The sequence below is a fragment of the Ptiloglossa arizonensis genome, chromosome 7 (genome assembly GCF_051014685.1).
Source record: "Ptiloglossa arizonensis isolate GNS036 chromosome 7, iyPtiAriz1_principal, whole genome shotgun sequence".
NCBI lineage: Eukaryota > Metazoa > Arthropoda > Insecta > Hymenoptera > Colletidae > Ptiloglossa > Ptiloglossa arizonensis.
Window position 1 is genome coordinate 12181025 of NC_135054.1, and position 134693 is coordinate 12315717.

Genomic DNA, 134693 nt, shown 5'->3' on the forward strand with positions numbered 1-134693 from the left:
TGTCTCGAACTAAGTCATTAGGGGACGTACTGCATATACGTAAACGGTAGAGGGTTGATTGTGTTATTAGAATTATTGATTTACACATGGTGTGAAAGTGACCACTTGCAAGCGGGAATTACTGTAAATTGAATTTGATTTCAGTATCGTTTTTTTGTAGATCAGTATTTTTAAATTTCACACTCCCATGGATTTTCTCCATGAAGTAAAATTTTTAACGAACCACTTAAAATACAATCACTTGATTTCAGGATAAAACAATCTGATTGCATGTAAATAATCTAATTAAATTTGCTATTTTTTATTACTTACTAACAGTTTTTTATAAAGATTATTACATTGAATAATCTATTGAAGAACCTAAGGTCCCATACAAAATAATAGGTGCGACTGCACTTCTTAACTGCATACATGCACTTAAATGCATATAGGTGACGTAGAAATTTAAATCGCTTAATTTTATCTGATACATTTATTCGTACCTCATTATTTTATATAACTCTGTACACTCTTAACGTGTACTCGTAAAACTTGAAACACTCTATACCCAACACTGAATAAAGAATTGTAAAAGATTCCCATACGTAATGAAAATCCGTTCTCTGTTAGCGGTTCGAAGCTTGTTTTATTCACAATAAAAATTATTCAAAATTTTTAATGATTTTTCTTCTACTATTTACTATTTTTTCCACATTTTCGTACATTTCGGGCCGTTAATCCAAGCAGATTAACGCCGTCGAGACACCTTCTCAAAAAAGAACCTGCAAACAAGGGGAGGCTTGAACTTTTTTTTACGTACCCATACAGGAGTACGAACTTTCGGTTTAATTTGCGTGGTTTCTTCGAATGGCGTGAGACAACGCAGGATTACGTAGTATCGACAGTGCCGTTTGTCTGTGGCCAGCAAGAGATAGCTGGCTTAAGGCAATAAAAAACAATTTCGCTGAAGTATTAACGGTCGTCAGTTTGCAACGTGGGATTACTTACCTGACGATCCGCAATAAAAATCGGCGCCGCGAGGGATCGAGAACCGAATGGGGCTTTTCTATCCGCAATAAACTACGCCGTATAGAGAGATTCCTATTGATTGCTGGGAACATTACAATACGTTTTATTGATGTGTGTTGAGTGATCAATGGTAAGACACTTGTACGTTGTTACGTTCTCGAATATGGATATCAAAAATAATGCACGTTATTGTACATACGATTAACCTTCTTTGTTTTAAACTCGAATGAAACTCAGTTGATTGTTTGATAAGTAGTACAAAATTATATTAGTGAAGATTTACCGTGATGCATTTTCTATCAAAGATCCGAATGCAACCATTCGTGATACGTAACTGCATTCGAATGTGTCTTGATAAATGTGTTTCCTTGGCACTTGTTATTTCTATTCTAAGTACAAAAATAATGCACGTTATTGTACATGGGATTAACCTTCTTTTGTTTTAAACTTGAATGAAACTCAGTTGACTGTTTGATAAGTAGTACAAAATTATATTAGTGAAGATTTACCGTGATGCATTTTCTATCAAAGATCCGAATGCAATCATTTGTGATACGTAACTGCATTCGAATATGTCTCGATAAATGTGTTTCCTTGGCACTTGTTATTTCTATTAGTGTCTTTAAAATTTGACGTAGCATAGTTCGGAGTAATATAATATTCTTATAGGTGATTTGTTTACCTAATATTATCATCAATATTACCATCAGGACATTTTGGGAGGACTCGGTCAACGCTGTATTACGAGATAAACGGAGGTCGAACGAGGGTGAGATCCGCACGATGGGACGTGATTCATGCGAACAACACACGACGTCTGATACGATACGAGAAAAAGATCGAGAGGGAACGAACACCCTGCAAGAAGAAGGAGGGAAAATGGAGCACGTGTTTCTTCTATGGAAGAGTTCACACGGGGACCATTTCTCGTCAGCTAATCTAATCATTTGGTCGTGAGGTACAGCTCGCACATAGGGTGTGCTGAGAATCAGTCGCGAACGAAAGCAGAACTGCAATTTATCGAAATTCTGTTACGTTCGAATTGACGAGCTTAGATCGAATTGGAATTTTTATTTCTTTCGCGAAAGTTTGGAATCGATCAAAATTTCGAAAAAGAATTTTGCTTTTCCTAATGGAAAAGAAAAATTACAGAAAATTTAAAAAGAAAATTCTCGATCGATCGAATTAATTAAAATTGATCGTCTATATTGCAATTATTCCTATTTTTAAGTGACAATATCGAAATAAGCGATTCACATGAAAGCAGGGTGGCTAGCAATTTTATCCAAAGTTGAGACCCATTGAATGAACGACTGAGTCTTGCATTAAATGCATTCGGTGCAAATGCAAAGTACACAAGTTCGATTATCATCGTATTCATACTTTGAACGTATTTTTGACAAGTTTCTTTGACAATAATAATCTTGATAATAGTATTCAAGTTTCTGAAGGTATTCTTTTCTGGGTTTAATAAATTTGCATACGTATGAAATATCGAATTTGTATAAAAATCTTCTGTCGAGTATTTTCTTATCATTGTGATGTACGAGCGAATGAACGTCAAACCGAGCGAATCGATTCACGATACACACTGTGTAGATGTTTGTAGGTATAAGTAGGAGGTTACCACCCTCTCGATACATCCTTGTTGGAATCGTCACGACGTCGATCTATTTACCCCTACGGCACGACATTTCGCAGCCGTGTCAATGCGACCCCCGTTGAGAATTCCATTATCGCGGCCACGATTTATGCCCGTCCCTCCTCGAGCTGCGTAAAAATGGAGCCCTTCCATTCTGTTTGTGTAATACACGTCGCCACAAACCAGAAAAATCAGATTTTCTTCGATTTGGATCTTTCTCGGTTCAACGCTTACGCTATAAAAGGTGTTAATTAAAAATTGAACTTACGAAGCAAAGATGTCAAACTCGTCGTTTTGACATTTAGAGCAGTCTGCGTTTTTCTACCGTATAGCGAACCGTAGATGTGGATACAGACGTATTTTACAACAATTGAGAATATTTCAATGAAAATTGTTCGATACCTATACCAATCATTACACTGATTTATCATAAGCGAGCATAGGTAAGATTTAAACAAATACAATGATTTCCATAGAAATAAGTGAAAGGGTAGATCTGTTTATAATAGGACGTATGTGTATTGAATAGTATTTTTGTAATTAAAATAAACTAAACGTATAAGTAAACATATATCCGGAAATTAATAATTTCTGTAGAACTTAATATTTAAATTTGGAAGTCAGTAATAAATTTATATCAGTCCTGTTTTCGAAAGAGAATTGTAAGAGACAAGAATAGTTTAGAATAGATTTTGTATCAAGGCGATGGAGGTGAAGTGGAAGAAGCTCTTTAAGCTCCGGAGCTTAGCTTGTACAAGTCTAATCTGTATTAATTACACTATACGTTTGTCATAAATAAAGGATTACTATTGAGATCATCATCTAAAATAATCCAGAAGGTATATCGAAGTTACCTGTTAATTACTAACAAACTAAATACTGGACGTATCGATTAATTTTATAATATAGTCACGAGAAGAACTATTAACATACAAATAAATAAAGCTGAATAACTTTCAAATTACCAATTTTTGGACATCTGTTTATTACGATTTTGTTCGTTTTTTCCAATAAATTCAACCAAGCTCTAAAATTGTGTAATATAGTTATTGTTGTGTATGTATCTTAAGTATCCAGAGGAAGAGAGGATTTAATACAAGCATAAAGAAAAACACGATGGAATGAAACTTGGAAGGTTACATGGGACACAGTGTGATAATAGAATCATTAAGTTCTTGAGGGTAGAACGTACCTTATTGGTCACCACGCCTCTTTTAATACCCGCCTACAAAAAATTTCTCGCATGCGCGTTACATTCATCACTGAAATCCTTCCAGATACCAGATTATTATCACTTAATTACTATTTCAAAAATGAACGTCCATTTAAAAATGAACGCCTCTTCCAAATTTATAATACATTTTAAAAATACTTGAAATACCACTAATTGTATTCCTCGTTCGTACAAAACGTTTTCTAAATTAATTCGATTTATTTTCATTCATTTCAGAGAATACTCAAAAATCACACGTTTCTCCTGACCATACACGTGGCTTGGATACGTCCCTTGGGAATCTATTCCAAACGTCATATGGACATCATTAGTCAGCTACCTAAAATAAGTAGTTGAGTATCGGTGACACGATGTAATTCGTACTCAATTGTTTAATAACCTGGCATAAGGGGAACCCAATCCCAATTACACAATACAAAACCAACTTCACTATTCTTCTAGAACAGGTGAAATTCAAATGTGATTAGTGCCAATTACTTGTTCAAAATTTGTTTTATTCACACTTTGCTACTTTTAGAAGGTTCGTTGATTAAAATACTCGTTACTGCAGAATAAATTTTCACGCGTCTTGTAAAGTTAATCATTCTTATTTTACATCTTTATAATACTCACATTTTTGTTTTCAATTATCTTTCGCTGCATCTAATAAATACTTTCAGATAATACATAAATCACATTCTACATTTCCCTTTCACGTACAATGTACACATTGATATTAATATTTCGTTAGCAAATTACGACGAATATTACAAAATTTACTCTACAATATAAAACGATTTCAAGAGAAAAAGAAACCGTCGTTGATTTTCACAAACGGTTCGGATAAATTCACCGTTCGACGTGTGCATTTCGGTGCACTAGAAAGTTTCTAGTGCACGACGTCTACACCCCTGAAACGAAAATTGCGAGGGTTAACGCTACGAGCGGTGAGGTGCTTCTTGTCGTAACATAAGTAAGAGTTGCCGCCGATTTAACAATGGCGCAGCGGGTGTTCACGATATAAATATTTGTCTTCGAAGTGCCGGTGAGATCTTGGGGTGTGAGTATGTGCGAGGGGGGTACGTACCTGAACGAGGGGTCAAAATAATGGCAATGCGACGAGGTGTACCGTTCAAGCGGCGTGCGCGTCGGTTCGTGCATGAATCCGTAATGCTCCTGTGTTTGTCGAGTTGGTTTTCGAGCGGAGAAAACCCCTCCGCGACACGAAGGACAAAAAACTACCTTCTCGGAGATCGGCCCGCATGTCTTCTCCTGTCAAAAGTTTGTGGGAAAGTTTCCGGGGAATATGAAATGTTAAACCTCGATCGTGTCGGTCGACACTCATTGTTTCGCGTTTCTTGGGAACGTCGGTAATCGAGAATTTCAAATAAGAAAATTCTCGCGGGATTTCGTACGGTAGATCGATTTTAAATAGAAGCTATAAAACGTAAAATTTCAAGGCGAGGAATGAGCGTCGATTCAATACACGACATTTCGTTTATCGATATTTATGTAACAGAAATATACATAAGAGGTTTATCGAAACACAAGAACACCGAATTTTTCTCTATCGTTGGTATTCTACAAGGGTGAGTGGCAGCAGAATTTTACTTATTTGTGTATGAAATAATAAACCAAAAGGTACTGTATATCAAGAAAGTTTTTAAATACTTTCTGCAACGATGCAATCTCGTTATTGACTCATAAGTAGGCGATATTCTATGACAATTGAGAATACTTATTATTATGTTATATTAGCACCAGTATCTTATTCACGAAGCAATAGAAAGATGTTTCTTTTTTTCAAACACTAAGATTATTTTGATTTTTCTACAATTTTTTACGTTGCAATTTGAAAATAAGGAAAAATAAGGATAAATAATCATTGAAATAGTGACTACATTGTTGTGTTTTAGGAAATTTAATTACGAATATCGTTTCACAATTTTCGATACTGGAAACGTTTCAAATAACTTTTCTACTCGCGTACGCTTAATAAGTTTCCGATCGCGTGGAGATAATTAATTCACTCATCGGGTACGATTACTCCATCGCGAATAACAAGTTCCACGGCTGCGAAACATTTTCGAACAGCCATGATTGATTCGTCTCCTCCGTCGAGGACGAGCAATGCCCCGTTTGACACTAATATCTCGCCGTTGGCTCAACCCGACAGGACTAAAAGCCGTCCTCTCCAAGAATTGGACGTCTACAATCCACTCCGCAGGATAATGCCCGCTCCCGCAGATGGCAAGGACAAATCACTTAACGCGATCTGGCCGCCTGCTCGGTGCTCCGCGCCCGTGCTTCGCGGAATGACAAATTATTTTCCATTATCACCGTCGATGGCGTATGCGATCGGAGGTAAAATATGAGGACACTCCGCTACGGAGAGCAGAGTTTAATTAACGAGAGAATTTCGAGAAATGTACGGGGCCTTGGGATGATTCATTTAAAAGCGTCTAATTAACCGGAAATCTGCCACGTCAGTTGACGAAGATCCATTATAATTTTATAACGCAGAGACGGTGGCTCGATCGTAGTTACTGTACACCACAAACGTCCTCCCAAGTGTACACCATTGATTTTCACGAAACTTTACGTTTGAAGACGAGTAACGATCGAACGATCTGTATTTTTTTTCTTCTTTTCAGTTTTTTGAAAATTAACGTAATATTCAATTATTTTTCTTTTCAGACTTTTCAATCGAGTCGTATAAAACTCTTCGGATATTACAAAAAATAGTAATTCTTCTTATCCAGCATTAACGTACAAATTAATCGTTGACAATAATTCGAATTTATTCGTAATGCACACGAAACATTTACGTACCATCGGTAAGAAAAATGTCAATAATAAGATTATCGAAAATGTTAACGTGCTATTATTACACGTTTACAGTATAGGTCATAGTATATCTGTCTTTATTTCACAGTCTTCACAGTGATTGGAATTAGTTTACATACATAACATTTCGATTGTTTCACTTTCGATAAGCTCCGGTGCAACTGACAAGAGCATTGCCTCCGACATCGCGCGAAAGCGACCGATATAGATGGATGTGTCATCGAAATTCAGTGACAGCTTCACTACCGGATGGCATCGTCATGCGTGCTCGCGCACCTCGCCCGATCGAGATGAGACGTCGTTTTCAGCGCATTTTCTAGGGCCCGGGACGCACTCGAAGGGCCACGGAAGAGAGATGACGAAGGACGACGATACACGAAATGAATGGACGGGGCATTCAGTGTTTAATCAAGGATCTATGCCGGCTGAATGCCTCCGAGGAGTACCTTTGTGCCAGTTCGCGTTGCGAGGCGAGTCCTTTCTGAAAAATAAGGGCGTGGGAGGAGTGACGACGCGGAGGACGAAGGATATGTACAAGTGCCTCTTTCTCCGTGGGCCGAATGTTCGGTTGGTGGAGGATAAGGCACAGGTGGCCTCTTCGTACCTTCACGCACCACTAATTTCTTCCGCAGCCGGTCATTCGAGGTTCCGAGCTTCTTGTTCCGCGTTTACCTAACCATTGTCGGCCGAAGGATCTCGCGGATCGCGTCTTCTCCCTCGAATGTGATCTCGGCTTCCATCGAGGTTAGAACAGAGGACGCTGCTGATAGCTTTGCTTCGGTTTAACAAGGGATTAACTTCGATCTTAACTTCGCTAAGATTGGAAATTCGACTTCGATACTTACGTTAGACAAATGGTACCTGATCTTCTATTTGTTTAGATATGCATGTTATTCATTATCGAGGAAATATTGGATCAAATCCGATAATCAGAAAATAAAACAAAGGTAATAGTATTATACATCGTAATATATTTCGAGAAAACAGAAAATGGATTCCACGAAACCATTCGTCGAAATGTAGTTCGATTAAAATTTGATTCGAATAATGCCCAACTCCGGTCTTAACTCAGATTATATCTAGAAGATATTATACTCTATTGTTCGGAAAGTCGTTTCGTTTTCCAAAATGGAGAATATATGATTTAGTAAAATGTTTATACACTCTAAAAAAATCGCATTTCTATAACTATAACTTTTAAATAAGTATACCTCGAGAGTATCGTTCATCACGATTGAAAAATAGGAAAAATTGTATTGCTTCACCTTCATTCGTGTAACACATTTAGTATCAAACTCATCATCGGTAAGATGTCCGCTAATGCAAATAAATACTACAAACGACGATCCACTGATTGATAATAAAACAATGCGTTTATTCCTCCAAGAACGTACAGCCCTGCGCAATGAAACAATCATGGATTTGATCAGATTTTACCTAAATTGTGTACACTGGAATTTTATTTTTTGTAAATATTGAAAAACCAACATGCAATTTTTTCTCCTCGCGCGTAGCTATCTCGTTACACGAGAAAGCCAGGGGGTTGGAAAAGGCTGGAGCGTTCGCATGGTATGTCACGTGTACAGCCTAGGGCTGAGTGCGTGTCGCGTTTGCTTTCCGCTTTTGTGGCGCGCATCGTTCCGGGGTCACACCCTCTCGAGCACGCACTCCTAAATGCCGCTCGACCGACTCGATTAAGGTGACTGTCACTACCTCGGTAAAGGGGATTAGTGTTTCAGTTATTTACACAACGAGACGTCGCTGTCTTTCTCGGTCTATCTCGCATCGTACACCGTTGCGCGCACCCTCTTCTTTGTTACCCGCGCCGCGTTCGTTACCGGTTCCTCTTTGTCCAGTGTGGATAACGTCGAGTGACAGCGTCACGTGGCAATGTTTACTCGCCGACGATTGAAGCTTTTCAAAGGCTTTTGATCGCGCCGGTTGCATCGGTAATCCAACCGTGCCACGATAAGCTGTTGTTCTACCTTATCGACCTCTGTAACATTGTATCCTGGGTTGCGGAACGGTCACGCGCGAAGTGTATATTTATAATACACTTCTAATATACTTTTTTTTTAGTAATTTACTAAATATAGTATATAACGTGCGTGTAATGTAAAATTGACAACGTTAATACTAGAACTACCGGTGGAGAAGGAATTACTATTTGTATCAGACCATGTATGTATCTTCGAAGTTACTATAATGTATAGGGAAAGGGCGAATTAATTTACGAGTACCGTTGGTTGTCTATTTTGATAATTGCTCGCGAATGTTGTAGGCAAGACAGTGTTGACAATTGAGTAATTTAAAAAGAAACGTTTGAAACATGTCAAATTGACGCCTTTTGTGGTTCTAGTGTTAATTTTGTTATTTCAACTCGTTGTGAGACGTACTGTCATTTCCTTCTCGGTTGTACCGTGTATTTTGATCTACCCTGCGTTGTGGTTTTACTGTTTTTGTTTGCACGATTTCCGTTAGTGTGTTTCACGATATTATAGAACAGAGTTTAACCATGTTTCTATTAATGAAGTCAAATTTCATTCTTTAGATGAAAGTCTATGAGTCCTTTATGATGAAAAATCAGCGTAACGAGAGCTGGAAAATAATTCAGTTCTTGTGCCAGAATTTATCAATTTGCCCCTTTTAGCATAAGAATTTATGAAACTTTAAGAATTTTAACGAAATGTGAGAATACGAATGTAATTATACTGTATATCAGAAAATTCATTTCAAGTAACGAGTAGTTTTCTTTCTTTTCCTTTTTTGCTTCAAGTTCTTCAATATGTTTCTAAATTATAATCCTTCCTTAGGATAAAAGTTACATATTACCGAATAATACAATTTTTGAACAACGAGGTAGTTTCAAAATTATTGATATTTCACGAGGTCGGTATTTCAGATCGTATAATACTAATTCTTGTAAAATGAAAATATATATCTTACATTTCGTCCGTGCTATCCTTTCGTCTTCTTGTTACAATTCTAGTTATCGCATGGTTGAAACGCTAGATGGTGCTACTAGAAGGCTATGACATAGTGCACAATCGTTGCACCGATGCACTTGGGAGGAGTTCAAACATCGATGTAATCAATTTACAGAATGTTGGCATTTGGGCAGTGCCACAGGTAGAAATTCTTGATATAAGAACAAGAAAGAAAGTTCATAGAAATAAATGTTCGATATCACTTTATTTTTAAGTTATAGTTTCATTTGTGTTGCAATAATTGTTTATCAATTTTATGGAAATAGAATTTCGACACGGAAAATGCGTGTATCGAACACAAGAGAGTTTCTTGTACAAAATTAAATATAATTTCCCAATAAGTATAAATAAATTTTCCAATAAGATAAATATGATTGTATCTTGCAAAATGGTGGCCCATTTCAACACCAATGTTAAACTTTTTTCCCGTCATATTTATTTTTTCAAGTTATGTGAACCAATATTAAACTTTCAATTTATTTCTATACTTAATATTTGTTATTCCTTTGTTTATTTCCATAGTTTATTTCCATTTATTCATTTAATAATTCACTCGAATTTCCTCGAAAGACCAGACAACATCCAAAATCCAAACATCAATTGGAAATATTCGATTCCCGTGTAAAACTTCTATATCGAGTATAGAAATCGACTTACGACTTGATCTACGATTCTCATTGGCGCAGTGGGCGTTAAAGTATTGAGGCGGCAGCAAACGTATTCTGTGGAAGAAAGATCTCAGAGCTAGCGATGGGACTGATACGATATCATATCGATGATACTCGAACAATTCTATACCAAAGTACTTAATAGAAAATACACATCAACGAGTATCGAAACTTTATACAGTTAGTATCAATTTTCGATATTAATTCTTTTGCAATGTATACTCGATAGAAATCCATACTGTATAATACCAAATAGACAATAATACTATTGTGAACGTTACAAAAATAAAATAAATTCAAATTGGTACGAAACAACCACATTAGTTTCACAAAAATTGTGATTCGAATATAAAACTATGCAACGTTCAAATGCAATGTCTTCTGTCGTGAAAATATAAAATTAATATTTACATAAACTTAACCACAGTGCGTAAAATGTACGTAACTTTCACAGATGTGTCAAATGACTTCGTTCAACGTCTACACGTTTGATAAAAAAAATTATAGTTCTCTGTTAGCGATAGTATTGATTCGGTATTACTCCCATCGCTACTCAGAACACCAAGGACGTTTGTTGCCCCCGCGACTAAAACGCACAGCGGGCCGCGATAGTCATGCCTGGCGCCAGGATAATGAAGCAGCCGGTCGACCACATGGGAAACTATCGATCTATTCGCACGAATATTTTTTATTCGTCGAGAAATCTGTTTTCATTGCCCATAAGTAGTTAACCAGAGATCGTGACGAGGAAGAGAAGATTAAGGCGAAATCAATGGATGGAAACCGTACAGTGCTTTGTTACGAACTCTCGAGACGATATCGACCGCAATCGATACCGATGGAACCAATCCAATAACATATTCATTGATACTGAGATATATCAATTCTTAAGTATTTCATTCGTGCACCGAGTATCGAAATAAGTTGTCATTGGTGTAACAAGTAAGATGTACATGTTTATTTACATTTCTTCTAGATCAACGAGATAACAATGGAGTTAGATACTATCAGAGCAATTTTTCTTAATTGCAGTTAGTAAAATTATTGATAGAAAATAAAGATGAAAATAAAAGAGTGGAAAAAATGATTTTCCTGAATAATGTTTGTTTACCTGTAGGTTACTTTAATATCTTTGCAATTCGACATGAAATTAATAAATTTAGAATTTAATCGTGTGTAAAAATTGTATAGATTCTTTTTAAATAAACAATAATCGTAGTTCTCAATTCAATTAGGGATTTATTAATTAAGTAATGTTGTAAATAGAAATCAGTACACAGTACAGCAAATAATTAACAAAAGAGATGAAAGTAATAATATTATATTTGAATTATTATACTCGAAATAAAAATAAAATCGAAATAGAAAAATGAAAGTGCGTATCTTAGAAAATAAGAAACGTCGGTAATTATTGTACATTTCTAATTCAAATTGCGTATACATAGACTCAATTTTCGCGATTAAAATATTAAATAAATATATAAAAGTTCCTGATATTGATGGTCGTACTTCTGATTGTACCCTCTGTAATCATCAAATACCGAATGCCACACTTCCGAGACACGTTATTATTAATGTCATTTTGATCGACGATCTAACAGGATGAATTGTTTCGCCATTATAACCTGAAATTGGTTTTACTCTCGGTCCTGAACAAAAAAAAAAAAAAAAAAAAAAAAAAAAAAAAAAAAAAAAGGTTGATACGGAGATCAGGCTTCACATCTATATCAATCGAATGTTGATTTATCGTTTCGAATTAAGGCAAATTTTTCTCCGCAATTAAGTACTTTGATTGCCGGTCTCGTTACGATGTACATTTGTTAAAGTGGTTAAGGAGAGGCACGAGCATCCGCAGGCGCAATTATTAAATTTATATCAATTCCGGCTGTCTCGTGAAAGGTACGATGATAACAGTGGATTTACCATATGATTTACTACCGGATCGCAAAACGCGATTAATGTCAGAGTTAGAGCATGGGAAAGAGCAGTGTTGTTAAATAGTAAAGTGAAGCCTTGCTTGAAATAATTTCTTACGTACGACTCGAATAAGTGACCTTTCCTGCCCGATTATGCAGCTACTACTTTAGTGTGAAATATTGGTTCGGGTTACGCGACTCGTGTTCGTTTCTTCTTTTTGACAATGGATAATCGGTACCTCCTTTTAACGTTCGAGCGAGGGAACGTGCATATTTCTTTATTTTTATTCTATTTAACGTCTCCATTGCGCAAACTTTACGATATTATACGTGCAAAGTAAATATTCATTTTACGCGAGAGATGTGATACAAGAACGTAAAACGTGAACGGCGATGAGGTGCAGCTGAATGTTTCTAAACCTGATCTCAATGGTTGATTGCAGAAACGCGGTAAAGTTGCAAATTAATTGAGACGTGCAAAAAAAGTGTAGAGCAGATAGAAACGAATAGAAGAAATTAAGAAAAAATGAAATAATATTTTCTGCTATTTCTGTGAATAAAAACAACAAAGACACGTCGATTGTGTAAGTGATTTGATATTCGAATTTAAAGAGTTTAGAACTGTTTATTACGTTCCGTGTTCCCGTCACTCAGGAATTTATTCGTTCGTTTAACGAGATATCACGAGTGTTAAATGTTTCGAAGCCGTAGACCAACTCGCGTCAAATTAAATTAATTTTTGCACCGCGTTACGATGAAATCGAAGCTTTGAGAATCGATGGACAGCACGAATTCAACTCCGTGAGTGTGAGTTATTGCAGCGCGATTAGTTTTGTATGTGCATCGAGGCTTGGCCGTACGCCTTCATTTTCACGAATTGATCGCTTCATATCGAACAACAGCTTCAACCCCTTCATTATGGACTCACCTTTGTGTCGATAATGATCGTATAAATTGTTCCCTGCCCCGATAAATAATATGTACCCGATATCCTCTATTTTGCAGCGGCAATCTTGCGGAAGGAGGAAATTTCTTTCGAAAGGTCATTGTAAAGATTGTAAGAAAAATTTTATCTCGTTTCGGTAGCAAACTATACATCGCTACTATAATAATGTCCGACACGATTCTTGCCTTTGAACAACTAATGGATGATTTTTGTAAAGCCACACTTCACAAACAAGGATTTGGAAGCAGATAAATATCGTTGTTTTCGAAAATTACAATTTTATGTAAAAACACCAAATTTTCGACAAAAATTAGATATTACGTTAAGAATAGAACAATTTCGTGTCGCAAGGTACCAAGTAAACAAACTTTTGATTCCAATTTACATCAATAAAAAGATCAATCGAGTCACTTTCAGACCTTTCGTATTTACAAATGAAATGTACGAAATGTAAAAATCATAGAAGACGATTCAAGGAACAGGAATAACTAGATCGGCGTTAATCTTATGGCAATGGAATTTATTACAAAGTTGCTTTCGAAATATGACAATGGTTGCACAGCGCTATGCATACTATATATTTTATGGTAAACATTAGCTACGATGTACATGTACGTCTAACGTAAAAGAGTTCTTATCGTAACGATATCACCTGTAACATATCGGAATACTTTATTGTTTACATGTAAAATAGAGACAAATGGACGCGCGCTTAAACTAAGAGGATGAGCAACATTCGAACGAACGCGTTTTATCGATTCAACGCGGTAAACGTAAACAGCGATCGGAATCACTTCTCCCGAAAGAGTCCTCCCCGATCGGAAAATGTTCGAGCGGACGTACACGAGAACGATCGAGGACCGTATATAATTTAAGGTGAGTTACGCGCGTGATACGTTATTTAAATGGCAGGAGGAACTATCTCAAAGATTGAGGTAATGAGGAAGAATGAGCTAATTAACTCTAAATAAAATAATGTTATCGTCTTACGTTCTACGGTTCAAACAGAAACGCGTGAACCATCACGTCGCGCGAGATGCCCCATCGACGCGGTAATCGTCTCAAGAACCGTAGGGAACTTAAACTTAAGGCGCACTAGAAACGCTGCCGTGACAAGTCAGCATTGTTCGTCGTAGCTGCGGAGCCTACGGGTGTCGATTAGACCGTGCTCGTGTGCATTGAATTAAATTAGTTTCGTTGTATCTGAAATGGAGGCCCAGGCAGCTGCGACTTTTCAAGACACTTTTTCATCACAGAAGCGTCACCGTGACGGAAACACGCGACAAACACGTTCAGTCGATTCTTTTGGATCTCTCGATGCTTCGTTCGTCGCATTTGTAGTATCAGCGGCGCGTTCGGTTGACAATGTAACAACACTTACGTCGTTGTCGGTTCGTTGATTTCTCGGGCTTCCCTTATTTCGGTGTATAATACGGTGGTGCCCCTTTCGGATGGAGTTTGTTGCATGGACGTTGTCGACGAGCGATAACGTGTGACGAGAAACGAGGAGAACCAGCGAGAACTTTGCGAGAAACAGCGGACAAGTTAAAGTAAGAGTACAGTTAAAGAGGTAGTGATAATTACGCGACAGTTACAGAGGCACCACTGTATCGCGTACATTTTCGAGTACTTGGTAGACAGTTCTTTTCATACATTCTCGATGTCGAGGTTATCTTCGTTTGTGAATTTATTACATAGTATACCAATTTTTGATTAGACGAACGTTTTTACAATTGGGGACAATTTGGGACAAAGTGGAACAAATTTAGCGATTATTATTTTTATGATACTTTTCTGTTCACTGTTTCGGTAAACGTTGGAACGATTGTGACGCAGAATTGCAATATGTGTTCTTACGAGTTTAATATTTTTTTAGGAAAGGTGTAATCTTTCTTTCTTTGTGTATTTTTTTGTATCGAATCGCGTAGTCCGGTATTTGAAAATATTTTTCTAGAAACGAATACCAGAATAGATAATAAAAGAAGAAATCTTAGCAATTCTTAGCATAGTTTCGATTACCTTATTAGAAAATTAACTGGAATCACATTTGGATATCACACGAGGGGATTGAGAAATAAAAACATCGATTTGATTATCGCGTCACTAAACATTCACTAACACGATACGACTTCGCTCAACTTTAAATACTACATAATACAAATAGTGAGAAAGATGAGTGCAAACATTTTTGATAAACGATGGAAGAAACAATGAAACGTAAGAAGAAGCGTAAGATTAGAGTAACACTGTTTGTAATAATAATAAGATTCATCGGTGGCTTAGAATTGTCGACTGAATCACGGGACACCGTGATTTATCCACCATTACGCAGTGGCTCGCACGAAAAATTATCCATCTTTCTATTTCTGTTTGTGAAATGTACAATATAAAAAATGTAATATAAAATGTGTAGTATAAAAATGTAAAATATATAGATATAATACATTTGTATTCGGTGTAAGAACATTTCATTTGTACTTAAATATTTCAATGCAAAATGTAAGAGAAAAATGTTGTCAAATGTCGATTAGTATGTGTAGAAAAAATACCTCGCACTAATAGACGTTTATCTGTAAAACTTGAAGATTTTCTAAAGTAAAATATGTGTAATGATACATTTAGTATTTCTCATTTGTTAATTCAATTTGATTGTATCGCGTATTTTAAATATTTCTGGTGAAATGGAAGACTGGGTGAAGCAGATCGTATTAGATGAATAGAAATTATTGAATTTAAAGAAATTCTTTTAAATCGGATTCAAATTCAGTCGAAAATGTATGGCTTGAACCAGAAAAACATAATTAAACTAAATCGTGCTGTGAGTAGTTAAAAAAGAGTACGTAACTAGAAATTAATCAACGAAATTTTGCAGTTTTGAATTGTATCGTGTAATGACAAATATATATTATAGTTTTCCTACATTGTTTGTAAGTGTTTCGTTTCTACAGTCAAACTTGGTTGCAACAAGAACAAAGTCATAGAAATTTCGAATTGCTCACTACTATAACGAACGTAACATACCGTAAACTTTGATAATCGTATAAACGTGAAATTATATATATTTCCAAAATAGACAGTAACTTTTAAATTCATAAATAAAAAAAGCTAATCGATATCGTGCTCACTGACAATTAATATTGTTGTAAATCGCGGGTAAATAAATTGTATCGAATATTGAACTTATAATTCTAAAATTACAAAGAGATTCATTGGGCCAAATATCAAACGTATTTTACATATAATTGTATAGTATAAAAAAAAAACAAAAAAAAAGTAAATTTACCCCCATGTACTTTTACGACATACAGTCGAAATTACCTTACAGTTATTAACATTTATTCGAACATCGCGTGATTTTTGCGAACAACGAGTATCAATTTTCTTTTCTTTCTAATATTCCTTTCACATTTAATCTACCTCCCTACCAAGTTATCGAGAACGAAAAAATAATCGTAAACAATTAACTGGTAATACATAAAAAGAAGAAATTTTCATATTGTTCGTAACCAAGTTCAACAATAAATTTGTGTACCGCATTTCATGAACACCAACGTATAAACTAGACCGATGAATTATTTTCGGTGCGAGAAACTGTACTCCTGAATCGTAGATCCTGACGAATAACACGCCTGCGACTAACTTGATCACAATTATTACGCAATTTACGCGTAGCAACGATGAAGGATCCACTCGACGCGTAACGTCGCGACGTACGGAGACTTAAACGCTAGACGAAGGGAAAAGAAATGTTCCACGGACGAACCGAGGGGGCGTCGTTGATCGTCAAAGGCCATCGGGTAGCGCAGAAAAGTTCGTACTTTCGCTACCCGAACGAGTAACTTTCATTTGTCAAGTTTCGCAATGGCCGTCGGGCATATCGCTTCGGATTCTCCAGGTTTCGTCCGAATCGAGTCGTCCAGCGACCTTTCCGTCTCCGGCTCGACAGAATGGACACGCACGTCGTCGCCCAACACGCGAGCTCCCTTAGATCTTACAAGGCCGTCCTTAAAATTAATCGTTGAGGCAGTTGCGTGTGGCAAGAGCGAAAGAGTCAGTCGTTTTTTCCTTTCGTCGATGTCGCCTGAACGCTTCGGATGAGTCATCGATTCCACTGGTCGATCGTCATCGAGCTTCCGGCGAGACTCCCAAAAAATCCTTTCGTCACTTCGTATTGTCGCCTTCCTTTTGAGATCGTAAAGCGTGCTCTTGCGTGGTACCTACCGCTTGGAAATCGCATCGATTTCGTTTCGAACTAACGTGTTAAGTGCACGATACGTTTGGATGATGGTTTCAGGATTTTAGGAGCGTATCGATACTCGTGCAAGTATATGGAAAGCATTCGTCGAACCTGGATCGGAATTATTCTCACAGTCGAGATTCTTTGCTCCAACAACGCAAGCAACTTACAGTTACTCGTCGAATATTACAAGTGAATATCGTTGGTAGATATTTTTGTTTTACTTTTTACGATAGACACGACGAAATTCAATATTCGACAATCGGATTAGTGTCTTAGATCAATGTAGATTGCAAAAATAATATGTGAAAATTCAAGTTACCTTTTGTCAGCCTTGTCAAATCTATCAACACTTTTCGAAACGTTGCAATATGGTACTTATTATTAACTCAAAAATGCACCGACATTGAAAAATACAAAAATACGAGATGTAATTAACAATCGACGTTAATATCTCTCCTTTTCGTATAACGTTTGAGAAAGTAACCAATAGAAGTCATTTGCATTGTTGGAGCAGGAACTTTGTTGAAGAGCAACGTTTGCTCTAAACTTGCTTCAATTTTCGGACGTTTTCGAATCGAATGTTTTCTCTTCGTTTTCGGGTACGCGTTGTGCGCCTAAAACCTGGTTCAGTATTTTTCTTCAACGTTCTCTAAAATGGAAATTACAGGGAAACGAGTCTGTTCGAATTACGTTCAGAATTGCGATCCACTTTGCGCCCGTAAGAAGTCGTTGAAGTTTCGTCTCGGAGCCGGACAATTCAGTATTCTCTTAGTCGTCGATGAATAATCCCCAACTCCGTATTCTTTGTAATTTCAACGTCTGTGTTGAAATACTCGATCGCGAAGCCCAAGGAGGATTACTCTGACCTTTTCCAGACCTCAGAAACGACGGAGTGACGACTAACCGAAGATTATTGTCGGCATTAACGAACTCAACCAGCTCACCTATCTGTGAAACTTGGACGTGCTGTACGCTTATCAGAATCGTTCCCTCGATTCACGTTCGACACTGAAGTCTCAAAGTTACACCACGCCTGTTCGACAACCATACTCTGAACAACGTTGAATTTCAAACACAGGGCGAGCCCTTCAACACCGTCCTCTAAAATACTTCTCTTACTTGCAATAACGTGAAACATTTAACGCGTATCCGATCATCGTTTCAAGATATGTTTCTTATAAATCGTATCTCAGATATCGTTATAAATAATTCGTACGCTCCTATCGCGCGCTCCTTCTATTCAAATACAGGATACCATCTGCCCGTTTAACGGTAACCCGTATGTACAACACCATTTTCATGCGTACTTTCATTTTGAAATTCATAGTCAACGAACTGACAAGTACCTTATACATACTCACGATTGCAGATTCGTTCGAATAATTTCTTATCGATGTATTCGGCTTATTTTACCATTTAAGTCTATTAAAGTCTTTGTTTTAAGTACCTTCTTGATAGCCGAGGGATTCTAATCTTTCCCGCTCTTAAAACTGCACTTTGAAACATGTTTTAGTCGCGGAACATTTCGATCGTTTTTCAATACATTTACAGAGCGCTCGCGTTCTTTCGCGGATGTCCGAGTGTTGAGAAACGAGTAACACGTGACTGAATTTTATCTTTGAAAACGAACAAAAAATGTACACGTAACGTACGTACCGAGACAAGGTAAACTAACATTTTTAATCCAGAAAAAAGTAAATTTCTCTAAATTGTTAGCATTTCGTAGATACCAGCAGGAAATCTGTACAGTACATTGTACAGAGTTTGTGCAAGGTCCGTCGATGAAGTATACCACGGTCTGTACGATCGTTAACTAGAAAAGGTTAACGTTAAAAATTAGTCTCGATACGAAAGTTAAAACTAGTCTCGATATCTCGCATCCGTAAAACCGTTAAAAATAGTCTCAGTATTCTCGCGTGGGTGAAACATTGTGACTCGACCGACACAAATAAGAGAAGCAGTTTAGGTGTCTACGTTCTTATACTAATTATCGCATCGTGTAATCTGAAAGCATAGTCATAAATACACGTCCGGGGGGTTTAAGATTGACGAGGAGTCCGGCCGCGAGGAAAACCGGAGGAGCTCGTTCGCCCCGTTTTCTGTTCGTCACAATGCGTGTTTCCCATCCGTCGTGAAACGAACACTCGAAACGTCCTCGGATATCGACCGTGCACCATCGACCGATCGACAGTCGCGAGAGATGTTCCTTAGATCCTAAAAGGTCGGGTCCTTAAAATTACATTCTGAGGCAGTTCAGTTGGAAAGAGCGGAAGGATCAGTCGTGTTGGGTCTAGTATTCGATCCGTGAACATCGAGCGAAGCCACGACGTACATTCGTCGGTTTGCCCGCGTTACGGTTCTCTCTCTCTCTCTCTCTCTATCACCGTGTGTCCTCGTCCCGTGAATCCCTCATAGGGCAAGGAATTTCATCAGTGCGTCGTAAATGAGCCGAGGATTAATGGTGCCGTCCGCTGTGTACCGGACACCCCTCAAGGAACCGTCGTCGTGACTAACTACTCCGTACTCCCCAACAATGAAGCCGTCCGGTGTACGTTCCTCGACCCTGTACTTCCTGTAGTTTCTACCTTCGACGACGTAACTCACCGTGTGGCCATCCTCGACTTCGGATGAGTTCGAGGGCTCCGTGAGTATCGGTTGCGGTCCGTGAGCGTTTCCGTTGCTGCTCACGCTAACGGACTCGTCCACCTCGTAGTTGGACTCGTTGGGTTCACCGTCACGTTCCTGGTTCAACGGATGTCCTTCGGAGTCGTAAATCCGACTGGGTTCACCGTAAACTTTCGCAGGCTGCGAGTAAACCTTCGCCGGTTCCGAGTAAACCTTCGCTGGCTCCGAGTAGATCTTCGAAGGTTCCGAGTACACCTTCTCCGGTTCGCTGTAGACCTTGGCGGGCTCGCTGTAAACCTTCGCTGGTTCGCTGTAGACCTTCGCGGGCTCGCTGTACACCTTGGCTGGTTCGCTGTAGACCTTAGCTGGTTCCCCGTACACCTTCTCGGGTTCACCGTACACCTTCGCTGGTTCGCTGTACAGCTTGGCCGGCTCGTTGTACGGACGACTCGATTTGTAACTCTTCGATGCCTGGCTGTAGACTTTCGCTCCAGGACGATTGTAATGGGAAGCGTCGAAGTGTCTACCAGCTTTACGACCCTGAGCCTGCAAACGGTCCGATTGGATCTCCATCGGTTCCTCGTTGAACTCTTTCGGTTCTTCGTTCTCCTCCGGTAGCTCGTAGTTCTCCTCTGTGGGCAGAGTGATCATGTCCTCGGACGCGTGACGGGAACCGTTGACGTTTATCTGTCCGTGGTGCTCGACGAAGGTTTGGGTGTGCCTGTTCATCGGTCTGGGTGTCACGGAACTCTGAGCTTGCCAGCTGGTGCTCGGTGAGCCTTCGTCGACCGAGAACTCGCTTCTGTTCGATTCGGAGACGATGTTGCTGAGTTCCTCCGTGACGAAACTGGACGACGGTGGTGTCACCGTTGTTGTCGTGCCAGCCGTAGTCGTGATCGCTGTATTTGTCGCGGTGGTTCTCGTCGTTGGGCCGAGATTCGACACTTTGGTCGTCGGGGCTCTGATCGTAGCGTTGTTCGGTTCTTTCGACGATTCCTTGGACGGGTTGCCGGTAGAGGTCGGCAGTCTTGTGACCACCGTCGCGTCGGTGTTGTCGTAGTGTTCCACCCTGACCTTGTACGGTGTAGCTTCGACGGTGGACGTCACGCTGACACCGATCACCTTCTGTCGACTCACTCCTTTGCTGGTCGAGTTCCCAGTGACGTTTGTCCTCGACGAGGACTTCTCTCGGGACGTGACCGACGTCACCGTGGTCGACGAACTCTGCGGCGTCAACTGCGTCGACGTTGCGTCGCCGTTTGCGCCCAGTTCATCGATGAAGGACGCTAGATTCTGTTGCCTGCTCTCCAACGTTTTATGACTTATAGGATAAAACCGAACGACCTCTTCCCGGCCGCTCGAGTTTCGCGCTCTCGGTATAACCTGTTTGTTGGCGGGGTTTCGCGATATTCGATAGATCGACGCCTCGTGCTGATGAGATTCCGCTGTGACGCTGTCCACGGCCGATGCTCCGTGTCCACCGCGTCTGAAGCCTCTGCGTCTCTGCGGTGGCGTAGCCATCGCTCCGTTTATGAAGACTGACAGGAATTCCGTGCCCGCGAGTATATCGTTCCTCTTCGCTGGAGCACCGGGTACTTCGTCCCACACCAGTGCCGCCTGCAGCAGTACCTGGAATATGTTCGGTTCGTTCAGTGGAATGCGGAAGCAATTCGCTATATGAGACGGAAATTATGAAAAGCAATGCGGAGGTCACTGTCGAAGCGGTATCGCGTTTTCTCCGCTCGACGGAGACTTCATGTTACTCTCTTTTCAACACTATTCATTCTTTCGTCCCTATTCTCGGCTCTTCTTAGTGGAAGATAAGGACGAGTGTAAAATAGATACGATCTCGGGGCAATTTGCATTTTCCAACGATAAACCTGTGGCGTGTATCGTACCTAGGCTAGGTCCGGAATCTTTCTTTCGGTTGGAACGAACGCCCGGCATTTCTTAACATCATATTTTTCAGATCTTTGTCGTTAAGATTGTAATCGATACCACATATTTTTAACGTTACGGTATTGTATCACGGAGAAAGAAAACTCGTTGTAAATCCTGATTCATTCAACGAAGTTTGTCATTGATGTTTATCGTGTTTTATAAAATCGAAGATCGGTATATTTTAGAAAAATCTAACGTTTCGTTCGTTTCTACCTGACGATCTTATTCCATCGCTGCGTGCAAAGTTTTACTCGTTCGATCGAAGACTCGAGTTTGGAAAATACATTTTTGGTGGTGCATTAGTTAGTATATTTAAATCTTCAGAAGAGACGAAAGTATTTTGCGAAGAAAAAGGTATCTAGGAGTATTTATTGTATGTACATATATCAGAAAAAGATGTCTAGGACTATTTAGTATTCTTTACTACTATTTATTATATTTCTTTTAATTTTCTTCTGTAGGAGTAAGGACTACTAAAGATTTAATCGAACTCTATAGTTACTTATCTTGAAGTTTCGCATGAAAAGAGTCAGTATCGTCGCTTCGATTGAATTCGGTAAGAGAAATTATTTTATTTTGAATTATATTACGACTTCCGATTAAACCTGTACAGTAGCGACAGCCATTTTTATCAAACGAAGACCATTTCTCGTCAGAGTGCTGTATATTGCATAGATATAAATAACAGAATTGAAAATTGATCAAAACTCCTAGAAACTTAATACGTGCCGGTAAAAGTTTTAAGAAGCAATTTATACAAATAGGAAGAATTATTTTAGCTTTCTTTTTCCCCGGGTGAAAGGACTGCTCGTATGGAAAATTTCAACCTTTCAACATTATCTTGCGTCTGGCTTAAACCCGGAAATTGCAAATGATGTCTGTTAGCGTCGTCGTATTTTAAAGGAACTTCAGAGGTGTATCACAGTGAAATAAAATTTTATATTCCACGAAGAGTATTGCCGAATTTACGATTGTTTAAATTACAAATATTTCCGAGAAAGGAAGTAACAATAGCACCAAGAATTATCCGATAGTACTTAACTCGATATTACTTGAATTTTTGTTTAAAAATAGAAATTCAGCATATGAACAGGAAAACTCGTATGCGTGTGTTTGGAAGTACTGTAAATAATTCTTCATTGATTTCTGAATGTACATTCGGATCAAAATTATTGCTCTCTCGATACTTACACAAATATACAATAAACTTAATTTTAATTTCGCTTAATTTCAATATTATTTATATACCGTGAACGTGTTTTACGAACAATCATCCGCAGTAATGGGAACGGTTCGATCCCTCTGTCTAGAGGAGATTAAGAAATACGATCGAAGTAAGAAGTAGCTACGTGAACGAATGCACCGACCGAACCGAAGCTGTAATAATCTACCGAACTATCAACGATGTGTTTCGTTGAACGAACCGGTTACTTTTGAAATCGGACAATCGAACGGTGCCTGGGGAATAGTTCGTGAAGTGCCTAACTTACGCGAACGTGGAAACCGGTGAAATAATAAGTGCAAACGTGTCGAACGCGAGTATCAAAAGTGCACACGCGTGTAACCAGCAACGGTGTAACCAGTACCCGTACCGCATAGTATAAAACTCCGACAACTTCGTTGCATGACCATTAAAGCCACGTGGAATCGTTGAACAAGTTCGTAAGTATTTTATGTTCCGAGGACACACGGTATAACGTCGGATTGCGTTTATTTTTTAATCCACGAGCGAACGATAAAACGCCTTTACGTCTGTCCGTTCTGGATATACGAAGGTCGTGCCAGGTGCACTCGAGCAATTTATAAATTACGTTATAGCCGTTGTAAAGTTCCCGAAAGGGTGCAGCTTATAACACCGGGGTGTAAGGGAGGCTTTAGCTCGTGTTTCCGCGATGTTATCTTGTTATCTGTCGAAATATCTCGTTTCCTAGCTCATTTAAAACCGACGACCTTCAGGGAGTGTTAAAACCGTACGTTCATCAAGAGCGCATTGAATATCTCTTAAAATGTAAAGCAGCAACGTCCGTTCGCTGATGTATGCAAACAGGTATATCACTGAATGTTTCGAACATCCCGCGCTTTAAATGTTACGAAAGTTTATTATTTCAATTGTAAGTTTTATTCTCCCTTAAGTAACAATACCTCTATCAACGAAGCTCACAGCTTGTTTTCTGGCCGAGTAAAAATCCTGGAGCAAAACTAACGATTAACGGGATAATTTCATGTTAAAATATTTTGTGCTCGATTTCCATGAAGTAAGTGTAAATTGATACATAACGTTGAATTTAACGACTTTCGTGACATTTGTGGGATTTAATTCGTGGTTGTAAAAGGTACATATGAAGTGTTATGTAACAATTAAGATTACTTTTTGAAATGTCTTAGCTAATGTAATTTTAAGTAAATTGTTCGCATTAAATATAATTATAATTTCTGGTAAAATAGTTTTTTTACTACAATTCCTCAGCTAAGTTGATAAACTCTTTACAGAGATTGCAGCACACGTGCTTCAGTTACAAATGGTACGGTGTCCCATATAAGCACATATCCAATTGAATACGCATAGCGATCAACGTGTCAACATTGTTAACTTTCCTTTAGACACAGCCTATTAAAACATTTGGTAACGAATTTGCATTTTATGTTTCTCCGTTGAAATGGTAATCCACAATGTGATTTAGCGTCACATAAAATGGAATAATATTTGCATATCACGGAATCGCAATCACGCTCGTTTGGATCCCAACTCACCAAGGAGTCCCGGACAACGAAACTGCTTGTCTCCAAAATTCCCCATCAAACACTGTGTCACTTAATACCCAACCGAGAACATATAAAAATAGTAATATTTCACGTCAAACAAATCTCGAATCTCATATGAAACTCTGAAGAACCAATTAAACTGTCTATCAGCACAAAAAACTTCTTTCACGATGGGGCGAAAAAGCTTGCCAATAGGAGAGACCAAATCATCCTAAACAGGATACAGATCAGCCACACAAGAATCACACAAGAGCACCTCTTAAAGAAGACATCTCTATCTTATTGTAACAAATGTCAACACCTTCTAACCCTTGAACAAATATTGTTTTCTGTATAGAATACCAAATCTTATAAATCCAGGAAAAATTTCCACATTCACCTAAAGAAGCTTTCAGTAATACTGAGAATACTAAGAATATCTTCAAATTCAACTATAAATAACAACTCGTTTTACGAATTTAATTTAAAACATGGATAAATAAAAATCCAGGTCGCTAATAATCCTGTTGTCTATGTTACGTCAAACTTTGAATCAAAAAATTTGTAACTTATTCGAATAGAAAGGGTTCTTTCAGTTTTGTCTACAAATAGATTATGGCTGCCATAGCATGACTTCTTCCACATCATAAAGCCTTTGTTAAATAAATGATCTTTACGTTATTTTTTATACATATATTTTGTATGTAAATAACGTGTAAAGGAACTATTTTGTAAATATTTTTCCGAGAAATATATATATTTACAAAACAATTATCGTGTGAAATATTCCTTTGAAGTAATAAAACAAGTACATAGGTACAAAAAAAAATTAATAGCGTCACTAATATGTAATTTAGCATAGAGAAAAAGATTTCTTGTTGTAACATTGTCATCGAGAGCAATGTTATCAACGTTGCCAACGTTTATTAATTATTGCGCGGTCTTTTAAGCCCTTGGCATGTTTTGTAATGGAATTTGGAAAAAGGAATCGTTTCGTTTCTCTGCTTTTACGTTCGTATCGTTTTTATTACCGACATTTTTATGATGACAATATTTATAGACATTTGAACGGAACAACTTTCAAGTTTCTGTCATTAAAAATCAGTCGGTAGCGCACGATGAAATTCATTTCAAGAACCTTGCCGCTGTTGGTATTTAACGAGTTAGTAAATTTTATTTTATTTTATTAACGCAGATAACTCGACAATGCCATCACATTCATATTGTTCTAATTAAACATTTTCTGATGACAGAAGAAATTTAAATCTTGATTTGGATATAAAATGGTACTAAAATGTTGGCAAATGTAGTATTTTTAATGTAATTATTGCATTCTTTTTGTTGTCGTACGACAATACGAATGTCATACCTTGAAACGACATTTTAAAGTAACTACTATATATCTCGAAGCACGATACTACTCGTTTAAAATTAGAAGTTTATCCTCAATTTTAATATGAGCAACAATTTCACAAAAAAGTAATATAATCTTTATCTACAGTGAACCTTTTTGTTACATATAATACATCAAAAAGATACAAGTAACATTTGTCATTATCACAAGCTAGAATCTTTAGTGCATTATTTCCTAAATACAATATTTGTGTTTAGGTGAAAAATTTCAGATCAATAACTATTTAAATACAATGTTACTTATTTATTCTCTGAGTTGCTATTATTGAAACTTCAGCCTCATTGTATGTAAATATTTACGCGTTCCCATAAAATTCCTCGATGTACCGCATTTGAAAGTGGTTTCAAGGTCGTCCAAAGTAAAAAAAATTCAATTTATTTTTCGAATTCACAACACTCGGGCAATGAAAATATCTGTGTAAACGTAAGAAAATATTGGTGATCTTGAAACTTCAAGAAAAACGACTTTCATAGATTATGTCAGCTCTAAAACCAATAAAGATATTAAAAGTAATCACGCATTTCGAACATTTAATCGATAAATGTACAAGTTTATAAAATACTATTTCCTTGATTAAACCACGACCTTATCAAACAAATATAGTACTTTTAACAGAAATTCTACTCGTTCAAAAGTACAGAAGAAACCTTCCATTCGCTGCTGTTTGTACAAATTTTCTAATACCATTTGAAACAAAGTTTAAACATATTTTCCCAATAATATCCGTCTTTCGCGAAACATTTCGGCTAAGGAAAGATTCCCTGCCGAGCTACTGCTGATAAATACGTAAACCGCGATAACTTCCAACGAAAAGAAACGAGACGATCGATTAATTCGGAATGACGTTTCTCGAACGGGGGAAACGGGGTGGTTGTATTTTATTGTTCGAAGAGTAAGGATAAGACGACAAATGGTATTTAAATCGCGGGATCCGTGCGTAAAAGCCGAGCGAATCGTTTGTTCGAGCTGACGCAACGAGCGTCAGCGACCTTCCGCAAGATTGCAAAAATCCGATTCAGAGCGCTTTACGGCGAGCCGAGTGCGGCACGACAACACTGAAAAACCGGCAGTAAAACCGAGCACGGTTGGTACGAGCCTCTTTAAATTATTAACAGCACGGCGTCCCGCACTTTTGCACCGTGAATAAACATTCTTACGTTTTTTTCTGCCCTCCGCGTCTCCATCCACCCGTTCGTTGTCTTCCGAGCGCCGCGCCGCTCCGAGGATCACGTAATAACGGCATAAATTAAACCTTTATGCACCGTAGAAAGCGTGCTCCTCGCCTCCCCAGAGTTTCGATTGCGACGAATTTCGTGAAACTTCGCGGAGCTTTTACTACCGCGAGGCGATCATGCGAAGGTGGTCCACGACGAAACAAACACTCGCAGATAAATCGCGTTCGTTTACAACGCTTTAACCCCTCGACGACGCCGCAAGAGTAACAAAAACTCGGGTACGACGCCAGCATGGATTCGCGGGACTAAGCTGTTGCATTGGAGATACTTTATTTCGATGTGTCGTGGAAGCTTGGCTTACATAGTTAATCTACGATACGTACGATCACTGGTACCGATTTTTAAGTACTCTAATAGTGTTCGTTGTTGAGTGAGTATCCATTTAGTTGCGACGCGACGAACGAGGATTCTATGAAGTGCTCGAGGTTTCACTGTAGTTGATATTATAAAGTAATTTATTTCGGTAAAATTACCTTTGATTATCGATACAAACTGTATTGAGATTAAACACGAATGCGTTATAAAAGAACGTAAGAACCTTAGATCTTTGAAAGCATCAGGAATGACACTTTGAAGGGTAGTTTCGTGTTCCTTATTATATCGCTCTAAAAAGTTACAAAGTTGTATTAGAATCGGGCCAGAGGTTAGAGAAGAATATTTGTATTGCATTTAAATGAATAGAAGAATAGTCGATTAGTTTATTTTTTAATCGTTTGAAACATACATCGAAGTATTAAATCAAGCGAGCCTCGACCGTTGCAGCCTGCAGTTTTTATAAGTGCATCCTGTGACTTGCACATCGGTATTACTTTTATTGTTAACGGACCGATTGAAATTTATTTTGTCAGGGGTGATAAGGTTCAGAAGGTCCTTTAAAGTGATAAGGTTTCATTTTATGTGCGTCCTTTCTTTCTGCATGTTTTCAAGCTCACCTTCAACTTTCTCACACCGTAACCCTGTAATTTTCTTTCCCATCATTTGGTAGACATTGGGAGGAAATCAACGGGTTATAACGAGACATGACCTTGAAATGACCTTGAGCATGAGAATTTATCTCGACGCATTGTAACGTTCTGAACGAATTTCAGTACTTTTCGCAGAGTAAGTATAAAATGGACGATGGTTTTTATATAAGTTTTTAATACGGTAGCATTTTTGTCTTTGAAAAAAAGAGCGATGTCGTTTCAAAATTAATAACCAATATTTTAATGTCTTCTAGTGAAAACAGGTAAAAGTAAAATATAATTTATAGTTGAATGGAATGTATAACTAATCTTACAGAAGGTATCATTTACGATTACTTTATGTAAAATTCTTGCGTATAATACGAGTAAAGTAGTTAACGATTACGGAACTTCGTTTCACACTTTATTCAGACTTAAAATTATCGATAAATGTCGAAATTTTTTTATTCGCAATTATGCAATACTTTCCATTCGTCTGTGGGAAAGTGATAATTGGCAGAAATTTGTTAGCTCTTAAAGCTGAAAGTAACACTATTTCGTAACCTAATGGTAGCGATACATAAATAATTTCTTTAACGTATTTCATATTTTTATTACACTTCAGTATGGTAAAAAATATGTAAATTGAAAACTTGGTTTTGCGGGAAATCTGTGTCATAAATCGAATACGTACAATTTTAGGGGGAAGGATAACAACTTTTAAATTATGCACAGAATATACGTAATTGGAAAAATGAAATACTCGAGTGTATATGCATAAACTGTATAGATATATTCAATCGTTGTTGCTATTTTTTTATGATCTATTTTCTCTATTATTTACAGTAAATTCTTTATTTAGTTTCTTTCATTGTCGAGTAAATAGAGCAGACAATTTAAATTACGTCAATAGAATTCTTTGAATGTTCCGACTGTTTTCTTCTTATAATTAACCCTTAAAGCTCTGCGTGCACAACAGATAGCCAGAATCGTTCTCATTAGTCGTTAAGATTATAGTAATTGTATCAAATTACAAGAGGCGAAGCTGTCTGTAGAGACCATTAATTTATGAAATCTCTCCGAGAGGTTTCGATTTTTCTGATTACTTTGAATTGCACATTGCATGGTATGTCTCAAGGTATTTATGATAATCCTTTGATCGATTAACAGTTGAACAACCTTGAATACAGGAACACAGTATCGTGGAATTTCAAGTAAATGCAAGGTAAGAGTGATCGCGTCGATTCAAAGCTGAAAACGATCGTTTGTAGTGTCTGCTTAAGGTTACACTATAGCGTATATTTCGAGTCCAGTATTATTTTTACGATCGATCTTAAAATTAATTTTATAGTATTTATATCGGAGATTATACTTCAAATCCAATTTCAATGATACATCGATTGAAAAGAAAACAATATTTAAAGCTGAAAACATGATTCGGTAAATTACTTTGCAAGAATTATCATATTATGGTAAATGGTTTATCGTTCAATAAAAGTACATATCTTAATTTACCTGAAAATAATAATTGACGGAGTTGACCATTATAGAGTACGTACATGGAACTGTTTTAATTTCAGCAAAAGTATTTTGCATCTATCGCGTCTCTCTTAACAAGTATTCGCGGTAACATTGACCTTAAACTTTCGAATTCAGTAGTGAAAAGTATCGAATATTATTGAAATAGTCTATAATAATTTTTATAATATTTATAGCTACTTCAAGATAACGAGCATGAAAACGAATCCCTTCTACAATTCGTGAACGTACATGTTTGTCAATACATTCCTTGAAAATGGGAAAAGTAGAGCGAAAAAGGAGCTATTAGGTGTAAACGTGTTATGTGAATGCATACTCCAACACTTACTTTATGGTTCGCTATATGACAATCTATTATTTCTGAATGAATTCTTCAACGATGTTATTTACATGGAAAGAGATACATTTAGAATATACAAGTACTTAAAAAGAACCCAACAATGTAATCCCACAAATGATTAATTTATTACTCTTCTCGCGCATAACAATTATCGAAACAAAAAAATTGACAATATATACTACATCTTGGTTTGAATGTCACAAATGTTGAAAATATTTGAAAATCCTTGAATCAAAAGTAATCTTTACTTTTCATCAAATTGTATTATATCTCCACTTCTATATATACAATTTTAAACGTATCGTGCAACACGATTTCGATGAAAACATGCAACGAATTGCCCTGTATATCATTCCCAGACACTCTTTTATTTAAACACATTTGTTTCGACGAACGTTTTAAAAAGTAAAGAGAGCGCTCTTGTCGAATGAGTCATTTGCGTTCACTTTGTTTCCAAATTAACTTTTGTACGATACAGGGTACACACGGGGTAACTCCTTCGCCGTAACAACACACCGAAAGGAGGCCCGGTAAATCGATGAAAATTAAAGAGCTTGTATCACACGAACGAGATTAATATCTTCACCGGTGGATTCCGGGGTTCGTTGGAATTAATAATCGTGACTTCGGCTCGTGCGCGCTCCCATAAATCGTGTACACGCAAGCGTGCATACGCACGAGAAATATTCGCTCGATTTATAAAGTGGCCGGCAACATTTAAGCCGGCCAGGACTGGTCTAGAACAGTTTCCTGTTGAAAGGAGAACGCGTATCGTCGTACGAACACCTCGGATGAGGTCATTTGGTGCGCCCACTTATTATCTTTGCAGATGACTCGCGTTTCAGCCGCGTGTTATAATATTTGTGCGAGGAATAATGACTTTTTGGAGTAGCTGCATCTACGAGATACGATGCAGATTACGAAACGATCGATGTATTAAGTAGTTTCGTGAGAAATAGTTTATCCGGAAAATGAACACAAAGAAAACGATTATAGTTATAAAATAAATATAATTATATTTACTTGTGTTATAATATTTGTGCGAGGAACGATGACCTTTTTGAATAGCTGCATTAGCTGCATTTACGAGATACGATGCAAATTACGATTGATGTATTAAGTAGTTTCGTGAAAAATAGTTTATCCGGAAGACGAATACAAAGAAAACGATTATAATTATAAAGTAAATTTAATTATACTATGTATATATAATTTACTTGTGTTATAATATTTGTGCGAGGAATAATGACTTTTTGGAGTAGCTGCATCTACGAGATACGATGCAGATTACGAAACGATCGATGTATTAATTAGTTTCGTGAAAAATAGTTTATCCGGAAGACGTATACAAAGAAAGTGATTATAATTATAAAGTAAAGATCCACTTCTTTTAACGGTGTTTCAAACTTTTGAACAGAGGTGTATATTTCGTACTGTTTGTAGAAAAGTAACAGTACATTGAACTGTCTGGAAATAATGTAGGTTAATGTTAGCCGTAACAACTTTTTCGAGTAAGTTGTCTCCGAATTATTTAATCGTATCGCGTGTTCGTGACAAACCGTGTGAAGTTTGTATGTATTATAATTGGTAGTTCAAGGTTGTGGCTAGTGGATCGTATACATGTAAATCTTGAATCATTTACAAAGTGCAACGAACTCTGAACAGAAATAACTCTATTTTATAGCAAAGTTCAATAATTCAATGCGAGTGTCGTCTAACTGTTTGTGGAATATTAAAAGTAAGTTATGTCGCAAGAATGTACGTATTTGTAACAATATACCATCGAACTTAAGGTTAGTGAAATAAACTATCACTTACTGAAATTTCGTAGTAAATACTAGGCATGTTTTGAAATTCTTCGTTTAAAATTTGTGTGAACAATCTTTCGAGAATAAAGTTTCAATCGTTCGAACAATTATCAGCAATAGCTTCGATCCCAATTCTGTAACTTTCCATCGAACTCGAGATGGTAACCTTGCCAGTGGCCTTCTACAATGATTTCGTTTAAATAATGCGATGGTCATTCTTGTCCAATCCAATTATAGTCACTTCACTGACAGGTGTTCGAGGATGAACGTACCTTCGATCAATATCTACGTGATAAATCAATCTGGCCGAAACAGAGACCGAATTTAGTGTGAGCTTCCTGCTCAATTATCAAACGCCTCAAATTCGACGAATTCAAAGCGTAAGACTGATCCTATTGATTTAAATAGATAAAATCGAAACATCGAATTCTTAAGAATGATAAATATTCATTTCATTCTTAGAATAGATATAAAGTAATCAACTTCGATCAAATTAATTACGGTTACTATGACATTTTTGAAATTAACTCGGAGTAAACGAAGATAAAAGATAGAAGGTTGGATATAAATGTTTGAAAAGTAATATTTGTAGGAGTACAAAAGGCTATTAAGTAACGTCAAATGTTTTCGATTTACTTTTGGACAAAAAATAATTTTATCGTGCTAATTTACACTGTACCGATATACTAGATTAATCAAAGAAATTTTACATATTGAACTACTATTGCTATCTGACAAGATTGAATAAACGAAGAAAGAAATTACTAATATGAATAATCAAATGGACAATTCAACTTCCATCAGAATATCATTAACATATTATACATAGAAGTGAATATTAAATCAAAATTAATCTTGACCATGATGAATGATGAAATAGTGTGGCTGTATTGCCAAAGAAATGAGAAACAAATTTAAGTTATCAAAATAATAGAAAGGTTTCGAAAATTTTCAATTTGGATTATCAATTTATACATTCTCTTTATTTTATTCTTCGTATTTGCATTTCTTATCTGTTGAGACTATGAAAATTTCAAATCCCGTATATCTATGGCAAATAGCTCTGTAATTATTTTTTTTCTATAAATTTGTTCTAGATTGGGAAAATTAGCTAATGTGTGTCGTTAACGGAACACGCGTGAGATCGAACCGTTAAACACGAATGAAGGAATTCGCGTGGGTATCAAAGCGGATAAACATTAGATTACATCGAACAGGTACATATGTCTGTGCGTTATAAACAATATACAGGTGCGGCAATTTTAAAGAGTTTTAGAAAAGCGCGAATGAACACAGAAGAGCAGAAATGAGCAGTTACTAATAAAATTAGATTAAATAAAAAGTATCAGATAGAAAGTTCGATTGGGTAATTGAATATTGAAATATATATGTATACTGTGTATATATGTCTACAGGGTGTGGTAAAAGATCTCTGTTAAACTTACAAAACACGTAACATTTATCAAAATAGACAAAAAAGGTTTAATAGGCGTAAGTTCGAGAATTATTTGTTTCGAAATTAAATCTAATGATAAAAAAGAGGATAAATACTTCAAATTAATGTTTCAATAAATATTGTAAAAATCATGCGTGTCAATCTTGAATTTTTGTTTTTAAACAATACTTTGTCCTTGGAAAAACATTAAAATAGCCAACATGCAAGCTTAGGTTAGATTAAAATGATGATTACTAGAAAATCGGAATTAAATTTCTCTAGTTTCTATATTTGTCTGTATTTCCTAGCTATTTATTTGAAACATCACTTTAGACTGTGTTTACATACTTATCGAACGATATACAAAAGAAAGAAATTCCAGCAAGAAATATCATCTAGCTCTTATGAAAAAAGAGTATCGAATGACCCATTTATTCAACCAATCGGATTGTTCCGAAGCAAAGACACTAAAAATACATTACGATTACTACACGGTCCTGGTCAGACATTGTCGAAATATCTTACTTAATGAACTAGCTTTCGAAAGATTTATTGGCCTTCTTTTAAGGATGATATTAACTAATGAGTGACACTGTTCGTATAGTAGTACCTCATTAAGAATAACAAACAGCTACGATGTCCTAAAATTAATCAATGAAACGAAACATCCGATCATTTTAATTGGTTTTCGATACCGTAAGCTGGTTTAACATTGACGCAATTGAGCGCCGTAACGTAATTAGAATACGATAGTATACGAGTTGAAGATATGAATGACGATTCACAGGTGCGGCCGTTTTAAAGGCAAACTCATCGCGAAGGAATCACGGATTTGAGAAGATGCAAGTGGGCGCAACTCAACTTCATGCTGTCGCCCCCGTTTCAATGTCTTTTTTAATGTCTCTCGGTGTGTAGTTGCTTGACCTACTTATGCACCACGGGTCTGAAAACGGAAAACAGGCTGTATCAGACGTAATAATTCAAGATTCTTTACTCCACTTATCCCTGAGCAATAGAAAATGGACTACGTTAGATTCGAGTCAGGAATCTTGACTCAGGATACACCGATCGTTGTTTCCAACGATCAAAATCTTCTTGGAAGGTATTAATCACTAATAACCTCTTTCTAAAGAAAAATCTTTGGCTAGTAAGAGATTACGTTTAGATTCGATATTGATCGTTACTTGAAAGAATAACTTATCAGTATTAATTGTTTTATAAATAAAGAGCTCCAGATTAGGTTTAGGTTTGATACGGTTTTGTATAAAATATTGGGTTGTTCAAAAAGTGGAAAAGGAGAATATATAATTCAAAAGGAGAATATATAATTTAATAAAATGTTTATACCCTTTAAAAAAATGTTTCATTTTCACAAAAAAATAAAGTGACTTTCCAAACAACCGAATAACTCTAGAAAAACATCATAAATGAACATAATTGGGAAAAATCTTCTCAACGTTTCTCCCAACGCTGATAACACATGTATGTGATCAAGTAGCAACAAGTTACCAAGAAAAGCGAATCAATTCGATGAAACATTATTTTCTCGTTCGACATCTGTGTTTCGTTCGAATATCGAACGATTGTCGACCGTTTATAGCTGTTTGTCGCTCCCGTTGTTTCTTTTCGCGGGAACGCTTAAAAAGAAGGGAAGAATTTCGCCGCCATCGTTTCTCCAGTCAAATGAGGCGTCAGTCTCGTTCCTACGTGTTTTTCCGACGCTACGTTGCCCGACGCGTCGCATCAACATATTTTTCAAGGAAGACAAACGCGCTGGACACTTTTTTCTCCCGTGGGTTGTTTTTTTGCCCGACGTGGCGACACGTCCGGTTTGTTGGCTCGCAGACGTGTCGACGTAAGGCACGTGATCGAGGAATCGTTCGACTGTCCCGCATACGCAAAGCAAGTGACACGAGCGTATCAGGTTCTGAGGAATCTGCAAAAGAGGCCAATCAAGGTTACGGCTGGGCGCGGTGTGCAATATTCGTGCAAGTGTACACACTGCACGATATCTTCCACGTATGTGGCCGGTACGACTCGTTCGTTCCAATGTAAGCGAGTACTTTCGACTAATTGTTCCTTTCGCGACGTACCGTCCGTCAACGATCGCTTTTGTTCTGGCAGTTCCTGAACGACATCACGATCCCGTTCCGCTCGTCTCGTTTCTCCCTTACGGTGTCCTATCGATGACGAAGCACATCGCGTGTTCAAGGTCAATAATTTATTTCGATCGATGCTACTCCGACACGGAAAGATTTACAATCCCTTGGATTGAAAATCGTCCATCATTCGTCCCGTGGACGTTGGTCGTCACTATGTACGAATAAAGTATACTTGCCGGGATAGAGTGTACTATGCAACAGGGTGAAAAAACGAACGAACAAAGCACGGAAGATGCATCGAGGAGCCACAGAGTTCAAGAAATCAAACTCCACGGTATACCGTGTTAACGATGAAGGAGTACATTTCGAACGATGTTACCAGTCGCGAAAAAAGGACTCTCGAGGGTACGGAGCACTGACTGAGCGTGGCTGATTTAAAACTGTCCCCGGTTGCTCTTGAAAGTGTTTCTCGTCAGTGGAGACTGCGTTCAAAAGTGATTGTCAGATTCCCAAATGCAGTCCGGTGAGAAACTCGCGACAGTTTTACTCTCAACCGGATACGTAGTTTAAGTAACACGAGGTATGGGTAATGGGAATAAATAAATGAAAGGTTAACGTTGTATTTATACCTGAGAGATATGAACGTGGATCTTCACGATTACGTGCATAGGTTCTTGAGATTGATTCGAAACATTTTTGAAAATTTGTCTCCGAAGAGAAAATTTTACGTTTGTAAATTTAATATCGGAAATCGTAATCTCGAAGATGTTCATGTCCGTGAAACGGGATTAAAATATCAATTAAGATGCAACGAAGTCTCGTTGCAACAATGGCGATTCTTTGATTTGCTCGTCGATTGCGCGAGACTCTCGATTATTCCCACGTCTCTTTCGAAAAAGACCGTGGAATTATGATCGGGCAACACTAATCACGTTCCATTAAATGAACACCCCGCTCGATATAACGCTGCTTTATATTGAACACCGCTTATGCAAACGCCCAGGTGAACTATTCTGTAGCAATATTGTACATTATTGAGCAACATCGAAATTATTGTTGCAACGACGTGATGTAAGAAGACTTGGAAACTCTTTCTTTTATTATTTAAGTCTCGATTTTAAAGTGTAACTGAAATAACGCGACGCAAGAAGAATTAAGCGTCTTGTTTTTCAAGTTTCAGAAACGAAGAGTTTTAATTCGACATTGAATCTTAATGTTTTCTGTTGAGAAAGTACAAAGAACGAAGATTAAGTTTACGATGCATATTTTGTTAAAATGTTTTTAGCGCTTACAGTGAAAATGTGTGAAACGTATTGCAAAATGCGAGGAACAAAAAATGCAATTTAATGGCACCTTGATTAGTACAAAAGAAGGATCAGCTGGTTTTGCCAACACATTTTTTTAATTACGGAATCGCGTGTTTTCTTTGTCCGGTACGTTTGTCTGCTTTCTATCTACGATCCTACCATTTCTGTGAATACGAAATGTGCAATAATTTTCTGGCTGAATCACTCTTCTTCCCACGGTCGTGTCGGAGTCTTCTTATAAAGATGATTGTAATTGTGTCTAATATTTAAAAATGTGATAAATAAGATCAAAGTGGAGTTATTAAAACGTTTATCGGTGTAATTAAGTATCTTGTAAACGCAAATAGCTCAATTTGTGCTGGAATATTGGTGCTGAACTAACTTTTCCTTTTAAACGAGTTTATCTCAAAATATTTTATGTTTTTATTCTTAATATGTAGATTGTGCACTTGTCTAATTAAATACACAGTTCTGCTATTATTTGTATATTGTAGAATCAATAGAGAAAATTCTCTATTAAACAATAAATTCAAGTTATTTTTTGTTAACTTTCTTTACCGGAAATTTAAATACAACATATTGATTTAATACATACAATATATTACTAGTTAATGGTTGACCATGAAAAGATTTTTCAATAAAATTTAATGATACGAAATGTCATAAATTGGTCAAAAGAGAATAAATTACGATAAAGTAATATGAATTTTAATAAGCTTTAGTCTCCATGTAACTTTTCACCGCAAGAACGTTTGTCCTCGTTATTTTCATTTCGAAGAATAAAAAAGAACATACGATCGTACAGCAAAAAGTCATTCGCCTGCATCGAGCCTTATATTGAAACTTTTATCTTATGTCATGCATCATTACAGCTGTGTAGAAATACAAGATGTTGGAGAAATTACATTAAGCAGTAAAAATATACCATAGAAAAGAATTGAGTGTAATTTAAATTTTAACATGAAATTTTACATACAACCTTTCATTCTGTACTTACATTGTAGTTCATTAAAAATTCTAGTAACCGTAGGTCGAAGTTGGAAAGGCTGTTTTAGAATGTAGGCGTGTATAAATGACTCACGCATGTATAAATTAGCGTAATACGACTACCAGCTATAAATACAGTTCAGATTCAATTGATTAATGTATTTAAACAGATTTCAATATTTCACTTACGCGTATGACTAACTTCTGAACTGCTAATAATTTAATGTACAATGCTACTAATTCAATAAGAAATTAATCGAGCTTAAATAAGTAAAAAATTTTATGACAAACTGAAGTAATCAACTGTAAAAAGAAAGGACATTGACACTAATACAAACTGAAACACTTTGGATGAAAGAGTGTAATCTCTCAAAAGCATAGTCTGTTAATCTAGAAAAGTGAGACAAAAATATGACCAGTGAGTTTTTTATAAAACTTTAGGAAATTCTAAGAAGGAAATAAAAAATATGAAATTATAAACATCGTTGTGAGTATATCTTTAATGTAATAGAAATTAAAAAGTATAACGAAGCCTTAGATTGCAAATTGGAAAAGCAGCTTGCGATTTCTCTTCGCACGTACAATTTGCATGTTTCGAGTTGTACAATTTTTTTGACCTCGGAATATTTTTAGTTCTGCACCACAGAATGGTTCTAATATATATAAATATAACTCTAGTAAAACATGAATGTTACAGAAGGAAAAGATTGTGTATTTGATAGATATTTTTTACCAAGAATGATAATTTATTTTCGAATCGTGTAAAGAATTTGATTCAATGATATTATCTCTTTAAAACCGAAACGGATCCAATCAGGTAGCCCCAAGTAAAACGGTTGTAAACGTTATTGCAATCGAATACGCCATTCAACCGAGACGTCGTTAAAAGATTCTCTACATTCCACAAGATAAAAACAAAACTATAATGACTACATAATTGGATAATTTTTGTATATTATTTGGAGCAGTACGAACATTGTCATGTAAAACTTCAAGGCCCACGAGCTCTATTATCTCGTTATCCGACCATATTCATAATTTACAGGTAAAATTTTTGTCTTCGTATGCAAAGCATGACATTGTCAAGGACAGAGACCAAAAAAATTTACACAATAAATTTCGACCAATTATAGCTGAAGACTACTCCACTGTATAGAGTGTCCCATTTAAGTGGACACAACGAAATATCTCGTAGACGACTAATTAAAAAAAAAAAGGTGGAACCTGTCTTTTATCATGTTGAAAATGTATTCGAATGACATTATTAGTTTTTCAATGTGTTTTCAAATTCCCTTTGAGATATTTCACCGTGTCACTTTAAATGGAACACCCTGTATACACTTACGAATGTCAGACTGCTATTTCTCGGAGAAACGTATAATTCTTACTCTCTACATTTCTGTTTACATAGTTGAAGTAAAAGTACGAATTAACCATCATTCGTACAATTTCACTGATAAAATTGGTACGTATATTAAAAAGATGCACGAAAACGACTAATTTATGAATACAATATTGCCAGCCAATGTGTACATTTATCAACACATATATATTCTCATAAATAAACAGGTGAGTCGTGTTTATCAAGCCGGATTTCAGCTGAAAGATACTTTGAATAAACTGATATTACTGCATGCACGTACAATTATGCAAGTAATTATATGGACGACCATCCGCATGGGAGATTTTAGTAGGCTTAATGTACAGCTACGGTAATATAATGCATATATACGGACACGTTGTTACCTTAACGACTGTAATACGTGGTTGTGAGGAGAATCAAATTGGGAACAATAACAATAATAATATTAATAACGCAAAATAAGTATATACACGTACAAAGTGCAGGCAAGTGTTGACCGATACCTAATTAGCTACCATTCTTATGCATCAATGACCGCTACGAAAATTCTGAAACTTTTGTAGCTATAAATATAAATTGCATTGATTTCCAGATAAAATTTAATAATGTCAGGCGTCGTCGTTCTTAAGTTACTTTTCCTCGTGGACCAAGGACAGAAAACACTTCGTCGAGATATTTGCCTAACACTGTGAATTCATAAATTACTACAAATATCTTTTATTTAAAAACACGCATGTAAGAACGAAACGGACCGGGACGGGGAGGGGGTGTCATCGATAAAAGTAAGGGTCAGTTTTCAATATCTCTCCAGCGAAAGTTTAACTAGCATGCGTATGCCTGGCAATGCTTACACAATGCACAGTGGCGTAATTTCGTACTCGGGGACACCGTAATAAATGTTTCAGTCCTCCCACACTCCAGTTCTATATAATTTACGTAAGGTGTGCGGGCGCGCTTTATATAGACAAACAGGAAAGCAGTAGTTAAGGAGTAACATGGGCTTTTATTTTTTCCATTCAAAAATAATACTTCTTTCGGTCGATAAAACATATGCAGAGTTACACTGTTGGTGTACTGTATCTACCAAATACGGATCGTGATTATAAAAGTGCATTCGATACAAGAAAACAATAAAGAAGTTTATACGAGCGATTCGTATAAAACTACAATGTTTCTTATTTTACGAAATAAACGAGTTTCTGAAAATAACGTAATTTCTATGAAAGACGTATTGATTAGTTCGTTTAATAAGAGGGAAACTTATACAAGAAGATGGTCACTCTGTAAATGATTAATATTTTTTATTTATGTGTATTTGCTCGAAGAGAAGTACACAAACACTTGTGAAATGATTCGATACGATATACAGGATGTTTCATAATTTGAGCAGTCAAAAAAAGAGCAATTTCTCGTTCAAAAATATATTGAGAATTTAGAATAAAATGTTTTATTTGTACATATGTGCGAATGTGATCTACTGCAGATAAATATGTCACAAGATGTATATGTATTTGATAATGTATTTGATGCTTTTATTTACCTATAAACACAAAACCAAGTAACCACTGTAAGAGTGGGACACACCACTGTCTACGACGTCTATTTACACACTGAGGGCCGTTTCTCTTATAAATAGTCCCACTCCTTTGATTGCTCCCTACTCATCGCTTTTACTGTCACGTGCCTCTTCTTGCGCACGCGCTGAACCACCTTGGCTGCCCACAGTGCCCCATAGGGCAACGAGTTGGGCATACTTAGTATGTACATATATACGTATATATCTAAAGAGGTGACGAAAGCCTTGGATGTAGACCCCTATTCTATGTCAGTTTTATTCTTTCGGAAACTGTACGCTATTGAATATAAGATTATATTATTTTATATGTTATATTTTACATCGTACACATTATAATAATGTTAATATATTGACGGTTATATATTTCACATAAAGCTGTTGTTCGGTACAGACAATTTTCGTGAATGTCAGTGAAACATTCAACCTTTTTTTTTTAATAAACATTTTTTACTGTAACATTGCATAATCGTTTAAATATTGCTACTTACTTTTATCGTTAAATGAAATAAAACAGATATGAATTTAATACGAAAAAATGAACACAGTTTACTGACTGACAATCAAATTCCTACCCTAAACTAAAATAATCAAATCACATATACGCGAAAGCGATCATCAGAGTGTTAAGTTCTATACTGGAGTAATATTAGGTTGTTCGGAAAGTCATCTCGTTTATTTTAGTAAAAATGAAACCCAATTTTCTTAGAGTGTATAAACATTTTATGAAATTATATATTCTCCATTTTGGAAAACGAAGTGACCTTCCGAACAACCCAATAGTAACTTTATTTTCCCAATATTTTGTTCAACCTTCCCATTACACAAATCTAAAGGAACGAATACGTGAACACAAATACAAAAAAGGAAATAAAAGCAAAAAAAGTACGTAATAGGCGAGGTGCAACTGTACAGTCGTTCTTAAAACCTAACCAAACCTAACTTCACTTTCGACTACTGCCTATGATGTATACAATAAATAGCTAATAATATTCGTACAATCTCGTAATATCGATCGTGGCGAACTCGTCGTAGCACCCATTACGAACACCTACGCCGCTCTTCGGAACCATCGATCAAATCGAAAACGAACAACGTCACTGAATCACGCACGGGGTCGCGCGACCTTTCGCTCGAGCTGCAAAAGGTCGCGCGAAGTGTGCCGATGAATGCGAACATCGTCGCAGCGACGAAAGGCCGTCCCGTTTCGGGACTATTTTCGTTACACGAAAGCGACCGGCGCAGTAGATACGATCTTCCGTTACAACGCATTAAGGACAGAGGTGAAAACGTTTACTTACATTCTTTCACCGGTATTGGATAATCGCGAGGTCACGAACCACCGGCCAGGATCCTCGAAGGAGAATCGTTCCTGCAAGAAAGTAACGGATAGCCGCACGAAAAGTATTTGGGACATTGAGCGCTCGACAGGCGCCTCGTATCGGATACATCATTCTAATGACTTCCTCGTGCGTGGGCGAGTGTTTGGATTCTTCGGCAGAGTCCCGCTGGCGATGACGACGCCTTCGACGCCTGGCGCCAAGAAATTCGATTCGTATTCGACTTTCGTCATCGGTCGAACTCAGCTAAACGAAAAATCAACGGAATACGTCTCATTCATCTTCGCGAGGACACTGCTGGACGAAAGGACTATTGAACGAAAGCAAAGAATATGTGTGTATATATATATATATATATTTTTTCGTCAGTGTGAATTATGATGATTAAGAAATTTCCTTTCGTGGTCCCTATTTGGGAATAAAATTAAAAATTTGGGAAGAGATGGTTTAACTTTTGTCGAATGAAGAGTACAGTGAGTTATTTTATTTACTGTATATGTGTTTGACTATGTTCTAATATTGTTCACTGCTGGACGAAAGAACTATTGAACGAAAGCAAAGAATATGTGTGTATATATATATTTTCGTCAGTGTGAATTATGATGATTAAGAAATTTCCTTTCGTGGTCCCTATTTGGGAATAAAATTAAAAATTTGAGAAGAGATGGTTTAACTTTTGTCGAATGAAGAGTACAGTGAGTTATTTTATTTACTGTATATGTGTTTGACTATGTTCTAATATTGTTCACTGCTGGACGAAAGGACTATTGAACGAAAGCAAAGAATATGTGTGTATATATATATTTTCGTCAGTGTGAATTATGATGATTAAGAAATTTCCTTTCGTGGTCCCTATTTGGGAATAAAATTATGAATTTGGGAAGAGATGATTTAACTTTTGTCGAATGAAGAGTACAGTGAGTTATTTTATTAATTGTATATGTGTTTGACGATGTTCTAATATTCTTCGTATTCTTCTTCTCTTCGTTTGAGTGGTTCACTACTTAATAACTATTTCAACAACTATTTCGATTACAACCCTCTTTTCAATCTCGTTTACGATTTTAAATAGTGAAACGTTATGATCATCGATTAAATACTACCAACGTCAGTGTCACGACTCCATAGAGTTTCAAATGAAATTTCAAAATTTCTTTGATTAATATTTTTCATTTATGTGCATTTACTCGAAGGGAAATATACAAACACTTGCGAAATGATTCGATATGATATACAGGATATTCCATAATTTGAACAATCAAGAAAATTTCTCATTCGAAAATATATTGAGAATTTAGAATAAAATGTTTTATTCCTACATATGTGCGAATGTGATCTGTTGCGGATAAATATGTCACAAGATTTGTATTTAACGTATTTTTTCATAAATTACTTCGTACGTTAAACAGCTGTGTAATTTGTAAACTAATATCGCTTCGTACGATTACATAAAACCCATCGCCGATCTAACAGAACTCGATTGCGAGCCAACAGTCGAAATCGTCCAATTTCGATTCAATAATAAAGAAATCTGTAATTAATCTCGCGCGCGAGCGGGAATCCGCAACGACTTGATTGCAAAGCATTATAGACTCATCAAGTAATTACTCGCGATACGGTTTCGCGTTACACCGGCTGAATGGAGGTTAATAAATCGTCCAGTCTCGATGCACGTATTCATGCATACACGCGGCGTGACTTCGTTGGACTGAATATGGCCACAACGGGGGTCATTATTACCGGCAGTCCTTGTTTATAATCCGTGAAACACGGGACGATAAACGACCGACAACGCGAAACTTTTCGCGATGAAATGGTTGCGCGTGAACGCTTCGGGAGAAGTGCGACGAAAACCTAACGAAGCTAAACACCATCGAGATAAGTAGTGGATCGAGTAACGAGTAAGTCTTGTTACCTTGTCAATTCAAGGTAGTGACAAATACATTTACAATGGTCGATTCGAGCGACTCTCCAAGTTAATTATTATTTTTTGTTGGGACACTGGGATCCGACGTACGAACAATCAGTGACTTTTCGTTGTTAATCGATAACTTGCACTGCTAGTTCCTGGGCTTATTCTGGTATTCAATGTGAAATATTCTTCATACTAGGCTCGGAAAGTAAATACCCTGATTGCGACAGTTTTCCAAGTGTGTGACTGTTATTGCGTTTAATTTACATTTAATTACTTTGTAATTAATAAAATATGTGCTTGTGAATAGTAGTAATTAACAATGATTAATAGGACAGTTTTATATAAACCTCTATTTTATAGGTTATATATTTTTTATCGTTGTTATGCATTCTAAGAATAACTCGAATATATAGGCTTGTATCTTGATATCATAAATTGCAAACTGTTAGGTGTTCTTAATCTGTAATTAATTGTTCCATGAGACGAGAATGTGTACAAACTTTAAAGTTTATATCTATTATAGTTGTTAAACTCCATTACGAATATATCAATAGAAACAGATGTTTGTTATAATCACTTTTATTTCCAATTTATTTAACCTAAATATTTATATTAAAACTCTAATCGTTATATACAATTTGACGTGTGTGCGTAATTCATAACAATTACTGGAGTGAAAAATTTAAAAAGAGCATTGCATCGGGTAATGCACGATAATTGCTTCCAAGTAGCAGCGTATTAAAAACAACCATTTGCAACAGAAGGATGGATGTTAGGTGAAACGTAATCGTTTGGAATTCACGACCAAAACAAAAGAACTGTAAAACTATTCAGAATTTATGTAAATTTTTCTCATTACTTACGATCTCTTGGGTTAATCGCGATAATTTTCTTATAATTATCCGCAAGGATTGCTCTCCTGTTATAATGCATCTGAATAATTATCGCACAAGTTCTTTCGATCTCGGTGCGGATATTGATTACGAAAATGAATGTTGTTCAGTTCCATGCAAGCACGTTACATGCAATTTATATGCTAATAAACCAAAGTAAAACCGATGTTTCCCTGTACGCCTACGATCATGAAGTAAAAGAACTTCACTCCCTATGTTATTCGTTTTGATTATAAGATTGGTAATACCTATAGTTAAATCAAGCGTTTTTAAGTAATCGGTAAAAGCTAATTTTCGATAACGGTGTTTCGCAGATAAGACAAACTTGGAATCATATTATCATGTCGACTAGAGTGTGGAACAGCTGAAAATTAATTAAATAGACACCTCGATTACAAAATTTTCTTATTTTCACTTACAAAATCTATATCTTCACAAGATTAATGTTTCGAAAGTGATCCATAATGCTCAATATTCGTCGTATATACTTCTGCTTCTCAGGTATACCAAATTTATATTATAATTTCAAGTCGACTATAATTAAATACTATCGATAAGTGTATGGCTACAAGAGATAGGCAAAATTCTTATCTAGATACAAATTTCAAATAACGAATAAAAGATGAATAGCATTTAATCTACTATTTCGATAAAATTACAATCTTAATTGAAAACTGAAATTATATTTCCTGTTGAACTACCAATAGCTCCTGCAAGTAACTGTTCGACTGGATAAAAGTGTCAAATGAATCGTTACATATATCGTACTATTAACGTGTACTGATTACGAGTTTAACAACGGGAATTAATTTGGTCAAATGTAAATCTATTCTAAACTATGAAACAGTTTTAAGTAGTTGTCTATCTGTATAGATATGTACAATATTAAAACACCATATAATACAATTTCCATACCACGATATAATACAGTTACCTATCTCTATAGATATGTACAATATTAAAGCACCATATAATACAGTTTCGATAAAGTATGAAACAGTTACCTATCTCTATAGATACGTACAACATTAAAGCACCGTATAATACAATTTCGATAAAGTATAATACAATTACCTATCTCTATAGATACGTACAACATTAAAGCACCGTATAATAGAATTTCGATAAAATACTTGTCCGCGTCTGCGTTATGTGCGACATGGCGGCATTAAATGCGCGTAAAGCTTCGTGGCGGATCATTATGAAATCAATTGTTCCGAGTCTTGATGACGATCGGGTCGTAGTGAACGATTTCTTAATACGGCCTTGCGATATTACGTCAGGAAAGCAGAGCAGGGAGCAGTTTATCTGCGGATACGGGGTCTAGAACTCGCACAAGCGAAACGTGAACCGCGTGCCCCGTGTCTGCTCTAACGCGGTCTTTGATCATGTGTGATCGTGAAAGGCTTATTACGGCTACTACGTAAACACTGTTAAATAACAGACAGGACGCCACGCATTCGCTGGGGTTTTCATTTTAAGATTAATAGCGTAGAACGTCGAATAGTTTGATTGATCGTGTTTAAAAAGTTTCTTTCAAATTGGACGCGTATGGCGGACGTCTGGAAGAGCACTTTTCATTTTTTCATTCGAACCGTAAGCGATCAGGGTGTGGAAGAAATTATAAAATGTAAAGCGACGATAAATTCTATTCGAAGAAACACTAAGACTGTTTTTGCAGTTCCAAAGTATATTCTCTTATATTTTATAATACTTCATCGCAATTTAGAAACTTTTCAAGTTATCTACAGCGTACACTGGTCACCTTGTGAAGGTTTCTTGATTAGGGTTCGTTTGATTTTCTTTGAAACTCACTTATATTTCTATCCAATATTCTATTCGGGAATTTTTTGCAATTCACGATCGATAAATGTGTACATTATATTTTGTTAGATAGATTTGCAATTTTAGAGTGCGAATAACGTTGAGCTCAAATTGTTTAGCTGAAAACAGTAGTTTGGTCGTTTATTTATAAAGACCATCGGCGTTGACCGCGTTACGCCGACAGTCTTAACGAACTTGTTCACTTGTGAAAGGAGTCGAACATCTGCGGCGAGAACGCAAAGAGAGCCACAGAAACATAACCTCCTCCTTATTTCCTCCATCCACGAGCTGCAAAGTAATTCGAACGACCGCCAGTTTTTACAGCAGGGTTTAATTGAGATGTGAAGGCTTTGTACGACCGATGCAAGGTCATCAGCGAACGTACGTGATTCTCCCGACGAACGGAGAGGAATCTCATTATTGCAAATGGCACCCTGGGTCGTTTATTGTAAATATTTGTACCTCTGTTTCAAACGATGTCTCAAAACATGCGTCACGGGACTGCAACGGGAAGTAAACGGAAAAGAAGACGAAATCATCGGCGTCCTTCCGCAAATCCTCGCAGGAGAATTATTATTATCCGACACAAAAGCTTGCAAACGATTCTTCGCGTTTGGTAGGTCGGTCAAAGACGATACTTAATCGTATTTTGGTACTTCTCGAACATCGAAGCGAGCGAATCGCTTCGAAGATCTCTCGAATCTTAAAATGAACGAATCGTAAGGTTCTAGGTGGAAAGTTTATATTATTTCTCACGTTTGAACAATAATAGTTATTATTTTGCGTGAAATAAAATTTGGTCGTCGAATATGACATTTAATTTCTTGAAAGAGATAAACTGTTTTGTAGAGTTATGTAACGTTAATCGGTTATAAAGGTAGAGAAAATTAGTTAGGAACCTTCGAAACCGAGTGAGGTTGCTTTGTGTAACTATGAGGTAGAAATTTTACAATTAAAGTTGTTACGATAATAGTAATTGTAATCGTCTACGCATCGAACGTTGATTTTGTGTATCGTGACAGTTTAGGGAGACATTTGACGAGGAATATGAATCCTTGACCCTACGTATGGTAAATAAATTAAAATGCAAGTAAAACATCTGTCCGTATCGCCAACAGGTTTATTAGATCTCTATTGTGCGACAACATAAGTTCTATTTCTGGAAGGACCAGTTTAACAGACTGACGTACTCATAACTCGGTTCTCTTCTCTACGTGCCCGCTTTGTGTACAAGACAGTGAACTGAAATTAGTATACTCTATGGAATGAAACAACTCTGAGTTTGTACAGTATGTACGTTTCTGTAATAATATACTATCTAATTATTTGTAATCAATTATTTCTTAAAATTATCCTACTCTCGTCTACAGGCAGATACTTTGCTCTATTCGGTCTCGAGCTTTATTACGAAACTTATCGCAAGAGTGTTAATTTCATATAATTAAAAACATAGTATTTAAATACACCGTTCATATTTTAATGTCTCCAGTGTTTCGTGGTTAATAATTTTTACGCCGAAAAGTAAACCGAAATGCCCAATTTGCAAGCTAATAATAACTATACCTGTCACTCGTCACACTTTTCGTTTAACTTCGACGAAGCAGATAATTGAATTTGAGACCCTTCAAGTTTATTAATGACCACATTCGTGGAATTTATTAACCATGTGACAAATTTGTAAGATGAAACATGATACCGTGTCGGATCTCGGATACGCTCTACGGTAGCCAAATTTGGACTCATGATATTATCGACAATGATTATGACACTGTTGTGCATATAAACGAGTAGCAGGAGCCAAAGCAAGCTTGTGAAATACTGTTTGGAAAATCAATATCCAATCATTTTTATAAACCTTACTGTTTATATTCTTGGTACATATTGCAACAAATTACGTTCTAAATTATACAGTGTCGCGCCTATTTTATTGCGAGAATTTTATTTTTATACACTGAAACGTTTAAAAGATTATTTGTTAGTGGAATTTTGTGTTGGAAAAGGGCACTAGATTTGATTGAAATTACCCTTGGATGTTAAAGAAAATTAATATCGTATACATTTGTTACCAATAAAGCAAACATTCAATTTCAATTTTGTCGTTAAATAATACACAACCAATCTGTGCGACTTTAATTCGATATTGCCGCAGGGAATATTCTGGTTGTATATAAAACTTGAAAGACTAACGTCGATCAATATCATTGTCATTACAAACTTGGTAGTTTCATGTCGCGGAATTACACTTTATACATTAAATTTCAATTAAATCGGCCTTTTCTGAATAACCATTACTTTTTTCCTCTCGTATCTTTTTTCTTCCCCTTTTACGTTTCTCATCTTGTTGCTTATTAAACAGACAACGACCTTCTCGAGAAATTATGCGATTAAGATTCGAATATCACTTACTAAGCGTGTTTCGTGCAATTTAATCGTGACATTCATGACTCGTCTGAAGTTTAATCGGAATAAATATAGCAGGTCAGAGCCATTTATATAATCAGTGATTAACCAATAGCAAGAAAGTGCAAGTTGCGAATGAAATCCTTAAGCATTAATTAAAAAAAGATCTAAAGTAACTTCGAAGCAAACTTTTTGTTCGTATTAGGTTTCAATGTATACTGTATCCGTTTCATAATTGGATGTTATCATTGTTTAATTGCCAGGTTCAACGGAGAATGGATGCATTTATTTTAATTTGCATTCTTCTACCTGCAACAATTTCAAGAATGTTCGTTTTTCTCTGAATCGAGCCGGATATGGGAAATATTGGTAACTGTGCGTGACGAAAAAGATGATACGAGATTAATCACGTATATGTACGTGAGAGTAGTCAGCAGAGTCGCGTAAAATGACATTCACAGTGGTCAATGATTTATCCTCGAAAACAGGTCAACGTCATCGGTACACAGTTGATCTTGGCATTTGCAACGAGCAACGTGTATCACGGTGAATTAGTGTCTTACCTGTCAAAGCGGGTTTAGATGGTAATCGGCACAATGCCAGTGTCAATCGCAGTTTAAATAGCCATTCAAATGTTTCGTGTGTTGCTTTGTATTAATAAGCGGTTGATCAATTGGAAACTATTAACATTTCTTATTTGAGCGGTTTATGAATTCTTTCTGTGTTCGACTAATGAGCTATAAAAGTCATTCGATGAAGAATTTAATTAATAGACTATATAACTTCGACAACCCATAAATTTTTTTGAAGTAAAATCTTCAGCTATAAATATGTATATAAACGGACCATAAATATATGTAAAAGCTATCTTATACACGTGAAAAGATTCTTATCGCGCTGAGCAAAGTAATTTTTAAAAACTAACTTATAATTCATTTATAAACAAAGTAATCGAAACGTTAACACTGTCTTTCTTGTCAAGATTTTTGGTTCAAGTGCTGGTGACTTCAATGCTTTCTCGTGGATCTGTATACTATTATTCTAGAGTTCTAACGATAGCTGCGTTGGGTACTATTTATTTATCAAATTTTCAAATTTTTACACACGATGTTCTTTATATTGAAATTACAAATATTTTACAATAGTTACGAATAAATTCTATACATGGTTAATCAATTTGTATAATAGACGTATTTCTATAAAATTAGTACAATTCTTAATGTTGATTTCATTCGTAATAATGAAGGGGTTTTAAACAAGATACTCAAGTAAAATGATGAAGATTTCTAAACGGGAATGACCACTTTTAATCCAATGTATACAGTACTAGATGTATGTTATTTCGTGTGAAGGTGGGTAGGCAAAACGATCCACTTACTCAGATATATTTGTTATTTGATATTTTATAATATTCCACGAGCGATCAAGGATGCCCTCGCACACGATTAGTTTCTGATAATCCTGCAAAGTTCACCTTATATAATCTAAACTCAAGCTGTTCCCATTTACAAGCTGACCACGGTTGCGGATCTACATACGTGTTCTGTAACTGTGATCTGTCTTCTTTCACGATCCGTCGCCAATTGCATAACCGATAAGTCGAGACAGAATTTCAGTCGGTATTGATAACCAATTCTTTACAATCTCTCAGACATAGAAACGATACATTGATATTGGGGAGCAAAATCATTCGAATTTATTTTTACAATATGGAAGCTTGCTTCTGCAATTGAAAGTACCCGAACAATTTTAAGAGGAAGAAAACAATCGGTAATTAAACGTTGCAAACGTCTATCAGATCTGTATATAATATGCAATAATTATAGAAATATAGAAATAAACTTGTATACGAGTTATCTTTTTAGGACGAAATTGAAGAGAAGAAAAATAAAGTAAATTAAGAAAATTTTCGTTATAATCTCTAAAAGTTACTAGTAGCTTCGAGAGAAATTTCTGAAATTAAGTATATTTTTTTCTTTTCGGCGAAAGTTGAATCAAATACCTTCAAAATATTTTCAAGTATTTGAAAATACCTGGGAAATGGGAAATACAACGAAGATTGAAACACTCGCGAATACTTTGATATTTCAGTGGGTATGTGTTAGTAACAAATGAGAAAGATAAGAAAGTAGATAAAAAAGTACTTGGATATGAAATGTTAAACAAGGTGTCGCTTTTCATAATACATATGATCGCACCATGCAGATCGATTCTCAACTTCTCAGTTACACGGTTTACATTCAAGCAACTTTTTCCCAAATAAAACACTTGGCATAAGCACATACAAAAACATACTTTACCATCAAACTAAAAAGGTCCTATTAAAAATAGGGACATGGGTATTTTGGACAATAGGAAAGTATACGTAATATTTTGTTTTACTGAATTATAATATTTTACACGTTATAGTAACAATTCTGTTCTATAAATTGATAAATACAAATGTTACGATAATAAGTGGAAACACTATTAAGAAAAGTATTCTTTTATCAATGAACTTGCAAGAATCAAATAACACTAATAGAAATATCGAAAAATTGTTTACTTTTCTTTATTTACACTAATTACATCTTCCCTATTTTATAAGAATAAAAGATTTTCTATTCACAAGATATAATTGGATCTCGTACATTTATCGAAGACTTTCGTAAAAATGACTTTCGTTAACATTGCTTCTACTTATAATCCTTACGTTTACAATTACCAAAGAGAACATAGAACAACTTCTAAAAGGTTATAATGATGAATAATAAATGTTGAACGACTAGAATTGTATTCATTTTTGCACGAGTATTCGTCGACTCGATACAATATTTGGTAATACTTTTGTATTTAATTCCATCGATAGATAATCACCTTACGTACAATATCGCAACTACAACATATCCTTATTATCGTAAAAATGGAAAGATGTATCAAGACGTCAATATTTTCACCGCGAACAATTTTTCCTTATTTTTCGAAAACTATATCAGTAGAAGCTTCTTCCCTCTTCAGAATCCATGCTCCAATTGAAAGACGCTTGAATCGGCTATCGAGAGGAAAGAAACCATCACCTAGCCAACAACAACAACAACAAAAAATCGTTTCTAATGTTCGGTATCCAATGAGATTAAAAAAAATCGTTGCTCCGACCTCGAAACACGAAATCTGGTTCGCGAATTGTTGGTTTTCGATAAAACGGAGCATCGCAGCGAGAAGTTATTACTTCTATTGCTCGGCTAGAATAGATAGGATAGATCTCATCTGGGAGGTGGAGTACGGAGAGCCGCGGCCTGGCATTTACTCACAGTTATGTGAAAGGCATATCGGCCGTACCAAGGTACTCCTACATACTTGCACAATACTTTGTGCACCGACGTTATTGAGTCCGACCGTCGGCGAGACGGTAGAATAATTGTCCAGAGTGGAGAAACTATGATTAACCAAAAGGTATCCTCGTGTGTCGGGTTGCCCTCTTTTTTTTGCGTTCGGGTGCTTTTCCAATCCATAAATGGAGATGCAGAGGCAGTTTTAAATTTTAAATATAGATTTCGGTAACGAAGAATAGAACGATACACAAGATGTGTTCCGATTTGAACATTCTGGTCTCGATGAGTTAAAAATAATTCTTTGTTAAGCATTACGCTACAAAGAGGACTGAAAATTGTGGAAAAGGTAGAAAATCGTTGAACCCTATTTTTCTTTAATAAACATAAAGATTTACTATAGATTGTACTGTGAAGAATATTAATAAACATAAAGATTTACTATAGATTGTATTGTAAAGAATACTAATAAACATAAAGATTTATTATAGATTGTACTGTAGAGAATATTAATAAACATAAAGATTGGTGATCATGTAGCGTAAATATATCAACCATTTTTATGTTCAAGAAACATAAAAACTGACTTATGTTTCAACAAAGAATATTATTAAACATACGAATAACAGATTATTACCAATTAACTTTATTTCTACTAAAATGTTTTATGGTATGCTGTTTAAAAATGATTGGATAGTTTATCACATCCGTATCAACCATCTTTATGTTCGCTAATATTTCTTGTAGTACAATACTGAATAGAATACTAAATGTAAATCGTTGTGTTTCTTAAACACAAAAATGGTTGGATTTATCATATCATTATCACCAATCATCTTTTATTACCCTCATCGAGCTTGGAACATAAAATCATAATAGGTTTTCTATACGAGTTTACGTCTTTCTAATCCTCGTGCAAACAACCTACTCTCTTTTTATACAATAAAATGTTTAGTCTTTCGTGAAACGATCAGGAACTGGCCGAACGAAAAAAGAAGAAACTTGCCCTGACAAATTTTTTTACATCACCGGTTTCACTAGTCTAATTTGAAAAGAAAGGATCTAAGAGTATTGTGCGACTACGAATGTAAATATTTGTGCATTCGACAAAACAAACGATAGTTTTTAAGTCAGTAGTAAGGAAATGTTTCCCCAGGACTTGTCCAAATATAAATGAAATGCGAAAGATTCGGATTTGAAGAAACAGGTTTCGCGGTAAATTACACGAAAAGAAACTCTGATAAAATTTTGATTAATTTGCAGCGAACGCTCACGTTGATTCTTCGACAAATAAGAAAAGGATGATACAAAGTAAATATTTACTTCGAAGAAAAGGTGCAAACGATATCAGAAATTCCTGTACCTGTATCCTCGATTAAAGATAATCCAGTTTAGAGAACGCAAATTTAGGCTCTCTGTGCGTATTGAATTGAAAAAATAACTACCAGACTCGTCGATTTCAAATCTTCCACTCATATTTGTTCGTTCTTCGAAAAATTGTATAAATTTTCAAGATGTTTCGTTCGAACTTCCACAACTTCGTCGCGTTCTTTGTAAACAAAACTTTAAGAAACCGCATCGAGAGAAATAATTCTTTCGAAAGATCTAATTCAAAATATCCTTGAAACTATAATTTCTCGAATATTGGGGAAAAGAATCGCGAATCGAACTGAAAGATCTTTATATTTCTATTTGTCGGTTCTCGTGTACGTACAAGTGTACGCGTGTGTAAAACGCCCGTGGACTTGTTCCACCGAGAGAGTAATCGCGATAATCGGTGTAATGTTACTCGTTAATCGTTCGTTATAACTCAATCGAAGTTGAAAGGCGGCCTCTTATGAATTACAAGTAGACGTGGAAATAGAATCGTGGGCCTCGTTAGACGCGTTTGTTCTTTAACAATGAGAGAAAAAAAAAAAAAAAAAAAAAAAGATATCATTCGCGCAGCTGATTTACGGTGTTCGGTCTGTGAGTCGCGAAATCGGTGATCAATTCCGTGATTAGAGCAGTTCGTTCGTTAATTGGTAAACGACATCGTAGACGCGAGTCGCGAATTGGGAACCGTTAGGATCTTAACGCATTCTTTGGACCTTGGAATAATAATGATTTCTCGCGTCGATTTAACTGGTTCTAGCTACTCGTGGTTGATCGATCCGTGTGTCGTTTGCGAGCACACGTGGAAACATTTGTCGTCGTTTTGACGGAGCAGACGTAAATCATTGGCGAACGTTCCGAGAATAAAAATAAATCGGACATCGACCGTGACGAAAAATCAAAGTAACAAGCTCGGTGACTCAATACCGTGAACTTTAATTTTGTTCTGATTGCCCGCTCGCTGACCAGATGCTCGATCGGACAAATTGAGATCGTTAAGATAATAAAAATTAATTACAAATTGAGCGACTGTTTGGCTGGATAATTTAAGTCGAGATTGCACGATGGATTATCTAGTAATTTACTTTTAAAGTAATCACTTCGTGACGTACCGTACAACGTTGCCATCATTTATTTCAAAGTATAAAACTGACACCAATTCCGACATTTTATTGTATTTTCTCATTCAAAGCATTGCACAGAAGATGGAACATAATTATTGGAAAGTTTAGTTTTGCTCGATTGAATAAGACAATACCAAATTTCCAAATTATCGGGAATTCTACGCGCAACGATTAATAGAAACAATTGTATCCAATTTGCGAAGATAGTGACAAAATCTTTGAAATTTATTCGTTTAATATCGCATCGGTGCAACTATTAACGATCATTGTGGGATACACTTATAATATTCTATATAAATTTTATTATAAATGCAATTGTATTCTCCAGTATGATGAAAAGTACGATCACTTTTGAAATTTGTACTATAAACTAGTATTATAGTATAAACTTGTATTATATTAGGGCCATGTGTCAAAAAATCATTCGGTGAAATGTACATTTCTGTAGATTGTGCGCGTCATCGGTTGTCATTTGTACGAATTATGTCGTTGTATTTTGTGTCGTAATTAAACACGATCGAACGTTTTGACGATTACAGATAATAAGTTTAAGTGGGCCGAAGGTGGAATAGCTACGATTGAATGCACGAAGTTGCAGCAGGTCGAGACCTTATCGGTACACTCGAGCGATGCATCGTATGTCTCCTGTTATTTCCATTCCCTCCTCGAGATGCAAAAGCTGAAGACGTCTTCTACAAGGAACTTCATACTTACGCGTGGGAACAGTCTTTCATTTCGCGGCATTTAAGCCGATCATTTCTCATCTCATCCAGTATGAATGTCAGGGTCACGTCCGAGATTCTTTCGTAAATGTTTCGCTTCCGGTGATCTAATTGGAGAAAATTTATTTTCACGAATTGGATAAAAATTGAAACATTGGAAATAGTAGAATGTTTAGTTTCCTTTGTTTTAGGTATCGATAAAAAGAAATGTGTGAGAGAGTCTATTTTCTTTTGTGACGTGGACAGCCTTTTCTAATGAACAAATTTTGTTTCAATAAATTGAAATAGTTCTCTGCTGGAGAAACTACAGGAACTTAATACGAATCAATTAGAATTAACAAAGTAGTGGTAACATACTGGCAATCATAATTAGAAATCTACATAAATAACTGTATGAAAAATAATATAGTTATCGTATGTGTAAAGTTTGAAATTTGTTTACAAAATAAAGATTCTTCGTAAAATAAAAGAATATACATATTTCTATTGGTTTTACGACAATCATAGAAGAGAATTATTCTTATTTTTTCCGAAGCTATTATATAATACAATACTGTGTAGGAGAGTTTACACATACGTTAAAAGAATTATGACAGCATTCGAAAGTTTAAGCAGACGTTACGTATATTACTTGATTATTACTATCGAAGAAGATTTGAACCTTTGAAAATTCAACTTTTTTACCAGAAAATATTTAAAAATAAAAATAATTCAGACGATGTATACATGAATCGATGAAAACAGAAAGTTTAAGCAGACGTGCACTAATTAATTACTTCTATTGAAGAAGATTTGGACCTTCGAAAATTCAATTTTTTTTACCAGATAAACGTGTATTTAGAAATAAAAATAATTTAGACAATGTATGCATGAATTGATGAAAGCAGAAAGTTTAAGCAGAAGTGCACTAATTAATTACTTCTAACGAAGAAGATTTGGACCTTCGAAAATTCAACTCTTTAACCAGAAAACGTGTATTTAAAAATAAAAATAATTCAGACGATGTATGCACGGATCGATGAAAGCGGTACGTCCTATATAATAGAATGCCGAACGTTTCAAAGTGTTGTGTACCCTGGTGAACGGTGAGATTGTTCGAAAAGGCGATCCCCCGTTTTAAGCAGCGTAACTAATTGCAAGTAGTGGGAATTCCGAATTGCGTGATAATCGCATTTAAGAAATCCCCGTGCAACGTTTATAGAACACGCCGCACCGGCTCGACTGGAACAAGATTTCGATTCGTCAAATATTAATACGTTCGTCCTCATCAGATAGTAGAAACTGGAAGTTTAAAAGCACAATTTGCATGTTTATGGCAGAAATCTGTTCGCCGTCGAAATTTAAAGATCCTGTTAACACACTGTCGTTCGCTCGTGGAAGCGAGAAAATGAATGTAAACTGATATTACCCCGTTCCGAAATTCCGACACACCGAACGAGTCGGCGGAACGCGGTGTCCACGGTGAGCAGTTCGCGCGATAATAGAGCGATTCACGGGACTATTTTTCTCGCGGCTCGTCCGTTTAATTTACAACTCATTAGCCTATCATTCGTTTCCATTATGTCGTTTTTACGTCTCATTATAAATCACCGTGTCACCTTACGAATCGCTTCTGCGCTGGCTGCCCGTGACAAATTGTGCGAGATGTAAATCTGTTAATACCGCATAAAGGAACGAAGCGAACAACACGCCGCGCGATACGATCCGGCACGAAGCCTGAAACAACGATCCAACGAACCGGCTGATCGATCGCGGATCATTCCGGACTGCCGAATTTTTCGATGACCGCGCCAGATTCACCGGTGACTGATGACAGCCACTCCCGCTATCTGCCGCGTAATGGATGCTGCCTCGTCTTTCGGCTGACCATGACACCGTCTCACCGATTCGCCTCGCAATCCGCTTGTGAAACGCTAAAAACAATGCACCCGAACGAATCCGTCTGGTAGCGTGTCACGCGAGTTCGTTAACTCGCGACGTGAATTATTGTGGAACGACCGGAGCCGTGATTCCACTCCGACTTTTGGAAGTTCTACAGGACCGTCGCCTTGTACTACTTACATTTTTTAATTCCTCAACGTTTGGCGGATGGTTCTCTTAATCTCCACGCGAGATTGCGCACAGTCTGTTCCGTTTCACGTTCGTAACCGAGGAGCGTTCGTATCGGAAAACTCGTTGGATCGAGATCCACTTGCGAGAAACGAATGGAGATCACGAGGCGCGAAACTTTCAATGGTGAATACGTGTATTCGTTTCTGATACCGAGAACGTGGAATATAGTAGTAACTAGTAGTAAGATGGTAGTAGTAAGAATATAATAGTAAGATGTAGAGTAGTATCTATTTTCGAGCGATAATAGGGGAAGTAATTTTTATCTCATACTGAAGTGAAAACGATCGATGGTGAGAGTAAACGAGTTCAAGTACAATAGTTTAATAACATGGAATAGAAATTGATCGAATAATCAAAAGAAATGAAGAAAGAATTAAAGTATTGTATAATTTTTGTTTTGTCTATAAAGTAATTTTGTAATTTTGAATGCAGATTACTTTAAAAAATTTACTAAAATTTATTATACGAGATTGACCAATAATCTACTTAGTTTAACTCTTAACTAGTAGGATTTAATACTCGTTACAGAGTCATTACAATTGCGTCTACTTTGTTTAAAATAAGATGGTACTGTGCAATAGTTTTGTCTAAAAGTTAAAATCCAAGAATGGATCGATTCAAATTATTATTACTCAAAGTATACTCAACAGAGTATACAATTTTGTGGACGAACAACTGTTACAATCAGTCAACTCCAATGAGTGGCAAAAACGATCGTTTTAATTTAGCATGATACCTAACGTATTAAATAATAATTAAACCGCAAAGTTTTACAAACACTTTACAATTTGTATTATACTACGTACAAAGTTTACGTCAGAAAATTAATAAACACACCATTTGAGATAATTGATTACGTTTCAGAGTAATTCAAAAGATTAATTAATAGAGATGAAAAAGTACTGTGTATATACCTACTCAATACGGTAACATACCTACATAAAATGTTTTCATTGTCATCATAGTATTACTATTCCGACTTTATTTATTCAAATTATTACCAATCGAATAATGTGTTAGAGTTATCCCCTAGTTATCTCGAACAGTGTATTCATTTTTTAACATTCAATATGGGTAGTGATTTGCGTTTAAGTGATCGAAAAAGATGCGTTCGGACGCACCTTAAATATAAATTTTTGCGCTTTGGTCAGAAAATCGTAAACGCGCGCTCGCGCGCGCTCGCGTGCACGTGCACACGTGGAAACTGCATACGAAACGAAGGTGTATAACGGCGACCAAGCTTTGTGCATCCTGCTGCCATAAATCACGGGAAATACGAGGTGACTTTAATGGCTGTTGCGATTTTTATCCTTTGTCGAAGTGCTCTGCGTATTTTGCAGTCCGGCACCGAAGAGAAAAAAGTAATTCGCTGCACGCGAAGTGTTGAAAGTATTAATACCGGAGGCGAGTGCTCGCAACGAATTACGAGAAATTTCATGATTTATGCGACTTGAATCATCCCTCAAAAATTTCGTTGCAAAATTGTGTCGCACGCGTCTCTCGCCGCGAATAATACTCTTTCCACGCGCCAGGTTTTTAAATACATAAATAAACTGCGACGAATCGTGGCCTTGAAAAACAAACAGAAGCGCAACTGAAAGCAACAGCGATCGTGTTATCTTCTTGAAAATAATTCCACCCTCTCCCGAAGATATTATTTCGCGCGAAGGAGTCGTTTCTCTTTTTTTTTTTTATTTTGTTGACGGTAAAAAGTCCCAAATACGTTTCCATTAATGTTTTGAAATTCGTATATCATAGAAAGAAGCTGCTCACGAGAATAACTTTCTACTAGTGTTAACAATTTACATTTTATAAATATTGAAATATTATTATAAACTTACGTACATATATACGATACGTGTATATATAGTTTAATATACAAACCGAGACAGTAGAAAATGGTAGAAAGAAAAGTTGACATATACGCTTGAAAAATGTACTCAATACTATTTTTTCGAGCAGATGTATACGTAATGTAAAAAAGAATCGATTTAATTAAAATTAAGTACGCAGTTTCATTAAAGAGATAAGAGAATTTACAATGTGATCGTTCCATTGTTGAAGTTACGAAACAAACGAGCGATGTCGCACAAACCTTACCTTACCATTTAGCATCATCTACAATTTGTTCCTATTTTTCAGACAAACTGGAGACAGGACTGTTTCAAATTGCGTGATTCGCTTTGTGCAGGTAATATTTTTCAAAACATTTCTCTGAAAATGAAAAAAACATGACCCAAGATATGCACATACGAACTGTAGAAATTCTTCTTTTTATGGCAAAAGGAATCTTGCATGGTCTCTCAGCTTTCCTTTTATTTCACACTGCCCAATGCAGTTTGGAACTTTACTGTTCACTCATGTCTAAAAATATCCTTAGACTCTTAAGATAAATTTAATAACTTTACGATACACGCATATTGTGTTCTCAAATCAATATCCACTTGTTTCGTCATCTTATTCTCCATACGTCTACGTACTATTATTGATAAATTATTATAAAATACGATAGTAATATCTATCACGGATGACTTTAATCGTTTTAAAGAAAAAATCTTTCAATTTCGACTGTTACTACTAAATCGACCTATAGGTTTCACAGGTATTAAAAAGGTGATAGTTCAATAAATAAAATATTCTTTGCTGTACCGATCATATTTAATTAACACGGAAGCACTATTAATGATTTAATTGAAATCCATAACAGAAAGTCTTAGATACACTCACATAAACATTAGTATACGTTTCTAAAATTAAGGAAAATTACTTTGAATTGTATCTTCACTACCATAAAATTTTCTTACTAAATAGTTGAAAATCCGCTTTTCAGGGATTTACTTTATTAAATTCCCTTATGAAGTTAGAAACTATCAATTGTATTTATGCTGTATCGATCTACAATAATCTGCCAATTTTTAAGATTCAAATATTGAAATTTCTACAAATTTTTGAGGTTATAAATATACATCGTAGAGTGAAAAATTCACATCGATAATGCGATCAAACTCGGTATAATAAAATCATGAGTATAATATTAATACAGACGTCTTTCGAGTGACTTCAATGCGTAGTGGGTGACTTCAACGCATGGTAATATTACGGGTGACTTCAACGCGTGGAAATAGTACAGGCAATTTCAATATGTAAATAGTAATAGTACTGCCGAGCTTAGAGTGTTACATTCTTAGAAATACTATGTATCTTCGAGCAGACATTTCATATGTCACAGTCTAACGGTTACAAATTTATGCAGATAAATGTTTGTTTCTGAGTCACATTTAATGGCGACGATAACACAAATTAGAGCGTATAAGTAATAGAAAAACACAAAAGATTTCGTTTTAATCTGCGAAGCAATAATATTTTTTAGACAAACGATACAGTTATTAACTGTACACAATAAAATAAAGAAGAATTCTTTTGTTTCTTTTCGTATACTTAAATTTTTTTACTCACAATGTGGGCTATTATTTTTATATACTTTATTCGCAATAAACACAATAATATTATTAACATTGCACCTATATTTTCAAATGAAATTCCTAGTAATAAGAATTTTACTCGTAATAATATTCCAAGAATAAATATTGTGGGTCGTAACAATATTTAAAAAAATGTTCTCTGATCCCTTTAAATTAAAATCGGTTAACTTTTTAAGATCATGGTGTAATTTAAGCACGGTAACGATCATTGTAGAACTCTTGGAGTATAATTTTCTCCAACGTTTAAAACTTCAGTTATTCGTGTTCTCTAAAATCTGTGCACTTGCTCCTACGGTGAAACGACATGGTTCTGGTTAATGCGATGCACTTACGCGGCAATTAAACGTCATAATGGCGCATTAAATTTCTTCGGGAAACGAGGAAAATTTATTGTACTGCGCCGACGTGGAATTGTACAAAATGCTGAGGCACACGGAAAAGTATTTCCATACACTCGTTGTTTTTCTGTAAAAGAGCCGCGAAAGCAATAAAATCGAGTGGACCGCTTGAAAAATATGACGGCGTTATGCCTCGTTAATTATTCCTACGACGTTTGATGGCAATCTGTATCATAATCCTCGTGAAATTTTCATGCACTCAAAAATGCAATTTATGGTCACGATTTAAGTCCTCCATTATACGAGGGTCGAGTTCAGATATCGAGCAATAATTCAGAATCAGAATAATTATCGGGACCTATTACGATCGTTCTACGAGGGCACCAAGAGTAACTTTGCATAACTTGTATCGGGTGTAATAATCCTGTTGTTCGTTTTCGGTGATACAACGGTCATTTTTGAAAACATAAACTGCTCTTTTGAATTTAAGTTGACAAATTTAATGTAAACGTATTGGATACTCGAGTCCTAATGGGCTATATTTTAAGAAGATATTTTTTAGCCCGATACAACCAATTAGTTTTTATGCACGGGTGATTAAAAACGTGTCCGATCGTTAATTTCATTGCACGTTACATTCAATGTGTGAAAAGACGTTTCTTTTGTCCTTTGGTAACGAAACCTTGATAATTCATTATGTACCGCTCAACGGTCTGTTAAAAATAAGCATTTCTTTTTTCATACCTGAGTTTTTATTCCTATACGATTAAAAACACGTATCTATATGCTTTAAATTCGGTTAAGACTATTTTAAAAATATATACATATCGGATCGATGCTATAAACATACAATGAGTAAACGTTTGCTGCTTTCTTATTCTTTGTTACTGTTATTTTAATTAATTGTTATTAGTAACACCATCGTTAGATAGAACTATTTACGTCATTTGAATTGTAACTAAATATACCATGAATATAACTTTTAATAACTTATTAAAGTTATTCCTTTAAAAAGATTTCTTTTCGATGAATATACTTTGTTACTTTATGTTTAAAGACTGTTCCATTCTATCACAGGAAAGTCTTTCGTATTTCGATATTACGTGGATATTTTTGTAGCATAAAATATTCAACACGACATTTAGTGCATCGGAATAGTTTAGACTTATTAAAAATATCAATGAAAGATTGCTGAGTACGTAAACCGTAAAACAAAGTATCGTGTAGGAGAGAGAATAGGCTTGTTTGCTTCTCGACTGCTCTAAATTATGCAAGAGTCTGAGCATTTATCGGTCACATTTTATATATAATTTTATGCTTGTTCGCGTCAGTACAATGTAACGTATGATCAAATCCTGACTCGAACTTGTGTCACGTACATTCGTTACTGTCGTCGAAGACGTTCAGTTTTGACGCGAACACAAAGGGTACTTAGCTACTTGAAATTACGACAGTGGGTGCAACGATCTGTGCAATATTGCGCGCAAAAAACTAGCAACAGATTAGTAACGAAAAGTTGAAACTAAAAAATTCCACGTTCTTACTACCGTTATCTTTTTTCCAACAATACGTACCCCAGATTTAACATTCGGTCGAGGATAAGATCAAGTATCTTCAAAATTCTCATTTCACACGTTCAAATAAATGTTTAACTACGTCAACTTGAATCAAACACCCTGTATACATAATTCCAAGTGATTTCAAACCGAACTACGAATTTGAGATAGCAGAAGATTCAAGAATTTACACTCATTGATAACAGTTATAGAAAAGTACACATATCGTACACCGTTCGCGATTGTACGAAACAGGTTACGCTACCAATGGTTCTGTGCTCGCGTATCGAGGAACACTTTCGGTTTACTGCCGTAAACCCAATGTTCAGCTTGAACAAGGATTCGATCAATCATTTCTTTATCTTGTCTCGAAGGTGCCAGTCAGGCCACCGCGTTTCTTTATTCACCGATTTCTTTAAACTCGAAGTGAAATTTCAACACGAGCCGGTGTCTCGTGCAATCGGCCCAAGCTCTGATAAGCCTAATCTTTTTTTCGAGAGCGGTACGGTGCACCTCCGTGATCTTTCGCACGATCCAACGTTAATTAACAACGCGTCCGCTACACGTGTCGTCCAGCTACAACTCTGGTTAACTCGGGAGATACTCTGATTGCAACTCGGCAAATGGACCCTCACTTACGAGGCCAGACTTATCGGCGATATTGCGCTTCGTCTCGCGTGCTTCCGACGCTTTTTCTCGTCTCTTTATAATTACTTCTTACGGCTTCGCCCGGGATTTATGGTGGCCGGCGTGTTGGTCTCTTTGAGTGAAAAAAGGCGCGCGTTGTTTGCTGATTGCGATGCTCGGTTTCCGTAATGTTTCTCGATGTTCGATTTTACCTCAGATCGCCCGAAAACGAATTACCGGTTTCTTTTTCGAAACTAAAATTCGAATTTGAAGTAACTTAAGTGGATTCTTCGAGTGTTTCTTGATCCATTGTATTCTTGGAATATATTGAGTTTCTCGATAATTAAAGCTATTGTGAATGCTACTGGATGCTCGGGTAGTCTTTTAGTCATCTCATTATGTTATAAAGTTAGAAATTCGAGTTCCATAAATTTTGGATAATCGAGATCAAGATCCAAAAATCTTGCATGTATAATGGAATGAATGAACGCTTGCAAATGTTTCATTTCGATGGAAGTACGCTTATTGGATTATATAGCGGAATCTTCTATATCCGAATACTCTAACATAATATTATTTACGTAATGTAGCTGTCAGAAAGACAGAATTCGTAAATATTTGTACAAATTTTTCAATTTTTTCGTTTCGATTTGAATGAATGAAATTTGATACCAGATAAGTGATTGTTTCATTATGGGAACACTTTACATGTATTTTTGTTAATTTGATTATTGGAGACCTTACTGTAGTTTCAAAAACTGCGAACAGTTTTGAATCAGCAAAATCCTTCTAAGCTTTTTCTTGTTTCGAATCGAGTCTTGCAAACAAAGTTGGGTGAAAAATAAGGGACAAAAGAATATCTCGAATCTGTTAAGTTTTTACGAATCGTGAATTCGTTTATAAGATTGTTTATTTTTTTTTTGCTTCTTCGATCGGTGAATATAGTTTATTCGATGTAAACATCGCATTGTCTACGTTCTTAAGTATTGGCAGTAAGTAATTTATATAAACGGACATTAATAATCCGTATAAATTATACGTTTCTTACATTTTGTTATTGTAGTGGAAATAGCGCAGAAAATGTGACAAACGAGTTAAACAAGTTTTGGATTATAAAGTGACACGGTGTCTCTGATGAATTAAAAAGTGTTGATTAACGTCAATGGGCTCTTTGTGTGGATTTGGTAATCGGCCATAGACGAAGAAAAATATGTTTTTGGTGTTTGCAAATAGATTTAAATTATTGTCCATAATTATCAAAAATGTAGTCTTACAACATACTCATTTTTGAATTTCAGATTACATACGTCAATAAATAAATATATAATATACTTTTATTTAACTTTGATACTTTGTTCATTTTAATTTGTTAACATCAGAACTGCCTCTGTATGTTTTTCAAATAATCCTGGTGTACAAGTGTTACGAATTTATCATTTTGGTATACTTTGCTGATGTTATGTGTTGAGAATAGACATAATTGTCAAATAATTCGATACATTATGATATTTCACAAGGGGGATCCGATAATATCACCTTCAGCATCTACAAAATTATGAGGGTGAGAGAAAGAGTTTTTATAAACTTTTTCAACCAAAGTTTAAATCTCGCTTACAAAATATTGAAGTTGTTTAAGGTAAATACAACGAGGTGTAACGTTAAAGTTGTTCAAGATCGACACAGACTAGCGACGATAAAAATATTACTCGAAGACTCGAGAAACAACTATGTTTATACATTTTTGAACATCTTACGTACAAATACTATGACGAGTAGTAAACACTACACGAATAATAGCACATTAATAAATCCTTCACAATAAAGTAAATATAACGACCAACATTTACAAATGGAGAATGAATGTTAATCATAGGATATACTAGGTTATTCAATAAGTTTTATCGAATAACAAAATTTATTGAACAACCAATTACTATCACAATTTGATCATTTACGATAACTTAAGGACACTCTGGATATATAAATAAACCGTACTTTCAATTCTAACCCGATCAAAGACAATAAACGATAGTTAATAAATAACACGAATAAATTATATCCACTGTATCTAATATAATTCAGTAAACAATTATTAAACGTTAATCGATAAAGAAATTTCTGAACCAGTCTCTCTCGCCCTACGGTACAAAATTACCTCGCGTGGAAAATTTTTTTTTTCAAATCATCGATGACTCTCACACCAACATACATCGTTGTTCGTACAACCGAGTGTGCATCGATGTTCGAAAGTGAGAGTCGCATTTCTTGTTCCGTGGATCTCGAGAAATATGCCGGAAATTAACGACTGGCCCGATATTGAACGTCATTGGTCGTTTCCCAAGTGAAATTAATTACAGAAGTAACGTCAAAATTCGGCCTTCGGTATTGAGTATCGTAGATTGTCACCAGGTATCCTGTTACGAGTGTGGTAGGAGCGAGTATGCGTGGCGGGTGGAACGTAAAAATGGTCCCGGGTGTGTTGCCGTGGCAAGTGGACGAAGTACATGGACCCCGATTCGTGAAGGTCGTTCAATGCCGTCCGGGTCCGATGGCTCTAAATAATTCCAGCTGGTCTCCAGTCTACGGCTGGTTCTAACGATTCGCGTTTCTTTTTTTTTTTTTTTTGCACGGTGGAACGCCCGAGAAAACAGCCCTTCCACGCTGGATTTATTAGCAGACCGACGCGAACCAAGCAAAGAAGAATTTTATGGTTCGAAGTGATATTCGAAGTGGTCATTGACGCTCCAGATGAGTGGTCATTTTAATGTCATCCTTTTTTACTCGATTTTTTATGCTTGTAAAGTGTCAGAATGTTTGTTTCTTTTTTTATCAGCCGGTGTTCTTAATCCTGAAGAATTTTTTGTTTCTTATTCGTCGTCCATTGCTACGACACTTTGGAAGAGAAATTCTGGTAGGTAAGTGTACATTTTGAAATACACAGAGTCGGTGTATAATTTCGAAATGTACGCTACGAATGTTCTCGCTTTATCCAGGATATAAAAGTGCGTTCCATTTCGAGGTACACCCTATTTACACGGTAGGGATTACTCGCTCTTCCCCTTTAATTCGACGAAACGCATTGCTTGCATTTACTTCGAAACTCGGCTACGAATCCGGTATACCGTAATCTGTGGCTCCGAAAAATTCCATGGAAGGAGATTTGCGCGAATCCACAAAGCGTTCCGTGTAAGGAAAAGAATAAAAATTACTCTTGACGCACGCACACGTTTTATCCCACACCCGTTGCCGCATTTGGCCCGTGAAATTACACAGGAAATATGTCACATTGTGTGCTCATAAAGACCGCTTAATTGCTCGTAAGGCTCTCTCGTCGCGTACCCTCGCGTATAGGTTATCCATCCGGTTTAAATGAAGTCTCGCAGGCTCACCTTGGAGATGGGATCAATTTAACTTGTTGCTAAAAACCATTTTTGACGTCGCCCTCGTACGATCATTTTATGCGGTTTCGTCGGTCTCGCGTGACGACGGTGCTTTGTTCTTGAACAAATTGTCAACCTTTGAGCGAACACGACGCTCGCATAAAATTCAAAGTTAATTGCCGTATATTGATTTTCACGATGGGAATCGGTCGAAGATTATTTTATTTCGGTGCGAGTGCACGTGCATTGAAGATGGTCTCTTAGTTAACAGTTACAAAGAATACTACTCGGATAACTTTGGAACGCTGAGAAATTCTTTCAAAGAATTGAAACAAATACGTTCAAACAGGAGAGAAAGGTGCCGAAAGGAACAGAGTTAAGTATAAATAATTAGACTTTCGAAAAATTGTACCTTCGCGATAAGAAACTTACCTCGTTGGACAATCCATTCCGCTAGGAGGATCACGAAACACGGTTTTTTTTTAACGAAAGTAATTTTTCAATGTGTATTTACGCGAATCCGAGGAAGAGAAAGAATACTTTTGCCCAATCCGTCTCGAGACATACAATTTTAGTATTAATTTATATATGCAAACGATTGGTACACTTTAATTGTGTGAAATATAAAATAATATCTCGAGTAGTTTGATTCGAGTACCCAAAATATTATAATATTTTAAAATTAAAAGTAATAATTCTCGAGTAGTTTGACTCGAGTACCCAAAACATTATTATAACATTAAATATAATAATTCTCGAGTACTTTGACTCGAGTACCCAAAACATTATTATAACATTAAATATAATAATTATCGAGCACTTTGACTCGAGTACCCAAAACATTATTATAAAATTAAATATAATAATTCTCGAGTCTCCAAAACATTCGTTCTTGAAACTGAATTCTCTTGGTTCGGTGACTATCGGGTCCAGAGGAACGTGATTATCGCCGGCGAATTCCTTGCTTAACGCAATTTTATTACGTACGTGCACAAAGAACGACCCTGCCTCCGTATGAGAAACAGAATCTCCCTAACAGGATAACTTCACGCTCCCGTGTCGTTGTTGCGATAACAAAACAACCACGGGTCATGGCCGCCGGGGAACCAAAAATTTAAATTGTCAGGGTAAACAGAAAGCAAACACCAGACAGGAATCTCAGCGTGGATTCACTCGCTAGGGAAGCGTCGCGTGCACAAAAGGAGAAACGAAGGCGGGCAAGGATCGGGCCAGGACACGTGGCTGTTTATTCAGCCCGGGTTCGAGCTCGTCCTTGCGGAGGTCCTCCAACCCGGCCGCGGGCGGCGTCAACGGCCCAAATATATGACGCAAGGAATAGTCGCGCCGAGATAAGGATACCGCGAAGATCCTTTCCAAATTCCTGAAATTGGCGTGCGTACGCCGAGCGACGCGAGCCCGCTCCCCGATATCGCGAAACAAGCTCCGCGAGAAACCGGGCGGGGAAAAAGGCGGAAAGGCCACGGATTAGTCTACCGTGAAATTCCACGCCGGCATAACTCTCCCGTGGATTTTAGCAACGCGCGTGGAAAACCACCGACGATTGCTCTTTTTATCAAATTCGCCATCGCTCGACTCCGCGCAGCGACGATTGCTTCAGGGAACCGAAGACGTCGGGCCTCTTGAGAAACGCTCGCACTCGGTGTACCGAGTGTGAGAATCGATTGCTTTTGCACGATGCTTTTGCACGATGCTTTTACACCGCATGGTGCGTTCGCCAAACGGAGCTAAAGAGAGATCGAGACCCGTTGTCTCGATTCCTCGGTTAACTTTTCTTACTCCGGGTATGATTGTTTCCGTTCTTTTACGTGTTCTCGTATCGATTTCAATTTTAACTCAACGTGACAACGAAACGTGGTCACCGACCACACGCGTGACGATTAACGGAGTAATTTGTCGCGCGAAATGGCGAGAAACTCGCAAATTGAGAGGTGCATCTTTTAACTCGATGCAACGACGAATGTGTAGTTATCGCAGAATGGTGACGACACGCGTGACGATTAACGGGGCAACTTGTCGAGAAAGTTACTAATTGAGAAGTGTAGCTTTATTGAGGGGATTGTAGAAATTGTAAATGATATTCTTATCGTGATTAAAAATGCGGGAAATGAAACGCTTGATATAGTAATTGTAGCTTTGAAACATCATGGTGCACCAAAAGTGCACAATTCAGGAGCTTGCAACGTGCAGTAATTACACTGAATCCAGTTTTCCTTAGAAAGTAATCATTTTCTTCGTCATTTATTTTTTACATAATTCTTTTTATTTTCCAGAGTGAGATTCATTTATGTGTTACAGAAAGTAACACCTGGCTAGACTTTTAATTTACAATTAACAATTTTGTATTCTTATATTTAAGAAAGAAGAAAATATAAAGATGAAATACTCATCTTATTATAAACTAGAGCAGAGTTCGTGTATTGTGTGACAACTTGTTTTGTGAGTTCTTATGATATTTTTGTATTTTTCGTCTGAGATTTAATGAAATTTTCAATGAACAGTAAAACTCCATTCATGTCCCATATACATCATAGTTTTCTGTATGTGTATTTACCGTATATACATGTTTTTACTGTACGTAACTAAACAGTAAATATATTGTTGTATAAAAATCACCGGTTTTTCATTGTTTCATTTCTTTACATCTTTATATTTGCTCTGTTCTGAAAAAAATTGTTCAAGTTCCCCCTTCGAAATCATCCATTTTCATGACTAAAAATGACAACACCGACTTTGTTTTCGACATTCCAGTTAGGTGAAGCATATCGCTGCAAAACACCGGTGAACACCGATCAATAGTAATCAAAAATCGATAAAATGTTAGTTAACAAAGTCACCAAAAAATTCTCCCAACGTTATGGAAATAGAAGAAAAGTAAAATTTCTTCTCGGAAGAGTGACTCATTTATTTCGAGAAGAAGCCAGTCCCATTTCGTCGGACGAAATCGCCGCGTTTGGTGATTTTATTGCCCCTTGAAATGGAACGCGCGAAGTGCGAAAAATCTATCGCACGTTTCTTCGAAATTTTACGAAACGACGCGACACGGCTACTCCCCCCGAGAAAAGTTCTCGACGATTAAAGCGAACGATACGCGAACGAAAGAAATTACACGGGCGATACCTCTCGATTAAAATAATTGGATTAAAAGTCGAAACGGGAGCAGCGTGCAACGCGATTCAACCGTGAATGTGACACAATCTTCGATCTACTTTCCAGCTGGCAAGAGGATTTACGAAGCGAACTCCTACGCGGCAACACGAAGCCCGGGGAGAGTTCGCAGACTAGCCTGGCATTTTTTTGCGACCTTCCTATCAGGGAATAAGTAATGGCGTGTTGTCAATGAGTTTGGCGCCATCGTGTTCCACCTATGCGTCTACACGTGTGGGTACAAGACTGATCTACAGCTCGATTCATGTTGTCCACCTTCGTCATTTGAATGCTCAATTCCCTCCCCGAGATCACAATTATTCTTGTCTCTCGTTCTTCTTAAAGAAACGTGTTCAATTAATAGTCTGCGAAAGTTGAATTACACCTTACTCCAGTACCGCTTTTAATGAAATTTTACCTCGTAGGTTGTATTTTCCTCAAAAGTTACAATTGGAAGGCAACATGACGCTCGTTTATTATTCTTATAATTTTATCGTAAAGTTTAAGAACATGGGTCCAAGAAGTAATTGTTTTTAAGATATTTAGTTTCTTATCTACGTAAACTGTATTTTACATCGAAATTGGGACTATACATTCGATTAATCTATTACGTTTTTACTTATAGTTTTGAAACACCCTGTATGGAGTGATTTATAGGTCACAATTACAGTTGTATTGAATCTATCTATACGACAAAATTATATTACGTCGTTAAAAAAAAAAAATGAATTTCCATCGTTTAAGTGGTTTGTTACATTTACGAGAGAATGTGATTAAAAACAATGTTATCTTTCGCGTTGTTCAAACACAATTTCCCATCGATCGGTACGAAACAATTTCACATGGCTGACGATAACTTAAAAGTGTTAACTGAACGAAAAAATTGCATCCAATATTTTCGTTGAATCGCCAATAACCGTCCCGGTCGATGTAAATCTCATCCATTAGAAGTAAGTTATTACAAATTATAAGCTGTCGAGTGGTCCTTTCTTACTTGTTTCAATTAATCTCTCGGTGTATTTTACGTGGCTCGTCACTTCATTAAGAATTTGCTCGTCATAAATTCCGTCCCTTGAGCAAATGCAAATTGTATGTACGTAGTAAATTAAAGTTCGCCTGAAAAGGACAATTTAAAATCGAACAAGCCGGTGGATCCCGGGCACCGTCGACGTTAAAAAGAAATTACAACCTCGCTGATGGCGGAACGATGTCATAACCGGCAACACGCTTTTATATCTTCCGCGTGCGTAGCTGAACTGACCGCAATAATCTTTACAACTCCGGGACGCACGAGTAATTAAATGCATTCTAAAGGTTTTATTAACGAAACTTATGATTTAGTTTTACGAACGTGGCGGCGAGCAACTCGCCCGTTAAAATGTGTTCGCCGTTCGAGCACCGTCTCTTAAATCATGAAACACTGATAAGTTTCACAGTGAGAACACTTGTAGCCATTAACACCTGCGGGCGTATGTCGCGTCGCCTTGGTTTGTTTTCATTCGAAGCCGTTTGCCGACCAAACTTCCCTCCCCAACAGACTTCTTTCATCGTTTTACGCCCGGCCATTAATTCTCACCAATCTCAACAATCTATCGCCCCCTAAAATCTCAGTCGATACCTTAAACCTCCTAGACCTGAACGTACGCGAGTCAAAAGGAGCCGCGAAATCGCTTATCTCGGCTCCAACGCCTTTTATCCGTGTCGACGACGTTCAACGGATTCATGGCCGACATTATCTCCGCTCAATAAACTTGAAAATACTTTAACACCTGACCTCACCTCTCTCCGTAAATTAATCGCTTAAAGAACGACCGAGTCTCGCCCGTGGGGCTACTCGAAACGTTCCAGCCGTTTCGTGAAAATGATCGCGCGGCGTTATGTCGATGGAATCGCGAATGGATATCACCATCGAAACTTTGAATCCAACGAGAACGTTCGTGGAACGTTTCTCGCCTCGGTTAAGGTGATTCCCAAGAGGCCACGGACCGGCCAATTTACAAGGATCACCCTGTACATGGGTGTCCAAACGGACGCTCATAGGACGATTGACGCACACCATTCCAGAAAACCGGTACAAATAATCTGCCTGCACGACACCCTTCGCGAAACTCCACCCTGCGCTGGCATTCGACTATATGTAGAAGCCGGAGAGATAACCTCAGTTCTATTAATAGCGGCGGGAATCCTCTGTCCTCCTCGGTGCCACCCACGTCTCGTCTCTTGACCGAGTGTCTTGCAGTTATGGACAGACCTGCCCTTTACTCGCACACCCCTTCGTGGTCTGTGTGTTATTTTCCTCGAAAATCTTGGGACAAATCTCTCGTGCGGGAGAACATTAACCCCTCGTTTTATATAATAATATCGAGGAAGACACCGTGATACATATCGCTGCTCGAACACGACAAACATTAGCCAAATTCGTGATCCGACTAATTGGATTACGCTACTATTGCTCAACCCTCGAGTGGTCGGATGGGGCATAACAGACTTTAATTAATATAAAGCGACCAATATTCTAATTTGGTATGTTGACTGGTTATATGTGTAGGTGTCGATGCATTGCCAGTGTTTACAGGACGATACGTTATTTGCATCGATAATTAAAAAGACAATGGTCGTAAGTCTCGACATATCATTCACGTGACTTCGTTCGAGCTATACTATGTCCAATGGGACGAAATAAAAAAAGTAAACAGATAGTTCAACGCGACGCTGTAAATGAGAAAACTATTGATCGAGGGTGAAAGTGTTATGAAATTTTGAATTCGATTTTGAAGCTTAGAATTCTAGATTTGTGAATTTTATTTACATTTTTGCTTCTCAAGTCGTTGCACGATCGGAAAGAGACAATTTTTATTTGTTTCTCGTTGGTAGGACCAGCATCATTTCTCGAATCTTTCTCTATTTAAATATCCGAGTTTCGAGTCAAGGAAACCTATAAAATCGAGTAGTTGGATGTAATTAGATATCCACTCGTAAAGAGTGCATTGCAATTCAACGATAAACCGCAACGTTAACGTCTTTAATTTATGCTAAACACCATACTGTTGTATTCATAGTTTCCATAAATGTCAATTTAGGGGTATAATAAAATTCCTGATATATCATTTGTGTGTCGAATATTGCACGATATACGATTTGTATATCACTATCGCCTTTCTTCATTTTTCTGCAACGCATTACAGGATAGCGAAATTATTGCAAAACTGAATTACAATTTCAGCCAATGAATTAACGTACACACGTACGTGTCGACTTTGGAAATTGTTTGAAATTATCTGCAACCGGGATCGCAAACGGAACTTTCGTTGGGACAATGTATAGAACAATACCGCCCATCAATTTCAATGTTTCGCAATGATTTATCCGATAAATTGCCTAATGATACGCGGCAATTTTTAGTTCGAGGTTGATAGATACATTTGTACAAACAATGCGGTTGCGGCGAACCGATCGGAGCGGTTATTAGAATGGTGCGGGGCGGACAGACAAGCTTGAATTTCCTGTTTATAAACGGGATACGATAAAATTAAGTCTTTATCTCCTTATATTATTGTTTGGCCAATCCACTCTTCCTTGGTTGTTTTGACAGAAATCTTTTATTTCGGGGAAAATGCACGATATAAATATGTTTGCGCTTGTCTAGCGTACTTCATTTACAATCGTAACAATGGATCGAATTAATTCAATTGTCAAAAATAAATACAAGGAACTTTATTCGGCGATGCTAATTGTTGTTTCCAAATGTAAAATTGACATTGTTGGCTCCATTTAGTCCCTTGAGAAAGTAAGCAATTGAAAACTGTAAACATCTGACTTGTCAGATTCGTTAGACATTAATTAGTTATAATCGTTTGTGATAAATACATTTTCTTCCATAATATAAGAAATTTGTCAGAAATTCTTTTCAATTATCTCCAACAATTAAATACCTTTCGGCATGTTTATTCAATGTATATTGGAGAATAATTTTTTCACAGAATTATCGATGTTACCACCGAAAAATAACAGTAGTTGTTAACGAAGTTTTTTTTTATGTATGTAGAAGGTATATTTGGAAAACTTCAACTAAAACGTCGATCTTGCATTGAAAGTGCAAAGTGTACAAAAATTAGATGCATTTAACATAAATGTATAAATTAAATATAATGCGAACCAATGTAAACAATCGACAGAGGGCCAAGAAAATAAAAAAAGAATAATTATTGTCGTAATTGCTAGGAAGTCGTATGTGGACAACGTATAGTGCCCGATTAAAAATGATTTTCTAAATAATGAAAAATAAAGATGATAATAAAGAACATTTCTCTTTCACTGTATCTCTACATTATCGCGTACCATTAAAGAACGCGATGGCACCGATATAACTTTCGTCCAACAGAAACAAATAACGCAAACTTTCCAAATGCTGTCACACAGATCGCCGTGTCAATTTTCCTGCTGAAGATTCAAATTGAAATATACATATCTCCACGAAAAAATACAAACACGAGAAAATATACCGTGTTCCAATATAAATATACGATTCTATATTGATTCTATGATCAAGAAGCTAACCCAAAGACCGTATCAGTCAAGATACAAAAATCAAACAAAAACCCCGATAGTATTTCAGCGTTAGAAATCTTCCCATACCCCATTCTTCGGTCTCCAGTTTCGTAAGAAAAACGCTCTGAAAATATTCTTCGAGTGCGTATACGACGTTCGAACGTTTAAACGAGGGTTTGGATAACGGAAGTGGTCTCGTCGCAACGCGTAGGAGGTGACCCGGGTAATTCAGCGGCAATATCAATTAAACCGTTTTTCGAGCACGGATTGTCGTATCGCGGAGACAGCAGACGTCACGGTTTTAAATCGCGGTTAATATCCCAAAGCGTTACCGCGTGACTTACAGGGAACGCAGTCGTGTAGCCGTGGCACTTTTCCCCGTGGCTTTTGTCCATGGTGAGATCAAAGAGTGGCGAAAACGAGAGTCGCGGGGGTGGCCGTAGGCAACGCCGCGTGACGATCTTGGGGCGACAAGCGAGATTTCGCAAGGTGGTTCGTTTGCCGGAGACAGTTATTCGCTTGGAATCCGGCCCGGTCGTTGTTATCGTTCGGGTTTAAAAATACCTGGCGCCATCCGATTCGGCTGGCACGAGCACGTCTGGCGATGGTGTGTGTGCGGTCTGCCATACATTATTTCTCAAATTGTTCTAGCGGCGAAAGTTTCGCACTCCGTGGCGCGTTTCCGATTTCGCCGACATTCCATCGATCCCCCTGACCTTCCTGCCACGCTGGATTGCGTCGCGTTTGCTCCTTTTCGACCGATCCATCGTATTTTGTGCTAATTTCCAATAGGTAGCGTTCCGTTGCCTCGAAACAAACGAAAGTTCGGTGAAAACGTTCCCGTATGTTCCGAAATGTTATCTTTTCAGGTGTCTTTAGAAAACGGATCCAACGAGGTTGCGTTACAAGCTTTAATACACATACGTAGTTGTTCGAATATTCTTCTATGTTTGTGGAGTAGCGTTGTTTGCTTATTGAAACATTTTTCGATACATTAGCGTAAATATACTTTGCACGTATATTGTTTAATCGAACAGTTGGGTACAAAAGTTCACGTTCAGTTTCAAGTTTTGGTACGTCTGTCTACCTATTTTAAGCTTAACAATTAGCGTAAGGGAAAACGTAATGCATCGTAAGTTTATTTCACGTGTCTTAAAGTTTCTTATTACCGGATCGCGTTTCTTTACTTATGGTAGAATATTGATTGTTCGAACAGCCGATTATCTTATCTCAAAACGAAACGCGTGCGTATAGAATATGGATGTATGTATTTCTATGGCGTCACGAGTGCAGTAACACCGTTTGCACTTTGAAAACTGTAACGTATACGCGTAAATAATTTTAGTGACTAATGTCATATATTGTGTCTGGTTTTCACTGTCTTTGAAACGTACAGTAGAAGAAGATGTGATTGGTTTATATGTAGTAATATATATAGTAATTCTTATATAGTAATATATATAGTAATATATATAGTAATTCTCCGTTAATCGGAGAATAATATAGTTAATCTTCTGTTACCTCCATTTTGTAGTTGTTAACACCGCGGAAAGATTACTTTGCGATTTCCTTTCTTTGCAATACGTATAAACGACTCGAAATGGTTCTCCTCGTCAATACGAGTAACTTTCGTTTCGTTCCAATGTTAATTGAATCGAATAGATTTTATACCGCTTCGACGTGAAATATTACACGTCATCGTTGTTACGACAAATCGATAACGAATAGTTGGTAGAAAAACTGTATTTCACATAATTGAAACGGGCGAAGATTATTATTATTTAAACTATACGGGTATTCAAATGAATAATATACACGCATCGAAAAAATCGCTACCTAATAATTTTTTTCAACGTTCGAATCAATTTACCGAACACAAGTGAAGCCCGTAGAGTTAAATCTAATTTAAGGACCTCTCGATTTACAAACCAGTTATGAAAATTAATTTTTTCCTCGCACCGTCGTAAAGTTTCACGACAACATGCGAAACGTGACTGTTGTTCGATAATAATGGTAGCGAAGAGCGGCTGGAAGCTGTCTTAGTCTTCGCTCCCGTGACAAAAAAAAGGGTCACGATACAATTTAAAGCAGGAAATATTGAGTACAAACGACGATGCATTTTATCGAGGAAGTTAGATTGAATCAATTTGTCGCAGTGAACATTTGGCTATGCAACGACAGGAACTTGACAATACACGAGACGTAGTTAGTAATGAACAAAAGCACTTCGTTCTCGTTATAAACTATCGACGGATGTATCTTGTTGGTGACACAGGAAATGGGGTAAGGGATCATTCTACTCACTGACTGTGATTTATTCTCGTGCGACTATTGTAAAGTGACGCATCGCACGATGCTAACTCTTCGTCTGCCCCTTGAAAATTCTTCGAAGACGGAATTCTATGGATCGTGTAGCTCGAAACGTAGAAAACCATTGACACTAAAAAGTGCATTTAACATTTTAAAAACTACCTGGAACGTTAACTGCTCAGTAAATATCTTTGAATACCAATGGCTGGTGACAGTCTTACGATTTCTTTGAATCTTCGTGTTCAACCGGCATACCGATGTAACAGCATTGTTATGTTGTTCAAGAATTTAGTAATTACTTAATTCTCGGAATTTTTGCCATTGATGTCTGATTATTGCTTCAAATATAGCTCTTAAAACCAAAGACGAGGAGTTTCGAATATTTAACAGTTATATCAAGTTTATGATGATTATGCATAACAAGAATAGATCTCTTTAAAACGAAGTCGTTCGAAAGAAACGAAAATCACTTAATTTATTTAAACGACACGTTACACTTTCTTGATCAATCAGCGATAGTGGCTCTCAAAATAAGTTCATCGATTTATAATCTAAAGTCACGTGAAAGCAAAATTGTTCGTTTAATTTCTCGAGTCAATATGAAGTAACCGTTTGTAAAACATCTCCCAATTTACTAATTACTATTTCTAATTTATCACCAATGTAATCGAAATGCAATACAAGCAAATACTCACATCCTTCGAACACTTTCCACTGAAAATCTGTTGACAAGAATGCTCATATACGATTCAACGTATTTATACGTAACTAACTTTTAACGAAAGTGACGATAAATTTCTTCGAACAATTCAACGTAAAATTGATTTGCAATCGAAACGATACACGATTCGTTAGAGTCCAGGAGCTTGTATCACAGCTTGAAAATGCATTCTTAAAAGTGATGTTACCTCTTCCGGAATCCGTGCATTAAACGTCACAAAGTTCTCGACTAGCGCACTGCTTCCTTTGCATTCCCCGGATAATCTTTTGAAAATACAACGACCTCCCGTCGAACGTAATCTCGCGCGAGGACTATCATTTTTTCCGAATTGAACAGCGGTACACGAGAAATGGGCATCGTTTTCTCCGTTACGGTGTACCGTTACCAAACCACGACAACCTTACGTATATATATTTACCACAATGCAACGCGAGCATTCCGCGCGTCCCTAATGCTTGTTAACGGTACTTCGAACCTACAAACCTATCTTCCCATTTCTTCCGCTTTATTATCGAAAAAACCATCCAATCGATGTTTTTTTTTCACGCCGGTAGCGAGGTTCAGTTCAACGTGTTACGTCACGAATACCGATCGATTCAATATCTAACAATAAGTGTCGTTTCGTTGGATTTCAGTAGCATCGGTGAAAATAAACGTCTCGTTTAACGTATTTGTGGAAATACTCGACATGTTCAAGTTAGCAACCGAACGATGACACGGATGGTTTGGAGTTTACAGCTGTAAATAGTTTAAGTTTGCCGAGCATCTCTCGAAAGCTATATTCAAATCTTATCAAATGTGTACAAACACTGCTTTGTACGTTCTGAAGCTATAGTAGTTGACAACTTTTGTACTTCTGGTACAATGCCAGATGGAAGTCTATCGGCCGATGTGTAAGTGTTAAAACCGACCGATTATTTTGTAAAACTTTAAACCACAATACACATTGGTTGATGGCGCCCTCTCTTGTCAATAGAAATATATTTACGTCGTACTATCAATTTTAATTTTACTTACCTAACAAGGCTGAGTTTTTGAGATTATTCTATATTATTTTCTATAATAAGCACCTAATATTTGTATAAAATCTTGTAGATTTTAACCTGCATACCTTTCAACCCTGACTATTATATTTTTGAACGCACTAACTCATGATCTTAAATTTTTCGTTACTCTAATCTAGATCTCGCTTTGAAGTAAATAAGAAAGAAAATAAAAGAATTCCTCTCAACTAAAAAAATATTTAAAAGTATCGTAATACATTGTACGTGTATGTTACAGGCAGATTATGAATCTAGTATCCTTCTAAGGAAATCAAGCAATTAAAAATCGTTCAGAGATACAGCATTCTTTTCTATTGCTAATTTACAGAGCGCTACAATACCTTTTGATAGAAAATACTCAAATACCAAAATAGACCATTATTTTGTAGAGAAAAAAAAACAAGAAAGTAGACGATGCTTTCTATATGCAAATTAAACCGAACTTTTTGGTCAACTTGGTACCTTCGAATGCTAGACGTGCCTTACATTATTCTGTGTAACTGGGCTCTGTTACGTTGTGACAGACACTTTCGTAACACTCTAGTTCCGGCAATGCTTCTATCGATCTTTCATCAAACCGTACGTTTGTACTTGCAACACTTTTTCTTTTCTACTGGACGTCTGGATCGTTTTAGCACGGGTGAAATGATATTGAAATCGAATTGACGTAGTTACGACACGAAATTTAAATTCTTTAGCCAACCGTGACGTAAATTTTACCGATCCAGAAAACAGTGTAAACGAAATTGTGTCTACTTCCACATAATAACAATACATCTTTGTAGGTAACACACAAGAAACATCAAGCAACAGCAATTCCTGGACCATTTCAACCGTATGTTCAATACAATCAAATTTTCTTTCAAAATTTTCAAATATTCGATCACGTTCAAAATTTGTTCGATAAATACAATCGATCGCCAGATATATAGAGTACAATAGCCAATGACACTGACTCCTACACAACCACATACTATCGCGTAGTCGCCGTCATGTTTCACAGGCACCCTCACAATTTTTACTGCAAATCTGCAATGGCGAATTATCGTACAAACGTTGGAGACGCACACCTGGAGTCTTAAAAATAAACAATCCGCCACTGCGCTCGCTGTTCGATTTTCTCTGCACCGTTCTTCGTCTATTGGAATGAAATATATTCGTCTGGAATGCTCGCGAACGATCGTTGTTCGTGGATTTCAATTCCGGGCGAGATATGAAAGAATCAATGATCAATGTTTGACGATCAACGGGGATCGGACGATTTGGTAGCAGCACGTCCTCGTAATTTGTTTTCTATTGTATCGTTGCAATCGTTTCGCGGAACATCAACCACCGATGCCAAGGCGACGACGATAAATCCCCTCGTAATATCTGTAGACCGGTTTTCACCGAAGGTTTTCTAGAAACAACGTGCAAGGCTGCGGCGTTGCAATGACCGGTCAAAAAGTGGCCCGCGTGAAATTGAAGTTACGTTTCCTGCACAATTGGGCCATTTCTTTCGACCGTTTTTTTTCCCTTTCTCGCGCCACGGTTCGACGAAGCATTCGACGGTTGAGAGTCGTGATTACACGGTGTACAAATACAATGTTGGAACAACGAAAATCAACTACGAATACGATAATCGTTCTCTTTACGCGCAGATAAAGAGGTTTTCTCTGTCTGTTATAATCTCTGGCTACTTTCTTTCTAAACGCACGCTTGTAAACTTTCAATGATCCGTACCGGGTACACATACATATGTAAACTGCTCTTATAATGCACTGACCACTCCTAAGAATACTCTCACCCCCACTCGCACGAAAACACATGTATGATCGGTGTCCTCGATTAGCCATTCGAAGCAGTTACCATTAGAAGTAGTAGAAATCTACTGTTTCTGAAAGCCCCAATTTCAAAACGTCAAAATTGTGTACAAGCGTCGTCAAAGCCTGATCAATTACAGGTTTTGTAAATTTCACAATTTTAACTAAATGTCGAGAAACAATGTTGAAATGATGTTTGTAACCCGAATTTTCTCTGTGTTTCATCTCGTGGATTTGATTGATTTAATTTTGGACTCGTTTAATATTCGAGAAACTCGTGGATAAATTACTGTATCGAACGACTCGAGATCTTTGGTTACTTGGCATTGGAATTTCGAAAATTTATTCTGAATTCGGAGAAACTTTTCTTTCGTCGAATGAATGCTCTGTGGAAAAAGTGATAAATACGTTGAGTTATGTTTGCCACTTATTCATTTCCCGAAGGGGATCGTAATTAAAGAAGAAACGCGAATGCGCGGGCTCAAGGTTCGTACAATAGCGTTTAAGAAAGAAATCGAGGTTAATTATCGTCCTTTAGGGTTCCGAAGCGCGTCCCGATGGGATAGAGTTGAGAAAAATTCGGTACAGAAGTTCCGTACGATCTTCCAATGCCGATCGTGCGTTCGTGTTTCACGCAGGTGCACCTCCGGATACCACACACGAGACAGTTGGAAGTCTGATAAGGAGTGCAGTGATTTATGCGTGAATTTCTGCAACCTCCGGAACGCGCGCAGGTTACATACACGCGAGAATGCACGAATACCGTAATTGTTAATACGAAATGCTAGAACAAGTGCAACGTTCATTGTTCAAATTCCTGCTTAGAAAGGATTCTATGACAGTTTCTTTTCCACAGCTACTCTATCGTCAAAGATCTGTACGCGATTCTTCGCGAAGATGATCCCTTTTTTAATGCTTATCGTGGACATACGACGAGATTATTTGGTTTAGGAAGAATTGTGCAAGTACTTCTATCGTGAAAAATTGTGCCGAGTATTAATTTTGAATAATGAGATTAATGTCTTTTTGTGAAAGTATCATGAAATGAAATGTTTGTATAGTCAATAGACATAATATCTTTTCGTTTTATTATTCGTTCAATTAAGATATATCTCAATTCTTGTACTACTATAGTTTCTATTGTTCGAAAAATGATATTAATGCTAGCTCATATTTTTAGTAAATAATTATCCAAATATATTAAAAATTTCCATAATTACACGAATAAGCAAAACAATAACGTTTCATCTACTATGTTTTATATTTAATATCACTACTATAATTGCATCACTACTAAAACGATGCTACAACTTTTATTTTTTGAAGAACAACGGCTTATTTTCGTGTATTTTCAAGTAGAAATAATGGTCGTTTAGCAATCAGTGAAATTAAAAGTAGAAATATTCCGTTTGAGACAAAAATAGATTATTGGTAAGAGACTACCGACTGTACAAGAGGTCAAGCACGAGCTATAAATAGTGGGGATATCGCGTGTAAGGAGAGTTCATTCTCATTGGATTGGTTACCTCGATCATTACGTGAATTTGGATACTTGCCTGAATTACCAATAGAGTTTCCATGCAACTATCGAGGTTCTGCTGTATACTGGACTACGAAAACATTTTAACTTGTACATTATCAAAATCTTTAACGAACAAGAAATATTGAAGAGCAAAATATTGTTACAATTGTAATCAAATGCAATTATTAGAATAAATAGTACGGGCAATACTTGATAATCTGAAAATTGTTTACCAACTGTTAAATACTGTAAAAATAAGCTCGAAGAAAATTATATAAAGAAATAGTAAATTCATACAATATTAATAAGTATTAATATTTAATCAAACTACCTCTTGTATTAATTACGTGTTTTGGATGACATTAACACCATGTCCTATTATTTCATTTTTTTACAACGTTAATTATAATCTTTGGTTTCCAATGTCACCAAACTTGATATTTCGATGCCATTGTCCTATGAAATTTATACAAAATTAGAACCAACGTAAATTATGCGACGTATTATAAACTCTGTGCAATGTGAAGGAATTTGTAAACTGTTGACAACGTTTTACAACTGAATAAGATTTGTGACAAATACGAGAACAAGACAAAAGTAATATATCTCCATCATCTGAGCATTTACACTATTCGAGTACAATCTGTAATTAATAGTAATTCAATATAATTCAAGGGACAAACCAGTCGAAGAACATAAGTTCTCAAGTGTACACCGATCGTCTGGCAAGCTAATATATTTCCCTTTAACCGTGACCTTCGATCACAAGAACCATTGAACGAAGGTCACGAACCACGACATGCATAGAAAAAGTATCGCTCGTTATGCGAATTCGTAAATTCTTTCTTCCATTAAACGAGTTTATATCGAGTAAGTTAGACAAAATAATTTTATTTTATTTCATTACAAATTTTACTTTTGAATCGCTGTTTGAACTACTACGACCACCACTACTAACTGAATAATGTTCAGTTCGTTTAAAACAGATCGAACCGTTCGAATAAACCGAGCAACTTGAGGGAAATCGAATGATTCGAATTGAGCCAAGTGGCTCGAAACAAGACGCGCAGTGTGAATTCCGAACGTTCTTTTAAACCGTTCGGTTTATCCTGACTTGGCAAAGAGCCCTCTATAAATGTCATTCCTGGAGCTCGAGAAAATAGACCAATAGCTTCAGAACATTTAACTGATTACATTGGCGTTAATGTAAACGTGGTATCTTTTCTCTTTGAATGAACAATAGTAAAATTATTGACAAATTAAATGATCAGTCACATAACAAGTAAATTAATAAAGAGAATGAGCAGGTGTTCACTTAACTAATCGTAAATTTCGATATAATATATTTCAGTATAAATTGAATTCAATTAGAAGAGATTTGTAAATAAGAGACAATTACTTTTTGAGAGTAATTTTATCAGACAAATGTATTTAAAATGTTTGTCGCATTGTTGCATACAAAGTTGTGCTTAATAATTACAATTAGTCGAATCACACGTACACACGACGGATCTTTGAAGTTCTTTTCCTCGATAATGGAGGATCGTATAAAAAGAATACTACACTTTTATATTTTCGTTTTATATTTCCACGAAGAGTAATTCCCTTCCGGGTTATATTACAATTTCTGGGACACTCTGTATATTTCCTCGACGCAGTGTAACCAGTTCGCTTCTATGTCGTCATTCAAACTCGAGTAGAGTATCATTTTCCAAGTCAACGTTCAACCGTTGTATCTCTTCCAGTACCTCTTCTCTTTATCGTTACTTACTTCTTCTTTGAATCTCCCCTAGATCGACCATTGTATCTCGACGAGAATCATTGTCGTTTTTCAAAATAGTACCTAGTCCAGCCATAAATTGTCAGTAAACTTGAAATGCTCGGTACCGCGGGAATTTTGCGTTAAAATACGACTACTGCGCGTATGTGTAACAACAATGCAACAGTCGATTGTTGAGACAAAAATAATTTACCCAATGTGCAACCTATACGACATCGCGATTGAGTAGAGTGCTTAAAAAAATCACGTCGCTGTTATTATTTTATTTTACGCGAGATTTTTAATCTTCTATCTTTGAACATTACAAAATATAATCGTAAACGAAACACACATTATTCGTGTCGATATATTTATATTTCGTCTGATAGATAATTTCGTAAATATTACATTAACGAAAATATTCTAAACACGTTGACGTACGTTAGCCCTTACCCTAAACGGAACACACGTTACTCGTGTCGTTATATTTATATTTCGTTTGGTAGGTAATTCCTTAAATATTATTATAACGAAAATGTTCAAAACACGTTGACGTACGTTAGCCCTTACCGTAAACGGAACACACGTTACTCGTGTCGCTATATTTGTATTTCGTTTAATACAAATTTCGCGTATTCCAAACGGCCGATACACTCGATGAAACCCAACATCGTCCATACAGCCATTACTAAACGCGACACGCGGATTTTTCTTCGCGATAAGTTCTTAGGCGGCTCTTCGCGCGTCTCTTCTTGGCTCGCTTAAACGATTTATCGTTAGCATCGATTGTACGCTACTTTTTTGCCACCAACGGGACAACGGTCGTCGCTCGTTAACGCAGCGGGGTGTATCAGTGGTTGGTATCAATTTTCGCCAAGTTTCAGGACCGCGTTGTTCCAGCTGCTTCGGCGTTTAATTAACCGGGACAGGCACGCTCGCGCACCCTGTGTATCGTTTGTCGTCACTTCCACGTCGCCGGTAGCCTTCGTAGGCTTTTCAACCCGAGCCTCGTCTTTTAAACTGGTCATTATCCAATTATCTTGGACCTTTGAGCCGGAGTCTGGTTGCTGCAATAATTAAACACCGCATCCGACGACCGCGTACCGGCAACTGGAGCGAATTAAGAAACCATTCGGATGTGTCGAGGTGTCGCGCTTAATGTTTCAGCCGCGTTATCGTTTCTCCTTGCTACGCTTTACTTGGTCCGCCTCGCTTCCTGAGGACACTTCGGACGTCGAGAAACGACCGAATCGAACCAACGAAGCTCAAAATCGAGCTTCTTGGCTTGTGTTCTCTTTGTATGATTAACTGCCGATCGAAAGTTTTTGTACATTTACGTACGCGATATATGTCGACCATATATCCTCGATGTAGATCAAGGTCGGATTAATAACAGCTTAGAACTGTACTCTGTCTTTGTACCGTTATATATATACATATTTCGTTGTACTTTTGATATTACTATTCTCAACCGATACTTTGTTTCCTTTTGCACACGATTCGGATGCAATGAACACGTAATATTACGCATGCGAAATTAAGCGAGAACGTTTCTTAATTTTCAACCGTACAAGGAAGGTACTTATTGTTAGTCTCGGTCAATTAAGGATTCGTAGGAAAATTGTGGAAATTGTTACAAAAGATTGACATTTTGCTACCATGTACCTGGTACACATCAGTAAGGCTGATTAACCTTCTTTCGAGTTAACCATATACAATTGAAATAATGTTAAATGATCTACAATCGACAATTGCCAAAATATATAAAAATACATTTATAAATCGAGAAATTATTCTAATAAACGATCACAATAATCAATCGAAGTAACTATCTGAATCAAATCCTCGAGGAATTTATTTTCGAAAAAGTGTAACAGAAAATCCTATGTCCCGATCGAATTCTGATCGCATTATCTCCCAAGAAATGTCTACCAACCGGTCGTCCATATAAATCGGAGCTCTTGTAGCCACCGCTTCATAATTATCAAAAGTACTATGTGCATTATTAATCAAGCAGCCAGGCGAGGAATCGTTCAAAGAACCGAATCGCGGTCGATTAATCGCGTTTAATCGGCCATTAATCTTCGAAATTCCTTTAACATCGGCCACGGGGAGTGTCGTAGCGTCGTTTTGCGGCCGCTAATTACACTACGGCTTCGCGTGATTATGCGCGGAGCATTGGAAACGAAGCTGGCGATCGCGCGACTCTCGACACGTGCACACATTCGTCCCGATACCCGCATGCTGCCGCGGGTGATCTCTCCAGTTGGTATTTATCCACTCGAGAATACCTTACACTTTTCTCGGGATCGAATATTATCCTAGCTTTCGATTGTTTCCATCTAACTTTCGGTAGATTTCGCGCGCTGTGTTACGATTTCGTACACAAGAAACTCGTTGGAAAATTGCAAAGAACGTTTGAATCGGTACAGAATTTTACTACGTTTGTTTTTATTCAACCGAACAAGGCCGTATTCCTCGATGATCGAAACGTTGTATTTGCAATAAGGAACGTTTAACACGGAAACTTGTTTGCTCGAGATTAAACTATAATTTGCAACACATTTTCGTTTATACTCAACCGTACAATAAAAGACAAACTACCACTGATTTACTTTACATTACACACGCTTTGCGTTAAATATAGTTTCTTTTTCTATTTATATATTCATTGGGCAAAATAGACTTTGAATTACAAACGAAAAGATAGGTTTTTCATAAACAGGTGTTTAGTTGTTCGAACGTATAAATATATTGTGATGATAATTTACACGAAATTTGACTAATTGTACAAATCTTATCCAGGTGGAGGTGTTTCTTAAAATTCATAGTAACCTTGTCCTTTTTAACGAAGTCGAGTGTAGCTCAATCTGAGACAAATTCACTGACCTATGATACGTTGGTCTTGAAAGTCATTCAAGGTCATTTACGGTCGTTTAACGTTTACCTCTGTTAAACACCCATTCTTTATCTTCTCTATTTGAAAGGACTAAAGTTGCTTCGGTAATTTATCAGCAGGCATCCGTGATCCGAGCCTTCGTGTTATCAGGGGTGGTGGGTTCTTCTCGGTAAACTTATCTTTTACAGTCCCACTACCCCTGATAATGCGGGGCTTCGATCACGGATATCTGCCAACGAATTATCAGGACAACTTTCGAGAAGGTAGAACTATCATTCAGAGGCAGAATAAACCAATGCATGCCCAAGGTTGTCCTTTCGAATACAAAAGATAAAGGACATTTGCTGGATATTCAGCGAATGAAGACTTTAAACGACTGTGAATGACCTTGGAAGACCGACATATATAATATTGACGCGGGTTAATCAATTCGTCTCGGAATGGACTACACGTCTAGCAAAACGAAAATATATAGTTCCATTTAAAAGAACAAAGATCACTTTGAAGTCTCGAAAGTAGCTTCATTTGCAATTATATAAGACATATGTCTATCACAAGGTATCCATTTGTAACAGAGTATGTTTCCTCTGAAACATTTTTTCCAGGAAGGAATAGTTGGCCAACTAATTGCTTGTATTGATTAAAATAGGATACCCTGTATGATGAAATTGTATTGTATAAGTAGCTAAAACTAAAATAATATACATTATTCGTTCTTTCCTAAATTAGGGATACAGCAATGAACTACTATTACTATTAGTATTATCTTTATTTGAATCAGTAAAATTTAAAGAATGGAATTGTTCATAACGAGAAATCGTGCTACTCGTACAAAAATAAACATATATATCAGTATTAGATCAGTATTTAATAAAATATATCCATTTATTTCTTGAACTACTTTTATATAATATACAAGCTGTTTTGAAAGGTTGCTTAGACTTTTACAGGCTTGTAGTACTCATTAGACTGAATAAATTATGCTTAATTAACATAAATCCCTAGATCAATCCTTTCGGACTCCTTTCACAGCGACTTTGTATTTCAGTAATGTAAGATTTATCCACGCCTGACCATCGACTGTGATCTCCTTCCTAAATTTTAATCCAAGACAATTATGTTACAGTATATTATTCGAATTTTCGATATCTTCGATTCTCTGTCACTTTATTTGCAATGCATCTGTAGTAAATGTAATTTATTTATCAGCGCACACCTTTTGCAAGTATTTAATATGGCAATAGGCTTTCCCAAAATAATTCGTTATATTCGATAAGTATGAAAATGCAATCGATTAAAATAAATAAGAGGAACTTAGTTTCGAATTAATTTGATTAAACGTAAGAGTAATTCTATTTTCTTAAGGGAACGTGTTCCAACTAAATTGAAAACCAATGGTATAAAGTGATCGATTGAGTTATTTCTGTACCTTGAAGAGATACAAGAGAACTGTTGAAGTAAGAATGTCCTGTTCGAAGGGGAATACCTTTTGGTGGAGGCGGTTGGTTTGTAGGTGAAGGCGTCAAGGACGTCCGAAGGTCAATTTCAGTTTCTTAATGGAATATCCAGTATTTTATGACAGGATTCGATAGAGTAATCAATTTTGAGAATAAACGTAGTCAAGTAATAGTTTTCAGGATATGCAGTATACAAAGCTACGTTAGAACAATTGGTTGCTCGAAGCTTGGGAAGTATTAATTTTAAAATGGACATACTTCCATACTTCGATACGTTTATTTCGACTGAAATTTTATTATTCTACTAAAAAAGAAAACGAAGTTTCATTTCAAATCACTTTGGTGCTTTTACTTACAAAGAAATTATCTCCACTACAGAGTGTTCTCTTCTGAGCAGAATATTTTTCCTCGAATAGATTTATTTTGTACATTTTGAATTTTCAGCAGGAACTCAATCGGTCAGTTTATATGAATAACTCTATATATAATACATCACGACGGAAGTTTCTATAACATCCGAAGCGACATATTTTACAGAACATTCTGTGTAATGCTGAAACTTTTTTATTGCCCCAGTAATTGTAACCTATTCCCGTTTATTTTCAGCATATGTTGTGACTTTCGTGTAAAATTCAAATGAAAGTGTCCTAATGACGTCAAAGTTTTCAATTTCACTGAGAACAGGGCGGTACTGTACATTACATTCACCTACAGGCTTAATACAATGATTTATATTCCTCGAGTACGTATGGGGGAAAGTGAGTACAACGTACAAAATTCGCAAACTGGAGTTTCGTGGAACGCGTGAAACGAATATCGATTACGGACACTCGATTCTTTTCCAAGCCAACTCGCTTTTCAGGTAAACTTATACTTTGTCTCCTCGCCTGAATTGTACACAATGTTTTCGATAACTAATCATTTTTGAGAAACAGTTTCGCACAAAAAGATATTGCGAAAGATCGTTGCATAGTTTCACAAATATATGTACATGTATAAATCGATGAACATATGCAACGTCACGTATATACACTATACACTGCAAAATTATTGACTTTAAAATATATAAAAATACTATAAATAAGAGTTAATGTAAATAAAATATAAAAGAAAATATTGTGTCGAAACGTTTTACATTTTGTAAATATCTAGTCATATTTACATTCTTTTCGAGTTTATTTTCGCCTACTGATTTGAATGTAAGCGTATTTCATAAAAATAATAATTAATTTCGTATGTATTGAAAATCAATAAAAATACCTTTACTGAGAAATAAAATTTCAAAGAGAGACGAACAGAGCAGGAAATTCTACGTGTCAACGCAATAGATTCCACATTCACGCGCAAAAGATACAAAATTAATTACAAGGCAATAATACCTCTACGTACACGCTATACTAACAAGTTTCATCGAATCGAATTTTAGCGAGACTCCAAATCGGCCCCAAAATCGATTTTCTCGTTAATGAATAACCCGTGGGAACAACGATTACTCTACAATTTCCCATTTATTGGTATACATAGAGCGATCTCTCGTTCGCTGGTACTCGTTGCAGCGTATCTCGCGTCTTAAAAGCTTTCGTTCGAGAAAGGAGCAAGTTCGTTTTACGATACATTAAAAGTTTGCGCGTTAAGCGAGGAACGAAGTCTTCGCGTTGAAAAGAGATGGAAGAAAAGAAAAAAAAAAAAAGGATTAAATTTGACGGGAATGCTGAGGATCCTCCGGTGCATTAAAAGGTTCCACCGCGACCGGAACGGTCCGGCCTTCGTCCGCATTAAAAGACACCGCGTCACGGATCGGACCTTTCCCCGATTTTCGAGATGACAGTTACATCTAAAACGTCGTCTCGCTTCGGAGATCGCGGTTCTATTGCATAAGATAAAACATCGGGGGCATAATCTTCCGAAGGAACCGCGGCGACTTAACATTCCGCACTTGCATAACGAAAGTGGCGTTCACCGCTCTGCGACGACATGCGCCGTATGCATTTGAACGCGGAGCCGAGCTGCGCATGCACAGGCGTTCGCCCGGCGTGTACACCGCGTTAAGTATAGCAATCACGGGCTAGATAACGCCTGTATCCTTGACTCTAAGCGCGCGCGTACCGCTGCGTGCACCTCTGCACGCGGTGTGTGAATGCCACCGGGTGTGAGTGTACGCATAGATATCGCGTGAATACAACCGGAACGGTGCTGGGGTCGCAATGATCGCTGGAATCGTGATGCAGTACGAAAACGTAACTCGAACGGAGTGTTGTTAAACCGTGATGAGGCAACGTTGATGAAACCAGCGGAGAAAATGTCACGGTTTGTGTATGTAGGGTGATGTTTTTGAAACTGTCTCGAGAACGTAACGAAGGTTAACGTTTGTCGGTTCACGATCCACCGTTCGATGGAAAGGTTCTGCTCTGTGACGTCGTACAGGGGAAAATATTAGTAAATACGACGGAGGAGGAACGTTAACGGACCCATTCACGGGAATGTCGTAATTTCGATTGGAAAGAATTGATTTTTCAACGTACGAGCGGCTTTGGCTTCAGAACGGAACGAAAGTTGGTGTTTTACAATATACAGGATCGTTCGTGACCGTTCTGGCTCAGAACACCAAGAAAGTTGATTTTCGTGACTGTACCAGTGTTTAGTAACCGATACAACATTTTTAGAATCGATCGTACGATTTCAGACAAGGTACAACGAAATATGGAAGGATTGGTATATCGTCCTGAAACGACAATTAATTATTAGGAGTTGCTTGATAATCGAATGTGGCGGATGATGTGTTCAAGGGTGTAGAAAAAAAATCAGCGATTAAATATTCTTGTGTAAGGGAGCAGGATTGTAGTTGCACCATTTAGTAGTTTTTTTTAAACGGTATAATTAAGATAAAGAAATTATTGGAGAAATAGATTACCGATTGTTCGATAATGACAAATGAAGAATGGTACATAAAAAATTAAGAGGAAAGGCTTCTGAAAGCATTTTTAAGATGCGATTGTATCTCTATAGTCTTCGTACAGATTTACTTATTTATCCACAAACAAAACCCGAATGGAACCGTTTGAAAAATTTTCTATGAGAATTTTGGAGACACTAACTACTGTTAAATTTCACTATTGCTGAAATACTTGGTGTACGTGCACAAAGATAACTTTCCGTGAGATATTTAACATTTTGGTATTTACTTTGTTAAAAGAAGAAAAATTGACAAAGCGCTGTTAAATGTAGTATGAGAACATTGATGAAATCACTGGAGGAAATGTCACGGTTTGTACATAAAGGGTGGTGTTTCTGAAAGTATATGACGGCTCGTATCGAGGACGTAACAAAGGTTGATGTTAGCGAATTCGTGACATTTATGCTTATGATGTAATTTAAAGTTATTTAGTGTAAATGTTGAACGATTACGATTCGTTTGTGAAATAAGGAAATGGTATTCCAACTGTATCGATACTCTAAACTGTGGTATTATTCGTTATCAGTTTTATAAGTTACACGAAACCTGTAGCGTAATAGTTAAATGTAAAACCTGTATATTTACAAATAAATTTCACAACACTTTACGTAGAATCGCGGGCTGTCAAAGTATCGGTAAACGTAAAATTATATTATTGTGCAAGACTATGTAAATTGCACAGTAAATCGTTTAAATGTCGTGTCGTCCATAGTATCACTTTTTTGCATCGAGTATCTATCGTCCGCGCAAAGAATAAAACATAATTCGATTAACTTGCTAAAAAACGAATTCGAACGAGAATTGTATACAATCTGTATCAATAAATGAATCTATCGCTGTTGGAAATATTCATACGCGAAAATTTCTCGATTACTTTCCACAAGAAATAAATGATAAGTGACGAGCGAGCAATTTTTTAAATTATAAATTCCCAAGTGACTTTACAATTTGTTCAGCAAGAACATTCGGTAAATTGTGTTATCGTGTGAGGCTGTACGAGCGAGCAATAGAGATGAAACGAAGGATATTACAATATTATTATTGTGTCAATGGCGCATCGATCGCAAAAAGTGTACGTAAAAAGTTATACAATAACAATTACTCGAAGAAAAGTTGCAACCGAATCGAGTGCCTTGGAAGCGTACGATCGAGTTTGAGTACCATCGAGTTCACCGTGAATGTTGCCATTACAAAACATAACGTTTAGGAACGGTACAATGCATCTTGAATGCATCGGGTATATCTACGCGCGATATTTGTATTATTATCGCACGCGGTGGTTAAACTGTCCGTGAAAACAATGCGTAAATCCTCTTCTTATTTCGAGCACGGAAACGCAAGCGTTCCGAGCTCGAGATCGCTCGAAAGTCGAAAACTCGTCTCCTCGAATCTGGCGCGCGATGGTTCGTTTCGATGAAAAAAGAAAATCGATAACAGAAAACTCGAGGAACTTCCTCGTTCGAAGGAACGGTATAAATTTTCGCGCGGTCAATTAACGACAACAAAGTCGCCACAGACTTGAAATGCACGCCTTCTCTATAAAGGACCTCGCGTAAAAAGTGAAAGTACCACGTTCCATGGTGGATCGTTTTATCAAACCTATTAGAACGATGCGCGCAAACCGACGCATGCGCGCGCATACGTGTACACATACACGCACAAACACACACACACACACAGAGAGGGACGTGGACGTAAATGTGAAACAATGACGTGCAAATCGCTACTCACCAGCAGGAAAAATACCGTGCTCGTGGCGGTCGCTTCGAACGATATTCCGCACGCCATTTCTCGGGATCGAACCACCAGGCTCCTCCTCTACCAGATCATCCTGAGACTTGTCAGCGAGGCATGCGGCTCCTGGCTTCGTCGAGCTTCTCTGCGATTAACCTCGAATCACTTTTCCACCACAAAAACCACCACGATATTCGAACCGGCGTCTCTCTATCTCTCTCTCTATCTCTCTCTCTCTCTATCTATCTTTCTCTCCTGCGCGCGCGATACCCGTGAACGATCGAAACGCAATTTCAAGCTTCTCTCGCGCGGAGCCCGCAAATCATTAAAAATCCCAGTCGATCACCGGGACGATTTACAACCGGCGGTGTGTTTCAGCTGAGATCGATCGGGCCAGCTTCGAACGTAAACGTTCGGGCGCTGTTTCCCTCTCTGTCGTCTCTTTCGCTGTCGTTGTTACTGACCACTGTTTCGATATCGTCCGTGTATCCGATCACCTTCTAAAAGATCGAACGTAGCAGCCGGCGATACCGGTGTTCGTGAATCAATGTTCTCTTTCTCTCTCTCTGTCTCTCTCTCTGTCCCGTTTCGTTCGCCTGGTTTCGGTCAAAGACGTGGTCTCGTAGCGAGGACTAGACGACGCGGCTAAAAGCCCAAGTCGTTCGAGGACGATCCCGCAATGCTTCTCTCCTCGTCGTTAAAAGGTGACGATTGCACGGTCCTAACCGTAGCACAGGGCTCGGGCAACTGACAGCGGGTCAGAGCCGCGGCACACGGCGCCACGCCGCTCTCACAGCTGATCCGAGAGAGCCGATCGCCTCTACTCGCCTCTCTACCCTCTCTCTAACACGCGATTCTCAACCTCCGTCACCATGTGCTCCCTACGATTTACCTTGGCTAACCGGAACGTCAAGAGAGCAGGTTGACGAATCGGTTCCCCGTCCTGTCCTACCCGCGTGTCATTGCTGCACCGAGCGAACCTGCAACCTTTGTGAACGTCGACGTTCTGCCCGGTACCGTGAGATTAGGGACTTTCGTGACGAACTCGGATCCACCGACCGGCCTTTTTTCTCGACTTCTCTTTCGTTTCGCTCCGACCAACCGGGTGGACGAACAGGTAACCGATAGATAATGAAGTATAAAGGAAATGAAGCGAAACGTGAGAACGGTCGGATCCGATGCACAGTCTCGTTTCCTTTGGTCTCGGATGAATCTCGTTTATACCACCGAGCCGGTAAACAATACTCTTTCGTTATACTTACTCGTCGAAAAGAACGCGAAACGTACCCTTCTTTTTTTTTTCTTTTTCAGAAACAATTATCGAAGTCACGATACCGTGCAATACTTACGACGATCGTTGCACAATTCAACGATCCTTTTTGTTTCGACTTATCGGGTCTTGTACGAACTAAACGTCTATACTTTTCGTTCGTTCATTCTTCGTGAGCTTTTTGTTTTCACTTATCGGGTATTGTACGAATTAAAGATCTATTCTTTTCGTTTGGTGGTTCTTTGTGTGCGCGTTGAAGGACCAAATAGTATATATATAGCTTACGGTATATTTACAATAAATCGTGGTGTATTTACAAACGTGATATTTCATTTCATTGTTTCTTGTTTGATAGTCGCTCAATAGGGAGGGAAGGATAAAGTTTCTATATGGATTTAATAAATTTCAACGAAGTTATAGAGTTGCCTCTGCGACGGATAAAATGTTTAGAAATTATTCGTTTGTTCTTCGAGTGATATCGCGGATGATTTTTAAAGCGCAGTCGAAAGGCAACTGATTTAGAGACGTATTCGTGAAAAGTGAGAAGCACTGCATATTTTTTCATTGCTAATCGATCGAACAAAGATCAGAGTTCACATTTATATTCGTTAGAAAGAATTGTTTATAGTACCAGACAAAATTTGTCGAATTTGTTCTGAAAATTAAGTAAGTAGAAACACAGATTTAAACGTATTTATAATTAATTCGTTGACGTTAATTACGTGCGAAATTCTAGCTGCTTTATATTACATAAACTGTTGAAAGTAAGTTTGCGTCATCACTTGAATTTAACAGCGTTAAAAGTTCGAGTTAAAAGAGTACTTACATTCGGAACATCGTGTTCTGTATACGCGTTCTGAATACATAACTCCAGAGTGAAAGAGTTTTACGAAAAATGGAGTTTGAAACATCACCGAACTAATTCCAGCAAAAGGAGAATCAAAGTGTCGATAACCGAAACAATTTTTGATATTTAATTCGTGAAACCTTATTCGTTGATGCACGTTAACATTAACGAGTCTAATAAAATACGATAATGGAATTGCAGAATATAGATTCGTTGGAACATTGAGCGGTTTTAGATGTATTCTATCAATTGGGGATATAGCGGTTTCAATCGTAAATAAGGTAGATAGCGGTATAATAGTACAAGAGATCAACATAAATTATTTCATTTGTCACAACCACATTGGTGTGAATTCGTAAGTTTCGTAATATTAAATTTATTCTTAAAAGTAGTCGATCGATAAAAGTTAACAGATCTCCATAATTACAATTTATAGAGAAGATTTTCTATTTACGAATTTAACGTGCGCTTTAAATTAGAAAAATGAATTCAATTGCTTATGTGATCACTCCATAAATCACGTTTAAAGTGATCAAGTTTTGTATGTTAAATTCAATATTACAAGGAACCAATTACATCTGCGTTAATGTGATTATCGATCAATGAATTAATTTATGTTAGTTTCTTACATTATTGTGCTTTTATCTGCGTTAAAATTATTTACAACCGTATATGGCATTGTAAACTTTAATTAAAGTATGTGTATAGTTATTAACTCCTAAAGAGGGCCGTGCATCGAGGAATTGGAAATCTTATAAAATCGAAGTAAAATTCACAATTAACGTTAACGATGTGAACGTGTGAAATATATTTTCTATTGTTATAAACTGGAACGATCGTAGATGAAATAACGACTTGTAAAACGTGATACCAAAAACAAAACCAGAAACACTGTATCGGAGTCAACGACATCCCATACAGACGATAGAAATTTATTTCTAATACCGTAGAAAATTTTCTTCTGTAGTTTTATACCTTCCGGTCACTCCTTTAACAACAAATCAAGCGTAGTAACGACCTGATAGCCATCACTATGTTTTTTCCAGGCCACTAGTTCACCTCGTTTGTGCGCTAATGTTATGGCCGTGATATTCAAGTCTAAGTTTTTGTTGCAGTACAATAGTCTAAGAGAAAGTATTGTGAAACATATATTGCACATTATAGCGTAACGTTAACTCCGACGATTAAACGGGCGTTAATGACGTCAAATTATCGTATCTTGAGCGGGACACGAAGGAAAGAAAAATCTGACATTGACGAATCGCTATTGTTCTTTTTCATTTTCTATCCAGCCAAGAATTGTGTAGCTGGCACATTCAACCCTTGACAGTTCAATTGTTACGTACATTTACCGTAAAATTCAATTTGTCTCGAGAGTTTTTGCTGTAATTTATAACTGGAAACGAAAATATAAATTCACTTACATTAGAAGCGTTACTTATATCCTGAAATTATTTTCAATTACATTCTTGTAAAATATCACGAGTGGTTCAAATTATCAACGATAACCAACGTTAGAAAATTTGCACTATTTGGATCGCTTATTATCTCTAACGAATTATTATGCATAGAATGAAAATTTGAGAGATTTGTAAGATTGATGTATAAGTAAAAAGAACAGCAAAACTAAGTAACAAAATATGTTATTTTTTATTTTTCGACGTTTTGACCCTTTTCTTGGTTCTCTTCTTGAAAGAAAATTTTGTCGACTGATTTTCCCAAAATACGTATCACCTACTCGCTTGAGAAATGCAAAGTGTACGTTTTAACGATGTTAATAGTAACGTAAATTAAAATTTCAACAAGAAGAATAAAATATACGAAAAATAGAAATATACGAAGAAGAAAATTTGCGAAAAATTCCTTAAAAAAGGCTTAAGAACGTATTTCTAAGCTTTCTATCGATACAAAAACGATGAAAGAATCCTAATCGTTACAAGTACAAGGAGTAGAACGTTCCTCCTCGATCGACGTGCCAATTGTAACACTAAAAGAGTCGTTAACATTGAACTGTTGTAAAACGATCGAAGGCTATTTTTCATTGACTGCACGTCGAGAACGTGATCTTCTGCCGCGAGGCCGTGGACGTAAGTAGCAATAATTAATACCTCGACAATTAGTCATAAATATTAATGGCGTACGCACTCGCGTCGGTCCGCGTTCCAGATTCGCGGCTACCACTGGCTGATTTTACGAGCCTGTTAAAAGATCTTCATTCGTTAATTAGACGAATGGCGCTCGTTACCGAGGATCGAAGGTCACGAGCAAATTGTCGCAGTCGAGCACACTTCGCTCAAAGTGCTTTCTCGCCCGCCTTCTGGAAATGCCGCCCACGTGCTCTTAATGCCCGTCTTTTCGTAGTATCTTTTACGGTTCACCGTGACACGGAACGAGTAAATTGCCCACGAAACGTTTAACAAAGTTTTTGGCAACTCTTACGTTTCCTTTTCTTGCGTACGTGTCTTCATTATGCATGATCGAGAGCAATTAATTGCACCGAGTACACGATACCTACCGAATGCACTTTTTAGATATGCAGAGTATCCCAGTAGTTTAATGGGTCGATAATTATAGAGATCTTCCATGGGGTAATGTAACAACGATCAACCGGGTATCGACAATGCTTTATTAAAAGATCTTGTTACATTGGGGTTGTGTGTATGGAAGAGGGTACATTAAATTTTAATATTCTAGTTGGTATACTCGATATTAGTATCTATTCGTTTGATCCGTTTGTTGAGCTGACTATTTAGTTCGAAAGCGTGCATTCTATCGTCAATTCGTAAGAAAATTAATTTCTAATGTATTGTAATTACAGTTTAAAGTAGTTAATGTTTCTTTTCTTAATTATTTGTGATTTTCTGATATCTTTGCGATATTCTGTTTGTGAGCATTAAGCCTTTAAAAATCAATGAGTGTGTTACAGTATTCTCTGTTATTACACTGATTAATAATTTAGAATGTAATAATTTGGTAAAACTGAATTATTTTCATTCTTCAAAATGTTCCTTAAGGTTAACCGCAAGTACATCGTGATATGGACTACTTCTAAATTTGCAACAATGCTTTGAACTAAAAACAATTTTGAAAGGTTAGATTGTTTCTTTATTAAATGATCTTCGACCTTCGTTTCTTTATTAAATAATCTGTATGAAATTTTTGGTAAAGATTGAAAGTTCTTATCGTACAATGTCTGTATCGACAAAATGACAACTTGATTTACATTAGAAAAGAGTAACGAATATTTTCGTACCGAAATTGACAATCTCGTAATAGACGCGTAACGATGACTCACCGGATTCATAAGAAAAAGCATAAAACTGTAAGGACGATTCGGAAATTTTATCATACAAAGCGTCGATGGAAGGTCGCTCAAAGACGCTTTTATAAAGAATTGAATGCTCTTCGAGCATGATCCGAACTTTTATTATGCACATAAATTCGATCTCCGTAGAAAAAGAACCAAAAAGAAGAATAAACTTAAAATCGTCACACTGCGACAGATAAAATAAAGTCGAACGATGCATCACGTGTCCTCCCTCGAACGGTATCGTGTTCGTTTTTAACAACTTTTTGAAATCAATAGTGTCGTTATTTATGGAGCTCTGCGTGTTCCAATGACCATCCACGGCACGATGCAATAAAAGACCGTAAACTCGGACGAGACTGATTTCGTATCATAAAATTAAATCGAAGCTAATTTCATCGGAAGAGGGAATACCTCGAATTTACACGTTCCAGGAGAATGATCATCGGCTAAGGTAATCGGTGAAAAGTCCACAGTGAACGACGATCGAGAGACAAGGTTGTCTCTATTGCAGTTCTCGTAACGGGTTGTACGATCTGTCGGTAACGTCTAGAAATACCCCGAATCGAGCCACGAAACCATTCTGGCATTTCTTCGTGGGTTACGATAGACCGGCGTCGATGACTATTGGGGAATACAAAGCGATTTAATGAAATCCTTGTGCAACAAGCACGGATGAATAACCGACCTTGCGTACAAGCGGTACGACCTTCGTCAAGTTAAGAGCACAAGGATCCTGCCAGTTTTTCACGTCACGACGGGCCGCGTCTCCGGCTCGAATTTGTTCGCGTCCAGGCCATCGAAATCTCCGGGAATGCCGACCTGCGCGAACGAGACTTTAATCGTACGTCGTTCGGAATTTATGCCCGGAGATTTTATTTCTCGGCTACCGTTCCGACCGCGGCCATATAAAATTCGACTAATACATCATCGTTCCCCGTGCTATTAATAACACCGCTATGATGCGACGTTCTATGGAAACATGACGGTGTTCTTGCCGGCTCCGGAGACCCGTACCGTTGTAAAACCGTAGGTGGATAGAAACGAGTCGCGTTAATGGCGTGTTTATCGATCGGAAATGTCTCAATGGAGAGCGTTCACTTTTCTTCGAACCGAGGGCTGGAGATTTTCGAACGATGTGAAATTACACGAAAGTTCGTCGGAAATAGTACAATCTGTTAGAAATTTTGACGATTGGTATTTTAATCGTGCTTGGAACGAGGTTTACCTAAGTTGAAATTTTAATAGGGAGATTTATTAGCGTTTAATTTTTCGTGCGAGTTAAGATAACATTCCATGGACAGTTGCTTCAGAATTGGTGAAGACGATTTTTTTTATGTTAGTATTATTTGTATTATCGCTGATGTAAAAGTTTCAAATGGAGAGCAATGCTTTCGGTGCATACTGTTGCAGTAAAACTTTTCGTTTATCCAGTTTCGTAGTTTTCAATTTTTTCTAATTATTATTAGAAAGAAGACACTTTGGTTTCGATTTCTTACCCTTGGCTATAAATACAAACGAACACGTAACATTTATATCGAACGTTGTAAACCTAACGCGCAATAATGGCTAATGACTTTTAATTAACCCTGAAGAGGCAAGATTTGTTCACCGTTCTTCATTTCCGTATTCGAGTCTCGTTTTACTCGCAACGTAGCACGAATTGTAAACCATCGATTGAACTTTCCAAGCTCTGACCTCTTACCAAAGCGAGTTTTTCATCGAATCGAAAGCTCTTTCAATATTTACACTTCTAAAGAAATATTACTGTAAATAATAAAAAAGAATTTCATTAATACGAATAACTTTCTCGGTGCAATTATCCGAATAAAATTACCCTTGAAACAACGATCGAATAACATCAACCCTAATCCACACAATTGCGTTCAACTTCCCTTACTACTCTTACCAAAGAGAAACACCTTAGTTACCCTTGATACGCATCGATCGACATTGAATAAAAAAAAAAACTGCAATCTATCCCCGATAGAAAAACTAAACACGAAAAGAAACTGGTATCGATCTCCATTGGTCGTTCGTTTCGCAGCTTCCTTAATACCAACGCCACCGAAACTATGATTTGTTCTCAGTCCCGCTACGTTCCTCCCTCGGTTTCGCGTCGCATATATTTTTCTCCCCCCGGTTCGGTTCTTTTTTTCGGTGAGAAGTGCATCGAAGCCCCCTTCGATCGCGGCGTTAAATTTTCCCTTTATCTGCATTACTCGGATGCCTGGCACGGCGTCTCTCCTTCAGGCGGCGCATTTACTTGCGCGGCCGCTCGCTGGAATTCCGCCGGCTGCGCAAACGCGTCGGCTTATATTGGAGGTCAGCCGCGACCTAGGCATATCTCGCTGCATTGTTCCGCTGGCCGCAGCATTGTTTCGTCGCCGGTCAAGGGGTCAGCACGCGAACGTCCGAACCTGGATACGTATCTCGGCCGGGGTACCGAGGGATCTGCGCGCGCGGCGTCCCTCAAAAATCACCCCCCCCCCCCACCCCCCAACCCCCACCCCTCGCCACTCCGTATTAAGGATAACATCGGTGACTTTTGTCCACCGCGGCCCGTGCACTTTCCGATATAATGAATGCATTACGCCGCGCTATCAGCCGGTAATAAATCCTGCTCGGCGCGCGGACGAAGGCACCGACACGCCGCGTCGCGAATATTACAGCTTCGCTGCTGTGTAACGGAGATAAAGGTTTGACGAAGGACATGACCGCGCCGTGGGCGTTTCGCTGCCTCTCTCGCTGCTCCCTTTTTCTATCATTTTTCATTTATCGCGCGTATTAATCTGTCACGCGGATTATCTCCCGATCGAATCGACTTAATCTCCGTGGGAGAACGAACCCGCGCGGCGACAAGCGCGCTCCTTCTGCGCAGGATAAGTGTGATCGATTCGATGGAACTTTTAGACCAGTGTAATAACGATCCAACGATCGGACAGTTCCAGACTGATCTTCGTTCGATGGAAGGTATTCATGTACGCGAGACTCGCTGTATCCGCGAAACGAATTAACCGTGTAATTACAACGCGAACGAAACTGTACAATTTTACACGGATTACAATTACCGTTTGTACGAATTGTAAATCGTAATTCGGTGAAAAGAACGAGCATTAATGGGTTTTGTTATATATATTCAAGCGTGACTTGAAATCTAGTGGAAGAAGTAAGTTACTCGGCTAATCGAGTTCGCGAGGATACAAACGAGTCCGGTTGTCGAGCTTTCATAATGCGTGTCAATGGTTTCACCCTTTTTGTTACCGTATCTGTACAGAATTTAAACTTCGCTAATAAACGTTATCTAGACACGAAAGAAATCCATGGAGACCAATTAATTATACCATCCTATGGGTGAAATTTTTCGGTGGAAAAATCTGTTATCGTTTATACCAGTGTAACAAAAATTCGTGGCATTTTGTGCGCGTCGCTTCCGCGGTAGGTCTGACAACCTATAGCGGACTACATCCAATTAAATAAGCGGCGCAGTTCATAAATTACGCACGAATAACTCTCCCGATAGCGAAACATTTCTCGGCGCGTTAATCACAGCTGGATCGTTAATAATCGAAAACAAAAATTTATGTGTACACGAGCGGTCCACATTCGGCCGTCTTTACCCGGACGAACGTGCTCTTTTCTTCCCAGGCGTTCTTTCTCTTCCCCATTCTCGCAACTGCCCCATAAAATATCGTTATGATGTGAAATTATTCCCGAAGCTCGATTCCTCCGTATATATATATGTATACACATATATATTTGGCATCTTAAAAACTCGCTTTCAATCTTGGTGCATTCCTGTTGATCGCGCGGACGTTGTAATTGCATTCTTTCATGAACGTCGCGAGTCGCTGATTCACTCACGACACATTCGTCTGACAGGAAATGTATAGAGTTCGACAAGTCGTAGTTGTGTTCACGTATTTTCGACCGAGAATACGGTAGAATTTTTCTTATCCGAATTAATGAGCAACGTTTACTTTTCTTTTACCGGTCGTTCTGTACTTCAAGTAGAACAAGTTCAAATGTCGATAACTAAGAAATAATTGTTTTCTATGTCGTTGAGGATAGAAATTATTTTGTTGATTTTCTAGAGTAAATATAGTTATATTCATGAAACGAGTAATTTCAATGTTTTTCTTCAAATTTCTGAACATCTCCAGAAGCTTAAATTATGAGAATATTGAAAATTAATGTATACAAATAATTACGAAAAATGGAATTAAGCAGATAAAAGATTAGGATATATTGAGATAATTTATAGAAAGGTCGAGAAGTATGTGTATGCATACAGAAGAAAGAAAAAATTTACTTCTAAAAATTTACTTTACGTTCTAATATTATTTATCTAATATCATTTCTTTCTTTAACAGTTTATTGTTAACCAAAATACCAGTGTAAAGTATTCTCGTAAATAAAAATTCAGAGAGCAAAATATTCTATAAAAATAAGTTTAAGTGTGATCGTTCATTGTCTGTCATAAAATAAAATAATACAGTGAGTATAAGATCATTGCAGGTAAGTTTTCAATACTATTTCATGAGAAATAAATTTTAAATTAGACATTGCTGCAAGTTAAAATGTTAATACTCTTAGTGACAACTTATCGAAGGTTTTATTTCAAAACGACGAAAATGGGGGATATATCCTGACAGGATTATCTCTAAAATGAAGTTATTAAAATACATTTGCAACGGTTTAAATATATATCCGATATTTAAGGACCTTCGTTAAAATTCTTTGACTACGAGCTGGTTTCAATGCATCACGGTTACTATCGGTTTCCTTCGAACATTGATTGCGATCAGACTACTAACTGTCACCTTAATTAACAAACTTTATGTTCTATTTTTTACAGCAAAATGTAACGAGGTGTTCCGAAAGCGAAGTGCATTCCTGTTAAAAGTTCTGTCGGTTTATATTTCTTTTAATTTACCAAAGTGCATTCCAATGTCAAGGGAAAAATATGCCGATTTACATAATGTCACTTTTTTCCTAATTATTTGGATTTAATTGACTCTTTTCAAGCATTTGTTACAATCTTTACAAAAGTAGATAATATTTCCTTTCATATATAACGTTTTAATTAATGGGTCCCCTTTGTCTTTGTTCTTCGCTGAAAATTTTCAGAGAAATGCAACGTAGGTGCATTCGTTGCACCGAAACATGCTTGTCCTCGAGAAACATATTTCAGAAATGTTGTGGATGAACTTAATACCTTCTAAAATTATTTTAAATGAAATTGATTTCAAAACTAATTGGGTATCCTACCTTTGTCGAATTTTTTTAAATTATTCTCCGATTCTCTTCTGTCAATTCAATTAATTGTTACTTTATGAAATATATTACATTTTTGAAATAATAATATTTATAGCTTCCTACTCAAATTTTAAAACTATGAAGTAATAAATAAAAATTCGACTTTACGTTCGTTAGAAAAAATCCATTGTACTCCGATAAAGTCATATACACATATTTCTCTCTTTATAGATCACCCTGTATATTCTTTGCCGCATCCAATTAATCTTCGCTAATCTTGCGGTAGCTCGTTCATCCTTTTAATAGCTACCTACTTGTGTGGTCACTGTTTTTCTCAGTCGATCTGCTTCTGAAATATTCATTTTCTTCCTTTGTTCTCATTGAGCTTATACTCTTTTTATGAACTCTGAAGAAAAAAACTAATAACTTTTTCCGAAACAAATTTTTTCCAACATTTTCAATCGTTAAATTCTTAATCAACGAGATTGAAAAAAATTTGTTCCGTAACGTTTTTTATGCTTCACAATTTCATTAATTGACTTCCAGCACAAAACTTAATAATCTTACCAATGTAATGAATAAAAAGACATTGTTTTATTTTAATTTAAAAGTTTTTAATTATAGTATCGCGAAGAAAATTTAATGTACAATGTGAAATATATTAAAAACCTAAATTCACCCGAACTTTGTGTGTATATTTCCGATCGCGAAGAAATGGCACCTCTTCCCTAAAATCTCCATCTTGATAAACGTTGGAGAATTTTATTTAAGGAAACATAAGAAATGTAAGACTCTATTTTTTCCGTTTCTTGCTTTTTTCATCGCCGTTTCGTAGCCGATTCGGCTACTGGATGCCACGTTGAAACGTGATTCCTCCGGTCTCCTTTTTCCCTTTTCGACTTAAGTTCGGACCGATGAAAATAACGACTGCCTGCTGGGAATCCTTCTAACGGGTTTAATGATACTGCTTCAAGCTTCCGCTTCTTTTTTCGTTTGATTTCTGCTGCATGTTCCCTTACACGAGTCACCAAACCTAATTCAGTCTTTATCGTCTGTTATCCCTAAATTGGAGAATAACCGTCAATTGTAAACCTCGCAATGGCTGATGCAGATGAATAAATTCACCAAGAGATGTACGTCAGGAGGTTGATGATTCTAATAGGTTTACCCAAGGAGTGAGTCAAGGGATGGAAGAATCAGCCTAATAAACATCAACAGGTCAATGGTTTACAGAAGACAGAACAATGGGAATTAACGATACTTCTTATTTCTGTTTCTGAGGAATTTTTTTCGATGAAAAAATAAACTAATTCAGAAGCAATACGATTAACATGAGATGGTACTTAGATTGGTATTTAAGATTGTTTATAAAGGTATGTTGTTTAATGAAAAGAAAAGTAAAGCACGTGAAGTGTTCAAATATAGAGCTACAAATTCATAATTATTTTACTGAATATCTTTCTGGACTATGCTAAGGATATATCAGGTATCAAATCCAAAAGAAGTACTAAAGGTTATATACTGTATTTATTCTGTAGGTTATGTATAACAAATTTATTTTAATAGCAAACTGATACGTTAAATAATAAAAAAATAATGGAATAGTGATGATAAAAATGTAGTGAAAAGGTATAATTGAGCAATACTTTTACTGAAAATTGAATCATTTGGAGTATAAAATACTGTAGCGAACAATAAAGTTGGTCATCCTCAAATTACTTTCAGCATCGTAGAAAGATGTGCTCGCCATATAAAAATCTCAAGAAATCATAAAATATAAAGGAGAAATAGCCCTGTCTTGACTAGTTTCGTGAAAACCATTTATAATACTTTACGCGAACAACTTTCTAGACCACACAAAGGGAGCCACAACGTTTGAAATTGATTACTATGTCGAAGAAGGTATGCGTATACAACACCACGGAATTTTTTTGAAATCAAATTCTGTTCTCATGATATAGAAAAAGTGCAACACGTCGAAGGGATGCAAATAAGAAGAATTCTTTGGAAGAAAACATCCAAACAGTTTTAATCATTTTATTCTACAGGGCGAATGTGAGTTGACCATAGAGATTCTTGCAGATTCTTGTACACAGTGTTTTGTTAATACTTTGATCTGTTACAAATGAAATATACTTCCATTGTCTTCGCATTAATAGCTACAGTTAATTCTATTCTGTGCAATCAATTGGATATATATGGTCGTTGATTATTGGTTTGTTAACATCAAGTAATATCTTTAAGTCAAAGTGGTTTGACGAAGAAAGCGTTCTTGTATTTTGTATGAATTTAAACTTGGACATGAAGCAGGATTGAAAACAAATCTCTATTTATTAAACGTACATATCTCTCACAGATTACCATCTGTTTTGAAATTTGCATAACTTCTCAAAACAATCAACAAATTATCTTTGACTAATAGGAGTATGTTTAAGCACCAAACATGATTGGTGCTTTTGTTCATTTCTACTTCGATAAATGAAGTTTAATGCAAAAGAAAGTGATAGTTTTATTATTCGAAAATTCCACTCTTCGGCCATTTTTGTTTCCTAATTAGTACGGATACGAGGGTGTACTGTACCTCTATGTAGAGTTGGGAGACCTTCTGCTAAATACTTTGTTGAAGAGAATACTTCTCCCTCTTACTACCTTGGCCTACGGCTTGGATGTTCAGAATTCAGGAACATTTAATGAAAGTAGCGATGGGATTGAGCATGTTACGTAAACAAGATGTACGATAATCTAAGAAGAACGTATTTTACCTATGTCGTTTAACATATGTCTAACATAGTAGTTGTATGGTGAGAAGAGGTTTGAATTCAACATTAGATAAATAGATAGCAGTCTGTAGAGCTCATTTAGAACAAACATTCTGACAAATAGAATCTAATGCCAAGTTAGGTAAAATTAAGTTAAGTCAGGATAGGGTTAAAGTTTTACACACCTCTAAAATAAACTTTTACAAGGTGTCCCCAAATCCATAAGAAACTATTATGTCTATAACTTTACCTTCGATATCATAGTATTAATAGTTTTTTGAAAATATCTCTGAAATTAAAGCCGAGCAGTGGTAACATGTATAGGAAACAAGTTGTTCAAAATGAAGACCTTAACAACATATTTCAAGATCATCAAAATCGTTGAGGAGGGCAAACTTCTAAACAATTGTCAATATTATAAGATCCTTAACGAATTTCAAAAGCTGACCAAGCCTAATTCCAATTTTCTTAATCATTTTACTCATATTCATCTCAATCTCGATTAAAAATCTAACGTTTGACAATTGTCGCACGTTATGTGGCCCAAAGAAGTAGTATTGTGTTCATGTTCCCTTGTATACGTTTCGAAAGTTCACACAGCCGTATACCCAAGAATTAGCTAAATGACTTAACAGTAACGGTGATAATAAATATTTTCGAAAAGTCAAGTAAAATCAATGACATTGTTCGACAAGCGTGCAACCATAAAATGTTTTAAATACTGCCCTATAAATGTCTACGACGATAGAAATAAGGTAGAGGCTCCTGTTCCTGGAACTTCTACCAGCCGAGTCGATTCTACTGTCTTCTCTACCGCAACTCAGTACTCTCATTATTTACACAGCCAGAAAGGACACTAACAGTCCATTCTGCTCTGCCACCTTGTGCCCAGGACATAGTTCGAATGAAACCAGTACATTCGTGAGCAATATATCAGACAGAGCAAGTGCGTTGGCAGTAATAGGAACGCTCATGCGTCGTAAATCTTAACACGGTGGCCTGGACGTGTTTAAATCGCAACTTTGTCCTCGCGAGCCACAGCGTGGATTCAACGAGATTATTAACATGTTTCTTGCCGCGTATACTACTAATGGCTCACACTGAACTCGCCAGTCAAACGAATTTTATATCGCGAGTATAGACAGACACATTATCAGAGAATATTTTATAACATTATCGGTTAATACATAATTATCGTGTTTAGAGTGATTGTCGTATCGTCTACTATCGATGGTTCACGATGTGTCACGGTTAGGTTCGAGGCATTACGTTTTGTACATATAGTAGGTGTAAACAGTGTTCGTACAGCAGTCAATCTAGACAGAGACTTTATAGAATTTTGTTTGTTAAAAAAAAATGTCAACAAAAATATGCATACATATTCTTAGAGATCTCAAAAACAAATGGCATTAAAAATAAATTTGTATATTTGGATTTTCCATATAAACTTATATAAAGTTTTTTCTTACACCCACGTATATGGATATTAATTTTCATTTCTTTCGGTAGTAAGGCAATGTTATAGGTACTTACAGAAAATTTTCAGTTAATTCAGTAGCGGAATTTTATAGCGAATATTTTAACAACTTCATTGTCATATATTCTAAACATCCATCTACATATATGTATAAACATTTAACGTAAAAGAATTTGATTTATTATTTTATACTCTTCCATGTGTAGAAAACCAAAGTTTAGTTTCCAAGAAACTAAAAGAATATTATTACCTTGGATACGATTAATCTCTCCAGATATTTGCAATTTTATACTATGAACTAGTAGCAATTGTCCTTACAATTAATTTCAAATTACATGTATTTACTGCCGAAAATGACATCGTGTAGGACGACATTAAAGATTTTCGTGCTCGGGGAACAATCATTTTTCAATTTTCACTCGGGTACGCAAGAAATTTTTCAATTGTATAAAATATACGTTCCGTGCCTGTGTAATAAATTAGCAAACGTGGGCCATCGGTGATACACGCAGCCTAAGAGGAAAGTCACGTTAAAAACAACGCGGCAGGCAACGTGTTAAACGGAGCCCTTTTGACGGGATCCCCTATTCAGTTGACGCATGCTACTGATTACACCTGGTTCCGTGAACAAGCTTCGCGAATAAAACGACGAGTTTCGCGTCGACGTATTTTTGTTCCTCTTGTTGGCCGGGGAACGGTACAAACGCTGCCGCGGAACCTTGAGGATGTTTGAAAAAGCACGATTAACAAGTATCGATGTTGTTTCCTCGTCGCACAGCCGCCGAACCCGGACGTCTGCGCTGCTGCAAATTATGTATATCGAGCTCCCTGAATCCCGTACTTTTTCGATCACTCGGCTCATTCGAGTGCGCGGAATAACGCGAGGTTTACTTCAAAGATGGAAATCGCTGAACTTCGAACGATGATTAATAGTCCGAGCACGGTGCAAGAAATTAACGCGTTTTACGTCTACACGAAGGGTACCGGCTATTAAAATTAATGGTCAGTTCCGGAAACGGGTTTCCCAATCATTGCAAACTCGTTAGGCTCTTAACGGAAATGAGCGAAATTCTTATCTAAATGAAATTGAATAACGTTTAAAAATCATAATTTCCATCATCGAATTAAATATTTCACAAGGAACGAGCACTAATTGAACGGTTCGATCGTATGAACGATGCAAATCGAACGCTATGTGTACACGGATTTTATTTCTTATCTATTGTTCGGATGAAAGTTTAACTATCTCTAAATTGGAAACTTTTCCTAGATGTTCCCAAAAATAGTATCGTTTATGCTAATATTGATAATAAAAAAATTGTAGAGTTAGATCAGGGTTAGGAATAATAAATGAATGATGAATTTAAACGATACCCTGATCTATTAAGAAATCTAATGTTTCTTAAAAATAATAAAAGAAAGGTTTCTAGTCTTTTGGAATATTTCTCGAAAAATATGCTTCCAAAATTGTTTTACCTTTTTTGAACGCATAAATACGTTTTGAAAACTCCGTTACGTTTCGATACGATTAATCCTATATAGTGTCTCTGATCAATTCAAATCGAATACGGTTCTTTTTTACTTATCCAGGGAAACTAGCGCGGATATCCTGATCGGATTAAAAATAATACCGAGAACAAAAATTTTAAATACGTCTGTCTGCGAGACAAAAATTTATTTCTCAATTTAGTCCAAACGAATAAAAACAGCGAAAAACATTTATCACTGTTTCAAAACATTCAAAAAGATAAAATCGTCAAGAAATGGGTTTCTCGATTACGAACCGTTTTCATATATTTGAATTCTTCGTAAAAAAACAGCTACGTAATGATGCAATTATAATTAATTTGATACCCTCGGACGATGACAAACAATTTGTTTGCTATAATCTACGAGAAACGGTAGTTTACTATATGTTACTCTTACCAAAAAATGTGTGTCAAGGTTTTGATGTAGGTATGTTAAGATTGTGTTAATGCCACGGACACGTCACGAATCTTGATAGTCGGGAAGAGCTTCATTAGGCAATAGTTGCAGCTTCATCCTCTTAATCATCGAACCATTACCTTCCTCAATCTCCGAACGATGGTGAGGAATAATTTGATTATTCAACGTCGTTCGAATCCGAGTGAAAACGTCATTGACAGACGATACATTCACACGTCTCAGAAACATCTCCGATTCGCATCATTTCATTCATGATTCGTCCGAAACCGTGACTAATAACGGCGGTGAAATTTAATAATCTTAAAAACTACTATCCGACATTATTGCATAACAAGATTATGTAATAATGTAATTAATTTACATTTTATATCGATATAAAAATTATATAATATAATGTGATACTAAAATCATTAGAGTAAGTAACATACATTATTAGTTTTATGTCAAATTGCAACATAAAATAGTATTCTAAAAAAAATACTGAAAAGCCCAACCATCGATAATGCGACATATGTGTAATAGAAACATTTGTAACATACTTCAAATAATAATAACAATACATGTTATATATACTATTAATGAGACAAAAAGAAAGAAACAAAGACACCACTACAAATTTTTCTCTATTCTAATATATAGGTACTAAACTTTAATCTAGAAACTTTGATTCAATATAATTTATGTTCAAAATTATGATAAACGAATGCAATACATTTTTTAGAACAATATAGTCAAAACGCAAATAATAAAATTATTCAAGATTCGTAGCATTAAAGTTTCGTTTTTATTGCTTTCGTCAGTGAAAACACAGTGTCCACTTTGCAAGATATTAGATTAAAAGCAAAAGATAATATTCTACGTAGTAGAGTTAATAACCATGCCAATACAGAGCGACCTCGATAGAATAATATCCGTTTCCTATTTTAGAACGCACTCTGTGCTCTAATCTCAAACGAGAAACTTCAATTTATAACCAATCAAGTGCGAATTCCTCTCGTTTGAAAAATTAAATATTCAGCTACATCTCGCTCGCGATCCGTAGAGAAGAATAGGAGTTGCTTCGATGTTATTCGATGTCTATGTTTCACCGTGGATTAATTCCATTTTGATCGACTGCGTCAAACGAAAGTATTATACATACCCACCGAACCGGTACAACTACGATTACAGAAAACCATTTGGAATCTATAATTATTGTCAACTTTGCACGACCACTAAAGAGAACAATGATGTCATTGAATCGAGCAGGAACTACAATTACATTGATAAACAGTGTCGACGGAACTAATATTTTTTGTTCGTACAGTTCCGGCATTATCCCCTCGAAAGTGGCATTGAAATTAATTTTCAGTAGTTTGTAATTTTGTACCGATACCTGCGCATTATGCGAGACATTCGTATTCGGTTTTATTTCCAGAAATATTTAAATACGCCTTTCGAGAATTTTCTTGTATAATGCGACACAGTTCTGAGTATACTTCTATATATGTTTAAGAGACTTCGAGATGGATGTTTAAATTTTGTGGAAGAAATTAACATTTCCTAAGAATCGGAAATTAAAAAATGCTACCTTCGCTGGGTTTATGCCATTAAATAGTCTAGTTGAATTTTACATAGATTGAATATCAATGTATTTTGTACATAAGTAGAGTTTTTTCTAATTAGATTATTTCCCTCAACAATTGCATAAATCACACTTACAGGAACTTTTTGAGTCACTTTTTCATAACTATTTTGAAGTTTTACTGTACTAAAAGCAGAGAAATTGTTAGGCGAGACACCTAACATTGAAAATATTATTCAAATCGTAAGTTAAGTTGGAAATTGTAAAGTCGAAACTAAATTTTATTTTCAGCGTTATACTATACTACATTACTTGAAACAGTATTCTATGAATGTACAATTCATGTGATACCTAAGGAAAATAATTAACAGGAACCACAACATTTTAATTCGTTATTCATAATAGTACAATAGAAGTACAGATATAAATCATTATACGCAGACATGGATAATTATTTTCTGGCATTGTGAGAACAATTCACAAAGTATTATATACACTAGATTGTCATTGGATTCAGTTTTTTGAGAAAGGAACCTTAGGTGAATCATTTACAGAAAATAACTGTACACAAGTTGCTTCTCCACTTTCGTGATTCATAGACCATGAAGAAGTCGAGGTTGAAAACGGTCGTTAGAAGTTAATTTCATCCATTGGTTAGAAGAAATTAATGTCGAATAAAAGCCTAAGTATTCATCGGACAATTACAGTGGTTGCGTTAGACTTTTAATGCGTGACGTGAGAAATTCTGATTCCAGTCGTCAAAAGTTTGACGTCACAAGGACACAGACGAGAAAAAATTCGTGAAAATCTACGTTAATTCAATCCACATTTCCGCTGATATTGTATTCACGACTTTTTATGCGTTGCGTGAAAGTTAAATACGACATACGCGCCCTGAATTACGAGGCGAAATTAAATTCTCGAGCGTTAAAGATTTTCGTTCGTACTTATACGAATAATTACACCGTGTTGTGATTCACGCGTTCGATAATTATCTAGCGCTAATTAAGATACACTTTTCATGATTTATAGGTGATAAAACCTTTGGAAATTGCGTCAATTCTGCAAATTTGCAAGAAACTGGGATTAAAATAGTAATATTCGACCAAATTTTGTTTATCTCAAATCTCACAATACTTGTGCAAAGGTGTGAGCAATTTTTTATAGTAAAGAATATCCTTCGTGTTCATAAATATGTTCTGAAAATGAGGACATATGGATATGGATTCATTTTGGAACTCTAATCACAAGTCACTACAAGAAGTAAATAATACAACGAGCAGAGCTGTATATGCAACATATATCGAATACTTGTTACATTAATAAAATGATCCTTATTCGTACAAATCGATATTATTCTTTTCGAAAATGGAGCCTTAAATGAAAAAATGTTATTCTTTTTTTCGACTTTTTTTTGCACATATCGTTATAACCGCCTTGTTTTACTATGATTTTGAGGACACTATATACAAGGATATAGATTAATCGTGCATTATCATACTTATTAAGGAGTCAAACTCGTTTCGATATTCAACAGAAACTTTACTCTCTTTATAAACATCTAGATTAAACTTACATTTACACTTTTTTCATTCCAGCAATTCTTAACTTTATTGGAAGAGGAAACTTTATTGCAAGCTGAAGTAAATTTTAGAATCAGCCTTTTTTCTTACTATAAGATCACTTAGATTCCTGGGTACAAGGTGACTCGTCATAAACAGAACACTTGAATATAGTTATTCGATCTAAAGATACAAAAAAATTTAGAAGACAATTTAGATAGGCTCGAAGAGTCTAGCTGAAGTATGTATATGATTGCTTTTTCTCTGAAGGTCACTTTTTTATAAGTACCAAGGTTATCGATGTTTTTATATACGGAATAGACCATTAAAATGGGAAGGTAAAAAAAAATCCGTAACTTTGGATATAAAGAAATAATTATTTAGGATCTTCAATTCATAAGTGTTAAACATAATAGAAAGAGAATTTCATCATATTTCCAAACATTCGTTATAGTTGAAATTTTGAAATTTTACACTTGTCATAAATGAGTTAAAAGGACAATCAATGAATTATAATTTTAGTGCTATTTTCGTAATTTCACAAAGTTCAGTTGTTTTGTAATGGTAACTGTAGGGTTTTTTCGTATATTTTATTACTGATGTGTTTTAATACATTGGAGACCATCTTATGTATACAAATATATACCTTTTCTCAGAATTAATTCCTCGCGCGAAGAGAAATCGGTCTAAAGCTTCGTCATCATGATCCAACTTGTAAAAGTTTACCAATCAGCTGATCGCGCGTCACACATGCGTCACACATTAGCATGCACTTGCACACGAGATACGTATATCTATACTTCACTTACGTAAAAACTATAACCGCTTACATCTCAAAGTCGAAGTTCTAAATTCCAAAATAAAACACGACTTTTTAATTTATAATGTCACGAAGAATTGATTCTGAAAAAAGGTTTACATTTTTGTTAATACCTCTATACATTACTAATCATGCATTAACTAATCTTTCCGTTCACGATTCTTCATTTTCCAAGAAAAAAATTTGATTTCGGTACACGACTTAAATTATTTAAAATTTCTTTCAAACTTTAGAGTCCAGTTCTGTGTTGACCTGTTTGTATACGTTTGATTTCATTGTAGTTTGCTTTGTACCGTTCAGTTTTACTTCAAACTAAAAAATCGAAGGACTATCGGCAAAATTGAACATTAGTAGCATCGCGACTACTCTTCCCACACGTTCGACACGATTTCTGGTTTGAAATCAACGCTGCAATGATGAGCAGCAACCAGGTGCACACATCCTGCCGTGAACGCCATTGTACACTCGCGATGAAATAAAACGCATATACGCGAGCGGATTCCGTGAGGTCGATGCCGACTGCGAGTTGTCTGTAACCATTAAGCGAGCTGAACGCCTCTCTGTTGCAAGTGACGCGGCATTCGCATAATTAATCGGTGGAACGGACGAAAACGAGGAAGCAGGTATCGTGAAATTTTTCACGGGATTATCGTGAGAAGCTGCCCATAAAAGCACGATGGCCATCGTGATCGAATGTTAAAATTAGAGTCGCGATGAAATTCCAACGCGTACGCGTGTTAAACAATACGAATTCGTTTCTACAGATTTATTGCGTTTCAGATGTTTGTGAATCCTTCACCGACGCAGATGATAATTGAACTTTATGCGTAATTCTTCTCACCCTTTATTCTGTGAATTTTATTTTACGTTTCAATATTTACCAAGAAAAATTGTTTTCGTGAATATTTATATCCCCATGAATTGATTGATAGTGAAATTAAATAGAACCAGATGCCTCCATAAGACGACATTGTTCGCAAATCCTGTACAATTTCTAAATGATTTTTGAAAGAAATTTTTTTCTCGGGTTCTTGATTAAGTCAAAATAGAAATTTGTATCTATTGTTCAAAGTGTATTCTATTGACATTTGAATTGCTGCAAAAATTTCACAAGTGCTGAAATAAATTAACTTACACGATTATTAACTAACTTTGCCTTCCTACTTTATTGTACTTACTAACGTTTCGTTACTATCATTACTAGCATTTTATCACTATTATTACTCATGTCCAAATTAATTTATTAAATTCACAATTGTGCGTTGAATTCCACACCGTAGTTCCTGCTACGAGATACTTGAAATTTGTCATCCTCAAAGAAACAAGGTGTCTACAAATATTGACAACTTCTATTATTTAAATATCCTTATAACGGTCGTCTCTCTTCCCCGACACACAATCATCGTTCTACGATTCCAGATTGGGGAATTTTCGAAAGGTGTTTATATTAACCTGTAGTGGGTCATCCATTTTGACCGAAACACCATGTTAAGTTAACTGTTACGGCTAACCGTTGACATAAATATAGCTCAACCGTTCTTATTATCGAATAAACGAACGAGTTTTATTTCCTTCTTCCCTATTACGGATAATATTGATCGCACTATGTTTCCAAAACCACTCCATTTCTCCACTCTGTATTTTAATTTACTTGCCCGTTTGTAATTTCAGCCGGTGATCCTCAATATGGCCGTTACTTTCCATTCGGGACGCGTTGCAGAACGAATTAGTAGTCTCTGTCGCGACGTAATTAACGTCTAGTTTAGAACTACCTCGTATTTCGATAACAGCCAAACATCGTTTATTTGACTACATCCGTTCTTTCTGCTTAATTAATCGACCGGCAGTGTGGTGCCCCGAGGGAAGATTGCCGGTTAGTCCCTGATCAGTTTTCGTTGTTTTCGTCCGGTGGCGCACGTAAGACGGTAGCATGCTCGAACCAGAGATTGACATTAAGATTGGATGCTGATATTTATAACGAAACAAACCGGCCATGCTGCGTGTCCACTGCTCGCGAATGCATATTATGGCCATCGTTTCGGGTAATATATGACCGGATTATTATCATACCAATGAAATTTCATATTTTTTTCTTCGATGTAAGTATGTACACAATAAGTACTCTAAGGGACACTGTTTTGTACTGTATGCTATAGAAATTGAATATATTTAAACGGTAGCACGTCGAACGCTATACAATCTGAGAACTTTGGTTTACATTGTTCTCGTCGAACGAATAATATTGAAAACAGTTAATTTCTAAAACAAAAGTGTCTATGTTTCTGTTGCCTTTCTCTTTACGTACCAAACTGAGATTACGAGTAAGGATTTTTTCATTCAATGATCGTAATTTTTAAAAGTGGGAAAACAATTTTTATTCGGTTAAAGAATGTCGATTGAATAACTTGTTTCTTTTTTGTCTAATAACGAAATATAAGCGACCTTGAAGTGCTATTGTCCTGTTCGTCCACAAACTTATTTCAGGAAAATCGTTGTATGTTACATTTTGCTAGGTTATAAATTTTGTTTGTCTCATTTAGTTGTAATTTACCGTTCACATTTCTGTAAATTTCAATTTGATTTCAGGTTCTACAATAATTTCGCAATTTTCGAATATTATTTCGCTTTATATGTTTCTTTTTGTAATTGTTTTTCGGGTTACATTGTACTTGAAGATGTGTCGTGCAGCCTCACAGTCGAAAGGTCTCGAATAAAAAATTAAATTAATTTCACGACATTTGTCCAATGTAACCAAATATTATAACACATAATCTCTTTGTAGAATTTACATTGCACAATTACACGAGAGAAAGGAAAGAAAGGAACCTCTTAAATTTTTTCAAAAATATTCGATAAATTTTCAATCGAATTTAACGTACTTTCTCGGAAAAACGTCTTTCTAGATTTAAATGGGTCACCGTGTGTAACGTGGCACCGATCGCTTTAAACTCCTTCTCGTAAAAGCTGATATTCTTGTATCATGTTCGTCGTGTCTCATTAATAATTTCTGTCCATAGTCGGAAAAATAATCACCTCAATACCCTTCCGCTTTGATCGAATGATTTACACGGTTTTTAAACATGAGTTTACAGTTCCACATGGAACAGTTCGCGCACCCCTTTCTGAATAAATAACAACACGATGATCGTGGAATAAATAACTCGAAGGCGCGCTGGATCCGCGCGATACATTTAAATGAATGTAAGTTTTATTATCTGCCAAAAACACCACGAGCCGGTGTCGGCCGACCAGCGAAAAACGTATTTCATTCGAGCGGTTTATTTATGATTTTATCGTAATTGTCAGGATCATTTATATCGACGTCAATTATTTACAGCTCGGCGATAAATTATCCGCAACGCTACATCATCCCGTGCTCCTTTGGAAAAATCATCGACTTGTTTGTCGTTTAAAATTTCCGTGCAATTTTGCGATAATAAGGGTGACAATATTTCTTCGCGATCGCGCGACGTAATTGTAAATATTGTGTATCGTTCGCTGAGAATTGGTTATTTAGTTATTGTTCGTTCGATCGAACGGCGTTTAATTTCAAATAAAGGTTATTTCAACGCGTCCCGGTGGCGATAAATATTTCTACGCGAAGTTACGATGTTATTAAAAATTACACGGGATAAAGACGAATTAATCCGTAAATATACGTACGATTCGATTTTGCGCGGAACCGACGCGAAACTCGTGAATCCATCGTCGCGTATACGTATCGACGTTTGTTCCAGAAAGATTATTTCGCATAAATCACAAGAGAATGTACCCCGTTCGGTAATCAGAATGTTCGATGTTAAGTAATTTTGAGGAAGGGTACGTATAAGGAACAGCGTAACGGATCGAAATAACTCAATTAAAATAACTCAAACTCTTACCAATGTAATCGATGACAGATCTCCCAATTATTCTCATTCGTCACACCTCACCGGCATTTGATACTATATCGAGTACAATAAAATATTAACTGCACGATCTTATTGCATCGCGCCATGATTTCGCGGAGTAGTTAAATCACGAAACGAGCCTCGAAAGTTTTCTCTGTAGCTGCAGGCTACCAAAAGATGCCTAAATCTCTCTCTCTCTCTTTTTCTCTCTACTTGAACAAGATCGACGAAACACAATATTCCCGCGTACGATCGATAAACGTCGACACATCAGCTCGGTTAATAAATACAAGTTGCATGGAATTCCGGCAGATCGATTAATTATCCGCTCGATTGTCAGCTCGCTGGTCGCCGACAGACGTCGATCAACAATGATGAATATTCATCGGAGCTACTTCGTTCCGTGACAGTTCGTTTAAGAATACACCAATACCGAGTCCTCCAGTTACACGGATTCGTGGATACGCGATAACTTTTCATCCTCGCATCGATTCGAACATTTCATCCTCAAATTTTCCTTCACTCAGGGGTACAAATGTCGAACAACGACTCAAAGACGTTCCACTCGATTCGAAATTCCCTCTCCCGTTTCTCGTTACCGTTCTTACGAACAATCGTTAATGAAAAAGTTCTCGAGAATCGTTCGCATGATTTCTCGTCGCTCTTCGCATTCTTCCGATCCACCTACGCGCTAGCTCGCGTTCCGTTTCGTGGAACGAATACGTTGCTCGATCGCGTAAACACCATGGACAGAATTCCGCGCATTTTTCCGTCCGGTCCCGACATTTGTTGCGCGAAACTTAACACATCGTTTCCACCGGTCGACAGATACAATCAAGAGGGAAATCGACGGTCCAGTTTCTGATGCCGACGTCCCGTATAATTTGAATCGTCCTTTACGGCCGGGAAGAGGCACTTTGAGATCTGCATTTTTCGCAAGGTCAACCGGTGCTTACACCACGGCGACAGCAGCCGCGGTCTCTCTCTCCACCCCGGCTCGAATTTCTGATATACAGAGGCGCGGATGATTTTTCAAAGTCGTGCCACTCGGAACACGGCACCGTTCCCCGTCCTCGATTTGCATAATGCGTTCGAGCATGGTCCACTTTTCTCAACCGGGGCCCCCTCCCCCCATTTTTTTCTCCGCTTTTCGGAATTCCGCGACCACGGGGCCCGAGAACCGAGGGAGGTGGTTTCGCGCGCGATATGACACCTCCGTTCGCCGGCTGACAGTTCCCTTCCTTAGGATCCATCCTTACAGGAATCTCGGACTCCCATTGAATTATTCATAGAGACGAACGAAACTACTTGTTCCTGAATAACTTATCGGTCCAATTGGTTAACGATAATGCCGACCGATAACAGACTCGACGACAAAATTGCAGTTATTTCCAAACGCGTCGTGTAATTTAACACGCGTGTGTATATGTGTGTGTATAGTTATCGGAGCATTCGAATTTCTCGAATTTTTCCACGGTATTTTAATTATTGTAACGTACGACCTTCTTTCTGGTCACTCTTTAAAATTCTTTTCTGTTTTTTTCTCTCTCTCTGTGCTTGGAAACTTCGTAAATACATTTCGAACGTTTATAATTTTTTGATCGATTTTTGTCTTTCGATTGCATTCTCGTTCAAATTGTACTTCGACAATGATCAAAGTGTTCTTATTGAACGAAATTGAATTCCTGGACGCGGCGATTATATTCGTATCGATCGAACGGTCTCTGATTTGAAACAATTTGTCATTTTATTTCAGACTTCAAGGGAATTGTAACTAAAAATCAACCCGTCAATTTTGTACCTAAGAGGCTGGTCTTTTACGGCAACGGAAACGTTATTTAAATCGAGCAAGCACATTCGAATATTCACAAAATTCATCATTTCCGATGTTCGACACGCATTCCTGCGTTAACGATCAATTATGTGTGGACAAAAAACGACCGAGGGGTAATTATTCACGCGAGACGCGAGCATACGTCTGCTCGATGTAACTTGTTACCTTGTCAGATGGACGTACAGGACGGTTCAGGGAAAGGGTTCCGAGCGATCTCGCATTAAACGAAATTAAATTAACTCGACGAAAAATAATACGTTTGAATTGAATTTCATTCAAAGTTCAGTTCACCTCGTGCTCCTTTTAGTTGTATTTCAAGTATACGTGCACACAATTTATATTAATATACGGACAATTGTAGCAAAATAAATGATGTTACTTGTCGAATAAAATGTACACGTAGGAATGTGTGTTAGTATAGAGAATGAAAAGCAGATTTCATTTGTAAATTCTTGTTAATGTATTATTATTGAAACATTTTTATCGCGCGTATATTGTATTAAGAATAATTTGCACAATGGCGATGCGGAGCAATTATATTTAAATTTCATTTTTGTTATTTGTATTTTACGCGCTGTGAGATTATTTGGTTACTCCAGAAACGTACGGTTCAGTTTTCTTAGGGACAGTATCGTTCCACTTGTTTTTCAATTAACGCAACTCGATACTGTTAACATTATGCGATTAAAAATGCGAACTTTCAATGAATATTTAACAGATATGTAAAAAGAATGGAGATTATTAAGATTAAAATAAAACGAGGACTTTAAATATTTCACACATTTAAAAGTGAAATATTTCATCTTTGTGAAATCCTATCCACGCTCATAGTAATTATCAATTACCTTGCACGTTCGGAAATTACGAGCGCTTGGTTTGAGGTGTTAGTCGATTGGTATAATGAAACAAATATAACGATACGAGACGATAATTAATGACACTCGAAATGATTAGTTGAGTATTGGATACATACTTATAGAATTGAAAAATGAAATTGATGTTCTTAAAGGTTCATATTGTAAAGAAGGAGTAAAATTTACTAGATTTAAAACTATAATTAATAATTGATAGAAACTCTTACTCATTACAACTTTCGTATATTTGTAATTCAATGCACGTGTGTTCTAATCATGACTAACTTCATTTACCGAATATTGACTTGTTCGTTAAACTATAAATTTTTCTATACCGTAACGATTTATTTACGTACTCGTTGCCATCATTTACTTGAATTTCAATTTTCGTTAAACGAATTTTAACACTTTATCGTAGTTTCTGAAACAACCACTATGTCTTCGTGCAACACATTACGATGCTACTACGTATGCACGTTACGTCGACCAACCGTAAACAATTTCTCACAAAATTCTAATAATAGTAATTCTGCTACAAATTGAAGACATAAAATTTACAATAAGTACCGATGCAGTTATATTTTACAGCCTAAAACGTTTCTTCGCGAAATGCCTCTACAACGTATCATGAATTTTGCAAGAAATCGGTGCAACAATTGTCAAGAAAAATCAAACCGTCAATAAATATCGAACACGACGTTAGCATATTTTATGGGAAAGTTTCATTTTGTAAAATTCAAACTTTCTTCAAGAAGAACTTTCCACTACTTAAAATTGAAACTCTCTTAAAAAAATTATTCATTTCTCAAAACTAAAATTATCCAAAATAAATTATTTCCCGTACATACAATTTTCCTGAAACATTTTCTGAAAAATTTTCCTTTGACAAATGGGGCAATTTGCACGAGTGTGCAATACATTTTCTGTGAAAATTTCAAAAATTGAAACGACACATTAGTACGAATACCAATACGTTGTTGAATTGTCAAGAACAGTTTGTGAAAATGACGAAGCTCATACAAAATCTAAAATCGCGATCAATGAAACGAAATCGATCCAAACTTTGAATTGGAGTATTTTGCATGAAAATTCATTGCATGAAAATTCATTGCACGGGACCGGTGTAATGATTGCCCGAGAAAGTTCAGCCATGAGTTTACGAAAAGCCAGTAGAGTTCATGAATATTCAGCAACACGAGGCATTCTCGGCTCACGTTTGAGATGTACAAATAGTCGACAAACCTATCCGACAACTCGTTCCCTTGTCGCCATTAAATCCACCGTAGTGTTCGTTTCCTGACGTCTCTTTAGGTAGTCCGTTTTCGTTTATACGCACGAATATTTGTGCGGTGCGACTGCATTTTTACACAAGAACGATTGTACACATTTTTTAGAGAAACTGTTTCGTTTTTTTTTCTTTTTTTTTCTTCAGAAGATGTATTTCGTATCGTGAAAAATTTCAAAAGATTTAAATTCTTGAATTAAAGTGAAAATTACTTTAAAGCAAACGCTCTAGCTCATTAAAGAGTAATGGATTCGTTAAGCCCATATTGTATTTATACACAAAGTAATAAAGTACGAAGTACCATGGTGTGCGAATATTAATGAGAATCATTGGGGAAGGTCAGGAACGACTGACAACAAAAGGACTCCAACTGTTCGACGTCGATTTCAACGAGCTTTTGTAAGATAATAGCGTACACGTTCCTAATGATACGTGTGAAATATTAGGTGTTGTTACCTGATAGTTTTAAAGTCGTAAACAATTAAAATTCATACCCCTTGGTGTACTATACTGATAGTATACACTGACATGTGTATTAGTATGTGTTGCAAACTGTGGTGACGAAGTGAAACGATTTCGTGGCTTGTAATTTGCAGGTCCTGATCATGATTCTCGATATGTAACATTTACTTTCTTGTAATTCTTTCTGGGAGTAACATTGTGCAAGATTTATTTGAAATCGTCAAATTACAAGACTCACTCTTCATATTTAAAACTATCAACTAAATACGTCTAATATTTCATAAATATTGCCAGGAATCTGTACACTATCGTTTTACAAAAGTTGATCAAAATCATTTTCGTACAGTTCGAGCTCTTTCCTTAAGAACAACAAACTCAGCAATAATGTACGATTCGTCTTTGTGCTGTTAATGGCGCAGTCGGAATAACTCATTTCCTTCAAAAATCTCACACACCTTGTAAAGTACGATCTCTACCGGTTTATCTGATATACGGATTAACTGTGTCCAGATTAACGACGATTTATACTAATTTGAATAAGCTGGAGTTTTCCAATCGTTTCGGCGCAGTTAAGTCCATTTGGAATTTACCAAAATATGTATATACACGTCAAGGTTTCAACATGGAATCAGATTATATTAAAACGAGACACATTAGGAAGTCCATGGTGTGCAATAATTAACTGTGTCCAGATCAACGACGATTTACCTCAATTTTAATAAGCTGCACTTTCTTATTCGTTATTGCATTTGAAATTTAATGCAAAAAATATACGCGTCAAGATTTCAACATACCGTGAGATTATATTCAGATACGACATATTGGTTTGTCAATGATGTACAATAACGAATCCAGTACTAAGAATAACGTAACTGACTAAACGATATTGGTAACCTCATTCTCTGAATCATCAATTTTTTTCACCAGAACAGACATACTAGGAAGTCCATGATGTGCAATAATTAAATGTGCCCAGATCAACGACGATTTACCTCAGTTTTAATAAGCTGCACTTTCTTATTCGTTATTGCATTTGAAATTTAATGCAAAAAATATACGCGTCAAGATTTCAACATACCGTGAGATTATATTCAGATACGACATATTGGTTTGTCAATGATGTACAATAACGAATCCAGTACTAAGAATAACGTAACTGACTAAACGATATTGGTAACCTCATTCTCTGAATCATCAATTTTTTTCCACCAGAACATCTGGACCTTGTAGAGAAATCGTTTGATCATTCGATTTCGTTCGCGTTCAAGCGAAAGTGTCGCGAGTGGTCGCCACATCCATATATAGCAGGAAATCCATCGATTGTCATATTTCATTTGTAATTCGTTGGAATTCGTGACTAATATTGGAAGTAGAATTTTATACGAGTCTTTCCAAAAATCTCTGCTGAAATCGTTGCACAAACTTGTGACTGTTCGAGTATCGTATACGGTGGTCCCGCCACTTAAATCGTAGTTAATTACAAGTAAAACAAATTGTAATAACAAGTCACGGTGTCTGGACAATAGAACGGTAAACTTTGTGCGATTAGTTTATATATTTCGAAACTTATCTCTTACACCGTGTGTTTGATTTTATTTATTATAGACACTTTAATTGCATCTAAATGTATAGAAGAATATATAACGTCGTCAAATTAAAACAAAAAGAATGAAAACTTGCAAACTTGAAACCTTGCGCAAGATATATAAAAAAGAAGAATTTTGCTAAAAATTGTGCAATTAACAGTTTCCAATTTCGATGAACCGACAGAACATTATAATATTAGATAATCATAATATATTTTACTTGCATTTTTTCTATCACAACGTGTCTATCATCTGTGACTATCTATCCTTAAAAATTAACAAAACGTACAATAAAAACGCAAATGAATAAAATATATACAATATTTCCATAATCAGTCCAATAAGAATTTTCCAATATCGATATCTAGAGCTGCAAAAACCCAAAGAAATGGAAATTCCTATCGAACGATAGGAAAAGTTTTTTACAAAAACACGTACGCGTGGTTTTCATAATCAGTTAGCTGTTTCAGAAGAGTATGACTCATTTCCCTAAACGGCTTCTGAAATTATTCTCAACTTCATTCCGCAAAAATCGTACTTCTCGACGTACGTGTACAATCCGACAACGAGCTACCCGTTATATCCTTGAGAACTGCTGCTTGAACATCGAAATCGTACTTGATCCCGAACTTATGGCAACGTACGCCCTCCCGTTTGCATACGCTTGTCCGCGTTCAATCCCATAAAACCGTGTTTCGCAAACGTAGCGATCGTAACGTCGAACTTTAACATCTGCGTCGACGACATATTAGGTCCTTGGACGATTTTGCGCACAATGTAAATGAACGAATCGAGAGGGACCGGCTCGGCCTGGCACTGTAACACTCGCGTATGTATACGTGGCTCGATTGTACCAAGTTGATCCAAACGGAGAAGAATTCGACGCACTGAGAACGCTAAGAGCCCCTGCATTGGCTACCGGTGATAGTTCAGGATGTAACGATTCACGTTTGTGCTGAACTTCAACTCAGCTGGCATCGCGGGTAATTGTGACCGTAATGTATGTTCTCGAGGAACCTTCGAGCGTCCCGCGCCTTTATCGAACCACCGAACGCGGATAATACGCGCGTGTATATCAATTTCGCTGCGTTCCGGGAAGAAAAGACGAAACGAGTAATAAGATCGCGAGATTGTTGAATACGGTGCATTAAATATTCATTAAGCTGTCACGGAACCTTGGAAGAATTATTTATCGAAAGTATGTTTCCTTCGTTTATTCTTAATACGTGTATCGTCGTTATTATATAAGGTAAACTACGGAACTTACACCTACTTGGGCATCATTTAGGAAAAATTTATATATTATTATTCGCGAAATTGTTCGATGGAAGTTCGAGTTAAATTCGAACGTTTGTATGAAAACGAAGATGGACGAAGGTTCGTTCGAACGAAAGGTAATCATTCTATTGGACGCGTTACGTTATTATTTCACTGTATCGTAACGATACATATTTGACACTTTTCTCTGGATACGAATTTTCTCCATCACCGAATAAAATTATATATGAAAGTATGAACACAATTTTTTTAACGAAAAACGTATTTTTGAAAGAGCTCGGGAAGTCAAAATAAAATTTATCATCGATAAATGTAATGTTGTAACGAACAAACGAAAATATATCGTAATTGTACCGAATGTAATTATCGATAATCTTTAACGAGTATAAAATAAGTCGCTAATAATCATTCTATTGCGTCACTTCGATATTACAAAATTAATTACCAACTTGGTATACATACTGTTAATACGTTACAGTAGGTTGAAAGGGTAAATCGCGCGTTCAATATCGAAATGTGGAAAGGGCCATGAATTGATTTCAATACAATTAGAGACGTTTAATTAATTCCATCCCGAATCGAAATCAGTATCCTGGTAATCGCGTAAACGGCAAAACGAACGCGACATACTACGATTTTTCCAACCTTGGTCGTGACTATTCCACGAGTTTCCTTGCCATAATCGTAAGCTGGGTGCTTCATTGTACTCTAAATCCTTGTCAATTTAGTTTCGCTCGGGACGAACACAATCAGATACGGAAAATTACCGGCCCAACCGTACTATTGCGCGTCTTATTACCGGCCATGAGAAACGTTTTAATTGGATGCCACACAGAATTTCCATTTGCATACGAGCGCTGCGGGAAAATATGCGATTCCTTGGCTTTTTAGAAACATCCATGTGGCCGTGGTATTTGAGGCAATTGCGCGTTTAGATCAACGAACGCACCGCGAATCTCGTTTTAGGAATTTTAGTGCACGCTTCGGTGCTGAACACGACGAAATTACCTGCTATTACGTTCGGTGTGCTGCACTGTGCACCGTGTCTCAGTTCGACAACGTTACGGCGATAAAATAAATAATTTAGAAACTAAAAGCTTGTCACTGATAGGAATCTTTCTTCTTTGGACAAATTTATTTTAGTGCATCATCTGGTACACAGTGTGTCTGTATTATTTTAATCCGATAATCATTTATTTAAACACGAAGGTTTCTGGTCCGTACGTAGACTCTTCTAAGGGATTTTCTTTATAATAAATTGAAAATAAAAATATATTCACACCAAATCGATAATAACTACCTTTGATACTCGTGAAAATACAAACAGGGAATTTGTAGTTGTACTTAGAATAAATAAATGTGTAATTGCTTTCAAAATGCACTAGAAATGCTTCGTTTAAAATAATTACTAAATTGTAAGAAATACGGGATCACACTTTTATTTTAGCGTTATGGAAGGACAGAGACAATTCAGATTTGAAAAGTCAAAGGTGGAAATATCCAGCATATCTTACGAACAAGTAGCAGAGAATTTGATTGTTGTACATTTCAATAATTTCCTCTTTTCAATTACTCTGAGGTCAATGTAACACGTGGAATTCCCTTTTCTTCTTTTGTGGGAGTAAAATATATATTTTCAGAATTATATCAACGTAACGATACACTTTTCAAGTCGACGTTACGAATGATCGGAAAAATCGATATAAATAACAAAAATGTATAATAGAGGTACGTACGAATTTTCCAACTATCTCTTGCACGATACCGAGCCTCAACAGCGAAACTATCTTTTTCGTAGGCATTTGTATCATTAAGTGTGCCGATTTATACGCGCCATCGATCGAACAAAACCACGTTTATTTACGTCCCGATCCGGGCACATTCGATTGCAGGTGCAATTTGATTGCAATCTGAATACGCTGGCGCGAACAATAATTGGCTCTCGATTATGATATACGAGACAAAATAATTCCAGCGAAATTGAACCGGTTACGGTCCTTTCCAATGCCATGATTCATCCTTGATTCGAGAACTAACTGTAAATAATTGTAGCTTCGGTTAACATTATCATTGCCGCAAAATCTTGAAAATAACCCACAGTCGTTCAGACATTTTCATTATTCACGCGTTTTATTCGTCGTTTAAGCTGGCCGAGCGTAAATAATTCCGGTGATACGGTGGATACGCAAATGCAGATGTTTCGATGGTGCAATTGGGGCGATGCATAGTTGGTGCAATTTGGCACCACGCGACGTCGGTGTAAAAATTAATCGCGACACGAGAAACTTGCTACGATTTTCACAAAAGGGAAGTATTTTTGTTTCTCGAAGCAACAGAGAGAAAAGCACGTAGAATTTATTAGTTTACAATATTTTGTACATTATTGTAAAGCATTGCTACGAACTACTCATAAAAGTAAATAAAATATTTTCTGTTGACCCATTACCTTACAATATTGGACGATATTATGCACCAAACGTGATAAACACCAACTGAACTCGTAGTACAGATTATGAATCGAATTTAACAAACACAAATCGCACTCGTAGTACATTAGTAGTTCTCTGTCTTAACAACGATCGAGTGAATAAGGATTATTTGTTGGCGATATGTATATTTTTATGGTTCTTGTATTTTAATTTATTAAAAGAACCCGTTACACGATATCCCAAAAGGAGGCAAGTATAAGAGGTACCAGCTGCCCCTTCCTTTCCAATGTGTTTGGATAACGTAAGTAATGATTACAAACTGCAGATTTTACGCATATATGGAGTATGCTAATATGCAAAACAAACGCAAAACGTATGCAGAATATATTCATGGTATTAACATAATAATATTAATATATCATTTTGCATAAGTGCATATATTAAGTATACGTTTCTCATACTTGCGTGCACCATAAATGCATAAAATCTGCAGTCTGCTGGGTAATACTTTAAAGCGTACTGTTTTGCATGAAATGAAATAAAATTTGTACACGTATTATTCATTTTTAGATAAAAAGAATGATTCCAAAATGTCAAAGAGAGCTACTGACACAATGTTTATGTTAAAATATATGTTAATTTTTCATTTTTCTTTCGTCGTAGTTGTCGACAATCGTTATCTTTTTCTATTGAAATTAATTTTAATACGAGCTCTTGGCCGATAGCTTAGCAACATGGTTGTTAGTCATCGTGAGAGGGTGGTTTAAATATAAAAACGAGATGTTTTATACTATGGCGTTAAATATCGAACGTACGTTTCCTGTGACAACGCTAACTGCTCATTCGGCATGTTTATCATTGTTTGGCACTGTGCATACACGACCGTGAACTTTCATTTATCATTTAATATCATGAACGAGCAAGAAGTATTGCTAAGTAAATGCGCAACGCATTATCGGTAAATTCTTGTGTAAAGAGGGTCTTGAGCAGATCGAAATTTTGCTGACATTGCAAGAACAATTTGGCAATGAAACGTTATCGAATAGCATAATTTTTTCGCGAGGGTCGCAATGAATTGTAAAATTTAATCCATGCATTCGATCGTCGACAGAAAACGTTATCACTATGCATTTTTGGGATTCGAAAGGAATAATATATGTTGATTCTTTGCACGTGCAACCTTCTGTCAATTTTGTTTACTACTTCAAACTTTTAGAAAGAGAAAAGATAGCGTATCAGTAGAAATGGCGCAATTATCGAATCCTTGGTATATCGTTGGATCGCGACAACACCAGATCCAACATTGCAAAACTAACGTAATGAATTATAAAAAATCTGCACTGGAAAACTGTTAAACATCCGCCTCACACTCCTAATTCGATACCAAACAAATATCACTTGTTTGAGTCACTCGAAAAACCATTAAGAAGAGCAAAATTTGAAAACGATATACAATTGATTTAATTTTCTACGATATTACGATAAAGGAATTAAAGATTCTGAATTTACTGGAATAGCAATAAAGAAGTTAAGGAACATTGCGTATAAAAATAATCCTCTAATAATTGAAACAATTAAAAAAATAATTCATTAAAAGAAAGTCTCGTTTACATTTGAACCACCCTTGCAGATTGAACGATTAACTGCGTCGATATTAGATTCAATTTTAAGTTTCGATAATACAAACGGTACGCTTTATCCTGTCAATCGTTTGCACCGGACGTATAAATGATTATCTTATCGCGTTCTTACTTCTATGTCTATGAAAGGTGTTCTAAGTTTCCTTCTTCCATCCCCACGCACATTGTATATATTGCAAAGAGAAAGAAAGATTAAACCCAGGATAAGGGAAATATAGTACTACGAGTAAGGGGAATGTGGACATTGTCGCGTCATTTTTGCTTAGTCGCAGGCCTTACAAAGTCTGACTACAACGTCCGACCCGGCACGATACCTAACTCTTTCTAGGGCTGGTCTTTCATTCTCCCTACAATACCTAGAAAGTCCTGGCTTTGTTCGAACCCCTGAAAAGGCCTATTTCACTTCAAAATATAAGAAATCTCGTACAACATTATCCAAATCGTAAACCTATACGAAATCGCGTACCAATTAACTAAACGCGACTCTTACTCGGCATTATTTATCTTATAAAAGTGTAATTCTATCAACGCTGATAAGGAAGCAAACAATTGACAAAGTACAAGAGAAACCGAAAAACCTTGTTAACTCTGTTATTTACGATCTATATCGACCCACCATTTTATACTTTGATAACCTCTTCAAATTCCAAATGTTTCTTTACTTAACAACCTTCACATCTTGGAAAGCGTTGAATGTCTCCTGAAGTTAGCCACTCGTCAACTAGCCAAAGTATAATAAAAACCGAAAAATATTGTTAACTCTGTTATTTACGTTCCGATCTATATCGACCCACCATTTTACACTTTGATAACCTCTTCAAATCCCAAATGTTTCTTTACTCGACAACCTTCACACCTTAGAAACGAAAGTGTTGAATATCTCCTGAAGCTAGCCACTCGCCAACTAGCCAAAGTACGATACAATAAAAACCGAAAAACCTTGTTAACTCTGTTATTTAATTTCCGATCTATATCGACCCACCATTTTACACTCTTCAAATCCCAAATGTTTCTTTACTCAACAACCTTCACACCTCAGAAAGTGTTGAATATCTCCTGAAGCTAGCCAGCAAGGTTCGTAAGCCCTATAGGTTCATTTTCACCTTGTATTTCACGTAACCCTCCAAGTACGCGATTCATTCCGCGACGAGAAGGTTGAAACCTTCGACTGGTCTCCCTCGACGAGGGTGACGGTCGAAGGGAGCGAGAGTCGTAAAAAATTTCGAGCAGCCGGTCTTTTTCTCTCCACCCACTCCCAAAAATGTGTCCCTAACCGCATACCACGACCGCTTAACTTTTTAGTACAACGACGCCAGTGACAGTTACTGCCGTGGCGTCGCGTTCCACGGATGAAATACACATCGGGATACAGGACGATAATATAAGCGAAATGCGCGCCGGGACGATAATTGCCCTTTCATTATACGTCGCCTTAATCTGTTTTATGTGACGTTTCAATTTCGTATATCATGCGTGAAACGCGCAGCCGCAGCGGTGGCGCGAGGAACACTCGGTGAGCCTGAATGCCTGCTAATCGAGATTTGTGAATTAACAGAAGATACGAGTGGATTAATCGTCGACAGTCACGGCACCTACTGCGTTCCAGTTTGCGCACCGTTTGACAAAGGGCCTGCCGAGTCAATTAAAGTAATTGCATGAATATGCAACGTGACCCCTATCGAGCAGAGTTTGTCTCATCTTTTAACTCCTCGTTCCCCAATTTACATTATTATGCGCGAGTACAGCGAAACCTCGATAGATGCGGGAAAACAGCGACGAGAATTCGCGCAATTATCGAGGTTATCGATCCAGCAAGTTCTCTGCATACGGTACGTCTCTTCTGTGTACACTGGCTTCGTAGACACTTGTTTATATTGAAATAGGCAAACACCAAGCGTGCTGAAAAGCTGCAATTCGCGTTCTGTTTGTTTAGTTGGGAAATAGTTGCCAGTGTAGTAGCACGTGTCCTAACACTGCGACTTTGTCACTTCTCGAGACTTTTCTTCTGGTAGATTTTTCAAGTGTCTTCAGATCTTGAGAGAAATTGTTTCTTGGTCAGGTTACATCGATTATGGTATAGTATTTTTTTTCTAGTCAAATTTGAGAGTGAATTGTGCTCTTCCTTCGATCGAGTGTGATTCTTTTTCCTTCTTGTGTCGTTTCAAATAAATTTGTAATTTCCCTGTGTCGAGGTGAAATAGAAAATTTGAACGAGCGACGATTAGTTCTATTGGTGGATTTGTTGTTAAAGGGATCTGGCGAGTGTTGATTTTTAAGAAAATTCTTGAATTACGAATAACGAGAATAATGAATTTTTTGATTTACGTTATATAATTGAGAAATTTAATTATGGATATTTATTCAGAGTGTTAATGATTACTTTCGTTTCACAATATTTGAAGCAATTTAAAAACTCGCATCAATCTGATATATTGAAAGGGTTAAGAATATAACGAGACTTCAGTTTCGTGCAGCACCTGACAATAGATTACTATTTCTACTGTGCTGCTTGAATGAGAACAAGCAGAAAGGAATCGATTATATACAGTTTGCAAAACAAACTACTCTTCATCAAACAAACAATACGTAAACGTATACAAAATTTCAGGAATACAAGTTTCTATCAAGAAATCATTATCAAAGTAAATTTATTAAAATGAAACTATATAATTTTCTTCTGTAATAATCAAAAAGAAATTCAATGACTGCAGGAAGGACTTTTACTCACAGAGAAATAAAAGAAAAAAAAAAAGATTTTGTTCTGTATAGTAAACTGTAGTAAATAATGTCGAACTGTTTACATTTAGTGTATTGTGAACTGTACTTATTTTTTTTTTATATATATCTTTGACATTCTTTGTACGTCTTTAATATACATTGAACTATATCTTTGAAAAAGATTTTATACAATAATTCATATGTGTCGTAAATTCCATTCGTACTCAGTGGCAAAATAAGTAATCAACAAGCAGGGGCAACAGGAGCCATGATTCCAATGTAGCAAGGTGCCGTTACCTTACGGCGTATCGAGGAACTTCATTCTCTGTGACCAATTTGCTTTTGAAAATATTTTCGTATATTTACCAATTAATATTATCCATTCAAAAAGATAGAAAAAACAATCCTGGAATCACGTGCTTCTCTATGTTCTCGAGTTTTCAAAATCTAAACAAAATGAAAATAAAACAAATCTTTTATGATTTCATACCTCGCTTCTCTTAAATACACCTGTCCCATTTTCTAATTCTACTGAACAAATATGATACCTTAATAAAAATTTGAGATGTTTGAAAAATTAAAACAGAAATTAAACAGAAGAATATTATTGAAATAATATGGAGTGTGACATAAATGTTTCGAATTTGGTTTTAGTTTTTTAATTATATTCTGTAAATATTGAACCGATACCGGTCGGTTGTCAAAAGTAGGAAACGTTTCGATAAATGTCGATCCTATAAAATGCAAGTATTACGCTCGAAAGACATTTATCGGCGGAAACAACAAAAGTGAACGCCTCCGTTTAAGTAGCACGAATACCGACATTAATGTAGAATTATATCGTACGTAACGTTGTTGCGTAAATAAAACGAGTCTAGTGTCCCTTCGATGGACGAGCATTGAACTCTCCAGTGGCTTCGACCCGATTGTAACGAAAACGTCGCGTTTGCTTCGACCGCCTTGTTTATCATTCCATGAATACAAATTCCGGAGCACTGTCCTTTCTTACTTTCACTGCAACTGCACGCAGATATCACCGTGACAAATGCATTTCGATCACGATCGCTCGCGAATCGTTCGGCGATTTTCAATCGTAAATTGTGCGACGCGCTCGGTGTATTATCCTAAAAATGAAATTCATGGCTAAAAGCGGTAACGTGATCTCGACGAGTAAATTTGAAGAACTATAAATCAAGTATGTATAAGTTATATATACACATTTCGAAATAATGACCGAACAGGTAAATAATATTCAATTTTATTCTCGTTCCAAGGATTTTTGGACTTTGAGAATGTATACAGATTTCCATTTCGTTTTAAGTATCCATTCGGATGGAATTCTTTTATCAATTCGAGAACATGATGAATTTTAGTTGAAACAATGATTTATGTTATTTTCTCAATTAGGGATTACGTAATATTTTATGTTTCATATACAAAGCTACAGTTATAACTGCACTAACTTTGAAATTTATAATTACACATAGTGTAGAACCATTGTAATATAGTTTGTAAAACATTTCACAAGAAAGTATCAATAAATACAGAATATATAATAGCACACAAATTTATGTGTAAGTATTGCAGATATATCTTTTATAAAAATTGTTGCTCTTATTGTACTAATACCTGATTGATATTTTCTCACCAATGTAAACAATCCTGTGTCAAAGTACATTTTTAAGTCACTTTGATTTTTCATACTATATTTAATGGGTACATATAGAAGTGTGTAAGTAGTTTGATACAAATAGATTGTTTAATGGTATTATAACCATTAAATGCAAGAGAAAAAGATAAAACATTTGTGATGAAAGTTAGAGTTATAGAGCTGTACGTAAAATGTAAACAATTGCACGAAGAACAATAAATCGAACTTGGAAGGAATTGAGAGTCACTTTGGGTCAGACATTTCAGTCAGCCTTCGTAAGGCCTGCGACTAAGCAAAAATTACTCGACACTGTCTGTATTCCCCTTACTCGTGATATCACATTCTCCTTAACGCGGGACTGATCTTTCTTTCTCTGTAAAATTCTTCACTGGATGGAGAATGGTGAGGGCCATTGGCCACAGAATGTACGACACTTCACTTGTCATTGCTTCTAGAGCAAACATGTGTACAATTAAAATAATTGAAAATTGAATTTGGGGACCCTTCTATTGTATACAAACTTTTATTAGAATCGATGGTAATCGAAATATCGAACTAAACCTTTCTATTTTTAATACCTGGATAAATCTAGAATAATTTCTATATTCTAATTATATTTTTCAATCCGAACAACACCGAGTAATTCGTTTAATTTTGTATATTAAAACATTTCTGCTATCTTGCCATAAGATTTAAGGAAACCAGTTAGCCTATTTCTAAGAGGTTGATTGAACGCTTACTGTCGAGAATAATTCATATTTCGTAATTACTGTTACATGCATGGCTACAAAACAAATGAATATTTCCATTCCGTTTTTACGCATAGGATTTTATTTGATCATTTTCTCGATCCAGCGATGGAAAAACATAAAGGAAATTACATAATACAAAAGAATCGTTTAAAAAGATATTTCTAAACGTGAAAGCTATTTCTACAGAAATTGATTCTCACGAATCGAGCGGTTGGGTCGTAAGATTGCCAAAGGAGTGTATATTTCACTCGGTTGAGCCTTATACTGCCCTTAATTCTATCACGATAAATGTCAAGAAGTTCTCTTGTCTGATCATGAAAGACCTGTGTTAAGCGATAATTTGTATAATTGTAACGATAACATTTGCTGGCT

The 134693-nt window shown here is 36.6% G+C and overlaps 1 protein-coding gene across 1 annotated transcript; it reads right to left on the bottom strand.

Moving 5' to 3' along the window:
* Positions 1 to 19194: 19194 nt before the first annotated feature.
* On the bottom strand, positions 19195 to 93618 carry LOC143149200 (uncharacterized). Its single transcript, XM_076316378.1, has 2 exons — positions 93128 to 93618; positions 19195 to 21721 (listed from the first exon to the last, which is right to left on the bottom strand). The coding sequence occupies exons 1-2, from the start codon at positions 93182 to 93184 to the stop codon at positions 19877 to 19879; spliced, it is 1902 nt and encodes a 633-aa protein (XP_076172493.1). The 5' UTR covers positions 93185 to 93618; the 3' UTR covers positions 19195 to 19876.
* Between the last annotated feature and the right edge of the window lie 41075 nt (positions 93619 to 134693).

What these genes read in the sequence shown, in the direction of transcription:
- LOC143149200 (XM_076316378.1), bottom strand. Translation starts at nt 93,184, where the DNA reads ATGGCGTGCGGAATATCGTTCGAAGCGACCGCCACGAGCACGGTATTT. An exon ending in GCACGGTATTTTTCCTGCTG is followed by an intron (nt 21,722 to 93,127) that starts GTGAGTAGCGAT and finishes AACATATTCCAG; the next exon opens with GTACTGCTGCAGGCGGCACT.